The sequence below is a fragment of the Sminthopsis crassicaudata genome, chromosome 1 (assembly GCF_048593235.1).
Source record: "Sminthopsis crassicaudata isolate SCR6 chromosome 1, ASM4859323v1, whole genome shotgun sequence".
Classification (NCBI taxonomy): domain Eukaryota; kingdom Metazoa; phylum Chordata; class Mammalia; order Dasyuromorphia; family Dasyuridae; genus Sminthopsis; species Sminthopsis crassicaudata.
Genome location: NC_133617.1, coordinates 577817387 through 577961565, shown reverse-complemented (window position 1 = coordinate 577961565; position 144179 = coordinate 577817387). Strand labels below are relative to the sequence as shown.

General features: G+C 34.5%; 1 protein-coding gene and 1 non-coding gene across 5 annotated transcripts; one reads left to right on the top strand and one right to left on the bottom strand.

Annotated features, from left to right (window-relative positions):
- The first annotated feature begins 13269 nt into the window (after positions 1 to 13269).
- On the top strand, positions 13270 to 13328 carry LOC141552343 (U7 small nuclear RNA). The gene has a single exon (XR_012485140.1). It is a non-coding gene; the product is annotated as a U7 small nuclear RNA (small nuclear RNA).
- Positions 13329 to 33768: 20440 nt separating this feature from the next.
- Positions 33769 to 138799, bottom strand: TNPO1 (transportin 1). Of its 4 annotated transcripts, XM_074282243.1 has the most exons (26): positions 138688 to 138799; positions 100485 to 100816; positions 100218 to 100331; positions 97034 to 97109; positions 92990 to 93139; positions 84532 to 84638; positions 82689 to 82822; positions 79529 to 79610; positions 74396 to 74518; positions 71837 to 71955; positions 66487 to 66547; positions 64666 to 64834; positions 63622 to 63774; positions 59351 to 59576; positions 57035 to 57206; positions 54269 to 54355; positions 51540 to 51647; positions 51233 to 51391; positions 50937 to 51024; positions 49673 to 49771; positions 49368 to 49463; positions 46211 to 46286; positions 45229 to 45328; positions 39850 to 39924; positions 38701 to 38843; positions 33769 to 35369 (listed from the first exon to the last, which is right to left on the bottom strand). In XM_074282243.1, exons 3-25 carry the CDS (start codon positions 100320 to 100322, stop codon positions 38736 to 38738), a joined length of 2673 nt encoding a protein of 890 aa, XP_074138344.1. In that variant the 5' UTR covers positions 100323 to 100331; positions 100485 to 100816; positions 138688 to 138799; the 3' UTR covers positions 33769 to 35369; positions 38701 to 38735. The 4 variants fall into 4 exon arrangements, with proteins under 4 accessions (XP_074138344.1, XP_074138345.1, XP_074138346.1 ...); XM_074282244.1 differs by lacking the exon at positions 138688 to 138799 and having other exon boundaries at positions 100527 to 100659; XM_074282245.1 differs by lacking the exons at positions 100218 to 100331; positions 100485 to 100816; positions 138688 to 138799 and adding an exon at positions 99777 to 99884 and having other exon boundaries at positions 97034 to 97148.
- Between the last annotated feature and the right edge of the window lie 5380 nt (positions 138800 to 144179).

Below are 144179 nucleotides of genomic sequence, written 5' to 3'. Positions count from 1 at the left end.
GGCACTGTGTTAAATCCTGGGGATACAAATGAAATAGAAGCTTATGTTCTGGAGCTATTAGGTGGCAGGGTGGGTAGAGCACTGGAGGCAGAAGTGGATTAAAATCTGGCTTTTGGCATTAGCTGTGTGATCCTGGGCAAGTCACTTAATCCCTAAAAAAAAAAAAAAAAAGTTACATTCTGCTAGGATGATGCCACATTCAGAGAACCAAGCCAGATGGAATAGGAAGAATATCCTAGCATTCTCCTACAACTACTCAACAAAGATCTAGGAACACTAGATCAAATTTTGATCAGAAATTCCAGTAACAAAATTTGATCAGTTTTCTAGCTTAGGGAGCAAGAATAGGAACCAATCAGCATCCTTTTTTTTTTTCCTTTTTCTGAGACTCAGGTTAAATGACTTGCCCAGGGTCACACAGCTAGGAAGTGTTAAGTGTCTGAGACTATATTTGAACTCAGGTCCTCCTGAGTTCAAGGTAGGTGCTCTATCCACTGCGCCACCTAGCTGCCCCCAACCAATCAGCATCTTAAGTCTTTTTTACCTCAAAGCTGACTTGTAGATTTAAGAGGCAACTTGTAGCAAGTTGTGGGTCAACTTGAAGTTAGTTTTCAGGACATGAAATAGTCATAGATCTGAGAGGGATTGGACTTGACCTTATACTTTACAGAAGCAAGAATAACCCCAAGCCTTAAGATGTGGAACTCTCTTGTTTGGTTGCAGATGCAGTTTAGAAAGGAAGATGCACACTAGGTGGGAATTTGCAGCTAAGCGTGGAGTAACTTGTGGCTCTATTTCAGAATAAGGGGCAATGAATCAGGCTTGATGTAATGTATTGGGCAAGGAGCAAGATTAGAAGAATTTTTGTAACTATGACACAACTCCAAAATAAAATTTAGGATTCAGCTGTGGGACCTGTGCAGAGCTCAGATTGAAGGAATTTGCCTGGGGCCAGCAGCATTTGCTAGATCACCAACAAACTGGATTTGGAGTTTGCAAAACAGACCAAAAGAGTAGCAGTCAAATTTTATCCTAAATTAAACATTTTAAAGCACATTGAAACTTGGCCCATCCCAGACTGAAGCACTTCTGAAGATATCCTTGAATACAGCATTTGACATCTAGAGAAAACATCAGCAGGACTCCAGAGAATAAAAAAGTTGATCTATTAAGATTGACATTCTCTCTAGAAGAGCCTGGCCCTAAAGCAAGACCTTGATTTGTAACTTAAGGTTGAATGACTGAATTAAAAAAACAAAAGACTTTCACAACAATGATTATGATGCTGATAAGGGTTAAGATTCCTTTCTAATTCCCAGCCCCCATGAATCCCAATGGAAGATATCTAGGCTTTCCCAGTTCCCAAGGGATCTGAGCTAACTTGGGCTGTCCCAGTCCCAACTCTAATGATCTGATCAGATTTTCCCAACCCCCACCCCCAGCACAAACAGTTCCTTATCTAAAAACCCATTGAATTCTATCAAATTCTAACCCTGCTGAAACCTGCCAGGAGCCAACCTGGAATTTCACCCACCTTCAAGATTACCAAAAGCCCCCCTTATAAAAAAGGGAACCCTGGAGTCCACTCTTTGCAGGAGCTCCAAATATAGCATACACCAGCTATGCCAAGGGTTCCTGTCTGCCCAGTGCCAGCCCTCGTCCTGGCATCTTTCTACCTTTAATCTTACTCCCAAACCCCAAAATAAACTTCTTTTATTAATCTAGGTTTTCAGGTTTTCTTTACAGGGGACTCTTGCACCACTACTAGACCTCATTTAACTCTGTATCCTTGCACCGAATCCAAAGGGGTTGCAGGAGAGCTCTATTTGACTCCCAGTACCCCAAACCTGTCACTAGACCTCAATTAACCCTAATTTCATTCAGGTACCCCCTACCTAACTCTCATCAATGCCAGAGATGCCCAAAACATAAACTCAAAAGAAGAAAATAAATCCAAAACAACTATAAGCAAAGCCTCAAAGAAAAATGCAATTTGCCACAGAGCAAACAAGAATTCTTGGGGAAATTAAGCAAGAATCAAGAAAAAGTCTTTTAAATGATATGTTAAATGAAATGGGAACTCTAGAGGGAAAGGTTGAAAAAGAACTGAAAGATTGAAAGGAGAATTAACAACTTTTTTTTTCCCCCCTGAGGCTGGGGTTACGTGACTTGCCCAGGGTCACACAGCTAGGAAGTGTTAAGTGTCTGAGACCAGATTTGAACTTGGGTCCTCCTGAATTCAGGGCTGGCGCTCTATCCACTGTGCCATCTAGCTGCCCCTAACAACTTTATTGAAGTATAAAACCTCATCTAAATAATAGATACCTTGAAAATTAAATGGGCTCTGTAATGAACTTTGGTTCTTTCAGCAATGAGGTGATTCAAGACAATTCTAATTGACTTGTGATGTAAAGTCTGAATGTGGATTGAACATAGTATTTTCACCTTTTTTTGTTGTTTGCTTGATTTTTTTTTCCTCTTTCTCATGGTTTTCTTTTCTGTTTGATTTGATTTTTCTTGTGCAGCATGATGAATATTGAAATATGTTTTAAAAGAATTGTACGTGTATAGCCTATACTGGATTGCTTACTATTTAGGAGAAAGAAGGTAGGAGAGGGGGAGAGAAAAGTTTGGAACACAAGATTTTGCAAAGGTAAATGTTGAAAACTATATTTGCTTGTATTTGGAAAAATAAAAGGTTATTATAAAAAAAATTTTAATTAAATGGACTACATAGAATTTAATGACTATGAGATCAACAAAATTAAATATAAAAATACAATCAAAAGACTAAAAAGTAAAAGTTAGTTGTCTCATATCAAAAACAACTGACCAGGAAAAACAATTTGAGGAGAAAAACATTGAAAAATGAGAATGAAAGAGGGCTTAGAGTCCCAGATATAAAACTATACAACAAGGCAGTCTATAATTTGGCATTGGTTAAAAATTAGTTAGTTATAAACAGTTATATTATTAATGAAGGAACAAGGAAAAAATTTCAAATCTTTGGATGGCATAGGATTATAAAAGATTTATTATGCAATTTTTATCATAAAATTAAATATTATATAATATATATCAGAACTTTTTGCAAAAATAAAATCAACTCATTAGAAGGAAGCAGAAAACAGAATAATAGTCTTTGCAAATTATCTCTAAGTCTCATTTCTTAAATATAAAAGAAATTGATTCAATTTTATGAGAATAAGAGCCATTCTTTAGCTGGTAAATAGTCAAAAGATCCTTACAAGCAGTTATTAAGGGAAACTGAATAGCTATATAAAAATGTTCCATTTAAAAATTAAATAAATACATAGATAAAGCAAATCTGAGGCATCATTTCACACTCATGTAAAGATGACAAAGCAAGAAAAGGACATGAAAAAGGCCTTTGGGAAAATGAGTACAATGATACTGTTGGTTAAACTGAGTCCAAACATCCAAGAAAGCAATTTGATACTATTAAAGTTACTAAACTGTATTCTCTTTGACTTAGCAATACCATTTTAAATCAAGTTTATGTTTCAACTTTGACGCATATTGTATAACCGTGGGCAAATCACCACCTCCCAATGCCCTATGTAAATCAAGACATTAAGGTTCAGAAAAGTGAGGGAGGGGAAGAAACAAGCATTTAGTTACATCTACTGTGTGCCAAGCACTATGCTCAGTACTTTACTGATATAATCTCATTTGATTCTTTATAAAAAATAAATCTTTTTATTTTCAAAACATGTATACTTTTCGTTGTCAAACTGTGCATACCCTTTGACCCAGCATTGCTGTTATTGAGCTTATATCCCAAAGAAATACTAAAGAGAGGAAAGGGACCTGTATGTGCCAAAATGTTTGTGGCAGCTCTTTTTGTTGTAGCTAGAAACTGGAAGTTGAATGGATGTCCATCAATTGGAGAATGGTTGGGTAAATTGTGGTATATGAAGGTTATGGAATATTATTGCTCTGTAAGAAATGACCAGCAGGAGGAATACAGAGAGGTCTGGAGAGACTTAAATCAGCTGTTGCTGAGTGAAATGAGCAGAACCAGAAGATCACTATACACTTCAACAACAATACTGTATGAGGATGTATTCTGATGGAAGTGGAAATCTTCAACATAAAGAAGATCCAACTCACTTCCAGTTGATCAATGATGGACAGAGATAACTATACCCAGAGAAGGAACACTGGGAAGTGAATGTAAATTGTTAGCACTACTGTCTATGTACCCAGGTTACTTATACCTTCGGAAGCTAATAATTAATGTGCAACAAGAAAATGGTATTTACACACATATATTGTATCTAGGTTATATTGTAACACATGTAAAATGTATGGGATTACCTGCCATCGGGGGGAGGGAGTGGAGGGAGGGAGGGGATAATTTGGAAAAATGAATAAAAAAAAATTAAAAAAAAAACAAAAACATGTATACTTTTCAACATTCATCCTTGCGTTCAGATTTTTTTTCTCCCTTCCTTTCCCCCACTCCCTCCCTTCAATGGCAAGTAATCCAATATATGTTAAACATGTACAATTCTTCTATACATATTTCCACAATTATCATGCTGCACGAGAAAAAAAATCACATCAAAAAGAGAAAAAAAAAATGAGAAAGAAAACAAAATGAAGCAAACAACAAAAAAAAGTGAAAATGCTATGTTGTGATCCACACTCAAACCCCACAGTCCTCTCTTTCTCTGTGTATGCAGATGGTTCTCTCCACCTCATTGTTGAAAAGAGCTGAGTCCATCAGAATTGATCATCATATAATCTTGTTGACCTGTACAGTGATCTTCTGGTTCTGCTCATTTCACTTTGCATCAGTTTATGTAAGTCTCTCCAGGTCTTTTTGAAATCATCCTGCTGATCATTTCTTATAGAACAGTAATATTCCATAATATTCATATATCATAATTTATGTAGCCATTCCCCAAATGATGGGTATCCACTCAGTTTCCAATTCCTTGCCACCTACAAAAAAAGCTGCTACAAACATTTTTGTACATATGGTTTCTTTCCCCTTTTGTATGATCTCTTTGGATACATACTCAATTGAGACACTGCTGGATCAAAGAGTATGCAGAGTTTGATAGCCCTTTGGATATAGTTTCATATTGCTCTTTAGAATGGTTGAATCAGTTCACAACTCCACCAACAATGTTTTAGTGTCATAATTTTCCCACATTCCCTCCAACATTTGTCATTGTCTTTTCCTGTCATTTTAGCCCTCTGTCTTCTCCAAGTCTGTCTACGAGCCCTTTCCCAGTTTGTCTCTGGCTCAGATAGGCTTTGGTCTCAGTGGAGAAATGAAGGAGGACAGGCCTGCCACCACAGTGGTGTAAGATGGAATGAATGAATCCTGGTTGAGTTTGTCCCAGCTTATATACTCTATTATAATTACATTATCATAGGTGTGAATCTTGTAGAACTATATTAAGTACTAAGTGCATGTACTGAACTAGAGAACTATTAATCACCATGCCAAACTAGATAACCATTGTCTTATCAATTCCACTGAATTACCACCTTGTAAGAATCCAGAGTTCTGGCCCATAACAAGAATCTATCTGCCAAGGGAAAGTCAAGAACTATATGAGCAAAACTACAAAACACTTTCCACACAAATAAAGTCAGATCTAAACAATTGGAAAAATATCAAGTGCTCTTGGATAGATTGAGCAAATATGATAAAGATGACAGTACTACCTAATCTATCTATTTAGGCTATATCAAACTCCCAAGAAACTATTTTACTGACCTAGAAAAAATAACAACAAAATTCATCTCGAAGAGCAAAAGGTCAAGAATGCAAGTGAATTAATAGGAAAAAAAAAAAAAAAGCAAATGAAGGTGATCTAGTGGTACCAGATCTAAAAATATATTATAAAGCAGAGGTCATCAAAATCATTTGATACTGGTTAAGAAACAGAGTAGTTGATCAGTGGAATAAGTTAGATTCACAGTACAAAATAGTCAATGATTACAGTAATCTAGTGTTTGACAAATCCAAAGACACCATTGACCCACACCTAACACCATATACCAAGATAAGGTTGAAATGGGTTCATGATCTAGACATAAAGAATGATATTAAAAACAAATTAAAAGAACAAAGGATAGTTTATCTCTCAATTCTGTGGAGGAGGAAAGAATGTGTGACCAAAGAAGAACTAGAGATCATTATTGATCACAAAAATAGATAATTTTGATTATATTAAGTTAAAAAGGTTTTGTACAAACAAAATTAATGCAGACAAGATTAGAAGGGAAGCAATAAACTGGGAAAATATTTTTATAGTCAAAGGTTCTGATAAAGGCCTCATTTCTAAAATATATAGAGAATTGACTCAAATTTATAAGAATTCAAACCATTCTCCAATTGATAAATGGTCAAAGGATATGAACAAACAATTTTCAGATGAAGAAATTGAAACTATTTCTAGTCATATGAAAAGGTACTCCAAATCACTATTGATCAGAGAAATGCAAATTAAGACAAGTCTGAGACACCACTATATACCTGTCAGATTGATTTAAATGACAAGAAAACATAATGATGAATGTTGGATGGGATGTGAGAAAACTGGAACACTAATGCATTATTGGTAGAACTGTGAATGGATCCCACCATTCTAGAGAACAATTTGGAAATATGTGCAAAGGGCTATCAAAATGAGCATATCCTTTTGACCCTACAGTGTTTCTACTGGGCTTATATCCAAAAAGATCTTAAAAGAGGAAAAGGGACCCACATGTGCAAAAATATTTGTGGCAGCCCTTTTTGTAATGGCTAGAAACTAGAAACTGAATGGAAGCCCATCAGTTGGAAAATGGCTGAATAAATTGTGATATATGAATGTCATGGTTATGAAATATTATTGTTCTGTAAGAAATGACCAGCAGGATGATTTCAGAGAAGCATGGAAAGACTTATATGAACTGATGCTAAGTGAAATGAGCAGAACCAGAGGATCATTATACACAGCAACAACAAGATTATATGATGATTAATTGTGATAGACATGGTTCTCTTCAAAAATGAGATGCTTCAAACCAGTTCCAATTGTTCAGTGATGAAGAAAATCATATACATTCAGAGAGAGGCCTGTGGGAACTGAGTGTGGACCACAACATAGCATTTTCACGCTTTCTGTTGATGATTGCTGTGTTTTTCTTTCCTTCTCAGGTTTTTTTTTTTCTTTCTAGATCTGATTGTTCTTGTGCAACAAGATAACTATATAAATATGTATACATATATTGGATTTAACATATATTTTAACATATTTAACATGTATGGGACTACCTGCTATCTAGGGGAGAGGGTGGAGGGGAAGGAGGGAAAAATTTGGAACAGAAAGTTTTGCAAGGATCAATGTTGAAAAATTACCCATGCATATGTTTTGTAAATAAAAAACTTTGATTGAAAAAAATTAGAATTAGCCAAATGGAAGCTCATGACTCCATGAGACATAAAGAAATAATAAAATAAAATTTTTAAAAACTGAAAAAATAGAAGAAAGATAGCTTAGAACCATTGGGCAAAGTAGAAATTGAAAGAAAAAAAAATTCACTGGTTACTTCCTGAAAAAAAAAAAAAAAAGAAAAGAAAAATCTCAGGACACTATAGCCAAATTCCAGAGCTTCTAAGTCATGGAGAAAATACTTGAAGCAGTCAAAAAGAAAGAATTCAAGAACCTTAGAGCCAGTCAGAATCAAACAGGATTTAGCAGCCACCATTAACAGAGGACTTGGAATAAAATATAGAATATAATGAAAAGTAAAGGATCTAGGACTACAATCAAAAATAATCTCTCCAGAAAACTGAGTATAACACTGGGAATGGGGGGAAGAGAGGAAGTGTGGGGGGGTGAACCTTTAATGAAATAGGCTTCTGAACATTTCTGATAAAAAGATCAGAGGTGAACAGAAAATTTGACATTAAAACAATACATTAAGAGGTAAACATGAGGGAGAAAGCATCAAAGGCTACAAGATTTACATTCTTAAATGGGGAGATAATACATGTAACCCCTCAAAACTTTATTATCACCTGGAGGTTTAGAAGAAATCTAATTAAACTGATGTCCTAGAAAACCTTGGGACAAAAGACAAGTAGCTGACAGGCTTGTAAGTGGATGAGCAAGGCAAGGGTTTAGGTCCAAGTTCTCCTTTTTCAGTCCCAGAATCTCAAACCAGATTTCCAAGAAGAAAGTTCCATGAGGTCCTTCTTTTGCTTTCACTTAGAGGATTAATTTTATGGGTTTTTTAGTTTGTTTGTTTTAGGGTTGCTGTTGTTGTTGTTGTTGTTGTTGTTTTTAGTTGGGAGGCTTTGAACCAAGGTGCTAGAGGAAAGAATGAAGAGAAAGAATAGTACTCTATAATAAACGTGTTTGTTTGTTTGTTTTTTCTTTTGACCTTTGGATTTCTTTCAGAATTTTTTATGTTGAATCTGTATAATGTGAATTTATATTAAGTCAGAATTGTTGATGTATCATCCCCTTTATGAATATAATCATTTTAACCTTGTTTAATGTCTTGTGTTTTCTCATTTATGTTTATCTTTTTAAAGATTTTTTTAAAAATATTTTTATTTCATTATTTCCCAATTACATGTAAAAATATTTTAATATTTACTTTTTTGAAAATTTTAGGTTCCAAATTCTTTTCTTCTTTTCCAGTCTTCCCTCCTTCTAGAGAAGAAAAATAATTTGTTATTGATTACATGTGTGAAGTTACACACATTTCCACTAGCCATGGAAAGAAAGAAAACATAGTTAAAAAATGAAACAAGAAAAATAAAGCAAAAAAAATTTGTCAGTTTATATTCAGAGTTTCATCAGTTCTCTGTCTAGAAGTAGATAGCATTTTTCATTATGGGTCCATTGAAATTGTATTGGATCATTGTCCGATCAGAAGAGTTAAGTCTTTCACAGCATGCTTATCTTTTTATGCCTCTTGACTCCTGTGTTTGCATTTTAAGGTTTCTACATACCTCTGAGCTTTTTATAAGGAATGCTCAGAAATCTATTTCACTTAAAATCCATTATTTCTTTGCTTGTTTTTACTGTAATAATATACTGTTTTTCTAAGTAAGGTCTTGATTGTAAGCTTATATCTTTTACATTCTTTACATTCCAAGCTCTCTACTCCTTTACAATGGTTACTGCTATATTGTATGTGATCTTGAATATGGCTTCTCACTACTTGAATACTTTCTTTCTGGTTGCTTACAATTTTGTTTTTTGTTTTTTTTTTTCTTTTAATCTGGAAATTTTGGATTTTGGCTATAAAGTTCTTGGGGATTTTTACTTGGAGTTTCTTTTGGGAGGTGGCACATGCATTATTTTCACTTTCTATTTTCACTTTTCCCTTTGGTTCTAGGAGATATGGACAGTTTTCTTTTACAATTTCTTGAAAAGTGATATTTAGTTCTATTTTTATTGTTGTACATGGCTTTCAGGTAGTCTTTTGATTCTTTAATTAGCTCTCAAAATGTTTTTCAGCTCCACTGTTTTTGCTATGATATACTTCACATATTCTCTCTCTCTTTTTTTTTTTTTTTTTTTGAGTCTTCTGATTGTTTAAAAATAAGTTTTGATGTTTCATGGAGTCATTAGCTTCTATTTGGTCAATTCTAATTTTTAGGGATTTATTTTCTTGGGTAGAGTTTTGTACCTCTTGTTACATGCTCTTAATTCTTTTATATCTTTTTTTTTCCTCATAAATTTCATTTTTTTCCATTTCATAGGTATCATAGATTTAATTTCTTTTTCCATTTTTTCCTCTTCCATTTTCCTTTGGCTTTTAAAATTATTTTTAGATCTTTAAAAGAAGAAACTTTTTGGCTTGTTTTGGGTTTTTGGGTGTCAATCAAGGTTAAATGACTTGTTCATGGTCACACAGCTAGCAAGTGTCTGAGGCTGCATCTCAACAAGTCCTCCTGCCTTCAGGATCAGTGCTTTATCCATAGTACCATTTTACTGCCTTTCTTGCTTTGTTTCTTCCAGGAATTCTGCTTGGAATTAGTGTCCTAGCTGCATTTTGAAGCTTTCTTATAGATATTTTGGTATTATTTTCTTTATCAGACTTATGTTTTGTGTTTTTGTTGTTGTTGCTGTTTGGTGAGGTTTGTTAATTGGAGTTAAGTGACTTGCCCAGAGTCACATAGTTAGAATATATCAAATGTCTGGGCCTGGATTTGAACCCAGGTCCTTCTGACTCTAGGACCATTGCTCTATCCTCTATGCCAACTAGTTGCCCTCTCTTTTTTTTCTTGCATCCTTCCACTGCATTCACAATTTTAATTGGGGGCCTGCCAGCTTTTACTGTTCCCAAAGTGACATGAGCTGGGGCAAAGTCTGCTCACTGTCTTTCTGGTCTGAGTTCAACAAGTTTCTGGTCCAGGTTTGCATTTGTCAGTTTGTCTCTGATCGGAAGTTTCATTGGACTGCTGCTGAATTAAGTCTTTCTTAGTCCATTGACCCACTTTTAATGTTCAAAGCAATTGAACTGCTGTCTCTTCTTTGGTCTGGGATTCCTGCCCTGGTGATTACACTACATGTTTCTCCTAAAATGAAAGCTTTACAGCTACTTGTTGCTTCTAAGCTTGTTCCTCACTCTAGAGTCCATGACTGCCATTCTTGGATGCAGATCTCCTCCCCAGTTCATCTTGGCTCTTTGATCTGGAACTGAGAAGTAGGCAACAGGGCCACCAGTCAGCACCTAATTCTGCACTGTGCACTTATTCAGGGAACCTGGGATCTCTTCTTTCCCTCATACTTGTATCCTGATGCCCATTCTCAGCTCTCTTTTATTAGCTGGGTACAGGAATGCTCTATATATAGTAGACTCCTGATCAAATTGACCCCCTTTTTTCTGCAAACCTCTCTTTCTCAAGCTTTCCAAGCCTACATAGGATCGAAAAATGGCTCATTATGAGCTTTATCTCCATTTTGCTTATCTTTTGACTTTATTTTCATTCTCTTGTCTTGTATTTTCAGAAATATATGCAATAATATTAGGAAGAGTGAGCATTCTTGTTTTAGTCTCATATTTATTAGAAAAGCTTCTAGGATACCCTCCCCCCTCCCCCCCCATATAATGCTTGCTTTTGACTTGTTTTTTTTTTTTTTTTTCTTTTTCTTTTTCTGTTTTCTTTTTTTTTCCTTGCTGAGGCAATTGGGGTTAAGTGACTTGCCCAGGGTCACACAGCTAGGAGTATTAAGTGTCTGAGACCAGATTTGAACTTGGATTCCCCCTGACTTCAGGGCTGGTGCTCTATCCACTGTGCCACCTAGCTGCCCCTTGCTTTTGGTTTTTAACATTTTAAGGATATTAGATAGCTTTTTTAAAAAAAACTTTCTCAACTTATATTTTGTAAGTTTTTTTTTTTACTTAAGTATATTTTATCAAAGGCTTTTTATAATTATTGAGATAATGATGTATGTTTTGATGTATTTTTAAAATTTGATTCTATTGATTGATTTCTTTTTTTGACATTATCTATTTTTATCCTATTTTTATTTGTTATTAAATATTGACATTATTTATGTTTTATTGTATTGTTATTTATGCTAAATGTTTCCCAATTACATTTTCTTTTTTCTTTTTTTTCCCTTTTTTTCTTTTTCTTTTTTGAATTTTATAATTATAAATTTTTTTGACAGTATAAATGCATGAGTAATTTTTTTTATAACTATCCCTTGTATTCATTTTTCCAAATTTTCCCCTCCCTCCCTCTACTCCCTCCCCTAGATGACAGGCAATCCCATACATTTTACATGTGTTATAGTATAACCTAGACACAATATATGTGTGTAAATCCAATTTTCTTGTTGCACGTTAAGTATTGGATTCCAAAGGTATAAGTAACCTGGGTAGTGCTAACAATTTACATTCACTTCCCAGTGTTCCTTCTCTGGGTGTAGTTGTTTCTGTCCATCACTGATCAACTGGAAGTGAGTTGGATCTTCTTTATGTTGAAGATTTCCACTTCCATCAGAATACATCCTCATACAGTATTGTTGTTGAAGTGTACAGTGATCTTCTGGTTCTGCTCATTTCACTCAGCATCAGTTCATGCAAATCTCTCCAAACCTTTCTGAATTCCTCCTGCTGGACATTTCTTACAGAGCAATAATATTCCATAACCTTCATATACCATAATTTACCCAACCATTCTCCAATTGATGTACATCCATTCATCTTCTAGTTTCTAGCCACTACAAAAAAAGCTGCCACAAACATTTTGGCACATACAGGTCCCTTTCTGCTCTTTAGTATTTCTTTGGGATATAATCCCAATAGCAGCACTGCTGGATCAAAGGGTATGCACAGTTTGATAACTTTTTGGGTATAGTTCCAAATTGCTCTCCAAAATGGCCAGATTCTTTCACAGCTCCACCATCAATGTATCAGGCCAGTTTTCCCACAACCCCTCCAACATTCATCATCATTTGTTCTTGTCATCTTAGCCAATCTGACAGGTGTGTAGTGGTATCTCAGAGTTGTCTTAATTTGCATTTCTCTGATCAGTAGTGATTTGGAACACTCTTTCATGTGAGTGGATATAATTTCAATTTCATCATCTGAGAATTGTCTGTTCATATCCTTTGACCATTTATCAATTGGAGAATGGTTTGATTTCTTATAAATTAGGGTCAGTTCTTTATATATTTTGGAAATGAGACCTTTATCAGAACCTTTAACTGTAAAAATATTTTCCCAATTTGTTACTTCCCTTCTAATCTTGTTTGCATTAGTATTGTTTGTACAGAAACTTTTTAGTTTGATGTAATCAAAATCTTCTATTTTGTGATCAATAATGATCTCTAGTTCTCCTCTGGTCATAAATTCTTTCCTCCTCCACAGGTCTGAGAGGTAGACTATTCTCTGTTCCTCTAATCTATTTATGATCTCATTCTTTATGCCTAAATCATGGACCCATTTTGATCTTATCTTGGTATATGGTGTTAAGTGTGGATCCATATCTAATTTCTGCCATTATTGATTGATTTCTTAATGTTAAGTCATTATTGCATTCCTGATATAAATCCAACTCAGCTATAATGAATAATTTCTTCGATTAATTGACATAGTCTATTTGATAAGATTTTATTTAAAAATGCTCTAATCAACAGTCATTATTGATATTGATCTATAGTTCTCCTTGTACGCTTTATTTTTTTCCTGTTTTATACATAAATACTCATAAATGCAATCTTGTAGAGTACTTTTTTCTTCAGTTTTTGAGAATAAATTGCATAGTATTAGTACTAATTGTTCTTTAAAAATTTGACCAGAAGGATTTTTTTTTTGAAAATTCCTTCAAAGTTAGTTTTATTTATATTTCTGAGATGAGATTGTTTAAGATGAACATTTGGTCTTTTATTATTTTATATTTTTGAAAGTATTGGTCTGTGTTATTCATTCTTTTTTGTGCGTAGTAGGTTCTAATAATTATTTTTATTTCTTGCGGTTTTGTTGTAATTTCATCTGGTTCATCTATTGCTGATTTTATTTTCTGTCCTTTGTAATTAGATTGGCTAGCTATCAATTTCTTTTAGTATTGTCAAAGAATCAGCTTTTAGTTTTGCTTACCATATTATATAGTCTTTTTTCTTTTTCAAATCATCTATTACTCTTTTAGTTTTTAATACTTCTTTTGTTTTTAGTTTGTATTTATTTGTTGGTTTTTTATTTTTTAAAAGTTTATTCAGTTTTTTAATATTATTCTTTTCTATTTTGTTAATATATGTCTTTAGAGATATGATTCTAACACACTCTTAGTTTAGGTTCAATGAAATGCTTGAAATGAGATGCTTTTAATAGGAGCATTTAACAAAAGAGGAAGTTTACTTTGCCCTGTTGCAGTAAGAATGTGCAACAAGGATACAGTGGCCCTTAGCTTTTCTGGATACAACCCCCTTCATCTCCATCTGGAAACATATCTGGGCAGTAGATCATTAGGATGTGGTAACTCAGATGGTTTCAGACACACTCCAAGGGTCTTGGTTCTTCACCAAAGCAGCTGCATCAGGGAAACTGGGTCTGAAGGAAGTTGCTTCAGGAAATACTGATTCCATCACATGCCTCTCCTTGGTGGTAAGAACCTAATGATCTTCTAGAGGACCTTCTACCATTTAAATGCTTATAGGGTTTTTACTATCCAGTCTTCCTATTATGAATGGGTTATTAAGTGATTGAAAAGGATGGAAAGAGGAAAAAATCAAAACAAAAAAAAATGTGGAGAACAAAAGCCAATAATCCTATGTCTTTTTTCCTTCTTTGGAAAGATGAAGCTTCAAGTCTTTTACTGGACAGAACTTGCAGCATGGGTGGTACTAAAAAAAGAAAAATAGGAACAGAAACAAATCAAGCAAAAAAAAAATGCGGAGGAGTACAAAAATCAGAAGCTCCAAGTCTTTCCTTCTCCCTCCAGAAAAACTGTCTCAGAGACTCACAGCTGAATCTATATAATGACATCTTTGCAGTTTATAGTGGGTTTCCTTGTGCAAAATGGTGATAATAAACCAGAATAGTACTGAAAATAGCAAAGTCTTAACAGAGATGATGCTTTTAGGGAAATGACAGATGTCTTCTAAAGTGAGATGGTGATAATGAACTGGATCAGGGCATCTGCATGGACACTTCCTCAATTCCTCATCTTCCATCAGAATCGCCTGCAGTAAAATTGCCAAGAAGCCTTAACCTCTCACATGAAACCTGTCTCAGCATCTCCATTGATACCAATGCTTTTCTTATACATTCCTACCTGCCAAATGTCTCCCTCCATGAGAATTAAATCAGAGAAATGATAACAAATTTTTGCTCTCCTATCAATCAATAAGTTAATGTGCATTGATTAAGCACCTACTTACTCTATGCCAGATACTACTGTGCTAAGTGCTGGGGATACAATAAAGGCAAAGAACAGCCTCTATCTCAAGGAATTCGCAACCTAGTGGAAAAGACAACAAGCAAACAGTAAATAAACTATATACATAAAATATGGGCAACAACGAATAGAGGGAAGGCACTAGAATTAAGAAAGGTTGAGGAGGGCTTGGAAGGAGGAATTTTAGTTGGGACTTACAGAAAGCCAAGGAGGTCGTTAGATCAGAGTGGGGGGTGTTCCAGGCCTGAGGGATAGCCAGAGGGCCCGAGCCCAGACATGGAGTGCCAAGAGGCCAGTTTCAGCAAGCTACTGGAAAGTCCCTCTGTACCAGGGTGGTGACAAGAGTCGAGGCACAAAAGGGGGGGAGAAGTGAGTGAGTTTCAGAGATGCTGCAAAAATGAAATCAACAGAACTTGGGAATAGTTTGGATATGTGGGGACGGGTAACCGATAGTGGGGAGTCAAAGGTTGTGAATTTGGAGAGAATGGTGGTACTCTACAGTGACAGAGAAGTTTGGAAGAGAGGAAGGTTCAGAGGCCCTGTGAAGAAGCTGCTCCTTTCTTCTAGAGTGGCTATGTTTAAAAAAAATTGTCCATTCTAGGGGCAGCTAGGTGATGCAGTGGTTAGAGCACCACCCTGAAGTCAGGAGGACCTGAGTTCAAATGTGACCTTAGACACAGAACACTGCTGTGTGACCCCAACACAACAACAAAATTGTCCATTCTTATCAAGTAAGTCTTCCTGTTGACTAAATCTAAGAAACACTGGACAAGAGAGCCCTTTTCCTTTTAGGAAAGCATCAATTTGTCACATTCATGGTTCCTGGGAGATTAGACATATGACTCATTATAATCAGATGCATAATGATGCAGCTGTTCATCAATGGGGCAATTTTGTTACCCTGAAATGAGTGTTCCATTTTGCCAATCAGGGATGGGTCAAGGGCAAGTTGGGTTAGGAATAATTGCCTTTAAGATGATAGGGAAAGATAATGACAAATGTTGGAAGGGATATGGGAAAACTGTAACACTAATTCATTGTTGATGGAGTTGTGAACTGATCCAATCATTCTGAAGAACAATCTGGAACTATGGCCAAAGGGTTATAAAACTGTTTATATACTTTGACCCAGCAGTCCCACAACTGGATCTATATCCCAAGGAAATCTTAAAGGAGGGAAAAGGATCCACATGTGCAAAAATGTTTGCAGTAGCTCTTTTTGTGGTAGCAAAGAATTTGAAAAATGAGTAGATGCCCATCAATAATGGCTGAATAAGTGTGGTATATGAAGATAATGGAATATTATAATTCTATAAGAAATGAACAAGCTGATTTTATTTTTTATTATACTTTATTTTTTAAAATTAATTTTATAATTATAACTTTTTTTTGACAGTACATATGCATGGGTAATTTTTTACATTATCCCATGCATTCACTTCTATTCCAAATTTTCCCTTCCTTCTCTCCACTCTCTCCCCTAGATGGCAGGCAGAACAAGCTGATTTTAGAAAGGCCAGGAAAGATTTATACAACCTGATGCTTAGCAAAACAAGCAGAACCAGGAATACAACTGTACATAATAACAGCAAGAAAGTGCAATGATCAACTATGAAACACTTGGTTTTTCTTAGTGGTTCAGTGATCCAAAGCAATCCCAATAGATTTTGGACAGAAAATGCTATCAGAATCCAGAAAAAGAACTAAGAAGAATGAATGTAAATCAACACATGCTACGATCACTTCTTTTTCTGTTTTTTTCTCCCTCACCCATGGTTTTTCCTTTTTGTGTAATGTTCTTCTCTAAAGATGTAATTTTCTCTTGGAGCAGGTTTCTTGGGAGGCACAGTGTAATCACCCCAAATGCAGCCAGGTATTAAAAGTCCAAATCCTTTATTGTCTCTTCCAAAATCTTATCTCCTCCACTTGAGCCTCCAGCCAGCACAAAGGTAGAAAATGGAATGAATCTGTCTCTGCCTCGGAGAGTGGGCTTATGTGTCTGGCCCTGAGAGCTTCTTGCTTATATGCTGTATACCGAGTATACTCCACTCATTACATCACTAGGAAACCATTATTTGTTGTAGGATTAAATCAATGCTAAACTAGATTTAACCATTGTCTCCTCAATTCCACTTAGTACCTTGTTTCAAAATCTGACCCATAACATCTCCTTGTAGGATCAGATCAATCATACTGAACCATGCTAAATTAGATAATTGTCTCTATCAATTCCACTGTCTTAGTATCTTGTAAGAATCATAACATTTTTGTCCTGATTTTTCCCTCCCAATATGATTCATAAAGCAATGTTTATTAAAAAGAAATAATTTTTAAAAAATAAAATAAAATCATTTGAAGGAGAAAAAAAATGAATAGTTGCCTTTTCCTTAGTGATGGAATCATCACCTAGTGTCATTTCTAGCACAAATGTCCACTCAAATGTTCAAATTGATACTGGACCCAATACCTAATTCCTATTGTTCTTTTAACAAGTGTTTAGCACTTGTGTCTAATGAATGTTTTCATGCTTCACAAATAACTATACAGAATGTAAAATATTAGCAAATTTCTTCTACTGGCCTCAACTCCAAAGGAAAGAGCCTTTGATTGTCCCATACTGTGCTCTCAGGGCCTTGGCTCGCTAGAGTACAATGACAAGATTAGCCATGGCTACTGCCCAGACACTTGTATAGATAAAGATCTTCTTTGTGTCATTGCCCAAGTCTCTCTCACATGCTAGCCATGTATCCTGGAGTTCAGTCAAATGGAAAGACATGCTAATACCCTTACTCTCAGGTAGCTCCAGTTACCAAATTAATGACTGGTGAAATCCAGTTGTGATCTCTCTTGTCTTTAAGAGAGCCAAAGAATCATTGGCTACCTAGGTAAAATGACGTTCTTCAGGAGCCAAATATCCTATAAGGAGCCCATTCAGCCAGAGGAAGAGGGAGGGTTCTAAGATCTGGACTGGAGGCCATCATCTGTGCAAGACATCCAACTGAGCTTGATATCTAATATACTACTTCTATTTTATTAGTACAAGTCTCCTGTGCTTTACCCATCTTTCTAAAGGGACCAACTTGCAAGTCATACTAGACAAATGTGGACAAAGGATGATAGTATGACCCTGTGTCATATATTCAATAATAACTAGGACCTAATAAAAGACATACAGCTATTTTTCAAAAGCATTATAGTTAAGTAGCTGCTCTGTGGAGCTTGAACCTCTGAATACCTAACATTGTTTTATTATGCTACCCTTTGGTGCCTGCCAAGATCATAGACCAAAAGGTAGACACTGCTGGACAGCTTGCTGTTCACGTCATCCAGTTGTCTGTTTTGGTCCCTACTTGAAAGACATAGACTTATGGGCAACTCAGTTAATGAGTAGTATTATATCATCCAGTAGGGGAATGTAGATTTTCCAGAATCCAATAAATCTCTGGATTCTTAGAATGGGAAAAGCAAATATCAGTAGCTTATTCTTGATGTTGAAATCCCCTGGGTTTTCCTTACCTCTTGTATCTCGTATAGACTACCATCTGAAATAGGTCCTCTGCAAATGAGCCCTTCTCAGATTCAGTCCATTTTATATTATCAATGTAATGGTGCAGACTAGTGCCCTCAGGAAAGGAAGCTTCTTTCAGGTCTCTGCCCACTGTAATGTGGCAGTATGAGGGAAGAGTTCAGATAGCCCTGGGAAAGACTGACTGGACATAAAATGTTGCAGTTCATTACTCTTGAGTGCCCCCATCATTTCCACTCACTTTCCATCCCCCCCAAAAATCACTAGTTCCTTGTCCTCCTCTTCTTCATATATGTTGCCTTCAGGAACTCCAATTTTCTTCCTGAAGGTGGATTCTCTCCATGGAAATACAACTCTCTTTTAGAAGTAGTGATATCTCTAAACATCACATCCTTGCATTTAAGATCCCCATTTCCTATAAGAGAATCTTCTACTATGGGAGTGATCTCCACTGATTTGAAATTTCCCCATTTTCTCTTTTAATCTGTTATTTTGCCACATTATTCTCTCACTTGTAGCCTTCCTCTTCATAGGAAATTTCCTTCACTATTATTTCTATTTAAATTCTTTCACTTTTGTCTGTGTTCTTTTAGGAAAAAAAAATCTCTTAATTCTTCTCATTAGTAATATATTCTTTTTCTTTCTCTATGTTTTACTTATTTAATATTTATATATGATATATACTATGTTCTATATAATATGTAAATGATATATATACAATATGTAACAATAAATGGTATATGCAATATAAAATATCTATATATAACATGCTATATATTGTATTTATAACTACTTTAATACTTTTATAATTGTGAATTACAAATTTACAAATTATATTTTAATGTAACATGTTACATTTATTTCTATTAGAAATTATTCTATTACATCTTGTCTGCTTGCTATATTTGTTTACCTACTTTTTTCTGTTGTGTAGGGTATTGGTAAAGCAAATAATTTGTTAATCTGGGTTTTTCTGGGTAACAAATAATACTTCAAATTCACTTTTACTGAAATCTTATCTTTTTTTCTTATTAGAGTCAGGTATGCGGTATGAAATAGATTACATCTTAAGCTCCTTGGCTCTTTGTAACAAATTTCCTTTTATCTTGTGATTTCTGCTGAGTACAGAATTTGTTGCTATTTGCATTTCCTTATTTCAAAATCTCTTGATTGCTTGCAGAATTTGTTCATTAGGATTGCTCAATTAAATTAATTCTAATGTCTTGGAATTTACAGCATAGGTTTATTTCCTTTTCCTTCCCCCCTACCCTCAGAAGTGACCTATGGATTCTTTAGTTTGGCACTTTTGTGTTCACAAAAGTTCTGGGCAAGCTCATTATTATTCCTATTTCTTACATTTATATTTTAAGGTTTTTTTGATTTTGTTGTGTTCTGGGAGAACTCCAATCCTTAAGTTGTTTTTCTGCATCCTGTCTTCATGGTCAGTGTCTTTTTCTTCTAATGTTGCTTTTTCCTTTCTGTTTTGCAAGTTAGAAATATGAATATACAAAAATGAAGGGCTGTGTTTTTTCTTTAGAGAGACTTATGACCATGGATTCAAGGTTTTCCTATCATGCTAATTACTTCTACTATATAGAACATAAATTTTGCTTTTATGACTTTCTTATTGAACCAAATTCAGTTCTGTTATGGTTCTTTGGCTCCTCAAATGTCATTTTCCTATGTCTTGCAATAATTATTCAGAAATATTTGGAAAATGTCCCAAAATGTTCCAGTCTTCCTTTCTTTTATCTTCCCTTTTGATTTATTGACTTCTGTTCAGATTTTTTTTTTAACAAAATTTTCTTCCTCTTGAGAGCTTTAGTAATTTTAGTCCATTAATTTTTTTTTGTTGTTGAGGCAATTGGGGTTGTGACTTGCCCAGATCAGACAGTGCCTGAGCCTAGATTTAAATTTGGATCCTGACTTCAGGGCTGGTGCACTGTTCCACTGTACTACTTAGCTGCACTCCCCCTTACAATTTCTTAACACTTATTTACTGACTTCCTCTTTGATAATAGATTCTCCAAGTTCTGAACTTCAAAGGTGTCTCAGTTTAGGTCTTAGTCAGAATTCTCCATTCTGAGGAATTCACTTTTCACTGACCTCAATCCCTACCCCAAGTGACTTCTTGGGGGACAAAACTGGCCCCATGTAGATAGATGTCGATATCCTTTCCATAAGACCTAATGGAGACTCATACTCTGGCAGCCTGTTCCAGTTCCAGTTTTTAGCTCTCTGGTTGAGCTTTGCCGTGGTTTAGTGTTCCTATCCTTCCACCTCTTCAGTATGGAGTTGGGGGGAGAAGGAACAGAGTTGAAGTCCACTGATGGTTGCCACATAGTAGAGCAATAGTTTTGGGCTCAGGGGATGAGGAGAGTGTTGGCTGAAACTGCAGCAGCAATAACAAGAGAATTGCAGAACGAATTACTAGAACACAAATCTGTGGGTCCCACTACTCTACCAGAATGGGTTGTTAGTGGGTGAAGAGGTGCTAAATGGCCTTGTTAGAAATTAGGTTGACTTCCTCTCCTGTTTATCAAGTTATTAGGGTTTTTGGTGTCTTTGCCTCATGCATAGTTCTTATTTTGTTAGTATATGTCATACACACACATATACTTTGTTAGCATATAGTTGTGTAAGTATACAAGCATTTTCTGTACATATATACATTATATATGAAATGAAAAATGGAACATATTCTGTATATAAATGAGTATAAATTTGTGTATATGTATATGACAGACACGTTGAGAGGAAACAGCAATCCTATATATATTAAACATGCTAATACATGTGTATATATAAACATACATGTTGAAGTAATATGTACTATATACATATATTATGTACTTATACACACATATACAATTATATATTCATATAAAGTGTTCTGGTTGTACCTTCATTCTATATCAAAGTGAGATCCAAATGATACTTGCTCTCCATCTCTCATTTGTATAGATTTCTACCAGCACCTTCTGATGTGGGTTGTGCTCCCTTTAAGAAACTAGTCCTTTCAGATTGTTTTATTCCTTTCTGATTCCCAGCCTCTCCTAGCTGATGCATTATCAATTCAAGAAGCTAGGACCTTTGATTCACAAATCTGTCAAAAGCACCCTTTTGAATTCCAATAAAAGATCTGGGCTCTCACAACCCCCCACCCAGATCTGAACCAACTTGGGACACCACCCACAGGCCCCTTTGGCTAAATCTCTCATTATAAAAGCCAAGCTGGAGCTCTCTCTCGGCAGAGGTTCCTAACATGGCAGCCTTACCCCTGGCTGCCAAGGATCTATGACCACTGGAATCCTATTTCCGGTGCCCCTTTGTCTCTACCTTCACTTTTTACTAACTAGACTTTAACTTTACTTCCAAACCCCATAATAACCCTCTTTATCAATCTAGGTTTTTGGGTCCTGTAAATTCCTTTACAGGGGACTCTGTGCCATCACTAGAATGCATTTAACCATGTATCCTTGCACTGAACCAAAAGGGGTTACCCTTTAACTCTCAACACTTCTAGTTATGTAAATTCTCATTTTCCTCTTTTGTCAATCCCTTTACTGTTACCCCTTCCCTTCTATTACCAAAACATATCACAATTCTCTTCTAGGCTGCCCATCTTATTTGACTCTCATGACTCTCTTATTATGGCTCTTAGGGTATGCTTGCATTGTCCCCACCTTCTATCATCATCCTTTGTAATCCTTATTCGCATCTTTATAGTGGTGGCTGCTAAATCTTATGTGAACAAGAGTGGGATTTTAGGCCCAAATTATTGGATTCTATTTTTTTACTTTATCCTCTCATTTTAAGATATTTCATTTAAGATATTTTTCAAAATAGGATATTTTAGGTTCTATTTTTGGTCATGGCTTTCAGTCAGTCCAATTATAATTTTCATGGGATCTGTTCCTGTGGGAAAAGTTTTGTAGCCACTTAATAAGCTTTCAAAAAGCTGTTAATTCTCCTCTCAAGTTTCTCCTCCACTGCTCTCATTTGTTTTCCAACTCTTCTATTATCAATTTATTTACAATACCGTTTCAAAACTATTTTTTCTAGGAATTTTAATTGACCTCATGAGCAAGTGTTATCTGTCATTTAGAATTATTCTATTCTGGGCTTGAGTCAATTACCTCTGGCTTTAAAATAGCTCTGGATCTTTAGCAATTCTTAATATTTATATTGTATCTTGTGATTTACAAAATGCCTTATGAAATTTTGAGCTAATTTTCTCACTACAATTTTTTTTTGGTTATAGACAACAGGAGTAGGAGGATGTTGTGATTTGCCCAGAGTTGCACGATTAGTATCTGAGACAGTCCAAACTCACTCAGGTCTCCCTGATATCAAGTTCCTGCCCTGGGCTGGGGGGCTGATTCTGAGGGCTGATTCTGAGATCAGCTCTGGGCTTCCTAGTAGTGCTGCTTGCCTAACTCAAAGCTATGGGTTCCAAGCCCATGATCCCAATTCATTCTTTTTATAGTCTCTGCTGGTCACTTGCTTGTAGATCAAGATCAAATTTACAGGCTTGCGATAAAAAGATAATTTCTTGGCATTATTTTTATATTGCTGATGTAGTAGTTGTGGGGGGAGATAAGATACACTTCTTTCTAATCTTCTATATTGGTTATTTTACAAAGCATTATCTTTTAAAATCATGTGTTATATTTACACCAGATTGCTTGCTATCTTGGGGAGGAGTTGGGGAGGAAGAAAAATTGGGAATTGAAAATCTTAGAAAAAAAAATGAATGCTGCAGATTATATTTACATATAATTGGGAAAAAATACTATTTACAAAATTAAAGAGACCCCAAAAATGAAAATCATGTGTTACATAGCTTGGCTTAACAGGTATAAAAATTAGCTTTACAGTAGTGATACTAGTGTCCCAAAGAAATGATTTTAAAAGAAAAAGACGGAAAGGATCTATTTGTTAAAAAAGTATTTTGTAGCAGCTTTTTGTGGTGACTGTTGGAAACAGTTATCAATTGAGGAATGGCTAAACAAGTTGTGGTATATTATTGTAATAAATTGTAATAACCTACTATTGTAGGGTGGCGAACAGCTTTTCAACTTTTCAGATGATTGAGGCCAGTTCCAACGTTCTTATGAAGAGAGCCATCTACACCAGAGAGAGAACTGTGGGAACTGAGTGTGGATCACAACACAACATTCTCATTCTTTATCGTCTGCTTGCATTTTGTTTTTTTCTCATTTTTCTTCCTTTTTCATCTGATTTTTCTTGTGCAATACGATAATTGCATAAATATGTATACATATATTGGTTTTAACTTTTTTAAAACTGTTTTTAATGTATTAGATTAGTTGCCATCTAGGGGAGGAAGTGGGATGAAGGGTAGGAAAAATTTGGAACACAAGCTTTTGCAAAGGTCAATGCTAAAAAATTATCCATGAATGTTTTGAAAGTAAAAAGCAGTAATAAAAAAGTATTAAAAATGGTGAGCAGGATAATTTCAGAAAAACATTGAAAAACTTACATGAATTGATGTAGTAAATAATGAAAAATCAAAACACCATACACCAACAGTAATATTGTACAATGATCAACTGTGAGGGATTTAGCCATTTTCAGCAATGATCTAAGACAATCCTCAAAGATTCCTAATGAAAAGTTTGAAAGCAGACCAAAGCATATTTTTCACCCACTCACTTACCTTTCTTCCTCCACAAAATGACTAATATGGAAATGTCTATCAGCACGATTGCACATGTATAAATTATAACAAATTGTTACTATCTTTTGGAGGGGAAAGGAGGAAGTGGGAAAGAAAATTTGGAATTCAAAATTAAAAAAAAAACCCATGTTAAAATTATTTTGATGTTATGAAATACTTTTTCCTCAAAAAACACCAATCATCTCTCTACACTTTTTTCCTCTTCCATAAAATGAGTTGACTAGATCTAGGAACTAGATTAGTTCTACCTGATACATACTGGCTGTATGAGTTGGACAAGTCACTTAGTAACCTGTGCAAGTCTAAAAATGGAATTGAAAAACAATTTGGATGGAAGAAAAGTAATGCTAATTCTGGAATCATGAAGCACTTGGATTCAACTCTTACTTCTGATACTCACCAGTGTTATCTTGAGTAACAAATCTCTCCAAGATCCTGTTTTCATGTCTATAAAATGGAGGTAGGGAGGAACATTGGAGAGAAGCAATCTAAGTTCCCTTCTAGTTCTAGAAATTACATGGTGAAACTGTATTATACAAAGTCTCAGCCATTGCTCCTTCAAATGTGAAAGATTGTATATCTAATTTGAGGATGAAAATATTCTTTACTTTTTGAGGAAAATATTTTCCCATAGATAGTAATATTCACTTAAAAAATATAAACCTAAAACAAAATAGTTGATTCTGACTTATGTGATTTTTAACATAAAAGTGGTTTAAAGGGCATACTTAAATTCAAATATTTGTTTAAAATCAGTCATTGCAGGACAGCTAGGTGGCACAGTGGATAAAACACCAGCCTTGAATTCAGGGGAACCTGAGTTCAACTCTAGCCTCAGACATGTAACACTTCCTAGTTGTGTGACTTTGGGCAAGTCACTTTACCCCAATTGTCTAAGAAAAAAAACAAAAACCCAATCATTGTTATATAAATGAAGTGTGATTCTAAATGACTGGTAACACTTCATTTATAAAAGTCACTAGAGAAAAGGGAATATAACATATTTAAAGTTACATTCTCTGAGATAGTTGCAGGTTATACTACAGATTTATTATTACTAGGCATAGAACAAGATAATGGTAGTCACCCCTTTATCTTTATTCAAAATAGCTAGCTTGTATATAGATTTCTCCATGCCTCCATTAGACAGTAAGTGAAAAACTTAGCAGTAGACACCCCCTAGTGTAGATTAGTATAGTGCCTGTCACATAGTAGACACTTCATGCTTAAGCCATTTTATCTCTCCTAGAGTCGAGCAGTTTTACATGCAGTAACTTTAATCTTTGTTAATATGATACTGAAGATCCTTATTCTGATCATCAAACCAGATTTAAGCTTTTAATACCTATTTTATCAGTGTCAATCTTCAATGACTTAGCTAAAATTGGTTCACTCATAATTGTCCAGAACCTGAGGTTGCCAAAATATGGTGCTCTACCTAGTAGTAAAAGCTTCTTAACTTTTATAACCTAGAATCATGAAAATGAAGCAATTTGGTAAATAGAATTTAGGATTAAATTACTGGCTTCAAAATGGTGAGGCAGACAGACTTGGTTTGTCCTTTAGAAATATATGCAATGTGTTTTATTATACATCAAATGTAAGCACATTCAATTGTGTTTTATACAAAAAGAGATTTAACAAAAGAAATTAGTTGTTGAAATTGGGTATCATGTTACGATACCATGGTAAGAGAAAGGGATGACAATAGGAAAAAGATTGTGGTAAAACAATTTCTGGCTTAACTTTACCATTGACTTAGATGAGTATCTGATGTACCTGGTTTTCAAAAGAGATTACAGGTCCTCAGTCAACCAGTTAATATTCTGATTTGTCTTACATAGATCTTACCCATCTGTCTATTCTTTAATCAGCAAATTATTATCTTCCCTCATTTGCTCTTTGAAATTTTAATATATTCATCCTTATGTAACCAAAACTGTAACTTAAAACTAATGCTGGGTTCCCACTGATCTATTTTATATATTATCAATGAAGCCTGGACTCTGAGTATAATGAATTGGTTCCAATTAGCTTCTGATTAGCAGCAGTTCCTAAAGAATGGATCTTAAGCACAGAAAAGCGACCAATATTTCCCACCCTCACCCCACCCCCGTATTCCCTACAGCAATACTATCACTCCCTCTTGCATCTAAGGCATGAGCCTTAATTTACTATCTTTCCTTTTAACCACTGTGAATTCTCCAAGAGCTGATTTTAAGGGAGCAGATGAATAATTTTAAGTAGAGACCCCTTAAAAACATGAGATTTACATTACTGATCAGAGAAATGCAAATTAAGACAACTCTGAGGTACCACTACACACCTGTCAGATTGGCTAAGATGACAAGAACAAATGATGATGAATGTTGGAGGGGTTGTGGGAAAACTGGCCTGATACATTGATGGTGGAGCTGTGAAAGAATCCGGCCATTTTGGAGAGCAATTTGGAACTATGCCCAAAAAGTTATCAAACTGTGCATACCCTTTGATCCAGCAGTGCTGCTATTAGGCTTATATCCCAAAGAAATACTAAAGAGCAGAAAGGGACCTGTATGTGCCAAAATGTTTGTGGCAGCTTTTTTTGTTGTAGCTAGAAACTGGAAGATGAATGGATGTCCATCAATTGGAGAATGGTTGGGTAAATTATGGAATATTATTGCTCTATAAGAAATGACCAGCAGGATGAATACAGAGAGGTTTGGAAAAACTTACATGAACTGATGCTGGGTGAAATGAATAGAACCAGAAGATCACTATACACTTCAACAATACTGTATGAAGATGTATTCTGATGGAAGTGGGTATCTTCAACATAAAGAAGATCCAACTCACTTCCAGTTGATCAACGATGGACAAAAACAACTACACCCAGAGAAGGAACACTGGGAAGTGAATGTAAATTGTTAGCACTACTGTCTATCTCTACCCAGGTTACTTACACCTTCGGAATCTAATACTTAAAAGTGCAACAAGAAAATGGGATTTACACACATATATTGTATCTAGGTTATATTGTAACACATGTAAAATGTATGGGATTGCCTGTCATCTAGGGGAGGGAGTAGAGGGAGGGAGGGGATAATTTGGAAAAATGAATACAAGGGATAGTTATTAAAAAAAATTACTCATGCATATATACTGTCAAAAAATTTATAAAGAAAAACAAAAAACATGAGATTTAGCTATGTCATTATTTGGGGGGATTGAACTGAATTAGGCAGAATTTTCAATCACTTTGAACTCCATTATCTCATCCCTGCGCATTAAAACTTGACTAAGTATTTGTAAATGCAATTCCCCAAATTGATTTTTTGGGTATTTATGCTTGAACTACAGAAATATTCTGGTCATTTTGTAACAACAATCAGAAAGCCTTGAGTTCAAACCCCAGCTTTATTTTTTTAGCTGGGTGATCTCAGGAAAATCCCTAGGAGCAGGGAGGGGTTTAACTTAAGATTCCTTCTTTCATTTTTTCAACTTACTGGTTTTAAATCTTTATTTCATTAAGTAGAATGACCATTTGTTTAGAACTTTATTAGAATGGATGGTTCCTTTCCAATTTCCCAATTCTAAGATAATGGGTCCTTTTTAATATTTATTGAACTTTTGGAATCAAAAGCTAACCTAACTATAATTTCAAAACTTTAATTTTTATTTTATAATTATTCACATTCTACTAAAAAAAAGATTTAATATTGGGGAACAGGGAGTGTTTTAAAGTAAATAGAAATGCCTGAATATTGCAAACCAGAGCTAGAAATGTCAGGCTTCTTTTGGGTGAAAAAAAGTTTAGGATTATTTAACCTCAAATCCTAAAGAAAAATAAATCCATTCGATTTGCTTAGGAAATCATAAATGAGCACCAGATAGGTTATTCTATCATTTTCTATCAAATTTATAGAATCAGCATGTGATCTTTTATTAATTTTTGGTAGTTTAGGTGCTCTGCACTGCCCCCCCCCCAAATGTAATGTAATTTACATTCAGTTTTGATACTTTTAGTATTAGGGTATAACACAAAATAAGAACTACAAATGTATGTAATATACCACCAATTTAGTAAGCAGAACTTAATGATGACTGAAAACTACACTAGAATCCTATAAACAGGTACACTCCACATTTCTACCTTCTCCTCTACCCACATGCAAAATGCCTTTTAGTACCAAACTAAGCACACAAACATACATTTAAACTAAGCTTCTCAAGTAAAACGAAATTCTTAAATTAACATTGATTCATTACAAAATTAAATGACATGCATTGTGATTCATTTGATGAAAAACAAATCATTAAAATAGCTAATTGAGTGAAAAACCTATTGTAATTTAAAATTGATAACTTCAAAAAAATTCCAAACATACAGTACTTTATAATTTACTCATTTGTGAAACCAATTTCCAATTACCAACAGAAATTTCAAGTTTATATTTGCAGTGCCTACATTGATAAGATTACTTTGTATATATAAAGGGAATCAATGATGAACTTTTTTTTTTTAATCAATTTTCAATTATACCCAGACAACTCAAAACCTAAAAATCACTGCCAAATGAACATTTTAACCTCAGGTCTAGTATTTTACAAATGTGCCATACAAACATGAATATGGATCTAACAACAATATGGATTTAACATTGCAACATATTACAATGGTAAACTAAAAACATTTTCTTTAAAAAATTTGATTTCAAAAATTAGTTTTTATCCTAAAACCAGACTTTAGAATGTAATATAATCAAATTTCAATAATTTCTTACATTATTTATATACAAATCATACTGAGGGAATATGCCTCTAATAAAACCTTGTTACAATAACCACCTTCCTGAAAATAAGTGGTTTACAGTAATATGCAACCATAATTCTGTTAACTTGATGCCTATTTTTCATAATGCAGACGACTTGTGCTTCAGTTCACTGAATGCTTCCTTTGTGCAAGATAGGCAGCCTTAAAAATTAGTGCTACGTGAAAGGTTTATTTTTACCATAATTTTAAATGGCTAAAATAATGGTAATGCCTCAATTTAAAAAATACACATATGCACACATTTCTTTATCCTTAGATAATAGTTTTGTCTACATGAAGATTTAAAAAAAAAAAAAAAAAAAAAAAAAAAAAAAAGCTACTTTGCTGGTTTCCTTCACCTCAAAACTAAACAGGGAAAAAAAGCCTGGATACAATGTTCAATCAGTTCACATCTTGGTAACACAGATTAAAATATTAGGAAGAAGTTTCTTTTGGTCAGACGTCAAGATAATAGCAACTTTCAAAGTGGATTAGACTAAACAAGTGCCCCATTGCAGTATAGCCATAATATTAATTTATAAACACAAAATGAAAAGGGGACTCTCACAATTTCCATTAAAAATCAGAGTGCAACATCTATATTTAAACAACTTTATTAACAGTCAAGCAGTGATTAACATTCACATCTATTATGTCACATCATACAAATGTAAATACAAAATTACTACAGTACAATATATATTCTCTGCATGATCCAAAATATTTGGTGGCCCCAAAAAACTTTCTTTAAAATTCAGCAGCTTATCAAAAATTAAAACCATATTCTATTTAAAATGAAGTTCTGTTAGCACAGAGTCAGACTTCAAGGTATATCAATTTAGTACAGCTTGAGAAGTTGCAGGAGGATGTTTGAAGGTAACATTCTAACATTGTGTGGCAGATACAAGAAACATTAGATTTAAAGCTTTTAAGCATAACTCATACAACCTAAGTTGTCAGCAGAAAGATCCAGTTGTTTTCACTAATGCTAAACTACTAAATTATTGCACCCAATGTTAACAAAGTATTAAATTGAAGAACTTTTAATATTAATTAATTTACAATATTTAAACTTATTTATCCTTGCAAGTGACAATCTATTTAAATTTAAGTAGTGCCAAGTAAACCTAATTACACAGTACTTTCTTATGCTGCTTTCATAAAATTATCTACATCCTTAGTTTGGTTATATTTTCACTAGTAAAGAAAACAAAAAGTATGGTGAAAGTACAGTGATACCCCTTTATAATGCTGGTATGAGGGGGCCAATACTGACACCTAACTTTAAAAGCTGTGTAATCACTTTTGCTGTATCTTGTTCTTTCTTGGGATATGATCTGAGTTAATATCTGAAACTAGAATACCTACATATGGCATAATGGGATTTTACTGTAAGTCAACTTAAAAAAAAAAAAAAAAAAAAAGAAAGGTAAACTGTTTTGCCTGACTCATACAGTGCTTGGCAAACAGATTTGGCTAGATTTTTTTTAAAAAAAAAGAAAAAGCATGTTGGAAAGTATTCTAAATTCCTTCACATCATGCATATATTTTGCTAATTAAGTATCTCATTTTAAAAAAAATTCACAATAACTGTGGGGGATGCAAACCACAATGAATATAACAATCTGATTGTTGTAAAATCAATTATTCTAACAATTATACCTAGAGATTAAGAATTAGCACATATAAATATCAATTGGGGAAAAGGCTATATAATACAAAGAAAACAAAAGCAACCCCCCCCAACCATATTAGAAAGCATACAGGTGAATAAAATTACCCTTCTATAATGGTTATCTAAAAGTGGCATCAAAGATGTCTCAATATTTAATACAATATGTAATGAATATCTGTATGCAAACTAAATTGGTGTCCAACCAAACAATACTAGGTGGCATTCTTAGTAGTTATCTGTAACTCTCTGGAGATTTTAACTACCCCAAGTCCTTAGTAGATACTCTGTAAACCTTGTAAGGTTCTTAAAAATTTCACTGCCTACATTTCAATAAAGGTACTAACGAGCAGTTGATAATGTTCATTTTAGTTGTTCCTACTATTTTATTAGCAATAAACTTAATATGCAGTGCTGTATCTAAAGCATTTTATTTAAAGAAGGACTTAAATCGAAATTATGCATGATACATTCTTCCTCTGGGAAGAATGCTTTTGCACCGTTATGTTAATACATTCAATATGAATAAGATTACCTATATGAAACCAATTTTTCCCCCATCATAAAAGGTTATATCTTAAATACTTAGTTTAGATTTGATCAGCCCAATTGTCCCATTTCAGCTGTGCAGCTTGCAATAATGTTTTCTGAATAACTTTAAGGGAGAAAATCTTCCATTTACCTATTCTTGAATGTGTAGCTGGGGTGGGGGGGTGATAGAGGGTGGGGGAGCCAAATCCTCCCATTTCGAGGTAAACCTGCAGATAATTTCCCTATGTAAAGGTTTTACACAACCCCAAGTGCTAATAACTGGGTAGGAAAATTGGGCTAAATAGAAGTTCCTCTATGAAATACATAAAAAACATGTATAATGAGTTTAACAAGCATGTGCCCCCCAACCAAAAAAAGGGTACAAGAATTTATTCACCTGAGATAAAACTGGTATCTGAATATTTCGTTACTGAGTATGCAAAGAGTTTCAATTAATGAAAGCCAGTTGAAATTTTAAAATATACATTTGATTCTATTTTACAGTATATGCAATTTACTTCAGAACAATGCAAAAAGTAAGAGTCTTTAACAAAAAAATATCACAGTGTCTATCAATGTTAATTACAAAATGAATGCTACTTGATTTTTTTTCTTTTAAAGATGCAATGGCTTAACTAAGCTTTTTAGTTTCCACTCTTAAAATGATGTGTCTTAACATGTCCATCAAAATCAAGTAGCAATAATCTAAAGCATCAGAACTGGCTCTTAAAAGTATTATTATTTACACATTGATTATTTTGAAAATAACCAACTAGAAAATGTACAAAATGATTTTTACACAGTATGAAGTCATTAGAGATTAGACAATATGAAAAGCAGACTAATTTCCTGAATACATAAATGAAAACCTGTGGCATTAAGTTCATGTACTATTTTAATTTTTACTTGGAACTGCCAAAAGATGCATTTAAATTATATTAAATACACTTTCTGTTACCAACTTAGGTTGATCAGCAGCTTTTGTTCACTGTTAGAATCCTTTAAAGAGGGAAGCTCAAACAGGAAAAAGAAGGCATATATAAAAACAGTAAACACTGACCTCCTGAGGTTCCTACAACATAAAAATATTCAAGTAGAAAATCTACATCACTTAGCAGCGGCTATTTTTGTAGTTGAGCACACTAACAGCACTTTATTCAGTGTGTAAGGAGCAGATGAAGTAAGCCGTGCTTTTAGCATGCCAAGAGGCAGAAACACTGGAATGTAACAAAGACAAACTCACAATTCCATGAACATTCAGTCAACATTCAAAAACTGTCAAGACTACACCACAAGAAGATGCTATATATCCCATGATGCAATAATTTGAATCACAACTATTAATGCTGAATAAGAATGGATCTTACTTCAAACTAAAACTTAAATGGCTTCTGCAAATCTCTGTTATACTATGTATTAGAAATATGGTTTAATTATATATAGTAGTAAAAGGACCTCCTCAAGAGAATGTCTCAAATGATGGTTAGTCCTATTTTAGCTTTTTTTTTTAAATTAATTTTAAAAGTACTCTTTTCTTACTTCTGAGGCCAAATTCATAGCCCTTAATGGGCACAATTCTAAATATCCCTATAAATATGATAAACACTTGTACAAGTGGGTCTATGGTCTAATCTAACAAGTGACAGTGTTGGTTTTAATCAACACATAATTGTCACAATGAAATACAGGTCCAAATAACACTGAATTACATACATATCTATCTCTACAGATATATACACGTGTATATCTATAGAGATATATAAAAGACCAGTTTTAGCTTCTATGTTTGGAGTGAATTTGTCATTTCTATCTGAAATGCTTAACCAATAACTATCTTATAAAAATAATTAAGTCTGTTATCTAAGGTGTTTCCCTTACCAAACTTTTAAAAGTAATTTGTAGCACTTAGGTTTTCATTTAATAAAATAGTGACCCAATTTAGAAGGTTGAGAGATTTAACTAGGAAGCAAAATTTAAGAGCTTTGAATGAAGCGATGGAATTTGAAAGCAAAAAAAGGTGATGTGCCTTTTTGATTTTATAATTAAAAAAAATAAGGTGCTCTATGTGGCATTACTGAATTTACTTCATTGAGTTTATGCACCACAGACTCCAAAAGCACATCATTTACTGAAATTTGCAAAGCCAAGGTGGAAGTGGGTAGAGGAAGGGGAAAGGAATGTGTAAAAAATTTGCTGCATGCTATCATGCACTTGAAACTATTTTGAAACAGCATTTATAAATTCACACACACAGCTCAAAACTTCAGTGCAATGGCTGTATCATTCAATACCCTTAAAGAATAGAACCATGCAAAGAGGAGCGATTTCTTATAAAAACTGTTATCCAGTATTCATTCTGCAATGCAAAAGTGAGAAACTAAAAATACAAAAAGGCTGTTATGGCTTAACGTTTTTGTTGCAGATTAATTATGCAGCATTTGAAAAATGGAAAGGTGTGGCTTCATCTCTGACCAGCAGAGTTAAAAGAAATCTCTCCATTTTCCTTCATCATCATGGGATACACTGTTCAGGCAATCTAAATTAATAAAGACTTGCACTTTCATGTGGACACAAGATCAAGTGTACCAGTTAGATTTTTCACATTCACAGTATATAAGAAAATACACATGGAAGGAAAAGTAAAGGGTTAACTTAACAAGGATTTATTCACAGGAATACATGTAAGTAGAGAAAACAACAGAAAAGCTAAACAAATGAAATGAAGAGGATCCAAACCATCTTTCACTCTGTCGCTTTTAACTCGCCCCTTGTGCATGTACTTAGGGCACAGAGGGCCACCAACATGCGCCATACAGTGCAGGGACCCTGCATTACATCCATAACTTAAACATCTCTTTAAGATCATGCTTTGAACAAAAAAGAAAGCTTAGAAGGTATATGTTGAGTGGGAATAAACACTGAAATATAGCAATCATGTCATCAACTTCTACAATTGTCTTGACGTGCCAACTAACATTTATGCAGCCTTTACAGATCTTTTACCATGAAACTTAGTTTTAGAAGTTTTGATAAAATCACTAGTAGTATATAACCATGCAGAAAGCACATCACACTGACAGCACAGAGGCAAGGGTTTTGCACAGGTATATCAGCTTTCCACATTGTGCAGGTTACACACAATACAATATCAATCTTATTCCTAACAGATCCTAAAAAGATATTTCAAGGCCTAACTGTAAACTACAGTACTTTATATCTATAGTCTTAATAAAAATAAAATCCACAGAATCTTAAAGGAATTTTCAATGCAGGGCTATATTGAATTGGTAAACTGCAACACAAACTGGCGCAACATAGGTAAATGAATACCAATCTCACTCTAAGTGATGCAAGCATGCTACTTTCCCACTAATTTAAATTACTTTCAATCACTATGAGCCAGAATGCATGCCTGAACCTTAAACTGCACATTAATAATAATGCCTTGGTCTAAAAATTAAATCTAATGAAGTACAACCGTCAAATTATATTCACTACATTAATGTTTTAAATGTAAAATTAAGATGTCAATCTTTAGTTTGATATGCCCCTCCCCCATTTCTCCCACCCCCATCCCCCAAAAGGTGAAAGGAGTGACTCATTTGGCATTTCACAGGGCGCTTCATTTTGTTTTAATTTGTCTTTTTTTTATTTCCAACTTCTTTTGGGGTACCTAAATTTTAACTCAAAGGAACCTGCTTCTACTATGGGTAGCAAGCTCCATTTTAACTGTACTAACTTCATTTGTGTAGTTCTTCATTAACATGCAAATAACTAGAAATCCCACCAACTGGGAAAATTATGTAGAAAACCCTTATATTAAATTAAAAAAATAAAAAAAAGCCTCTTTACTGTTTGTAACCCCCATTCTTAGGTTTCCTTTATTGTGCGCTAAAGAATTTTTCCTCTCTTTCTTATCCCTATGGTTCAATTATATGGTTCTTGTTTTGGTACAATTCCCCATAATATTTCAGAATGTGCTGTTTTGTGAATAGATTTCTCTTTTTTTGCTTCTTCACATCCAGTGCGGAGTTGTAATAGGAGACAGATTTCCACCCACAAAGGCTCCAGATGTTAAAACGTTTCCCAACATCGACTTAATACAGTGACGGCAACACCTCCCTCCCGCCCCTCCCAGTAGGGTTGGGATTGTACTGTATTCCCTACTGGTTTACCCTTCCCCCCTGTAAAGGGTAACATTTTCCCTGGGTGCAGAGGCTCCCTCATAGTCTCCCAAGACTGAAGGACCTGTAAAAAAAGAAAAATTTTCTTTTACTAAATAGGAATGTACACACTGGTATAAAAATCACAACTTCTTTTACCTTTTTAAAGTCCCCTATGTCTAGCTCCATTACAAGTAAACAAGATTTTTAAAAACACACACACACACACACACACACACACACACACACACACACACACACACACACACACACACACACACACACACACACACACACTCTTCATTCAAATACTTAAAAAGTTAATCAGGTAGCCAGACTTTATTTGCAAATTAAAAAATTAGCATGACCCCTCCTCCTCCTCCATATTTAAACAAATTAATAATGTTGCTTTCCTTTGCCTTTCTATTTAGTTTCTGAATCAGATTAATGATCAATTGGGGAAGAACTGGCCAAAGGAGGCACAATATTAAATGTATTTTATGACAAATCCTGAAGTTATATGAATGTACTATTTATATAAGCTAACTCTCAAATGCAGTAGTCACCCATTATTGGTAAAAACTAAGCCAAAACATCACTTCTTCTAGGGAAGAGTTAAAAACAAACCATTTTTAAAAGTTATAATCCATTTGGCAGTTTGATAAAACCTATGGAGCTCTTTCTCAGAAATGTTTTATTACAAAGGAAACCAATTATTTGAAATAAAATTACCCATCCCTGCTCTAGAGTAAATACTGTCTGGAGGTGAATCAAACATTACGTGTTATCTTATTTCTTAGCTTTGATGGCAATCAATGTTCTCATCTAGCACTTGGGCATGATACTAAACAAGGCAAGTCTTAAAGTTTATCTTTATATTAACTTTTCTCAATATCCTTAATATTCTATTCCCAACCTTGTGTATGAATACCTTCGATAATGTTTTTTTATACATTATATTAAGCTCTGTAGGATTCAATAAGAAAAAAAACTGGAAAATATTTTTACATATTCTAAGAAATAAAAAGGGCAGGATCTCACAATTAGAATCTGTACCATAAAAATTTTAAATAGTTTTAAGGGAAAAATTTTGATTCCAGTCCTGACTACCTCAGAGAATGTAATGAAATTCCAATGAGATCATAGATAGGAACACACACTGACAACTGTAAACTAATTGGTAAAGTGATAATCTTTAACAATATCACTCAAATGCATATAATATAGTGATCTCTTAAGAATAGATATAACCTGTTTCATTTAATTAAACTTAATATTAATATATAAAGACATATGCAGCTATTCATTTAAAAAATATACAAATATATAATACATGCATACACATATTTCATACATATAACACACACATACTGCACAAGTGTATATATACAAGCACACACACATCCCACTACTGGATAAGTGGGGGTAAAACACTTTTCAACCCTTCAAAAACAAAGAACAGTGACACAGCTAATGTCAGTACATTATTTTTAACAACTTTATATTCATTCTGAACTTACATATTTATTTCCTCCAAAAGAATTTAATGTTCTTGAGGTCAGGAATTGTCTTAATCTTTCTATTTGTATCCCCAGCACTTAGCATGATACTTAACAGCAAACATAGACAAGCTCTTAATAAATGTTTGCTGACTGAAGTCTGAACACAGTTATCATTATGATTAATTTAGAATTGCTGGCAGAACAGGACAGATGATACTTAGGCCTTCTCTGCTATATTAATAGGTGCTGAAATGTGGAAATAGCCTAGATGTCCATATTCTAATACTTGAGTGTTGGCAAGTCAATAAACTACCCCTATTAACTTGATATCCCATGTCATTAGTTAAAATAAACCCAACACACTCTCCTGCCTACATATTTCAATACTTTCCCCAATGCTTTATTGTGAGATCTCAAGGAACTGAAATCTACATACAGTAATTAGGCTTTTCTCATCCCTTTTTTGTTAATTACTGCGCAAGGGCACCAGTGATAGCCAATATCTCACCTAAATATCTAGATGAAGACATAACAAGCCAATACAAAACTGAGGACAATTCAATCATATAGTAAATTTTTTCCATGAGGTTGGCTCTGAAGCTTCCAAGAGTGTGGCCAAGTATTTAAACTGTTCACCTCAATTTCCTCAACTATAAAATGGAGATCACAATAGCGTTAATATTATCACCAGGTTGTTGTGATGAGTGGAGAGAGAGAGAGAGAAAGAGTGTGTGTGTGTGTGTGTGTGTGTGTGTGTGTGTGTGTGTGTGTGTGTGTGTGTGAGAGAGAGAGAGAGAGAGAGAGAGAAAATAAAGTTTGCACAGAACATAGGAGTTTATGTTTACACCCCATCCCTTCCCAAGTCCATGACCTCTCAGATAATTCTAGACCTATAGATATTAAATTTTAAGTTACATGTTTCTAATTGCCCTGTGAAAAAAATGTAAATTTATTTTTTATATAAGCATCATGCATGTATTTCAGATAAACTGATGCTAGATTGGGAGTAGTAATTACGGTGGATTCAATCTTATTCAGAACTCGAAAAGCAATTTTACACATACATCCAATTCTTGGCATCAGGATTAGAATCCTCGGGAATCTTCTAGCTTCTGGTCAAAGAAGCTATGCTATGGGAAAGTGTGGGAAATTCAAGCAAAGAGCCTTAAAAGAAACTTAAAGTATCACTCATTTCAATATATTTATCCACTAGAGATCTAAAATAATGTGATCTGGTGGATCACAGAGCCAAAAAATGACTTATAAAAGAAACAAGTATTAATAAATACACCTACTATAATATCCCGGATAGAGTACTAAGCATTTTTACAAATATCTCACTGATCCTCACAACCACCACAGGAGGTAGATCCTGATGCAGAGGTTAAGCAAAGTGCCAAGGTTGCACTGCCAATATGTCTGAGGGCATATTTGAACTCAACCTTCCTGAACTCAGATCTGGTGCTCTGCCCTGCAGCTGCCCTTTAGCATATTCTTTTGTCGAAAACCCTTGTTTTACAGATGAAGGACCCAACGCCCAGAAAAATGATCAGGTGGTAAGTCTTCTCTCTGCCTTTAGTCACTGGCTCTCACTAGGCCAAACTGCTTCCCTACCTTTTGCAAAGGCTATGTGACCAGAAGAACTGGCTAATCAAAGGAAAATGGAAGAAGTCCAAATTTATTATTTTAAAACTATGAGGAGGACACTATGCTTCAACTGCGCCCATGCCATTTAAGTAATTGGAGATTTTCTACACTTATGTTAATTTGGTAAAATATTTATTCTCCTGAAAAACTAAGTATGATTTATATCTTTCATAAATTAAAAACTTGTGAAATACTACACTCAAATTTGTACAACTACATTCCTTATTTGTATTTCATAAAACAATCCATCATCTTTTAGGAACTTACCCCTAATCATGGGACTGCAGCCTAAGTGCATGAGATTAAACTCCATAGTAAGCTGCAAGACGCTCTTTTAATGGAAGAGGAAATTGGTCAGAGAAACGTCTCCAATTTTCATCCCCAACTTGATTTTTAAATCCATGAAGGATCTGAGGGCAAGAGAAAGTACATTTTAATTTGTTAGTTTCTAAAGACCAACACTATTGAATCCTACCAACCCCCAATTAAAGAATACATTTTCTAACTTTTTTTGAACTTGTAGCACTGCTTGATTTCATTATCATTTCTTCTTTTTTAGGAGTGAATTTTAAATATTTGTTTAAGGAATTTTGATATATCCCTTTATGATAATATACAAAATTTGGGGTTCTTATTAATAAAGCCAACTTTGGAAATTACATTATAAAGATGCTCTTTATTGGCATGCTAGATAGCATCTCACCAGGAGTGGGGATTATGACTCCTACCCTTAAAGCTGCTCCAACACATCTGTTTAAGTGGTACAGGTGAATTTATTTGGACAAAACTTCCAATAAGATACTCTTCTAAGAAGAATACACCTTTTTCACATTAAGAAAAAACACACGATTGACCACAACTAGATTTCAATAATTTTACTATATTTAGTGGTTATATTGGCCAAAAGCATTTTACTTCTTAATTATTCAAAACAAAGGAAATCTTTTAGCTAAAAAAAAATTCAGAGCCACCAACCACATGAGGCTAAAAAAATTTGTTATTTAAATATTGTATACAATCTGCACTGATAAACTTGTTATCTTACAAAACATGTTCTAGATTGAACAGAATGGATTCAAGAACCTTAGTGTTACTATTAAAGATTCAACTTAAATGTGTCACCTGCTGATAAGAGCAATACACACATAAAATATAATTAATGCCACAACTTAAATTTTATCTTGTACTAAACAAATATTTTCCAGAATAAAAGAAAATGGAAATATCATAATACTCTTAATAGGAAAACAAATTTCAAAGCAAAAGTCATGAATAACCCAAAACCAAATGCTAGGATCTTAAGGACAAAGCTTTTTTTTTTTCTTCCCCTGAGGCAATTACGGTTAAGTGACTTGTTCAGGGTCACATAGCTAGGAAGTATTAAAGAAATAAAACTTTTAAAACAAAGATAGTTACCTTACAGAACATGTCTCTGAGATCATCTTTTGGACTAATCCACGACGCAACAGCATCACAAAAAAAAATAAAATCCTAGAATGTGAAATGTTGAAATATTATCAGGACTCCAAATTATATTTCTATTAAGTATCAACATGATAATAAAAAATCTAATTTAAATCAACTTTACAATAAAAAATAAACAGGCCAAAAGTATTAAAATCTAACTTTGTGTCCTATACTTCTCCCACTTTTCACATTGTCCTAATTGATTGTGCCCTACTACTCTACCTCAATACAACTACCCACCTCCACCCCGGTATTATTCCATCTAGATATTTTAAAAATTACTATGTGGTACATTGTACAGGACTGACATTAATTTAATTATTTCCTAGGTTTCTAGTTTTTGGTTATATAACACTTTAATATAAAGATTCTCCTTACAAGATGTCTAAGAAAAGAAAAAGAAATTTGCTGCCTTCAATTAAGGCCTACTAATAAAAATTGTTTCCTTTTTGTCATTCAAATTTATTCTGGAAAATAAGCTGGACTCTGAAACTCTAGAGAGAAAATGTAATAGTGATAAACTCAAAGCCAGAAAGACTGGAGTCTGCATCCTTCCTCTGATGCTAGCTTTGTAGTTATGGGTAAATTCTTTAACCTAAAGCATCCATTTCCTCACTTAATATAAAATTAATAAATTACATTTATAATCCTTAACTCACAAGGCTGGTAGGATTAGATGAGATTAAATGGTAATATACTTTGCAAACCTAAACTATTTTCATTACTAAATGGCGGTCCATTAAAAACTAGATTTTTATTTGTGATTTTCATTCATTATACAGAGCTATAAAGTATATATATATATATTAAAGAAAAGGTGCTCCTGAGGGGTAAGAACTGTTTCATTTATTTGTAATACCAACTCCTAGCACAATACACAGGACACAGCAGGATTTGTTGATCAATATAAATTCAAAAAAAAGTATAAAAAGTTCTTTAAAACCAGCTCAATATGCTGAAGGGTTTAAAATTAACACATGAAATGAGGTCAACTTTCCTAAACAAATAAATAAATAAATGAGTGAGTGAGTGACAGTTATTTAGAGACAAGAGAGGTCATCAATCTAAAATCTGTAGTTCTGTTGACCAAAAGATAATAGGGGAGAGAGGGGTGAAGGTGAAGGAAGGGGAAAAGAGAAAAAAAATTCATTAATGATTTTAATGGACAATTATCTTATTACTTTAGTTAGGACTTCATATGAAAACCCACAAAAAAGGCATTAACTACAATTCAGGCAAATTTCAGAAATTTTATATTTTCTAATTTTTATTAATGCCTGTATCACATGTTATAAATCAGTTAAGTGATATTACAATTATTCAACCAATGATTTTTAAATTATGAAGGCAAGCGAATAAAAAATTAACTACAAATACATAGGATTTATCACAACTTTTGCATTTGATTTCTTAGTTTTATTGCAATGGGTATTCTTGAGGAGCTATTGTGGTTATAAAAACTCATCAAACTTAGTATCAACCTGTAATAAATGTCTCTGAAAATTAGTCGATGAATGAATGAAATAAAACTACTTATTACACAATAGATGAATAATTCATTTGAACAAAAGCTTCATTAAAGGCCCTGTGTTGTTGCAATAACTTTGTGGAATTCTAAGTTATTAGCCCCATGAACCACCCAGGATATAACTTCAGTCTGATGCATTTTAATTTTATTTTTTTTTAATAAAAGGAAGGACCCCTCCCCCCATCTCCACCATCTTAATCCATGGTTATAAATATGTCTAATTTTTATTTAGTATTAGACCCTGCTCACCTTAAAGGAAAAGGACTTAAGATTCTATTTTCTGGATCAAAAAAGGTTCAAATTGTCAACAATTATTTATGGAATGTAAAAATGTTTAGTCAGATATTTCCCAAGTTGGGGCATACTATGGTTGTTTAGCAAAATATCTTTAAAAAGCCATTTCTGTAAGTGGATGCCCATCAACTGGAGAATGGCTGAATAAATTGTGGTATATGAATATTATGGAATATTAGTATTCTGTAAGAAATGACCAACAGGATGATTTCAGAAAGGCCTGGAGAGACTTACGTGAACTTATGCTGAGTGAAATGAGCAGGACCAAGAGATCGTTGTATACTTCAACAACAATACTATATGATGATCAATTCTAATGGACGTGGCCCTCTTCAACAATGAGATGAACCAAATCAGTTCCAATAGAGCAGCAATGAACTGAACCAGTAACACCCAGCAAAAGAACTCTGGGAGATGACTATGAACCACTACATAGAATTCCCAATCCCTCTAGTTTTGTCCGCCTGCCTTTTTGATTTCCTTCACAGGCTAATATCTCAAAGTCCCATTCTTTTTGTATAGCAAAACAACTGTTTGGACATGTACATATATTGCATTTAATTTATACTTTAACTTGCTTAACATGTATTAGTCAACCTGCCATGGGGGGAGGAGGAGGAAGAAGGGGAGGGAAGGAAGGGGAAAAATTGGATCAAAAGGTTTGGCGATTGTCAATGCTGTAAAATTACCCATGCATATATCTGATAAATAAAAACTATAATTAATTTTTAAAAAAGCCATTTCTGAAGTAATCTAAATAGTGATTACTTTCAAAAGTTACATCACACTTTAAACATGCAAATTAAATGTCCTACAGCCAGAACAACCAAGCCATTATCACAAATGTTCCATTTCCCAACTTGAAACCTTCTACTTCTTAATTCTTTTCCAGGAATCACTCCAATTTCTATCTCCCTACTAACTCCTTAGTGAACCAACTTAAACTACAATATTTTCTGTCTACCCTTGAATTTCTGTATTCTTTTTCCTGTGATTATTATATACTATAATCACACACACACACACACACACACACACACACACACACACACACACACACAATTTAGGGTCACTCTAACCATCTTTGTCCTTTCCCTTTATTTAAACAGAATTGGAAGAAATTATGAAAACTGAGGACAAGGTCCATTACAAATTTATCATATGTAATCTCCATTGGGCAAGCACTGTCTAATCAATCTCTAATCGATTAACTATTAACGATTAACTATTGTTCCTCCAGTAATTCACACATTCATCTGACCACTTCGAGAATACTTCAGTTATACAATTTACAAAACCTGTTCATTCTACATAGCCTGAATCAATTGGACATCTTTTGTCTCAGATGAATAAGTAAATGTTACTGCCAAAGCCAACCTCTGTATGCACAAACCTTCATTTCCACTCCTGACTTCACCAGGAAATTGCTACCACTATCACTGATACTCTCAACTTCAAATTCAAATGAGGAAGTGACTGGTTATTTTAGTTATGTTATAGATAAAAAAGCTGAGGTACAGAAAAGCTTATAAGCTCATAAATTTAAAAATTTTGGAAGCTACCTACCCTCTCATTTTATTTTATAGATAAAAGGATCTAAGGTTCAGGGTAGAGAAGGGTCCTCCTTCCCTACTGTTTAGAAATACATCCAGGTCTCTAATATAGTTTTGACAGTATATGAAAGATCTTTTCTTACTGGATATTTTTTCTTCTCTTCTACATTTGATTGTACATCCTACAATCTTGCCTTTCTGATTCTTAGATGCCAGGGTTATGTCCTGGATCCTCTCTTCTTTCATTCTGCTCTGCCCCACTTGGTGCTCTCATTAGCTCCCATGGTTCAAATATCATCTATCTACAGATGATCCCCAAATCTCACCATACCCCCTTTCTCACCTATATGTCACCAACTGGCTCTTTGACCGCTCAAACTGCATGTCCCCATGAAATCTTAATGAAACATGCTCAAGACAACCTCCAAATTTTCCTAACGTTCCTATTAGCATCAAAAGCACAACCATCTGCCCAGCCAGCTAGGCTCTCACCCTCCCCATAACATCTTCAAATTGTTGCCAAATCTTGTTTCTTTCTTCAGAAGACCTTTGGTAGATAGAGATTATTGTTTTAGCCTGTCCAATCTGACTCAAAAGTCTTTAATCCACCTTTCACTTGGATGCCAAAGAGATTTTTTTTTAAAAAAGGCATAGACAGGCCTGACTGTGTCAAATCTACAAATCCTAGCACCTCCCTATTACCTTTACTACCTGGTATTTAAAGCTCTTAATAACCTGGACTCTTCTTACCCTACTTGGGTTCCCTCCAGAATCTCTATTTGGGAAATTATTAACACACAGATATTGCTCATTTATGATTTCCTAAGTCAATATACTTCCTACAGATATCCATTCCTATTTGTTTGACAACAGATTTAAATACTATTTCCTTCTGAGGTAAACAGCAGCACCAAAATTGAACCCAGGTTCTGCTGACCCCCAATAGAGTACTCTTTACATTTCACTGCCTATAAGATTCAGAACACAAAGTTTTAATCAAGTTTTAGACTTCAAAATATGTGATATTAAAAGAGTTCTATTTTTTGGAACAACCATCAAACCAGTACGTCATTATGCTGTGGGGAACTCTTGATTTATCATTATATATTTTAAGGCAGCCATTGAGATTCTATAATTTGCATGGATTAAGATTATCATTAATGCAATTGCATTCTAGTTCTCAGAAAATGCAGAAAAAGAAAAAACAAAAATCAAACACAAACTCTAGAGTTTAAAACCACAAGACTATTATTGATTTTTTGTCCTGTAATTACTGAGCATATAGTTTTATTCTTTATTTTTGTTTACCTTTGCTAAATAAAGATCTTTTCATTATTTTATTATTTTTTTAAATATCCTCCTACAAAACGGAAATTTAAGATAGGACCTGCTTTTACATTTCTTTGTATCTGATATATAATAAATTTGACTTTGCAGATGAAGAAAGGGAAACCTTTTATTGTCTGACAGATATTTAGGCACAGGTAAAATGGTAAAATAGTGGCACAGCCCTATAGCTAAAAATAAATCCATAATTAACCAATATGTTTCTGCTGGTCAAAGATTTCTTTTTTTTTTCTTGATATAAAATAAACGTAAGCGCCAAGGGACAAGAAGGATTCTATAGAAAATCATTTTACGTCCAAAATAATACACTATTTACTGAATTAGAAAGACATTCTGGATTCTACTAAGCAGTTATGTGCAAACGTTACTTTAGTAAGATACAGTACTTTGTATTCAGATAAGCATTCTTCCAGTGTTGTTCATTTAGCAGGCATTAAGAAAACATTATAAACAAAAATCCCACGTTTCACATGAAAATTCCTGAATACATGTACAGCAAATTTTAAAGTTCTAGTTTGCATTTGCCATTAAGTGCTGGCTTTATTTGCTGTAAATTTCCATCTATTTATTTCAGTTCAAAACCAAAAATTGAAAAATTCATCTTACTTGGATTACTCCACTGGGGTTGACACTGATCATAGTACAAATCCCACGAAATGCTGAATCCTTTTCCTCATTGTCCCTTATATTCCTCAGAGAGGTACACCTATTAAATGTACAAGGGAGCTTTAGTAATAAAGTAAAAAGCTGCTTCTGGATTTATTACTTAAAGTATTTAATGGAATTCTATACAAAGAGTTCTTGGAAAGCTAAAAGATTCTCAATAATTCTTTGGCTATATCTACTTAATATCAAGTAGTTAAAAAAATGAAATTCTTATTCCTTAGTAACAAATTAGTTATGTGAAAAATGGGTGACTGAATTTAGATTTTGTACTAGACGTGCATCAACTGCTGAATTTCAGCCATGTGAAGGTTATTAACTATTCCAAAGAGTTAATACAAAAGTATTCCATTAAACACCACTAAAAGGTTTTTTTTTTTAAAGTTTATGAAAGCTATAATTTTAGAAGCAGACATAGAATATACTGCCACATTGTAAACTACATATCAATACAACTTATGGTAAAAAAATATTTAAATTTTACAGCAGCAAGCAAACAATACTTTTAAACATAACAAATCTAAACATCTATTTCTTAATGCAATCCAAGTTTTCAAATTAATTTTAAGATAATGTAATGCACAGTCTATTTTTTTTACATTTGCATGCATCAATATTGTTCAGGAGGACTTTTAAATGCTCTAGGTATAAATCAAGCTTTTTAACACAGCAAGCATGTGACAATCTTATCCCATGCATCAATTAGTCGTTAGCCACAACATAAAAATAAATATACATGACGATGCTACTGAAAAACTCACAAACCTGATAGGACAAGATTAGTCACATGGTTGGCAATGATTAAGGATTGTGATTTTGTAACCAACTGAAAATATATCTAAAAGTGAGATAGAGAGAGAGAAAGAGAAAGAAAGAAAGAGTGAAGAAAAATGAATTAAAAAAAAAAAGATTGAATAATACACACCAGGGTCTTATAAACTGCTGTAGCATGGGGGCCACCTCTTGAGGACAAACGTAACCAAGACGACCAATTGTTATTGCTAAGGTAACGCAATCACGGTTATACACCACCAAACGCCAACCAAGACATGAGCAAATGAGGGGGAAGGAGAAAAAATAAAGAAAAAACAACAAATAACTCAGAAACAGAAACCAACAGAATCTGTGTATGATAATAAACATAAGATTTCACCAGTGCTGTTTATTACCACCCCCTAAAATAAGGGGCAGCAACATATATGGCATATTTTTGGGGAAAAAGAAAGCAAAAGGAATTTAAAAAATTTTAAAAATTGAGAGAACACCAAAAACACAAGTGATTTTGCTTTTCCCACCCAATTTATAGAGCCCACACATGACAATACAATAATAAAAAGACTGACTTAAGAGGTTACTAGTGAATATTTTAATAATTTGAGATCAAAACGAAGAAAATTTAAGTTATACAATTTAAGTAAATTTACATAACTTATATTTCATAATCATTTCTATTAAATGGACCATGGATCAACTTAAGTGTAATATCAAGCATGTTATTTAACTTTTTTTCATCTCACCAAGTTGATTTATGTAAATGTTCTTTATTTCCATTTTAGACTGCCCAAATCAGTAGTTAAATCTCAAGTGTTTAGTGTTCATTGACTGAATAGAGCAGGAAAAAAAATCTCATGTCTCTATGTAACAAAAAACTTCAGGTCATATATTATTTTCAAGCAATATTCAAATTTGAATACAAAAAATGTTTGAACAGGAGTTCACTATAACCCAATTTGTTTCAACTATTTTTAAAAAAGCATTTTTACTCTTAAAATAGAGAACATAAAAGGGTAAATGCTAATTTTTGATTACGTTTTTTATTTTCCTTAGGGAAAGTAATCATTTAATTCAGAATCACTGAAAATAAATGTTCTTAATATGAGATGAAACAATTGCAACTCAGAAGTGCATTATATAATTCAAAAATACATACATAAATACACTTATACATAAAAAAAAAACCAACACAACACAGAAAACAAACCATAAGGTGCTTTAATGGTGTTCTCTCAAAAACTTACAAAAGATTAATATTTTAGAAAAAAAGATTGGGGGGGGAAAGATAATGTTTAAGGATTATTTGAAGCAAACTACACAGATAATACTAAAAAATTCAGCAGATTCATATGAAGCAGAGAAAGAAAACCTATGGTTCAAGAGACACAAAGTATGCAACATTCTCATTAAACAGGCATAATGAAACATGCAATAAAGCAGATGATGTTCTATTGAAAAGTTCAGTGCAGGATATGCTAACTTTTAAAAGTAATTTTGTTAAGCAGGCATTGTATAATATATCTTGGATCACTGAACTCGACCAGAAGAAAATCTGGTTTTCAAAATTCAGTTCTAGCACTTAATAGCTATGTTTCTTCTTAATCTCTATTAGGCTCAGGATACTACTTGAACTACCAACTCTGAGAGCTGTAGTGAAACATGAATCTAAACTATCACTACTTCTCTCTCAAATTTATAAAATCCATGCTAGATAAAATTGAACACATTCTAATTACAGAAAAGATCTAGACTTCTAAAAGTAACAATTTATTTCCTTTTATCTGTATTCATCTTACCCAATACTCCCTTAGAAGAGATACTTTAATGTTTGTTTACTGATTTGATGAGCCATTAATTTTAAAGTTCCATTTTAGTTCCAATGTAAAATTTATTCTAATAAAATTTGGTATTAAGAAGTATGTCATGAAGCAATCTTTAATTATCAGCTGTATTTTCAATGGCAAATATGAATTTGGGTTTAATTTTAACTTAACTTTTAATTTAGCATAGGTTAGATAATGTTCCAGAATGTACTGCTGCAGATTTAATAGCCGATATCCCACAAAAAACTTTTAGGTACATCACATTCAACATGTATTTGCAGTTATATGTTCACATTTTAAAACAAAGGTTTCTTTTTCTTTCTTTTTTTTTTTTTTTAAATTTATGTGAAAGCTTCCATAATTTTAAAATAGTAAAATGCTTTGAATCTAGATGAATGACATATAGGTACTGTATTCTAAAGAGAAAAAAAAATTATTTAGCAACATTTTTCTTGTGAAAAAATTCAGTACCTATACAGCCAAACTACTAGATGATCTTAAAATTGCAAGAGATTTCCTTCCATACTAACTCCCCAAATTTTAAAATATTTTAAATAAAATATTACGTTGGCATTACAGTAGATTTTATTTTAATCTTTCTTTGGAACGTGTAGAAAAACAACCACAGATCATAATTAAAACAGTAACCATAAGTGTACACAGAGGAATGAAAAGAATTTAAAAATTTATTACAAAGAATTATCAAGAATACCGGTGGGTTAAAAAAAAAAAAAAAAAAAAAAAAAAAAAAAAAAGCAAAAACCCAAAAACAATAGTATGGAAGGTGCTCTTTAAACCACATACACATGCTTTTTGAAAATGCAAAAGGAAAACAAGCCCCTATAAATCAAATCCCACAAAGCTCTGCTGAAGTTCACACTTAGAAGTTAGTTACTAGAGAGAATACATAATGTGCATGCTATTACAAAAATTTATTTTCAACAGCAGTGCCATAGCCAGTGTCTCAATCTATCTCAAAATTATAAACCTTGATATAAGTAAAGTAGGCTAAATATATATTTATATATATATATATATTTTTTTTCAAATTTCAAACCCCCTCTCCAATTCATATGAACTAGCTCATATGGTTCAAAAACTTAAAGTCAATGTGTATGAACTCAACATATATATACAAAATATTTTCTGAACCAGTATAATATAAAACCCATGTAATTTCAGTTATTATTTAACTATCAGCCATATTGTAAGCTATAAATTGATTTATAAGTATCAATATGTAAAAAAAGAAATCAAGGAAAATGGATTTCTATTTATTTCTTTTGTTCTCTGGAGTTTTACAATACTGGTTCAGGAATATAGCTTTATTAATAAACAGTATGCTTTATATAGATGACCTAAAATATTTATTTTTAAAAGTTGGCAAATGTTAATATTGGTATGATTTTTCTGAGCAATACAATTTAAAAGAATTTTAAAGGCAATTAGTTTTTCCTTCACCACAACAGTTCAGTTATATGGTACCTGTGTTCTCTAACAACGTCTTTGGTGTGTTGGGCCTGTTAATGATTTCTACAAGTTGGTGCAAAACCATTGGAATATAAGGCTGCATCTCTATACCTAAATAATAAAAAAAAAATTAAAAAAAGGAAAAATTGTATAAATAAGAGAATGTTTAGAACTATATTTACTGCAATACAATTTTATGTTTGCTAATCTGATATTTATTTATCTGTAATAATGCTTATGTTAATCTTATAGGAAACAAAACAAAACAAAAAAAAAAAAAAAAAAAAAAAGCTCTTCAAGACTTAAAAAAAAAGTCTTACCCATTTGAATGGAGATTTCTCCAATTGCCCATGTAGCATTGTTGCAGACTGAAATAAATTCTGGATTTAGGTTGGTTCCCAATATTGGCATGAAATCAGCTAGAAAGAACAAGATTTTTTAAAGATACTGCTCTAAGTGCACTCTCTTCAAAGTTAAAAACAAAAACAAAAACCACAACAATCCAAACTACATGTAAAATGATCTAGAAGGAAAAAAAGCAGACTGGATGCTACACTAGAAAGTTGCCATCTTCCAAATGAGATTATTAAAAGAATAAGCAATATCATGTAAAATATATTCTTTCAGAGCAAAAAGATAATTTTGAATTTAGAAATATTTAATGTTTCTCTGAATTAAAATGGCTAGCTCTACTGCATGGGCTTCTCCTCCCAGGAAGTACAGATACAATTTTAATTTTTTATTTTTCTCTTTAGGTCATTTTTAACAAGATTTGCTAGATTTTATTTAAAGAATGATTTTTAATAATGCTGGGAATCATATGGGGAGGAACCTATAATAGAATTATAATGTAAAATCCAACATTTTAACATGAATACTAAAAATAAAAACTCAGTATTTGAACTGATCAGATTCCTATTAAAAATTCCTTTAAAACTATAATTCACTTTGTAAAAATGTACGCATTTTAAAATACACACCATAGTTAAGTGCTTAACAAATGTTTTTCCCCCCTTCTTTCACTCATTCATTCATTTACAAAAGGCGTATTTGATTATTTAATCATTTAAGGTCCCAAGATTAGTGAAGTTTTTAAATGCCTTATCTTGTAAGATATGCTGGAGTACATAGGGAATGGGGAAAGGGAAGCAGAAAATGGACTGTATTTCTCTTGTGTGACTCTGAGCAAGTCACTTAACCCCAATTGCCTCAGCAAAACAACAAAAAAACCAAAAATCAAACAAACAAAAAAATGAAATTGTATGATTCTTATAACTACTTGTTTTTGAGAAGGTCAGTTAATTATAATTCTGCCACTTAAATGAGAAGTAATGCTTTAGGTCTTATACCCTCCTCCTCCATCTCATTGGTGTATTCTCATATAGAAGCATAGTAAAAATGACTCATTTATATAGATATTTTCTTGTCTTACATCTTCAAAATTGTGAAGAAAGCAAATAATCAAATGATATACATGACAAATGGAAAAGACTTGTCACCACATAGTATCCATTAAAGAAAAGCTGGGTTAATCATCTAGGTGATATTATCATTTATAAAGTGCAACGGAAGACATAGTCATACCTATGCAAGGTTTAACATGTTGAAAGCATGCCTTCGTCAGGTCACCTAACAAAGCAAAGGAACTCTGTCGAACTTCTGGCATTTTGTCCTGCAAAAATGAAGAAAAAAAACCCTATCATTCCAATTCAGAAACTCTGTTAACTGAAGACATCAAAATAACCAGTAACACACACATTAAGTGAAATTAACACTCCAGAGAGCAGTCCACAAAATCACACAGGAGTGGAACCGATTTTAATTTGTTAACTACTTCATTGTAAAATGTCATTCAGGGTAATGGGATTAACAAATCTTACCTGCATGCACTGGTACATCAGTGTTAGAATGTTACTTCGAGCTACTAGTTGTTCAATGTTGCCTCCAAGTCCCTCAGCTAGGCCGCTGAGTAAATCAAGAGCCACAATCATGAAATCTTTATCAGGAGCCTCATATTGATCGGGTTGAGCATTGTGTAACTACAATTAAAAAAAATAAAAAAATAAAAAATAAAAAAGATTTAAAAATGAGTATCTTAAAACATTCAAGAAAAAGGCTAAACTGTAAAATGAATTATGTCTACCACCAATAACTGGCTAATAAAATATAAAATTATAATAAAAATACCATGGCTTGTGCAAGGGTCTTTTGGACAAGGTTCACACAACGCTGATACACAGGTTCACAGTATGGAAGGAAGCCAGACTGCAGGGCCGTGGCAACCGATGACAGGCACTGGAACAAGAGTTAAGAATATAATTGCTTTTTTGATCAATCAAGAGAGTCAGAGATCTCTGAAAGCACAATTCAAGGCAAAATATCATCTTGTATTGTTAAGTGCTAATGGTTAGACTCCAGAATTAGTAACACACCAGTTCCTACAAACCTTACTTTTTTTTTCTTAAGTATCTTCATGATGTCCCTATTGCTACAAACTCTAGCCTTGAGGTTCTGTCTACTGCCTTGCTCTCCAGCCATCTTTGTCAAACCTTTCTACAAATACCCTTCCCGTTTATTTTCTACCTCTAAGCTCTGGAAGAACAGTAATCAAATCAATACTGGAAAGGAATTCATTTCAATTCATCAGTTGTCCTATGGTTCCACATTCTTCTATCTATTCCCAAACATCTCCAACTAATCACCTTTAATCATCCTTCTTTCATCTTTTAAAATGTATGCTTATTAAAAGCAGTAATTAGGGGCAGCTAGGTGATGCAGTGTATAGAGCACCAGCCCTAAAGTCAGGAGGATCTGAGTTCAAATCTGACCTTAGACACTTAACACCCCAATTGCCTCAGCACAAAAAAAGAATTAACACGACTTCTATTTTGTATCCCCAGCTCTTAACACTTAACATAAAATGAGCCTTTCTTACGCCCCACCTTGCATTCATTCAATGTCATGTAATATTTTCCCATCATGTACTAAGAGTCAATATTTTCACCATTATTTCCTCTATATTTTCCTAATCCCAAAAGCAAAGTTGAGAACTTGGTACCTTAAATCTGAAAATCGCCAACTTATAACTTTTGTTTTAGTTAAGATTCCCTTTACTAGTGGGATTCATCATACAAATCACTTTGCGCTGAGAGGCATTTTTAATAGCTCCTCTCCTCTCTCTACAATCAAATCCAATATCCATGTACTAAGCTGAGGAAGTGGCAAGAATATGCAATATTCAGTCTGCTGAGTTAGAACTCAACAATGTAAATGTGATACTCAAGCATATCTGCTTCTTCCATAGTTCTTGCAGCAAGTTTCTATAAATCTTTCATATGTTCTAATTTTATCTTTACCCCTAACTACTATAATCTCAACAATTTAAAAAAATTTCTATGCCACCCTTTAAGGTTATTTAACAAATCATTTCTAATCTTAAAAATTTGAAAACACTCTTCTAAATCAGATTTAGAATCATCCTTAAAGGATACTGAAACCATTCTTGAGACTAACTGGCTCAGAGAACAAAATGCTCAGGCTGTTGACAACATTTCTTGGCCATGGCAGTACAAAATGTCCACAAAGAGCTCCAAATAGTGCCAATAATTAATAGACCATGATGGGAAACCCAGGAAAGGAACTGTGCTTTAGCTATATCAACTCATCATGTCCTCAGGAAGTATATCCTTTGGGATAGCCTTCTGCTGTGCCTGAATTTGTCTCTCCCTGTTAATTGTTGGAACAATCGACATGGTTTCAATTAGTTTTGAGATCGAACATAAATTACCAGGAGATGGACTCAAGTTAATCTTAACATAGAATAGTCATGCTGCCAGCTGCCACTCATTTTAAAATAAGAAAGTTTAGGGACAGCTAGGTGGCGCAGTAGATAGAGCACCAGCCTTGAAATCAGGAGGACCCGAGTTCAAATGTGGTCTCAGACACAACACTTCCTAGCTGTGTGGCCTGGGCAAGTCACTGAACCCCAGCCTCAGGGAAAAAAATATATATAAATAAAATAAGAAAGTTTATCATAAGCAAGAATTTGGTCGTCACATTTTTTTGATTATACATGAAGTCATCATAACAGGCACTGTCTTCCACCTAAACACTTTTTCAGTTTGTGACTGGTATTCTGGCAGAGTACTCTGTTTTAAAAGGTAAGCAGAAGTTACTACATTACATGTGATATTACAAATGCAAGTAGGTCACATTTTATCTCAATATTGAAATAACTTTTGACTTTCCAAGAGCTATAAAAGAAAGATATAACCTCTAGCAGATCATACTTGGATAAGGAGGAGTCATGCCCTTATATAATCTGTTACTCAAAGCTAAATATTCAGGTGCAAATCTGAACAGGATCTGAAACAGGAGGTTGATAACTCATTTAAAAAAAACTCTTTAGTCACTGCAAGCTTAGGATATTAGGAGTGATTATCAAAAGATGATTGTACATTTAAAATAGATCAAAGCATAATACAAATGTAGTCATCACAAATACCATTACAACTTAAGTGACATTAAACATATCAAAACATGTGGACTGCAACATTTTTTTTGCAACATGAATCAGATTAAAACACAAGTGGAAAATATTTAACAAAATAAATAGAAATACCATATAATGCTAATATGTGGGTTTTTAAAAATCTTTTTTTTTTTTTTCCTGAGGCAATTGAGGTTAAATGACTTGCCCATGGTCATAGAGTTAGGAAGTATTAAGAATCTGAGGCCAAATTTGAACTCAAGTCCGCCTGACTTCAAGGCTGGTGGTCTATTCACTGTGCCATCTAGCTGCCCCAATACGTGTTTTTCTAAATAAAGATGTGATCCACAGGAATTCTTATATATATATATAGTTTAGCGGTTCCCTTTCTATTTGAGTTTAAGGTCATTGTTCAAAATATTCTTACCTCAAGTAAAGGGAAGAGATCTTTATCTTCATCTTTTAGCATATTCCATTTCTGAATTAGTGGAGGCATTAGCATCTGTATATATTCCTATGTATATGGGGGGGAAAAAAAAAAACCCAACATTTTTTTTTTCAAAAAAGGACAGTTCCATGATGAAATTAAATCAATTTTAGTACTGAAAATCAAGTTAGACATTGCTCTTTGCTAAGGTATCTTAAAAATATTCTTTATAAACTTGATGCTTTTATATCTAAAATACGTATCTCCATAATTCAAAAGAATGTTTTTTATGACTTTGACACACACACACATATAGTTTACATATGTTTTTGACAAATTACTGATGTGTTGTAACAGTATAAATTTGCTTTAGACTCTTTAAGGGAACTAGTAGTACATTTTACATCTCTACCATTGAAGAGGTAGCACAATGTAATGGAAAGGGCATTGGATTTGAAGTTAGAAGAGATGAAGTTTTAAGTTGTGGCTGACAACTATTGTTGTCAACTAATATTCTAAAACTATAGTGAGATGATCCAAAAATGAAGTTATAACAAAAAGGTTCAAAGTGTTGTGTAAATGAGTCATTAAAGATGTTTTTATTCAACTATAGAAAGTAAAAAAGTAGTCATGCAAAACAGTACCCCCATCCAGATGCCCAAAATCTCAAAGAATATAAATTATGCCAAAGAGCAGTACTGAGTGAGTTTGTTTTTGTTGATGTTGTCTTTTTTTTTTGGGGGGGGGGGGGTGGGGAGAGGAGAGGGAAGGGCAGATATTCCTAACAGTATCAGCTCTCACTACAATTTGCATTTGATACATTTTTGGTTAGACTAAGTTTCTTCTCTCAAAGGATGGAAGACATGTACAGAGAAATAGCTGGCTTATTCATGATAAAATTTAATTCTTGTTTGGTTTTATCTAGACTCTTCATAAATATGTGTATATGTATGTTACTCTATATATTTGCTAAAGACATCAGTTCCCTTTGTCCCTTTTGAGTATAAAATTATACATATGCCCAAATCTAAAAACGGCTCATTCAAGTAAGTTTACAATCCTACCAGAGCAAATTAACTTTTCCTGGATTTCAAGTGTGTTCTTACATATGATGGATCAGAACCAAAGGCCCCTCTGTGGTCACGTCATATAGTATGGTACTGAAATAGAGTACACTTGAGTTTATCACCAGATCCTAAATGTGAGTGCCTACCAAAGAGCTGTTCTGGATCTTTTCTTGGTTTCCACTGTTTTTTCATGTTTATTTATTCAGATGGTTCCCACATCTATTTACTTCAGCACTAATTTCAATTCCTAGTTTGCACATCATCATTTACCTGTTAGAGAAAGTCAATGTCCCAGGGAACATCTCCCCATTCTCACCACGTTCCCTCTTACAGATTTTTATTTCAATCAAGAATCATCCTTCCAATATAATAGGCACACACACAACCCCTTAGCCCACATATCCAATGGGTTCTCTATTAATATTTCAACCTCCAAAGCATCTCTTCTATCCCCATCACTCTTTTACTCCCACACTACCACTCCAGCTTAAACCATCATCACATCCAGCATGGCCTACTGAAATCCTCCTGGTCACCCTTGCCTAAAGTCTTTTGCCTCTCCAATCTATCTACAAGTTGTCAAATTTGATTTTCCTGAAGTATTTATACTCCATATATTCCCTTTTATATCCTAGCCCCCAACCTACCTTTCCAGATAATTAGACACTATCTTGGTGCACAGACATTGGCCAAATTGGCCTTCCTGACAGTGTCACCCACGACACTGCCCTGTCTGTGCCTCTCAATTGGTGGTTGCCCGTACTTGCCACAACTTCAAAGTTCAGCTTAAGCATCATTATCTTCATGAAAACCTTCTCTAGTTCCCACAGCTGACTGTGTCCCCACTACAAAAAGTTTCTTGTAGGTATTTTGTACATGCCTATTTATATACATAAAGATAAAAAGCAGAGCCCACTGAAGACAGGCCTTGATTTACTTTTCTCCCCATGGCCTGGTGCACAATATATACTTGGTAAATGCTTGTTTATTGACTACATGAGAGATCAGAGGTAGGATTGGAATCCAGGTGTTCCCAATTCTGTCATTAAGTGGTGTAGAGCATACAGTACTGGTCCTGGAATCAGGAAAACTTCAAATGTGGCCAGAGACTGTTAACTTGGGCAATCTACTTTTTCTCAACTGTAAAATGGGGATAACAATAGCATATACCTCACATGGTTGTAAGAACAAAATAAAGATATTTGTAAAAATGCTTAAAATGTAGAAGGAACTCCCTCCTCCCCCAACCCTCATCTTCTCTCAATCCAGCACTCTTGTCACATTGCTTGCAAGTGCCAAGACTAAATCTTCTGTTTATCATTAGTCTTATCATTCCCCTCAACCAAGAATATTTATTATAGTCCTCTTGGTTGGAATAACTCCTTTCTCTTCCTGTTCAAAGACTATACCAAAACTGTTTAGCTCTAGTTTATTTTCTTTGTGAAGCCTTCCTTACAGTAGCCTAGAATGATTATTCTTTTAAAATTGTATTGTAAGGTTAAGTTGTATTTCATGTTTCACTTATAGAGAATTTGTGTTGTAAGTTAAATGGTTAATTATTGAAAGGAGCTAATATTAGAACAACACATTTCTAATACATGTTCCATTCTATAGATAAATATAATTAAATACACCCATCACTTAATCCAACTAAATGGTATTTCCTTCTCTTAACAAATTGTTAGAGAGATTTACTTACCGGTTTATTTAAATGATGCCCTACAGAATCTGCTAATGTTCCTATGGCATCATAAAGAATGAGCAGATTCTTATGCTGGTATTTACTAAATGCGAAGACCAGGGTGTCAAGTATATAAGCAAGGTAGGGAACAAGTTCTGTACAAGCCTCCTCTTCCAGGGTAGCAAAGGCACTAAGAATTTTTTTTTTAAAGAGAAAATTGGTTATTCTATTTTAAAAAATTATAACAGAAATAGGTACATTGTAACATATTACGCATCATTATTTTCTATAATAGCACACAACACCCCAAAAATCTGCCTAGTACCATTTAATCCATTATTATCACCAGATTTAAAAATATAGACTTTAGGATAACAAAGCACAATGAAATAAAATTCTCACAATTTAGTCCCTTGCAAACAATTTTAACATAAAGGAAACAAACAAAAGAAGTGGCATATTGCCTGGGAGTAGCTGAACAAGCCATGATTATGACTTATTAACATGAAGGAATATCATTGTGCCCTATGAAACAACAAATATGAAGAATTCAGGGCATCATGGAGGGTTGTATGAAATGATGCGGAGTGAAATAAACGGAACAAAGAACAATTTACACAAAACCTACAATAAAAAAAAATTAAAAAAAAAAAAAACAAAACAAAACACTGAAAGACATTCAATACCACTCAATAGTTATAGCCTTAAAGGATTCTGAATCAAAACTGGGTAAAGAGGTGGCAGACTCAAAGTGTGAAATGTGAAATTTGTGCATCAAATATGGGCAACCTACTGATCAAGTCAAGTCTATTGATCAAGTCTTCCTCTAAGTCCTATAAATAATGTCTCATAAGTAGTTGTGAGGCTTTCCCTAAGAAGATTTAGAAAAAAACATCAAATCAATTTATCACAGACTTGAGAGACAAGTTGAGGTCAATTCTCTCATTCTACAAATAAAGGCTAGGAAAGTGATTGCACAAAGTGATGCCACAGAGTTTTCTAAGCTAAACTTAAACACAAACTAGCTACTAGTTATATTAAAACAATCTTGGTTCCTGAAAAAATATAAAAATTTCTGATTGGTGCTGCCTAGAATGCCTATAAGTGCACTGTCTTACCAATTCACTTCATATTAAAATACTCTCTAAATAAAAATTATAATTTAGGAATCTTAAAAAAATATTTTTTTCTTTGTAAGTTTAATTTTCTATTAATTTCCATTATGCTTACTAATCCCAATCATTTTAGCCAACAAAAACTTTTTAAATGAGAAAAGAGCAAAATGTTTTCTTGCTAGGAACAGGTTATGAAAGGATATTTGGTTTTAGAAATTACAAGAAATGAGGACTCTAAAATATGTAAAAAAAAAATAAAAAAAATTACAAGATATGTTCAAGATAGAAATATCCCTAAATCTCAGCCTGTAAAATAATTCTAAAAATGGAAGGCTCAAACATCTATCTATACAAGACTAGTAATTGAGTGGAAGGTACTATGTAATCACTGAGTTGATAGAACAGATAAGCCTGGGATCTCTGGTGAAAAGGATAATCCACCTGGGTGGAATGGAAAAGTGGATTACAAATATTTCACTAAATATTAGAAACTATATGCAACAATGTCACCTAGAAACTAGCCTAAATATAAGCAAGGTTATTGGTATTACAAAAGATCATAACTTTTCACCTTCATCATTACTTTCATCTTTGGAAAGTTCTATTTGAAGACTTAAGCCCTCTTTACTATTCCTAATTTTTTGTCAAGTACGTAGGTGTGTGTATATGTAGTGGAAAAAGAGAAACAATGAGAAATGTGAGTCTAAGTTTGGGGCTATTATTTTTGTGGCAAGCCCAAATTCTGAAAACTACTAAAAGGCCTACTATAAGCACTGAGCACACTTAAAGATGAAGACTATCATTAATGTTAAAAGACAAAACCCCAAAACTCCCATTTCCCTCTATTTCTAGGGAGATACTATCAAATTGTTAGCCAATTATTTTCAATCAAAATTTAAACTAAGAAACTAAATGGTATAACTTAAGAAATGCAAATTTCTTGAAAACAGACCTATACATCAGATAGTTTACTAAAGCTTCTTCATCAAGGAAAACACTGTAAATAGGGCAGTAAGAAAATAAGTTTTAAATGGAACATTCAGAAAGTGACTTTATAAACTAGAATTTGGTAATCTGTTTAAAATGACTGCTAAATCACCTCACAAGCTATAGGATTTATAACCTGGCAGGAGAGATGCTGAAAAGTTTAACCAATGACTTAAGTATCAAAAAAAAAAAAAAAAAATTGAGTTATTTGTGATTTAAGATGATAGCCTACCTGCAGGCAGCTTCTTGTACTCTCTTGTTGCTATCTAGAATACGTTTAAGTAATTCTGTCATTAATGGCTTCAAGTACGTATCTGGGGGCTGGCTAACTACCCAGTGTGCATAGCGGCTAAGAGTCCAGCATGTAATGGAACGTACAAGAGCCTTTTTATCAGAGAGGCACTGAATAAGGTGAGGGATGAGTTCAGGCAGATATGGTATCATACCCTGCATACAACCTGAAAAAAAAAAAAAAAAAACAAACAAACAAAAAAAAAAACAAGGAAGAGGAAATTACAAACTTTTAAAATAAATGTGACACAGGCTACTTCCCATTTTGAAAGGATTAGTTGAAAAGCAGAGATGCAAATATTAGAACAAAATAATCTGTATAATAGAAGATACCCAAGCTTAGCCCCATGTCTTTCTTTTCAAGTAGTATTCTACACAACAAAAACTTCCAACAACAACAAAAAAAAGCATACATAATCAATCCCTTGGACCATGACAAATGAAACCCATTGCTGACAAAGAACAAGACGTGAATTCTTTAAACATAAATTCAAAAAAAAAAAAAAAAAAAAAGGGGGGGGAGAAAAACACTAATTCGAATGTAGCAATGCAAAATACATACATTCAATCAACACTAAGTATTCAAATACTGAATAAGATTATTTTTAAATTAAAAATTATTACGAAAAAATTATTGTTTTGACATTTCATACCAAGTCAATTAAGTGTTTATTAAGTGCCTATTTATGTGTCAGGTGCTGTGCTAAGCACTGGGGGATATAAAGAAAGGCAAAAAACAATTCGTGACCAAAGATCACAATCTAATGGGGGAGGACAACAGGTTAATTACTACATATTAACAAGCTACATATAAGCTTGGTTGAAGACTGAATAGAGGAAATGTACAAGCAACAAAAGGAATCACAAGGTGGGATTTTTTAGCTGTGACCTCAAGCCAGGAAAGTCATGAGGCAGAGATGAAGAGGGAGAGAATGGGAGAACCATCAGTAAAATGGCTAGAGTTGGAAGAACGTCTTGTTTAGAAGCAGGCCATTTTCATTGTCTCGCAAAGAACATGGTAAGGTAAGAGTGGAAAGGTAGGAAGGCTACAAAGTTTTTAAAAACAAGCAGAGGGCTTTATATTTTGATAGGAGTGGGGAGAGACTTGAGGTGGAGTAGGTTGTTATTTTATAATACTCTATATATGAGTTAAAGGCTTCAACTCAAGTGATGGAAATGTTAAGGTGAGTTGAGAGTGAGAAGGCATATGAGAAATGTTTTGGCCACAGACTGAATATGGGAGGTAAGGGTGAGAGTGAAGAGTAGAGAGTGATGCATATCTATATTGGGAGCCTGAGTGCCTGCAAAGATGGTGGTACCCTCAACAGTAATACAAAAGTTAAAAAAGGGAACATTTAGGGGAAAAGATGATTTCACTTTTGGACATGTTAGAGTTTTAGTCAGCTAGAGATGGAAGATGGAGTTTAGAGATATATGTTTGAAGATCATTAGCATAAAGATGGTAATTGAATTCATGGTGGTTGATGAGATCACCAAGCAAAATAGTACAGAGGCTGAAGGAAAGAGAGCCAATGACAAAAACCTAAACTACCATCTCTCAATTTGGTTTCCTACAAAATAGTTAAAGGAAACTGCCTAACAACATGTTTCCAACTGATAGTACTAATATATTACTTTCCTTTTTTGTAGTCTTTTTTAATACAAGTTCATGCTGAAAATACCATATTATGCTATGGTGGCATTTTAACATATATAATTTGGGACCTAGATCTCCAGCAAAATACAAAGTTAATAACAACAAATTTATTAGGCTTTAAAAAAGAGAATAACAAAGTGCAAAATGATAAACCATAAAAGCTACATTTCCTGAATAGAGTAAATTTTAATTCAAATATGATAAATATCAATGTGCCAACAGATGATAACGCGGAAGTCATGTTTTTACTCCTAGAGCTACCTAGAACTATACTATAAGAAATAACTGGGTCCAGAAAGTTATTGGCTAAATGTCTCTCAGAAGTGGGATAGAGGGGACTTCATTTGTATGTATGCATGCATACACACATACATTCAATTAACTGATGGTATCTGTTATTTACTTGAAAATGTCATTACTATACAAGCCAATCTCCAATTGACAAATGGTTAAAGATGAACAATTTTAGATGAAGAAATTAAAACCATTCTTAGTCATATGAAAAAATGCTCTAAATTACCACTGATTAAAGAAATGTAAATTAAGACAACACTGAGATATCACTACACACTTCTCAGACTAAGATAATAGGAAAAGATAATGACGAATGTTGGAGGGGATGTGGGAAAACTGGGACACCAATACATTGTTGGAATTGTGAACAGATACAATCATTCTGGGAACTGTTTGAGACTATGCTCAAAGGGTTATCAAACTGTGCATACCCTTTGATCCAGCACTGTTTCTATTGGGCCTGTATCCCGAACAGATCTTAAAGGAAGGAAAGGGGCCCACATGTGCAAAAATGTTTGTAGCAACTCCTTTTTGTAGTGGCAAAGAATTGGATATTGAGTGGTTGTCCATCAGCTGGGGAATAGCTAAATAAATTATGGTATATGAATGTTATGGAATATTACTATTTTGTAAGAAGTGATGAATAGGCTGATTTCAGAGAAACCTGGAAAGACTTACATGAACTGATGCTAAGGAAAGTGGGTAGAACCAAGAGAATATACACAGTAACAAGAATATGTGATGATCAGCTGTGATGGACTTGGCTCTTTTCAACAATGAATCAATGAGGTGATTCAGGTCAGTTCCAATAGATTTGTGATGGAAAGAGCCTCTGCCTCCAGAGAGAGAATGATGGAGACTAAACATGGATCAAAGCACAGTATTTTCATCTTTTTTGTTGGTTTTTTTTTTTTTCCTTTTGATCTGATTTTTATTTTGCTCAACATAATGAATATGGAAATATACTTATTAGAATTGTTCATGCTTAACCTATATCAAACTGTTTGCTGTTGCAGAGGAGTAAGGAGAGAGGAGAGGGAGAAAAATTTGGAATACAAGGTTTTGCAAAGGTAAATGTTGAAAATTATCTTTGTATGTATTTGGAAAAATAAAATGCCATTAAAAATTTTTTTTTTAAATGACATTACTAACCACACAACAAAAAGGCACACATTCACATCATTTTACTGGACACATGCTATCTTATTAATATCTTCAATGACCATGTCCAGTGGCAAACATGTAGAAATATTCAATTCACTGTTATGCAATTGAACAAAGTCATATGGTTCAGAATAGAACTCCATTATAATACAATTCAGATGTAAAATATAGTATTAGTTCCAACTTCTTAAATTTAGTATTCTTGTGGTAATAGATAGCTATATAAGTGACAGAATATTCTGACCTCCCGAGAATTTAAATTGAATACCAAGCAAAGGGTGATGGAGGGACAGAAATGGCATAATCTAATGCATTATCAATGAGAAGTTATAAAGAAAAAATTTTAAAAAGTCAACAAAAATTTATGAGAAAAAATTATGGTCAAATGGGGAACATGAGGGACAACCAAAGGATAATCAATGTACTTCCATAGTATTCATCTAACATTAACAGAACATGAGGCCACCCAGGTAGAATGGCTGCATTGTGGTAAATTTATGGAAAAGACTGTGGAATCAAGACTTAGAATTAGAATGACCTTAGAATTAAGTACAACCCCTTCACTTTCTAGGTAAGGAAAGCAGGAGTTAATTTACTTGTACAGGTAATATAGACAGCAAATTTGTCAGGTGGAATTTAAATCTAGGTTTATTCAATTTCAAACATGGCAGTATCCACTATCAATGAGAACTGAATAGCTATCTGGCCCTGGAAGGGTTTTACCAGGCACAATGAAAGAAATGGCCACACTAATGATAGCATAGAATGACTGGGAGTCTTGTTTATCACTCCAGTATGATAAAATAATTCCATTATGTTATTTTTTTTTAAAATTACAATGTAATATGTTATACTTCTCTCTAAAGAAAGATCTAATGGCTGTGTTCACTGGTTTTGCTTAAAAACTTTTTTCTCTTTCTGTTATGAGATCAAGTGAGATGGGAAATGAAATGGGGGAAAAAATTGGTGTAAAAACAAACAAACAAAAAAAGATATCCTAACTTGAAAGAAACAAAAATATTCTGTGGTTCTTTGGTATGATAGTATCATTCTTGCTACAACTGTTAGAAATATTTAAAAGTAAAATATGTACTTACCTTCAGCAATTGCTCCTAAAACTAAAATGCCTGATTCTTTAACTACCCATTCAGGATGAAAAAGTAGTTCTTTCAAGAGGGGCAAAATATGTGGCAGAAGTTCATCACGAAACACATTTGCCAGGACATCAAGAGCAGCAGCAGAACACTTTCCTAAAAGAATGATTTAAATTCAGATAATTAATTAGCTAAACTATAACTTTTTTTATAAAAAGTTTATAAATTTTTAATTAAATTAAAATTTTCATGCAAAAATACTGGTTATAAATGGCAAATTGTAATGAACATGTGTGGTCCTAATCAAATGTTCAGAATATGAGTATCTAAATATACTGGCAAAGCAGAAACATCATTATTTCTAATCTTCCTAAAGTTTATTACCACTAAGAAACTAGATGGAACATTGAAACGGTTTAAGAAATATAAATCACCAGCAAAGGAATTAAACAAGCTAAACACATCTTAGTTTTAAAGATAAAGGAATAACAAAACACACTACAGCAAAATTTGTTAAATGTACACTAACCTACAATGTTGATTTTTTTGGGGAGAGGCATGGAATTTTAGTAAGGCCATTAAAGATTGTAGACCAAACTCCAAGCTTCAATTTCCTGTTTTGCCAAATAAGATCTAATCTGCTTTACAAAGCCTTAAAAAAATTGAATGCCAAATCTATTTTCTTCCCTGAGTTCTTATTCATATCGAATAGAATTATGAAAAAGTATGTTTGGAATGGACATCTCAAAAAAGGTTTGTTAACATACAACCCTGAAGGTAACATAAGTCAGACCTAAAGGTAAAACAAAGCCTAGATTCATACTGATATTAGTAATTTTAGTTAATATTTCGCAATTCTTTAAGTTCAAGCATCATATCTAGCTTCTCTGAGAAATAAATAGATTCTTACTTCTCTTATCATTTTCTTCTGTGTAAAATTGGGACATCTGAAAAACCTCACAGGCTTATTGTGAAAAAAGCACTTTGGTTATAAAGAGCTGAATAGCTACTACATGAAAAAAGTCACGACTCAATTTTCTGCCTTACTTAGATTCCAGTCAGATATTGTATCATCATCATCAAGTTCATCATCATCATCTTCCTCTTCTTCAATTCCATCTTCATCATGCTGCTGAGCCACTGTCCGTGATCGATGAAAACGAGGCCTTATATCTTGTTCACTATCAGGAATAGCTTCATCTTCTTCAACATCACCCTATTTTGACAAAGCAATAGTATTTCTTCAAGAACAGTCTTCCTTAGCTAAGTTGCACATCAGTACCAGTGAAACCTCTATTTCATTTGTTTCTTCATTTATTTACATATTATTCATCTATTTCCAGAACCACTGAGACTGTACTTTGTATAAAAAAAAAAATCAATTTTCATTGCCCTCCACTCCCACTCCCTCCAATTCACCAACATATTTATTTAATGCTACCTTGTAAATACTTGTGTTGCCCTTTGTTATGAACTTGCATTTATATCATTTAAACAGCTGACCTGACAAGATCTAATTGCTCTATTGGGATCTTACAAGTAAAGGAAAAAATTTTAATGTGAAAGGAACACAGTGGCAAGAGTTTCAATTAATAAGATGCTAAAAGAAACTTAAAGCTTAATTTACTAATATGAACACAAGGAACAAGTGAAGTGTGTGCATTTAAAGAAGAATCAGGATGCTGGGGAGAAATGTTAGAGGGGAAAAATAAAGTCTTTGAATTAGTCTGTTTGTAATTTTTTTTAATTCCATAGATAAAGAGATGTTAAAGGAGGGATGACCAGGAGGGAAAGCAGATAGAATGTGTTTTTCGAAACAACCTAAGAAAACAAAATAGCAATTTGAACATAACTAGAACAAAAAAGGAAGTAAAGAACACTCAAAGTATCAGAAAAGAATAAGAGTGGTCTTAAGCCTCTGAGGGCTATCTTTGGAATTCTTTTTCTATCCTATATTACTCACCCAACTTTTTCTTACTGTCTTAAATTCACTTTTTCTTCTATCTAGAAACAGTTTCTAAGAATATATTAGAAAAATAATTACTCCCTAATTTTTCTATGTGCCCTGTCAGTGTGATATTAGCATTTATAGTTTTGTATCTTTGATCCACAATCCACAGGCTTCAACACAGATTTTGCTCCAAGTGGCTGGGGCTATTTCATCAGTGTCTAATATTTTAACACACTCTTCCTCAAACCTATAAAAGTGCAATTTATTCTTTATCCTTGGAACCAGAAAGCCCTATTCTGTAGCTGCCACAGTAAGCTCAGGACTGGAATTTTGGTATAATACAATGGAGGTCTTTTATTTTTTTTTTCTCTCTTAAAGAGATAAATCCAAAGGAAAATTATTATGAAACTGTTCTAGCCGCTCCTCCCTTACAAATTAATTTTGCAAATTCAAATTCTATTGAGGTTTTTTTTTTCTTCTGTTTTTCTCACAACAAAATTTTTAGGGGAATTACTGAAAACAAAACAAAAAACTGTCCTTTAATGGGTCTTGAGAAAATATATTTTTGAAACTTGAAAAAAGCACAATGATCCAGAAAATAATAAGAATATATAGAAGCACTCAGAGCAGAATATCTGATCTCCCATTTCTAAATGAGTATAAAGTGAATCCTAAATCCGGAAGATTAAATTTAAAATTGGCTTCATCTGCAAATGTATTTTACAGATCAAAAATTTGAGATCACAGATTTCAAAAAGAAAGCAAACATTAAACTTTTACTGTATTATTACTTTATGAAACAAAAAATTTAACTCTATATCATTTTTATATCAATCTAAATATTTTTTCAAACCCATCTCATTTTAATGTGTGATTATCCAGATGACTTTGCCCCACACATAAATAGTTTTTCTTACCTTAAGCAGAATGATATCTATTTCTGAGTACTTCATGCCATTTACTAATACAGGGATCAACCTATTTTTAAAAAATTGAGATAAATATGAAAAAGATTTTTTTTTAAATTGCAATGTTAAAAATACTCTAGTAATAATTTTGTATTAGTTATCTTTTTCTCATAGCAAAATCAATATTTATACCCAAGGTAACATTTTAATTCAAAGATTTAACTTGATTTTTAATCAAAAGATAATGTAGCCCTCACTTCTGAATACTGCCCCCATTCTGTTTATTCAGTGCTAATATCATAATCAAGTTTATTTCTTGGAGTCTCTACTCAATGAAGGTCCCAATTGCACCTCATTCAAGAAGATGATATGAATTAAGTTATTGTAGAGAAGATATACTTTCTGAGACTGCCATATAAGCACCCAGGCATACCTCAGAGACTGCTTTTTTGTGATGTCTTTTTCCCTTCAAGATGATATTTGATATTTTCTTTCTTTTCAGGGGTGGATGACAGAAGATGAGGTAGACAACAGAAGAATGAAGAGCAAATTTAAGAAAGAATCTTTAATAAAGAGCCTTTCAAACATTTAGATACTACAAAGAAATCATTCTGTATCTTAGCTCAGAGAGAAGACAAGAAAAAAAAATTTAACTTTTCTTGGATTTCTTAAAAGAAATTTATAGGTCATGTGCAAAAATATTTGTTGCAGCAAGGAACTGGAAATTGAGTGGACGCCCCATCAGCTGAGGAATGGCTGAATAAGTTATGGTAAATGAATGTAACAGAGCATTATTATTTTGTAAGAAATGATGAGCAGGGGGCAGGTAGGTGGTGCAGTGGATAGAGCACCAGCCCTGAATTCAGGAGGACCCGAGTTCAAATCTGGTCTCAGACACTTAACACTTCCTACCTGTGTGACCCTGGGCAAGTCACTTAACCGTAGCCTCAGAGGAAAAAAAAAAAAAAAAAAATGATGAGCAGGCTGATTTCAGAAAGGCCTGAAAAGACATATGAACTGATGCTTAATGAAATGAACAGAATCAAGAGAACAGCATACACAGTAACAAAATTATATCGTAATCAACTGTGATGCACTTGGTCTTTTCAACAATGAGGTGATGATTAAGGCAATTCTAACAATATTATAATGGAAAGTACCCTCCATCCAAAATGAATGTGAATGAAAGCATAGAATTTTCACCTTTTTGCTGTTCCCCCCGCCCCCCTCATTTTTTTCTTCTTTTTGTTTAGATTATTCTTGGGCAGCATGGCAAATGTGGAAATATATTTAGAAGAATAGCACATATTTATTAATCTATATTGGACTGCTTGCTATCTTGGTGAGCAAGGAGGGGAGAGGAGAAAAATTTGGGAACACAAGATTTTGCAAAGGGAAATGTTGAAAAACTAATCTTTGCATTTATTTGGGAAAATGAAATACTATTAAAATAAAGGGGTGTGGGTGGGCATTCGAGTGCAAGGAATGTTTCAAATCAATCCCCCATCCCCGAAGCTTCAATTCTAGGAAAAACAAAAAATGAATGTATTCACCACAATAAAGAGTATTACTTATTAAATTATTTTAATAAGTAAGCTTGTCTAGATTCATCAAAACATAACTTCTAAGTAAATTTTTTTTTGCACAAGGTATGTTACAATACTAAGAAAAACTTGGCTCTAGATAGTTATCTACAGCAAAATAATTCAAACTATTACTTCACAACATACTGAAGTAACCTTTTACATCAACAAACCTAACTATCTGTAGGATTCCTCCCAAAATGTTTTTATTTTACCTATATTGTTCTGGTTCTAATTTAGTGCAATAATCTAAATTTTTATTTTATCATCTAGTTGATAAACGTCTTTAACAAGCAATCTCTTATTCAGGTACTTATGTCAATAAGAAAGCTGCCTATGGTGTCAGTCAAACTGTTGACTAGAATGAGCTAAAGTGCCATCTACTGACCAAAAAGACTATATGCTCCAGTATGGAGAATAGCCAAAGCTCTATTCAAACAGTTTATGGGAGGACAGAAATAATAGTAGTAATAAATTCTCGAGGTTTCTTTTTAATCACAAAATTTTTAAAATATGGAAGTGTATGTATTTCAGATTATTTAATGTGAACTCCTACTCAATGAAAGAATATTGTAAGTATTCAAATGGTTACCCAGCTTCTTTTTTGAATATGTCCCCAAACTGATGTTTCTCTTAAAAGATAATTTCTTCTATCTTAATAACTCTAACAACATTTCTCCTTCTAACTGAACCAAAATCTTATTTGACAGAACAAATTCTACTGGGTCTATATGTTTATAAGGATTGCACATATTTAACTTATATATCAGACTGCTTGCTGTCTTGAAGAGAGGGCAAAGTAAGGGAGAGAACACAAAATTTTACAAAAATGTTAAAAACTATCTTTTTTTTTGTTTTTGTTTTTTTTGTATTTGAAAAAATAAAATACTACTGGGGGAAAAAAGAGGCAGTCTGTGATAGAAAGACCCTCAATCCCCTGTTCCTGATGCTCACAATCCCAGATCTAGGAATGGTAGAATGACATCTCTCACTTAAAGGCTTGTTTCCAAAAGGATTAATAGAAATATTACATGTAAATCTTAGATTCATTAACTAGATGGCACAGAGTAGGTATGTGTAATAAAACTTAAGAGATTATAGGATATGTGGAATCAGCTGCCTAAATTTGCCTAATTTCACTATAAGACATCTTTTAAGTACTTTTTTTGCACAAGTTGGGCTGCAATACTAAGAAGAATGATCTTTTAAAAAAAAAAAAAAAAAAAAAGAATCATATAATTAAACTTTTTAATTTGGATTCATCCAGTCTGGAATTTGAACAAAGGATATGCCTAAATTTATTTAATAAGACCCTTTTGGAGTCAGTTATCAGTTTGAAAGAATTTTTAACAAACAGAATATCAAAAACTACCACAAACAAACTCTCTATTACAAACCCCTATCTAACATGTCAAACAAGAAGTCTTTACACATTAAATGAAACTATTTAAAACTTCTAATCAACCATTTTTAGCTTTTTTCCATCTCTATCTTTTATTCCTGTTCTTAATAGATGCTTATTTAATAGCTAGAACTAATATCATGATTTAAATTCTACAAAGTAATTGATTAAAAATTATCTCATTTAATCCATATAACCCAAGGAAGTAAGTGCTATTTTAATGCCTATTTTACAGAAGTGGTACTTGATGCAAAGTTATGTAGTTTTTAGGTATCAGGATTTGAAATCAATTTCAGCTCTATCAATTGCACCACCTAGTTGAGTATATTATTTTATCTATATTTTAGTCTACTTACACCCATGATGCATGTTAGCTTCTTCTGTTTTAAAAGTAAGAAATGTTTGTTTGGAATTGTGGAAAAAAAGATTTCCCTCTAAAATATCAAAGACAGAAGGTTCTTAATCTGGGATCCATGAATCACTGCCCTCACACTCTTCAGGTTGTCTGTTAATTTAGATGGGAAAGAAATGACTTCTTTCCTTTTTAATCTCTAACTGAAATTTGGCACAATTAGTTAAAACCATTATTCTGAAAAGGGATCCATATATCTCACCAGACTGCCCATGGGATCCATGAAAGTATATAATCATTCAAATCACTGTGTGGAATAAAGCAAATGGCCTCACCTGTCTTGATTCTGATTCTTTGTAGAAAGTATACTAACAAGGGAAAAAGACATACTCAAGCTGTAGGACCAATACGAGAGAGAAGGTGCCTTGGGGGAGCCATGACTTAAATGATTAATAATTCTAGTGAGGGGTAAAAGAACTTAAAATTGATATTCTAGAAATGGAAAAAGTCTAGATTCAACAAGTGTTATTTGAGTTTATTGGTAACCCTTATTGGTACAGGGTTAAAAGGATGAACTGTCCAAAACCCATTCCTGTCTGGAGGGAGAAAAAGGACCTCACCTCAAAATGCCACCTAGACATTAATTCTGCATCCCTGTTTTAGTTACAACCTCATGAGCCTAAAATAACAGGAACAATTTCACAGGAATGTTATAAAGAGCAAATAATGTATAACAAGCTCTGGACACCTAAACTGTTATATAAATGTGAGCTTTTGGAAAACTTAGTTGCTCACATTTAGGCTAGAATTAAAATGTAGTCTGAATGCAGAACTCAAAAGTGAAGTTACCATAAAATTAACACTCAGGACAAATCATTGGAAATTTACAAAGCATTTACATATTATATACTATTATACCATTCAACTTTTTTTTCTTTGCTAAGGCAAGTGAGGTTAAGTGACTTACCCAGGGTCACACAGCTAAGAAGTGTTAACTATCTGAGGCTAGATTTGAACTCTGATCCTCCTGACTCAGGGCTAGTGCTCTATCCACTACACCAACAAGCTGCCCCTCAACTTAACTTTTTAAAAGAAGTTGTGCTTAAAAATAATTCCTTTTAATAACTCTCCCTAATTTTTTAGGAATCATTGTCAATCTCATTGGTCTCCTGTTTGTAGAATCCAGAAATCACCTTATCTTCTTAAAATGCAACTTTTTTTCACATACATCCCCTGTTCAAAATGGCATCCCATTTTCAACTGGATTCAGTCTATGCTCTTCATCTTGATTTTCAAAATCCTGCATAATCTAGTACTACATTAACCTACTTTTTGCCTATTAACAACCTGTCAGACTGGTATCCTCATTGTCCCCTGAGCTAACCATACTTATTTTAACTTTCACACTTTTGTTTATGCTATTCCCCTAGAGAGAATATCTCCTACTCCAATACCTACTGTTCTGGTTTAGCCAATTGCCTTACTGTTACCTGCCCATGCTACATCTTTTATCTGCTGACTAGAACTACTGTTCCCTTTCCCTCTCTCTTCCCTCAGTGCAAAGGCTTAATTCACCATCCAAGATCCATTCCAAGTTATGTTGTTAGTTGGTCTTACATTATTCTTTGTTTCACATTTGATTAAATGTGTTAAGTGCTAAGGACTACAATATAGGAACAAAACAGTTCTCTCAAACACTATTCTATGCTATATCCAAAGATGAGCATACCAAATAGTTTAATGACATAGGTAAAACAGATACACAGAAAAAGACTTCTTGAATGAATTTAAGGTATTTTTAAAAAATTATCCTTATAAACAGTCAAGATGTGCAAAAACTTAAAATACTTTTGCCCAAAATATTCCTACTTTATGTTTCTTCCAGTCCTAAAGAAGAGCGCCGCTTGTCTAGAGTACGAATAGTTATCAAAAATATCTTAAATTCACTCAATAACTCCAAAACAAACAAGGTAATAATTTATACTGACTCAAATAGTAGTAGTGTGCAGAAATTTCACCTACTTAGAAAGATGTCGACAAAGTACATCTTTGCAGATCGGTTGTTCAGCCAAAGTGAGCCAAAATTCACAAGCTTCCAAAGCCACATTTTCATCTTGATCTTGGGTCCTCTGAAGCATGTACTATAAAAGGAAGTTTATGTACAGTTAAAAGCCAACTAATAACAATATACAGAAGTAATACTACCTCTATGAATCGGACTGAATCACATCTCACCTCCCTGACTCAGTTTTCTCATCTATAAAATGAATGGGGCTAATAGATAATTTCTAAAGTTCTTCTCCAACTCCTCTCCAAATATAAGATTCTATTTTATATAATGGAAGATGTTCTTTCTGATGTAAATGTACCTAGAAGTAGCATGAGATAGCAGGAAGAGCTCTAGAATCAGAAGGAAAAGGTACTCCCTAGCTGTTCTTACTTCTGAAGACAGTGGATAAATCACTTAACTTTTGACTCCCTGACTAGGTAATTTCTAAAGTTCCTTTCAACATCTGTCTGTGACCTACCTCACATCATGCAATGTCCCTGAATTATGTATATGTGCATGCAGATTTCTTTTTTATTTGTTTTAGGAAATAAAGTGATAACGGCACCTAAATTAAATTTCATTTCATGAACAAAAAATATTTTATGCATTAACAAAACAAAATTTGCCACTTATGTGAATATCAATGATCAAATTACATTCAAGATGAAATGTATCTTTAGTAATAAAAGGCTCACCTTTCCGTGCTTACAATTAGAATCACAAAACAATTCAAAATTATTCCCTTAATGACATCTAAAAACAAAAAGTTGGGCCTCCCTCACTAGGTTGGAAATGTAGCATTTGGCATGGGAGATCCATTTCACGTTGTCTCATTTCAGTCACTCTATTCCACTCTCCACCTCCCAACTATATCTTACTATTGCTGAATGAAAATTCATAGTCACTGATAATGAGTAGAAAAAAAAAAATTTTCCCCTAAGAAATCATTTAATGACATGTACTTCTAAAGAAAATAATCATTTAGGCAGAACCTAGATGACTACTAAATATTCTTTCCTGCTATATAACTCAATCCTAGAAACTACTTGGCAATCCTAATCTAATCAACTCCCTAGCTCATTCCACAAATATTTCTTCTAAATTTTCTGAAACTTCTTCCTCAAAAAAGTACTGACTTCTATTCCAGACCTCAGAAATCCAAAAGCAAACATTAAGTGCTTACTACATGCACACTGTGGTAATAATTAAGCTGGCCCTCATCACTTTAAGCCTTGATGATTACAGTCTGGTTGGTCTCCCAGCCACAACTGTTTCTGTTCTAGTCCACTCTCCACTTCGCTGCCAAAGTGAACTTCTTACTGCACATATGACTATATCCAGCCATTCTTCCTTCCCTATAAATACATAGACAAAAACTGTAGGATGGAATGTAAAACTCTACTTGGTTTTCAAAGATCTTCATAAGTTGCTCCCAAGAACCCCCTTTTCCAGTCTTCTTAGACTTTATACTCCTCATCTCCCAACAGTCAATGAGCTTATTCTGACCCAGAGACACTGGTCTTGCTGCTATTCTTCAAAAAAAAAAAGCCTTTCCCAATCCCTCTTAATTCTACTGACTTTCCTTCGCTGATTATTTTCAATTTACCCCGTATACTGTTTGTTTTCATGATGCTTGCCCTATTAGACTGCAAGATCCTTGAGGGCAGGGACTGTCTTTTGCCTGTCTTGGTATCCCCAGTTTTCAGTTACAGCTGGTACACAGATTAAGTTAATATAAATTTCATCTTATTTATCTATTTGTCTTCTCATTTAAGCTTCAACCATCTCATGTTTTGAAAGCTACTTACCCTCATTTGTGCTTTGGGTCCATTGCTTTCCAGTACTTGAAGCAATCTGCTTCTACAAGTTTGCTTTGCAACTATACCCCAGCTAACATATTTCTATATCATCAAAGCCTATTTTTAAAAATGCACATATAACCAGAACCACTAGCAATATAAGATAATCCCTATTACCACTGATTAGAGATAAAACAGAATAATGGAAGAAGTAGAATTCCCCTAAATATATTATTGGTAACTTTAAAATAAGCACAATTAAGATTGTGCTTATTAATTATTAGTTAGTATATTTACTAGTTATATATTGTATATTTATTATTATATATTACATTAATTATATATTATGATTACTAGTTATATATTAACTAGTTTAGTTTACATGTACATGGCATAATAGTGAATGCTATACCAAAACTTTTAAAAGAACTCCTCTATATGATAAATCATACATATATTAAACCAACTACTGTTGTTTATACAATCATTAGCTTAAATTATGAACACACCTGATAAGCAGATAATGTCATAATACTAATTCTAAGTAATTATTCTGAAAAACTATAATCCAAACCAATAAGGACTTCAATTAAAAATAAAAGCAAACTATCTTTATGGTCTATTTGAATAAGCAAAGCTAATTATTCACAGCGTATCCAAAAGAAAACATTTCCAGATTTTTTTTAAATTAAAAAAGAGAAATCACATGATTAAATCATAACTGATAATTACCTCAACTATATTATGCATATGAGGAAGCAGGCGATCCATTCGGACTTCAAGTAGCATCACGAGAGCCCGACATACATTTTTACGTACCTCTGGCTCTTCATCACCAGCCAAAGCAAAGAGATTCTATTACATAAGAAACAAAGTGTAATTTTAAAAAATCCCTAAAGAGAAAAATAATGTGTGTAACCAAGTATAAATTTATATCCAAATAAAAACTAAAATTTAATTAAATACTTAAAAACATACTGAAATAATTATTTTCTTCACTATAGATATATACCTTGGCGGTTAAGCTTACCAAATTTTACACACTTGCCAACAGAGACTAAAAGTTTTCACCTCTTCAAAACGTTATAATGGGTATGGGGAAAATAGAAAAAAGGATAGGCAACTCAAAACCTACAAATTAAAAGAAAATTCTACTGTATATAGTGATATCAAACACTAAAGATCTTCCCTCTAAACCTAGACTGCAATTTTGTCTAATGTGCAGTCTTAACTTTGCTTCCTGAGATTCAGAAAGGCTCAGTAAGTAACTTGTTTATGTTCACACCATGGCATTTGAACCCAAGTCCCTATACTTTTTTTATTGTGCCACATATTTACCTGTTTTTACAAGTAAGATTACTATGGAAGTAGCATAGGAAAGAGAGTATTAGATGTGGTTATCACAAATTTGGGTTCAAATTCCACCTGTTTTATGTGACCTTAGACAAGAGACAACCTCTCTGGATCTCAGGACTTTGTGATTTCTACAATTCTTTCCAGCATTACAGCAATACCCTATTTCTTATTACACACTCCACCTCAATAAGCACTTCATAAAAACAGAATCCTAGGATAATTCAATAAATGTTGACAAACTTCAGATGCTAATATAATACAGATTAAGATTTTAGAATATGTAAAATATTAAGCTTGATTCAAGAAATACAGTATACTCTTACTTAAAACAAACTCATAAGAAACTTAAGACTAATAATGCTTATGTTTTTAATCAATCAAAATTTGCTAGTATTTGTCACAAAAATCCATAAATCAACACGTATTTTTATCATTGCAACAAAATTATAACAATGTATAAGAACTATTCTTAAATGGACATAATGAAAAGTCACGAAAATGATGTAAAACACAATAGCTTTTACATAGGAATTATTTCCAAAACCAAACTTGAGGCACTTCTAAAGAATACACCCTGTTTAGTTTTGTTTTGAAAGCAACTTTCTCTGCATACATTTTACGAATTTTCCTAAATCAGTTAAAGGGTACCCACTAAGAGAAACAATTAAAAAAAAAAAAAAAATAGCAGGTATCTCATTTAATAAAGCCAAATACAAATAGCTTGGTATTCTAATTATGTTCTGAAGTCAAGCCTTGAAGAACAGGCAATTTAGGTATAAGGAATGTGGCTGTCAGCAAAATTTTTGAGAACTGGGCCCTTGAGGTCCAAATTTCTTAAAAGATGTGGACATTTTTATCCTCTATTATTCTTTAACATCTATTTCCCTTCTTATGGAAGTCAAACCTACTCTTATTAAGATCACAGGCTTTCAATCACCAAACATTAAATGTGATACTTCTGTACACTTTCTTATAATTTATCCTACCACCAGTTTTTAGTTGGTTCTGGATGGTTCAAATCTCTTTTTGAGTCCTGGATGCACTTGATACCAACCACTTTGACTTAATTGAAATACTTGATGAAAAATAATGTGCAATCAACCCCCTGGGATTCTAGTTTAAAGTCTATTGGGTTAAAACATACATAATGCTATGAAAAAAAAAATTTTTTTTTTAAAAGAGGGAAAGACTAATTAATAATAGGGGAACTGAGAAAAGTTTTCCAAGAAAAATTAGAATGTAAACACTGCCTTGAAGGATAAAGATTCTGAAAGATAAGAGCTGAAACAGAAAATGCAAAGTCAAAATAAGAGTTCAACTAGAAAACCAGTTTGTTTGGAATACAGAGTGCATGAAAAGGGAATTGTTCATAAAAATAATATTAATGTAGAAAGTGTCAGTTTGTCAGTTATAAAAGTTTGTGTTTTATCCCTGAGGTAAAATAGAGCACCCAAAAGACAAAGAGCAGCACATTCACAGTCTATCTGAGCAAGAATACTTTGTTAAGTTCTGTGGAAAACACCAAAGACGATAGAGAAGTTATGAGGACTAATTTTTTTTAAACTATATACAGCATCTAAGCTTGCTTAAAAAAGAGGAATGACTGTACTATATGATGATCAATTCTGATGGACGAGGCCCTCTTCAACAATGAGATGAACCAAATCAGTTCCAATAGGGCAGTAATGAACTGAACCAGCTAGACCCAGCAAAAGAACTCTGGGAAATGACTATGAACCACTACATATAATTCCCAATCCCTCTATTTTTGTCCACCTGCATTTTTGATTGTACACTATTTCAAAGCCCAATTATTTTTATGCAGCAAAATAACTGTTTGGACATGTATACATATATTGTATTTAACTTACACTTTCACATATTTAACATGTATTGGTCAACCTGCCATCTGGTGGAAGGGGTGGGGGGAAGGAGGGGAAAAGTTGAAACCAAAAGGTTTTGCAATTGTCAATGCTGAAAAATTACCTATACATATATCTTGTAAATAAAAAGCTATAATTAAAATAAAGGAATGATTGTATATGTCTAACAGCCTTGTAAAAAATTGTTTTTTCCTCCTGCACTTCATAATTTTGCTGAAAGTTAATTTTTAATGGGGAAGGAGGAACTGAACCCATCCACCCTATCATGGCAAAAAGGGAGAACTAAAGAATTATTTTGTCAAGAAGAGTACATAAAGCTACTACAAAACTTAAAAAAATCTTACATTCTACTTCATCCCATTTGAATGAAAAGTTGTGCTAAAAATATAACTCTCCTATGTTTTTAGGTAATGTGTCACCAGTAAATGCAATCTATTTTTAAAAAAAACAATGTTGTTCTGTTCTCACAGTAAATATACTAAGTTTTATAATTCTGCCATCTTAACTCTTGCTATCACTGTACCTGGTTTTCCTTAATGGAGCAGCAGGCAGCTAGGGGGTATATAAGAAAGAATACCAGGCCTGGAGTCAGAAAGACCAAAGTTTATATCAGATCTCAGATACTTATTAGCTAGATGACCCTGATTAAGTCTCTTAATCTGTTTGCCCCAGTTTGCTCATCAGTAAGAGTGGGATAATAGCATCTATCTTTCAGGGTTGTTGTGAAGATCAAATGAGATAACTGTTAAGTGCTTACTCAGTGCCTGATACAAAATAAGTGCTATATAAATGCTGCAACATTTAGGGTTCATTTGCAGTGACTAATGTTTTTCAATAATTGACATTTTTATAGATTCAATGCATATGCCCTTATATTCATTGACTGTGGTATGTTAATTATATTTTGAGTTGCCTCCTTTAAGAAATCAGATTCTAAAGTTCAGAGTGGTCTTAAGAGAGAATTAAAACAATGGAGGCCAGACACTGGCAGTGACATGTAAAGGGCTGAAACTCTTGAGTCAAGGCACAGGGGTAAGACAATCGAGCACTTGAGGCTAATTACTGATTGGATAATACTCCATAAGAATATGCTTGGAAAATGGCCCTGTGCTGACCCAATTGTTTGGTGTATACAGAGAATTGTGGGAGGGACTAGGAAGTGCAGTAAGACTAGCCAGAGTCACTTCAGGGAGACAGAGGAGGCGGTGAGGTCACAGAGATCCTATGTGTCCACTCCTGCTGATTTTAAGGCATCCAAGGTCCTAACGTGGTCGCCACACTGACAAATGACATTGTGATTTCAAGATAAAAAGGAGCTCAGTGGAAATATGGAAACAAACGAAAACATAATTTTCTAGAAAACCCAGAAGAAAGCTTGTATTCTAAGTCAGTTTACCTAGTTTTATTACTTAATTTTCTTTATGACAGACACTAGTATATTTAGAGTATATTTTTCTGAATTTTCCAAAGCAAAAGTTAAAACCTCCAAGACCTGCTAAAGTATCTTAAATAGATACTACTATTATTCCACAGTAGCAACCAAAAATGAGAGTATATAGAAACAAAGGACAGCTAGGTGGCATCAGTGTGCAGAGTGTCAGGCCTGAAATCAGGAGTCCCTATTCCTGAATTCAAATTTGGTCTCAGACTACAACTAGAGATGTGGCCCCAGGCAAGATACTTAAGCCTATTTGCTTCGGTTTCTTCATCAGTAAAACAAACTAAAGAAAATGGGAAACCACTCCAGTATCTTTGCCAAGAAAACTCCAAATAGGGTCACTGAACAATAGAGAAACTGAATGCTCTAGTTCCATGTCAACCCAGAAATGGGGTAGGAACTCCACAGAAATGCTTACGTATCTGTGTTCACCTGCCCTGCTTAATATTTTAAAGAAAAAACTGCTTTCTAGCTTTAACATTCTAATATTCAAATATTTAATTATTAGAACAACCCAAGATGGTTATGTCAGGATACTTCTGTGGATCTGGGATAAATGAAATAAATGGATTTAGTACCAAGTAAATATAGAAGGCTTTAATGAAAGGCTAGAAATTTCACAATTATTTTCTCATGGACCTACCTTTATAAAAGAGACAGTGCACAGATCCCACACTGTATTTTTTTTTTTTTAAATCCCACTTCTACCTGATACACAGCTGATTTTAAAATGGACATCATTGGAAAAATCAGACCAAGTTATAATTCCTTTAATTTTGACCCTAGAGTTTCTATTAAAAAATAATTTATGTGCAAGGAATTGGGGATAAAGATGGGTATAAGAAAGAATTATTAAAATTTATATGAGCAATTTTAAACATATGTGAATCAGAAATTTTTAATTGGCCATATTATATATATTTCTAAATTTGAGACTTCATTCACAATATTTAATTTAGCAAAATATAATAGCTACAAGTTTAGCTAAGCTATGGAAAACTGGATCACACAACACTAGTTAAAGAACAACTTTCTTTGTACTTTTCTGATTTTAGCTGTTGTGAAGAAAGCACAAAAATATTTAGAACTAAATTACCATTACAGTTTGTGTGCAATTATAAAGAAGCAATACTAAATCCAATTAGTATTACCACACTTTATTCAAAAACAGTAACAAAAAGAGCTTACCTCAATAAAAGAATCAATGTGTAACATCAGAGCTTGGGTTCTACTGATGATAAATTGATTGACACATGCAACAGCATGAGACCTAAAAATAAAATGTACAAATTTAGAATCATATATATAATTTCATTTTCAAAAGTAACAGAAATTATAATTATAGCCCCAACCTGCTTTTTAAGAAGTTTCTCATATTTCATTAAGTGACAATATTTTGGCATGTAATCTTCTCAAAGGCAGATAACCACTTAACTTTTTGGATACATATTCTACTCTAACGTCATCAAAGAACTTGTGGTTTTAAAAATATTTTTTGATTCATGACTTAAAGGTTTTAAAAAACATTAAGCAAAAATTGTTGCTTATTTCTCAACTTTATCTTTCAAATGGCAGTGAACATAAAAAGTTAATCAGAAATCACTAACAAGTCAAGTTCTCCTGATACTCCTGGATTATAACAAAAAATTTTGAGCCCCAAAGAACCTCAGAAACTAATAAAGATCAATCCTTTCCTTTTACAGATGAGGAAACTTGATCCTAAAAAGTTTAACTGATTCCAATGCCTAATCATCTTCCTTCTATGAAGTTCTAGTTTCTTTCTAGTAATTTCAAGTAATATAAGAATTGTCCAAAATGTCCTTCCATGTCTGGAGGAGTAACTTCAAACTCTAATTCTACTATTATATTGTTTTTTTGGTATAAGGCTGCAATTTTTTAAACGGTCTAGAGATAATTGTGTTCTGTCCCTTCAAAAGCATGATGTGAGAAAAAAAGCATACTAATCATTAGCATTTATTAAAAGCAATTATTATAGAAAGCTCAACATTTATAAGTGCAATTAAAAACAGGGGTGAAGTGAAATCATAAACAGGTATAATGAATTACTAATTACTATTGTCAGTAATCCTATAAACTCATCTATATTTACACTTGGAAGTTTTAACATTGTGCATAGTTGTTAGAAAAAGCCATTAAGAATTGTTATTATGTTCAGTGAATGGTTAATTTTTTTTTCCTTTCACTTCTAGCTAAAAAGAATTATATCAAAATTTAAAATTCTATTTCTTCTGTTTTAAAGTACAGTAAACCTGTACTTTTTAAAAAATAATTTCTTTATTGTTTAATGTCACTTCTGACATCCTGATCTGTCTGGTGTCCAGCACTGATGTTTTGAAATCTAAGACTATAAATAAACTGTAGCATAGTTATTCCCATCTATAAGGGGATGGAAGTTTATTTATCATATAATAATGAAACACAATCTATATTTAATTGATCTGTCATGCACTTTCCAGTAAGGCAAAATGAACTTAACAGTTAAATATAATTTTCAATGACATTTCTTTCTTTACCATAATCTACTGTCTTTGTACTTTGCAGTTCAAAATACTATCATTAGTTAACAATTTAGTTCCAATAAACATGTGTTTCTATTATTACATATATATTACACTATATTGTGTAGTATAAAAAAATTAGAAGCCACAGTCTTTGAATGCCTTCTAATTGAAAAGGTAACCTCAATCTTTAGCCGTGATCCTCAAAATATTTTTTGAAGAACACTGTAAACAATTACAATAATATGGAATAACACTAATTCATGTAATTCCATAAAGTCTTTATACTAAGTATATATTTAATAACTATTTTGCACACTAACAGACTTAGCTATTTGGTTTCCTAATGTACAACAAATTAAATGTACCGCAGTAATACTTCTCACAAACATAACAGGAATGAAGAAAAAAGGAGATAAAAGTCACTATGAAAGCTACAAGAAAACTTTTAGTCTATTTGGTGTATAAGTAAACCAGAGCTAAACATTTTAATAGGCTCTCAGGGCATAATTGTATTACAGTGCAGCATAATGACTAATGTTCATAAAGATGACTTTGATCAAGTATGTAATGGTTAAATTATTCACTACATACCAGCTTTATATGTTCTGACACTTTATAATTAGAATCTAGTTTAAAAGAAGACATCCCAGAATACCGGCTTGTAGTTGTGGCGCACACAAGCACATACATACATACATACATACATACATACACACACACATATATCTGCATCTTTAATACCTTGAAACTGAATTAAGACTTTTAGAATATATATATACACATATAAATATATATAAACTATATATCCATATCTATATCCCTAGCTATACATATATTCCTATCTATCTATGCACAATTCTATAAAATTCACCTTCATTCCCTAGTATACTTTCAAATATTTACAGATAAAAGACTTTTTCATGAAAAATCATTTGCTGAGGCAATTGGGGTTGTGACTTGCCCAGGTCATACAGCTAGGAGTACTCTGTTTTCAAAGGAAAGTTGAAGTTACTACATTACATGTGATATTACAAATGCCAAGTAGGTCATTTTATCTCAGTATTGAAATATAGCAACTTTGACTTTCCAAGAGTTATAAAAAAAAAAGATATAATCTCTAGCAGGTCATACTTGGATAGGAAAGAGTCATGCCATTATATAATCTGTTACTCAAAGCTAAATATTCAGGTGCACATCAACAGGTGGTTTGAAACTCATTAAAAAAAATCTCTTTGGTCACTGCAATCTTAGGACATTAGGAGTGAGGTCATATTTGAACTCTGGTTCTCCTGACTTCAGGACTACCAACTAGCTGCCCCTTTTTATCAGTTTAAAAAAAATCTCTCCCTCCCCCAAATACATGATTAAGAAACACTTCAGTATGATTTGAGTTTCAGCAATTAAATTGTATACACATACACGGTAGATTCTTCCTAGTTTCCAACAGGAAGGATGGATTAGAAAGAACTGGATGGATTAAACAATACTGGGAGACAGCACAGAGTACAAAAAAAATGACAAGAGGCTAAGATGACAAATGTGTGAAATTTTTATGTTTTTTCCTCCTCATAAAAAATTAAAAGTCCCGAGTTTTAAGAAAATAAAAGGACAGGAAGATTTTTTTTTGATAACTTTCCATTAACATGGATAAAAAGTTTCAAAATTTTGGCATCGAAAGGTTAAATTTCCATTATCTGGAGAATTAATTTATGTGGAACAATTCACTCTTCTGAAAGACAAACACGCAAACAAAAAAAAGCAATAGTGATCAGTTTTATAAGATTAAATACATTTTCTTAAAATATCAATAATTTATTTAGATATACCTTATTTTGGGACTACTATGCTTGAAGAACTGTAAAAATTTAGGAATCATGATGTTAAGTGGACGGTCTAAAACATCACTATCTAAAATTTCGGCAGAATCTTCACATATTTTCTGAAGGGCTCCAAATGCTCCCTGAAAAGGACATAAATTCAAACATATATTTTAAAAAAAAAAAATCATACTTTAAAATGAAAGCCATGTGTAATTAAATTAAAAATTATTATTTTGAAACAATGTTTATCTTCAAGTATAATCATAATATTTTTCTTCTTTTATTAAGCTAAAAGGAAGGAATCTGAAGAATTTGTGGATTTTTAAGTTTATCAAAGTAAAAAGAGTTTGCCTTTACGAAAAACAATCTACCTTTTCTATTTGCATTTTTCAATTTAAATTAATAAAATTAAAGAGGAAAAAAAATCTCATTTCATTCAAGTAATATTAAGTATTTAAGGCTTAAAGAAAATTAATGCAACTTTCAGGCTGCTTTTAATACATGTCAGAAACCATTATAAATGCAACAATCTGGAAATTAAAAAAAAAAAAAAAAACTTTCTACACACTATATACAATATGATGCAAATCCGTAACTCTAATGTCCTATTTAGTTCTGAGTAAGTTATTTAAATCATCTTAAATATATGGATTTACATTGCCTGAAGATTAATCTCAAACTCTTTTATAAGGAATATCACTTTTCTTTATATCTTTAGTATGCAGGTTTAACTCATTTATGAATCTATATTAAGCATTCAACAAAAGCACAGGAATTGCTCAGGAACTTAAGAAATCATTTCTACTAAATGAGTGTGGGGTACAAAAGAAACTTAACTTGATTTAAAGATCTCTTCCTGGCATAACTTGGAAATTCGAAGTGAATGTGGCTTAGTAAATAAGACTCCTGAAGAAAATATATTTTTTTCAGATCATAAAATTTAATCAAACTATTAAGGAAGAAATGTAAATATTTTTGTCTGGAATATCTGCCATGTCTGAAATATGGGCACTCCATGGGAAAGCCACAGTGTTGAAGAGCACATATATTTGTGTAAGTTTAAAAGCTACTTTTATGTCAATTCTGATGGAAGTGGCTATCTTCGGCAATGAGAAGATTCAATTCAGTTCCAATTGATTAGTGATGAACAGAACCAGCTACACTCAGTGAAAGAACACTGGGAAATGAGTGTGGACTGCTTGCACTTATGTTTTCTTGCCAGGTTATTTTTACCTTTCTAAATCCAATTGTTCTTGTGTGACAAGAGAACTGTATACATATGTACACATATATTGTATTTAAGATATACTTTAACATGTTTAACATGTATGAGACTGCCTGTCATATAGGGGAGGGGGTGGAGGAAAGGAAGGGAAAAGTTGGAACAGAAGTGATTGTGAGGGTCAATGTTGAAAAATTACCCATGCATATGTTCTATCAATAAAAAGCTATTAAAAAAGAAAAAGTGGAGGTAGGAAAAAAATTTATTTTTATGGCTCTGCAAAATTTTCTATTTTTCATCCTAATTCAAGACATTACAAGTTAACATTAAAACTAAAAGGAAATTTTGTGGTATTTTGTAAAAATTTTAGACAACAGACTGTAAAAAAGATTGGATTAAGATTTTAAGTAGAATAAAATGTTTCTGATACAAGTTTCTGATGCAATTTAAATATTCAAAAGAAATGAAAAGTCAGAAAACTAACTTCAGGCTTTAAAGTGGAAGAAATATTTTAAAAACAAATTTCCAAAGATTATAAACAGGTAAAAAAGTTAAATGTAACTTGAAAGCATTATATTGAGAAAACTCTAATAACTAAAAAGTCTAACATGATGTAAGCATCCTTACTTCACACGTATTATAATCTTCAGAATCCAACAAGCTACAGAGCTTTGGCAAGAGCTCAGGCCAGTTCTGTAATTCTCCCTTGGAGGCAATGGTTGTAATCAGAATACCTTGGAAGAAAAAATTAATTTCTCTTTAGAAAAAGAAAATTCTCAGAGACAGGATTAAGTTATAGTTCTTTTTTTTTTTTTTTAAATAACACAAATGCAAGCAATTTTACTATACATACAGAAACTTATCCTACATACAAATGACAAATTAAAAAGTATCATTAATGCTTGAAAGGAGAAAATGAAAGGAAAAAGTGAGGTTTTGCTGATGTGTATGTATACACCTTTAAATATTTTCATTTTGCTAATAACAATCCAAGTTATTATATGTAAAATAAAAAGCCCAATACACCATTTGTGACACCTATAGCAACAGAACAAGCAATAATAGTGGGGGACTGACTTCCCTCCAATGCCCACAGTGCTTGATAAGTGTTTCCACTTTACTTAAGTGGAATTACCAAAGCACTCTTTTCTCTCAAAATACACTCCTTTTTCAGAGAGAAAAGATTTTTTAAAAAAGCATATGTCCACATCCCCAAATATTAATAAGTTACAGTCAGATAAACATTTAAAAAAATCTCTCAATTGATCCTCATGTTTGCTACAGTGTAGTATAACACATTTTATACCCTTTTTCCCCCCCAGAAAAATCCCAATTCAATAAGAGAAGAAATTCAATTAAGTTCAGAAAAGTTAAACAACTTGACCCAAACTACAGAACTGCTCAAGTGTTTTACCCAAGACTAAACCAGACTAGACCCTCTAAGACCAGCTCTTTTCAGTGTATATTGCCCCTGTGTCTGGTAGCCAAAGAACTTTCAAAACATGAAATTTGCAAACATCAGTCTTCAAGGGACACATTTCACTAACAAGCTTATTTTTTGCCACTGCCCTGATTGGTTTAATAATGAGGTGATCATATTCCCTCAAGTCCTCAATATCCTTTAACAGAAATTAGAAATGTCCCCACAAGCAGCTGCTATGCTCAACTAGAATAAAATGTCATTAACTTAGTAATAATTAAAAGTGGCCTTCTTATCTCCAAAATCTTCAAAAGGAGTGGTTGATCAATTGAATAATAAGTTCTAAGTACAGTATTCTAGTATTTGAATCAAGAAGATCTGGGTTCAAAGTCTGTCTTCAACGCTTAAGTAACAAGCACAGTGTACTTCAAACAGTTACTAATCCTGCTTGCGGTGACTATAGCACAAATTTGATTCTCATGTTAATATATAACAATATTATATTTAACCATGGATAGTTGAGGAATGTCATTAATCTTTTCCACTACAGTACAACAACAAATACAAAAATGTAATTTGCCATAAAAACAAATGAATTAATAGGAACATTCAGGAATACATACAAAATAAGCTGGTCTCTTACATAATATCTTTCATGTGAAAAACAAGCAAGCAAAAGTAACTGATTTCATTTTAATTTTTTTTTTTTTTTTTTTTTTTTTTGTTTATGCATCTGCAGTGGTATCCCTGTGTGATCCCATTTGGAGTTTTCTTGGCAAAAATATTGGAGTATCTTGCCATTTCCTTTACCAACTCATTTGGCAGGTGAAGAAACTGAGGCAAACAGGCTGAAATGACTTGCCCAGAGCTAGAAAGGTCTGAGACTGGATTGAATTTAGGAAGAAGTATATAAACTGGACTCTACTAGTCAGCCCTGGTATTTTACTCATTATCATGAACTGGCCAAGTTACAACCACAGTAAAACCAGGCTAATAGTATGATGCCTAACAGGCTTATTATTAAATATATAACTTAAGCAAAAAATGCTTTTATCATAAAAGTGCTATATAAATACAAAGGCATCAGTGTTACCATGTGATAATGCAAATGGATCAAGTACAAAGCATTTAGGATAAAAGGTTGAAACCTTTGTCACATATCCTGAAAATAGTTTTCATTTAATTCTACTGGATTTTTGCTGTTGTTGTTAATGTTATGATTGGTCTTTTCCTCCTAAACAGAATTCTAAAAAGAAATTGATCTTTTGTAGTTGCTATCAACCAAATTTATGTTGCCGAATGCCTACTATGATCCAGTCTTCTGTAGTTAAAAATTAATTTTGGTACTAAGTATTTATTACATCATAAGAAAATGAAATAGTCACATGAACAGAATAGCTCAATTATTTCATTATGGGCCTCCAAACACGATAGGATTGGAATACTTTATAAATCTATAAAACCATTACATATGCTCTATCATCATTTTTTACTTTACTTATTCCTAATTTTTTAAAATAAAATTTTTTTTGATAAAAACAAAACAAAAAAAAACCCTTGCCCAAAAGGCATCACCCCAACAAGAATGCCAGAACTAAGAAGACATGAAGACTTGAGTTCAGATCCCAACTTCTGTATATTCTTCAGTCCATAAATCTCTCCATCTTTCTATAATATGCATGAGATATCTATGATGTAATAAATGGCACTTCTCATTGTGAAATCAAGTAGTATATGGTTTCCTATATCCTTAACATTTAGGAGTCCAAATATTTAATTAATTCTCTAGGTTTTTCATCTTCCAAACTTGACAGCTGAAGTCAAAAAGCTCTTAAAACGTGTAACATTCTCTCTTTGAATGTCTACTCTCTATACACAAAATTCTTCTAAAATAATACCAAAATAAAAGAATTTAATAAGCTTTCCAATGTTAGTGTAACATTCTAGCAGGGAGCACCAAGCTCTACTATCTTTAATTTATTTGTCTCTCCCTTCCCAAATGTGGCAGATGTATATATGAACCTGTAATACACAACACAAAGACTATATAACAACAGTCAACTAGGACCTTAAACTTCCTAATATGCAAAGAACACTCCACTGAAGAAAGATGTAAGACATTAAGAGTTGACTATCTCAAATTTAAACAACATTAACCTATGGAATTACCTCTATCAAGTTGTATTTTTTTAAAAAATATTCTGTCAAGTCTGATTTTACTGTTTTCTTTGATTTTTTAACTTTTAGATTGAGAAAACTATTCTTTAATAAACAGTAAGAACCAAGAACACTGGACTTGAAGCAAAAGAACTGACTCTCAGATCCAAAGTATAATATTTAATAGCTGTATGATGAGAGACAAGAGGGTAACAATCTCTGAGCTTCAGTTTCTTGATGTATAAAATGAGGATACACATATTTTATGTACACTGGATAGTCTAATTGAATTGAAACAACAACACATATAAAATGCTTTGTAACTATATAGCACTATATAAATTAAATAATTACCATTATAGGGGAGGAGAGAGGGGGAGAGAATAAGGGCTTGCACTATATCTTCATGAGTTTTTTTCTTACTAGGAAAAATAGAGATAGTAGGAAATAATGTAATAATGCATGTATAAGGAAGAGAGTTGTATTACTATTATGAAAGCATGTGTAAGCCCAACAAATGGAAGAATTGCCTCTGGTTTCCTTGAGAAAGGCCACACCTTCTCTGCAATTTAATTTTAGATAAGCCTAGAGCACTGAGAAAAGTTAGTGACTTGTACAAGGTCCCAAAGCCAGGACCTCAGAGACTATACTTGAAACCAGGTCTTTGAGACCAAGGTTCTCTCTGCATTGCACCACACCTGCTTCTCCCGAAATGTGACTGCCCAATGGGCCTCATGTGTAGGATTGCCCGGGAGTAGTGGATAGAGCACTGGGAGTTCCAAACTGAGAGCCTATTTCACACTCATAACTAACTATATGACATTGAGCACTTTATGAGCAATCTTTATGAGGCTGTCTTCTCATCTCTAGAATGGAAGTAACAGTAGGCCCTACTTCACAGGGTAGTTCTGAATAATAAAGATTTTTCACCCTCTACAAACTCTAACAAAAATCAATGGAGGTTACCACTGCCCTTCTTCTAGTGATAAATAATATAATATAGTAGTTGTTGAGTGGTGTTTGATTACTTGAGACCCTGTAGACCACCCGGCATGCTGATATTGTCCATTGGGTTTTCTTGGCAAGGAATTTTTTTCTACAGAAGTAAAGTGACTTGCCCAAGGTCACACAGCCAATAAGTATTTGAAACCAAATTTGAACTCAAGTCTTCTTGAATCTAGGCCGAGTGATCTATCAATTGAACCAGCTAACTGCCTCCTAATATATATTAAAGAGAATACAAAAATGATCATCTGGAGTATACCTTTCCCCCCTACCTCCCTTCGCAAAGAAGATATTTAACTTGGAAAGGCCTTTTTCCATGATCTAAGATCAGAAATACAGTTATCTACAGTCCAAGAATGTTTTTTACATTTTAAAAAACAAGAAACCTTTATTTTTAAAATATAGAAACTATTATTATTTCTCACCTCCCCTTCCCTCACTCTAGATCTTCTTTGACCTATCTCATATGAATAAAGAAAAACTACTTTTCTTGCATGGTGGTTCTCTTTCCATCTTATTTTTTTCTTAAAAAAAAAAAAAAAAAACCCTTCAATTTCATCACTGCTACTATCATACTAAAAATCTCTCCTACCCTTTGTGGCTAAAAATTATTGTAAAACTATAATCAGTGCCTCACACTCATTCTCTCACTATCTTCTAAATTCTAATTTGACTATGGACCTCATCAAACTACTCTCTACAAAGTTACCTCTTTTTAATCAAATCTAATGGGTCTAGTTCAATTCTTATCCCTAATGACCTCTCCTAAGTCCTCATCCTTTGTGACTTCATGGTGTCTCTATAACCCTTCTTGAGGACTTTGGGCTGATTGGTCTTGAAATGACTGCTGTCATTAGCTGTTGGGTGGCATAGTGGGTAGAGTTCAAATCTGAGATCAGACACTTGCTAGCTATGGGACTGGGCAAATCATTTAACCTCTATCTTTCCATAATATTTAACAAATTAACTAACATTTATGTAATTTCCACTGTGTATCCAATACTGTGCAAAATGCTTAACAAATATCTCATTTGATTCTCACAACAATGCTGGAAAGTAGCTACTATTATTCCTATGTTTACAGACGAAGAAACTGACTCCAGGTCTAGCATTCTAAAGTGACATTCAATTTTTAAAGCACTTTAAAAATACTAGCTGCTATTCTTATGGATTGCTGCAAATTTTTTTCTTTCCTAAAGTCTATTGGACTGCTTCCTCTTTCCCAACAGAGGACTTCTCACACTTTACTGAGAAAATTGAGGTCCTTCACTATTAAAGCACACCAAGTTCCCTCTTTCCCCCTCTTTTACACTACAAAACTCCTAGCTGCCACCCACAAGTTCTTACAATTTTGCCCTAGTCTACTTTTCAATACTACCCAGACATACCGTAATCTCATCTCCTCAGATTATTTCCTCTAAATTTCTCTCTCCCAAGCTAATAGTATTTTTCCCCAGAAGGCTACAATAAACTCCTAACCTTAAAAAAAAAAAAAAAAAAATCATTTAACCTAGCCCATCCCTCAAGCTAATCTTTCTTCCCTTTAATGGCCAAACTTCTAGAAAAAGCTCACTATACACTCAATGCCTGTACTTTCCCCTTCACTCATTTCTAACAATCTGGCTTCTACATTCATCCCTCAAATGCAGCTCTCTCCAAGGATACCAATGATTTCTAAATCACTAAATCTAAATGATAGTTCTACGTCTTCATCTTTCTTGACCTCTATGCAACATTTGATGCATTCTTTCCTGTGTTTCTGAAACACTGCCTTCTCTTAGTTATCCTATTTGTTATCCACCTTTTCAAAGTTGCGATTCATACTCTGTCCCCTATGGCTCTGAGTCTTTATTTATTAACTATCTAAATACTTCTATAGTGATTTCATCCTGAAATCAACTATTATCTCTATGCAAATGACTTTCTGAATCTATATATACAGTCCTCTCTCCCAAGCACCAATTCTCTATCAACAACTGCCTTAAGATTTACAAAAGCTATTTGTCATAGACATCTCAAAATCACTTATATCCAACTTGAACTCTAGCTTCTCCCTTACTCTTCACATCCTATTAACAAATCTTGTTGAGTCTACTTCTAACATATCTCCTTTTCTTCTAAAGTAATTTCTTGCTTTCAGTCTAAACCGTTTTCATACTTTCTTCCCCATCTCCTCAAATTATTCTCTCTAAATTTCTTTCTCTCCCAATCTAATAGGTTTTCTTCCCCAGAAGGCTACAAATAAATTCCCAGGTGCCAAACTTATATGCTTAAAGCACAAGATTGACCCATGTTAATACTCAACTTAAGAAGTTCCAATAATCCCCCTTCCCTCTCCCCCCCTCCCTCCGGAAATAAAACAAAAAACTTGTTGGTCAAGGTCTTTCACAATCCAGGTTCGATTTATATTTCCAGACTGAATTCGTTTTTGTGCACTTTACATTTCGGACAAGCTGGCTTATTTGCTGTTCCCAGTATAGAACATCCCTATCTACCAGCTGTCTTCTTCACCTTGACCTCATCGCTTCCTTCAAAACTTAATGTCACTTAATAAGGAGCCCCTGTGCTAGTCTTCCCCCCCCCAAAATGTCTACATATAGCTTTTGCATTTAAGGTAAATGTAAGCTTATCAGTACACAAATCCCTCAATAGAATATATGCCCTTTTCGGACAGGAATGTTTTTGTCTTTTTTTTTTCTCCCAAAGCCTCACAAAGTGTTTGACACTTAGATTGGAACTGTCATTTCATTTGGTCTAGGGCCCAGCTTCTTAAACTGTGGTTCTCGATTTCTGACGGACTCTCTTAACTGAATGGGGGTGGAGGGCATCACAAAACTATGATTTATTATCAATAAATGTGTAACTTGCATACCTACTTCATATACCTATGTGCCTGGGGTCATGTAAAAATTTCTCAGTTGAAAAGGGGTCACAAGTAAAAAAAAGTTTTAAGAAATCCTGGTCTAGCACATTCTCAGTAAAGAAATTGCCTTTACCAGTGTAGGTCTGAAATTTGGAGAACTGCCTAGGATACTGACAGGTTATTTCACTTGCCCAGAATCACAAAGCCAATATGCCAGAGGCATATTGTTCTCTAACTACTTTTCCACTGTGTACTTATTGCTACTTAGATTAATTACATGCTTAGCAAGAAATTTTCTAAATACATGAAGATTTGGCAAATGTTTCTTGAATTAAAGTGACAAAAAATTAATACTAAAACCCATTGGCCAGATATTATGCTATTATGGTCGTACCTCTTTGAGAATATTGTATGAAGGTTCTATTAAAAGATTTAGCAGGAATACATAATTCTAAGTCTAGCCTCAGTGTCTTCAGAAAAGTCAATGTCAATCTCTACTTTATTCTCTCATGACTGATGATATCCATGTCTGGTGACTTAACTTTCTTTTCCAAAACTCTACAGTAACTTCACAAATACCCAAATATCTCTTGAAAACTTGAAAAGAGTTTTGCTTAAATTTTGTAGAATGAGTTCTTTTTTTTGAACTTGAACCTGTATTATGCAGCCAGTAGGCTAACATTTATTTAGTTTTACCAAATGACAATGAAAATAAAAATGATCTTCATATTTTCTTTCCCTCAATACTCAGCTGTACAAAATAATCCAGGTCAAAAGCAGGAATCCTGACCCAATCATGTGAAAACCTCAGTCTGATTCCAAGAGTGTCTTGGAAATAAAGATTCTAAAATTGTTCTGACTTATTAGGATGCTCTCGTCTTTAGTAACAAACTGTGCACAATCCAAACAGGGACAGGATATTTCTTTTTAAAAACAAAACAAAACAAAAAAAATCCCTTTTATGGCATATGATCTGACTGGATTGTATCCAAAATTGCAACCGGCCATAGTGTTATTTGGCCAATTTATTCCATTTAAATGGTCAATAAGAAATAAAAACTACATATTCTCTTATGATTTAGTTCCAAATTTAACATTTAAAAGTTAAACTTCTGCATAATCATTTTAACCACTTGAACAATAAAATAATCCATGTCCTCAAAATGTACCACTCGCCTTTTACTTATAATGAAAGAAATTCAACAATCACTAATAAAGAAAAGTACCATACTGCCCATCCCCAAAATGTTTAATATTAAAATTTCTTAATAGGTCTTCTGGAACCAAGGATACCTAAAAATGTTGAAAAGGCACCCAATTCAACTTTTCCCCTCATATTCTTTCCCACTTTTTCAACCCTATCAAAAGCCTTCCCCCATCTTAGGGCAACCCATTCTCTATTTTATATATTCTCCTGCACTTTCCCCTTAGGTAAGTGATATCATGAACAGAGCTGCATGAACTGAAAACAATTGTTAAGATTACTTAGCTTTCTTGATGAATATAACAGTAACATTTACTAAAGTGGTTAGAAACAATGTAACAAAACATTTTCTTATTATAAATCTTTCATGGACAGCAAATGACCAATCTCAAAAACTGAGTAAGACAGATAAAATATATTTTACATTATAACTCACCCACAGTGGCTCTGATTAGAGGGGAGGAGTCACCAATATTATTCAGACATTCACTCTTAATAAAATCTGTTACTCCATTTGGAAAGTTGTGAAAGTGTGCTTTCACATTATTCTTCAGAATGAGACCACTCAAAGACCTCGTGGGTTCATCTGCAATAAAAGTCAACACTGCTTTGAGCTTTTAAGTATTTTAAAGGAGTTTATACATTAAAACATTACAAAAATTTTAATGTTTTGAGAGTTAATTTAAGTGGGAGAAAAGGATCACAGCACATTAATGTAAAGACACAGGTCTTACTTATGACCAAGACTATGCAAAAAACACTGTCAATGAGTCTTGAGAGTTAGAAGCAAGGGGCAGCTAGTTGGTGAAGTAGAGCACCTGAAGTCAGGATGGCCTGAGTTCAAATCTGGCCTCAGATACTTGACACTTACTAGTTGTGTAACCCTGGCCAAGTCACTTAACCCTAGTTACCTAAGCAAAAAAAAAAAAGAAAAAAGAAAAAGCTAGAAGCAATATTTTGTTAGATGACAAAAGAAACAAATCTTGTTGATAAAGGGAAATTTATTTGTATGATAAACCCTTACATGAACTGTCACCCACCATAATTTTTTAATGACTATTGGCTCTTAACCTCTCCCTTCTCCCCCTAAAATGTATTTAAACTCTGATCAATCTTGCTCACCAATCTATGAACTGATGATGAAATACATTCCTTCTCAGTTTAAAAAACAAAACCAAACCATGAGGGACAATACATATAGAATGCTGGATAAACTATCAAAAGTAGCTGCAGCTAAAACAGTTAACTCCAAGAGAGGATTGACACATCGCAGGATTGGTGACACAGAAAAAGAGCTAGCAGCTTTTTTTTTTTTTTTTAAATTTAAAGCACCAACATTTTAAAAAATGCTTAATTCTATAGAACTCTTTCTCATAAAGCTTGTTATATACCCATTAATTCAACTAAACACTAGTGTTTACAGTTGAAAATGATTTCCTTTACAAAATGCTTATCAATGAGACTAAAAAATTAACAAGCTGTTAAGTTCACCCTCAGAGGAAAAAAAAGTCAAAAAGGTTAAAAAAAAGTACACATTAACTTCAAATTTGCAAAAAGTCTTTTTATGTTTACAAAAGTAAAGAATTAAGACTGAAACTTGAAACATATTTTCTAAGTAGTTACACTGGGTGGCCAGAATTTTTACTGACAACAACTTGTCTTTGGCTGCATCATGACGAATGATTCAAAATTCCAAAACGGCATATACCTATACCTACTCTGTTGTTTAGGTCAGCATGAATATCATTTATACATCAACACTATTAACAGTAATTAAAACTCTTGGAATTAAAATAACACATAGAAATAAATGCTACACATATCCTACTAAGGTAATAGGAAGTAAAATTTCAGATTCATTATAATTCAGTCTTAAATCCTTGGTTCAATTAGGACTTAAGTGATTCTTTAAAAGGAAAGATAAATGCGGAGAGGTATATCGCTATCAAGATATTTCTGAATTATTCTTCTGGGATATTCATTCCCCTATGGGAAAATAGCATCCATCAGTGCAATTCCTTAATTATTTAAGGTCTTCTTAATCTCAACCCCAACACACAAATTTGATGGATATACAATTTTTCATCTTCTCTGATTCCTTTTTTTTTCCTTCTGAGGCTGGGGTTAAGTGACTTGCCCAGGGTCACACAGCTAGGAATGTTAAGTGTCTGAGACCACATTTGAACTCCGGTCCTCCTAGCTGCCCCATCTTCTCTGAATCCTAAGACTTTCTAAAGTAACCACGAAACTAATCTTCCAAGTTTCTAAGCACAAAATGTTTCATTTCTTTAGGTGACAATTCCTTTTCTAAGATTTTCAGGTTAACCTTTTAGCAGTTTCAGCAATCTTACCTTAAATATATGAAGGCTAGGAGATAAAAATTCACAAGGAGATAAAACATACTAAGATAAATATTAATGGGGAAAATGGCTTCAACTACTTAATAAGCCAAAGTAAACAAGGCTGTACAAGTTTCTGAAGAGTATGATTTTTTGGCTAGTCCTTGCACAAAGTGTATCAGTTTCCATGGAATGAAATGAGGAATACTATTTTCTATTTAAGAAGTTAGAACCGATAATATGTTCACTAAATTAAAGATGAATTTAAAAGTGGCTGAACATGGCAATATATTAATATTAATGCTATATAAATAATTTTAACATCCATAGCACTTTGCTTTGAGATGTTAACACTTCAATTGTAAAATGAACATGTTGAGAAACCATGTGCAATTGGAAATAACTCGGAATTTGGGGATCAGACTGATTGAGTGGGAATCTTTGATTCTGTTACTTAGTATTTGTATGATCTTGGCCAAAAATTCTTTCACCAGGACTTTATTTCATGCAACTAAAAAATTAAGAGATTGGAAAATACTGCTGTATTGATATAGATGTTTGAATCTATAGATGGAAATCTGCATGTCAATATTAACATAGATCTATATTAAACCTATGTCTCAATTTGCTTAGCTATAAATGGGGAATGATAAATACCACCTATCCTACCTACTTGAGAGGACTTGATTGTAAAAATTAACTGAGATGAGGCATATGAAAACACTCTAAAAATTATGAAGTATTTGAATAGAGAGTAATTATTACAAAACTGACTCATATTGTGGGAAAACTACACATTGCAAGATTTTACCATAGAATCAATAGTGGTAAGCCTATAAACAATTAAACCAAATGTGTAGTTTTTCCATAATAGGAATTAATTTATTGGTTAACCAGAACTCTTAAAATATTGTTACATTCCAAAAAAGACTATAAAACTTCAAAACTTTAGAAGACACATGGAAGTGGCTTTGATTATATCTCATATATACCTGTTGGTTCAGCAAATATCAACATTGATAAACTACTGAAGATATTTCCTTTACAAATGGCATGTGTCATTGAAGAAGGGATTAAATACAGGGCTAAGCACTACTCAAATCTACTTCATCACAACAAATTCTGTGAAAAAGGTGCTTTTATGATCCCAATTTTACGGTTAAGAAAAAAAAAAAAAAAAAAAGAGTCAAATCAAAGGCCAAGCGACTTGTCCAGGATCTCATATGAAGACAATTAGCATATTACAATGGTGTGGATTCGGAAGTTAAAGGGTTATGGAAGAAATTCTTAGTTTGGAAGGCTCTTAATTTTAGATTTATTTCTTCCCAAAGATTAAGTTTAACACTATAAAGATTATCTTAACATTTGTTGAATTAAAAGCTCAGGGAAAAGAACCATGTTGTGTATAAACTATAAAAGTACAAATCAGCATGACTTTTTAACTACATTCAAAATTTTTAAATAATTTGAAATACTTTTAGCAAGAGAAGATCAAATATTTTTATTAATTGTAATAAAAACTATTTTAGATGAAGGAATTAGTTTTTTAAAGTACCAAATGGCAAATTAGTAAAGATTTTATATAAAACCTTTGCTGTTTTCTACTTCTGACAATATACCTCAATGCTTACATGTTTTAAAATCCATAAAATAAATGTAAAACACTTCACCCACACACCCAAAGCCTACTACATTTAGGACTAAGAATTAGGATTTTCTAAAAATGGAATGGAATTGATAATACATTTTTCAAATGTAAAAATCTATGAATTATTATCCCAAACACCAAATAAGAAAACCTTTATGAAATATTGAGAGAACTTCCTAGAAAGTTTAAGATAAAAAGAAATCTTTCTGGGGCAGCTAGATGGCACAGTGGATAGAGCACCAATCTAAAAGTCAGGAAGAATTGAGTTCAAATAAGAAATCATTTATATTTTACTAGCTGGAAGAGAAACAGGGAAGGGGGAACGGACCTCCTCCAAGGCTTTTTAAAATTTATTCTTTTCATACTTGTAAAGCAAAAACAAAAAAGAAAAATCCAACAAAACTCTCCGCTCTCTCCCTCCCCAAAAACATCAAAAAACCTTCCAAATGACAATCCATATTTTCAAAGAAGCCTTTAAATTATTTCTACCAACCTTCAGATTTTAATTTTGTAAGAACAAAAATCAGGTAGTTGTTAAAATCAGGGTATTGGTTGAGTTGTTCCAGTTTCTAGAGCAAAGTGTAGTTAAGGAAAAATTTCAAGATAACCTAAGAGAAATAAGTGTTACATGAAAAAAAAATTAAAGCATTCCATGTTTTTATCTTTTTGTTTTCATCAGGACTAAGATTTCTAAGATTATTAAACCTGACATTACCGCTTACAGTTGATTCAACTGTTTAGCCCTTAATAAGTAGCTTAAGAAAAAGGTTACCAAAATAACTTAGAACTCAAGATTGTAAAATCAGTGTAATGTGTTTTTAAATGTGCACGTTTATCCATAACTCTTTAGTAATCTTGCATAGCTTGATTCTTTATCTCTCAATCCTGTTAGATAATTATCACCTTTCCAAAGCAAAAATATTCACAATTCATGGTAACCCATCAATGACAATTCAACTACAACAGTTCTACAAGTGTCCCTATCCCCAAAGATTTATCACATTGATTCAGATTTGCAGGTATTTCACTGATGACTATGGGTAACAGTGACATAATGTTCTACTAAATTTTCCATGCTCCTTGATTCTCAAACTGCTCATTTACTCAGCAACTGAATTTCATTAAAAAAAAAAAAAATGACACTACAAATGCAAAAGTATCAGCCAGAACTTGTTGATGCTTTACTCATTTCTGATTAAATCTGATACAAACTATAGTTATAAGAATATTTGCTGTTTACTAAATAAAGCCTTCTCAAGGCTCAATGGACCACATAAAAATTAATAAGTATGAATTTAAGACAAGTGAGAAAAAAAAAAAAAAAAAAAAGCAAAAACGTGCAAATTCTTTCTATTCCCAACAGACTGAAAAGCAAACTAAGGATTCTTTAACAACGGACAAGATTCATTTTAGAGGGAATTCAGTAATGGTTTTAACAGAATAAAAGTTGACCTCCATGATTTTTATTTGCCATATATAACATTTTATTGATAAGCAAATTTTCTTACAGTATAATAATTCCATATTACTGAAATTTCTCATTAAAAAAAAATCTCTAAGTTACTTTTAAATAATTAAAAGCTGAATGGTAGCACTCTTTCCCAAAAAATGAAGTAAATGGCAAAGTATTAAGTCATCACTTTGAAATAAATTCTCCTGTCTAGGTAAAGACCTGAATTCATTTTGTTGTTAGAAGAGGCCCATCATGCAAATTTTATATCTAGATAATCTGAAAAAAGTTTTAACAAGTTTCAAGCATTTTGACCTTACTAACGGGTAATCCAATTTCCAAAAAATTATAAAATATCATTTGATCAAACAGAAAAGCAAAATCCTAAGTTAGTTTTCCTTATTTGGGGGTTGCACGTTATATAACTGATTTTTACCTCAGAACAGACTACATTATATATACTGTCTTACATGATATTCTCATGATTCACTAATACAGACAATCTAGGTAGTAATTTGAAGACTTCACTAGCAATCTATAATCGTTTTTATAATGTTACTTTTCACAATACCAAGAGGCTGTTAGTTATGACATCATAAGTATGCCACAACCATGGAACTCAGCAAAACTGAAAACTCCAACTGGCTAGAGATCAAATAAATATTCCTCTTGCTCGTTACAGCTTTCCAGAAGTCACCTTTATATTGTAGCAATTTTTTTAAAAAATCTTAAAATGAATACTTTTGAATAACTATCATTTTCTCTCAAAAACATGGAAAGTGTATTTCCCAACAGTTTAATTAACTATTCATAAGCTCTAGCCAGAAAATGCCTAACTATACTCGCTTCCCACACATCAAGAAATACAATTTGGCTGCAACTTCCCTCCTTTATGCCATTCTATTAAATATCAACTAATTCTATGCACTTCCACATATCAAGGAATAAAGTTGACGTAACTTCCTTCACGTAAGTAATTTCTATTAAAGCATTATAAATATAAAAGACTAACAGTCTATAAATTTTATTCTCTTGAGATGCTTTTAAATAAAGGCAACTCCACGTTGTCAGCTCGGAAAAAAATTTTCTATATTTCGTTCTAGATTTGAGATTTTATTTCAGCAAAAGGACAAATAATTAAAGCAGAGATTTTTAAAAACTAAACCAACAGCAACCAAAAACCAAACCCAAAACCCGCCTTGGGTTTTGGACAAAAGTCAGCAACAAGAGAATTGTATCCTCCTCCTTGGGTTTGTTTTTTTTTTTTTTTGGGGGGGGGAGATGTCTGTGTCTGGGGGAAAACGGGTAAAGAGTAACCAGAATACTACTTTCCCCCCAGTTTGGGGCATGCCCGAGAGTGTGCTTCCTCTTTCTCCCTGGAGCCTGTCCCCAGCCCCCCAGAAACTGGAGGCGCTTCCCCCCTCCTCCGCCCCCGCCCCCACCCCCACCCCCGGGGTCGCCAGTCTTGTGGGAGCCAAGGCTTTAAAAAGAAAACCCCAGCTTGGAGCCGGGAGGCAACAGGTGTTACGCTGCCCCGCCACGGGGTGGGGTGAGGCCCGGCCGAGTCCCCCTCCGGTCCCCAGGCCTGGCGGGCCGAGAGCATAAACGCGACCCCGCGCCCGGGCCGGGCCAGGCCGAACAGGGCCCCGCGCGAGGCTCCTCCACCTCCTCCATGGCGGGCAGGAGGGCGGCCCCGCGCCTCCGTCCTCCCCGGCCCCGGCCCCGGCCCCCGCCCCCAGCCCCGGCCACCAAAGCGAGGCTCATTGTGTAGGCCCCGGCCGCCAACCAGGAGGCCGCTCGTCCCGCGCCGGGACTCTAGCTTGCCCGCGATCCGCCAGGAAACCGGAGGCTGCGAGGTCCCGCGCACATGCGGCCCGAGGCCGCCGCCCGCTCCGGCCGGAAGCCGGCGCCCCTCCGCGAGCCCGAGAGCTCGTGGCACGCCTCTCCCCGCGCGCCAAGCCTGGGAAGGCTGCAGGGAGTGGGAGTGAGGAAAGGGAAGAAAGCCCAAGGGGAGGGGGTTGCAGGCGCCCTCTCGCCGCTCCCTTAACGGCCCCTTTTGGGGGGCCCAGGCCCCAAGAGGGACGATGCGGTGCGAGCCCCGGCCAGCCCTACCACGGCCACCGCCGCGCGGGGCGGAGTGGGGGAGGGGAGCGGAGCCGAGCGGGCCGGGAAGCACGGGGGACCCCGCGGCGAGGAGCGGCGGCGGCGAGGCCCGCGGAAAGGATACTTGTTGCACGGTTCTCTGGGTGGAGGTGTCCGGGGACTGGGACTCTTTGAGCAGCTGCAGGATTTGCTGAAGCCCTTGCTCGTCGGGTTTCCACTCATACTCCATCTTGGTTTGCTGCAAATAAAGCCAGACACAGGAAGAGACGGAGCCAATATTAACTCTCTGTGCACAGGCCCCAGAGCTGCCCGCCCCGGGGCAGTTTTGCCCCCTCCCCCCCCCACGCTCGCGGTCCCGCAGCGCCCCCCCCCCCCTCACCCCGGGACCTGCCTGGGTTGCAGGATTTGGAGCCTTTGGAACGGGAGAGCGAACCTAACAGTTGCCAGCAGCAGGGCCGCCAAGGTCTGCTGCTGCTGCTGCTGCTTTTGCTGCTGCTTGCTTCTTCTGGTGCTGGTGTTGCTGCTGCTGCTGCCGCGGCCGCTGTTGCTGTGTGCACGGAGCCGACCAGACTGAGTCACGGCGAATTTGCAATCTGGCCCTAAGATCCGCTCCGAGGATCCCCCTGGGTCCTAATGCCGGCCTGCTTCCTCTGCCGAAGCCCGCAGATCGTCCCGGGTGCAGAGCAGAGCCTCTTTCCGCTAACAATTTAACCCTAAGGAAAACTAACCGATTTAAAAAACAAAAACAAAAAAACTGAGTTAAAAAAATCAACTCAAAAGATGATTTACGAAAAACCAGAGTCTCTTCTGATGTCTCGGTTTTGTTTTGTTTTGTTTTTTACTTAGTAGCTACTTGGCCAAAACATTGAAATAGAGGGTCCTTGTACACACTAGCCAAAAGAAAGCCTCCAACAGGGAGCAAGCAGTAATTTGTGTAACTCTGGGGCGACACACAAACACACAATCACATAGATGATCAATTCTATATAATGAACATTATTGGGGTTTTTTCCCAATTTTTCTAAAAAGATGATTTCCTATTTTAACAAAATTGCAACATACCTGAAACAACCTTATGGAGGATTTCACAAAATGTCACTGAAAAGTCTATGTTGCCCCTATTTCACCTTTCGAATTTAAAACGGTCATAACAATAATGCACTTTGGCTTCGGACCATGAACAGTGAGCACAAAAACACTGAGAAAGATGCATTAGGTTTTTTTGGTTTTGTTTCAGGCAACTGAGGCAGGGAAAAATTAAGTGACTTGCCTAAGAGTGGAGAACTCTTAGTGACAAGATGACAACATCTATCAGTTCAGATTTCCCACCTATACCAATCAGCAATTTCCCTTCCCTGCTTGGATTAATTTGGTAAATATGAATGTATCATTAAAACTAAATAAACATGAGCCAATATCATTGCTATAAATATGCATTTTATGTTATGTTGATAAATTTATCGGATTTTTAATCTAGGTGGACCAAGTTTGATTTTAAAGAGTTTTGAGAGATTTCACCTGGAAGCTTCCAGATGTGCAACACTGCTAGATTTTGTTAATTGCATTTATTGACTTTTTTTTATTACTCTCTTAAAAATTTTCTTAAGGGAGAGATTTCTGGGAAGGAAAGGGTAAGGGGTATAAGGATACATACAGCGTGAAAAGCAGGCATTATCAAAATAAGCTGAGGAAAGTTTGGCTTCCTCTGATTTTAGAACCCAAATACTTCTTGAGCTAGGACCAATGGTCCCACCAATGCTTTGGGAAGATAATTTTGCTTAATAATTCTGTAAAGGACAGACTGAAGAAGGGAAAACACTGAAACCAGGGAGACATATTAGGGCAATATTGCTGTAGTTCAGCTAAGTTTGGTGATGAAATATAATTGAACAAATCTGTCTTTCAACCAGCAGGATGATTTCAGAGAGGCCTGGAAAGACGTACATGAACTGATGCTAAGTCAATGAGCAGAACCAGGAAACCACTGTACACGAAACCACAAGATTATATGATGATCAATTCTGATGGACACGACTCTTTCCAACAATGAGATGATTCAGACCAGTTCCACTTGTTCAGTAATGAAGGGAGCCATCTACACCCAGAGAGAGTACCATGGGGAACCAAGTGTGGAACACAACATCGCATTCTCACTCTTTCTGTTGTCTTTCGCTTGCATTTTGATTTCTTTCTCAGTTTTTTTCTTTTTGATCCAATTTTTCTTGTGCAGCAAGATAACTGTATAACTATGTATACATATATTGGATTTAACATATATTTTAACATATTTAACGTGTATTGGACTAACTGCCATCTAGGGGACGTGGTAAGGGGAATGAGGAGATAAATTGGAACAGAAGATTTTGCAAGGGTTGATACTGAAAAATTACCCATGCATATGTTTTGTAAATACAAAGGTTTAATAAAATTTTTAAAAAAAGAAAATCTGTTTTTTTTTAAAAAGAGAAATCAAATTAGAAAAAGTCCAGAATTTGGTTGGCTCATAGATCATAGCAAATCCATGGAGTCAGGGGACTTTGTGAGACCCTGAGCTGAGTAGCAAAGTAAGGTCCAGATAAGTGATTTGCTTAATTTATAAAATGTAAATATTTGTATCTTCTCCTCACTCTAAAGTCTTAAGAAGGGGATGAAGCAGGATTTCTTTTCCTTTTTTTCCCCTGAGGCAATTGGGGTTAAGTGACTTGCCCAGGGTCACACAGCTAAGAAGTGTTAAGAGATTAAGTGTTAAAATCAAATTTGAACTCAGGTCTTCCCGACTTCAGGGCTGGTGTTGTATCCATTGCGCCACCTAGCTGCCCTTGCAGCAGGATTTCTTAAAACATTTTCCACTCTCAATCCCTTTTTGCCCAAGAAATTTGTATGTGACTCCAGATATATAGATATACAAAATAGGTATACAGATCAAACATTTACTGATAATAAATCATGATTTTGCAACCCCCACATTCAGTTATGAGACTCAGATGGGGTCTTGAACCACAGTCTAAGAAGCTAGGGGGTACAGGATATATTTGTTATCTCAATGGTGTAGAGAACAACAAAATAAAGAAATCCTTCTACCAATGTTAACTGGCACCTTCTCTGCAAATTATAGTCTTAGAGAGTTGCTTAGTGCACCAAGAGTCACACAATCTGTATGTGACTAAGATAAATCTTGGATCCAGATCACGTGGTCCCTAGGCCACTGGGCCAGGCTAGCATACTTTAACAGCTTTATTTTCAAAAGTCCTATGACTTAAAGACAAAGGTCTTCCTCTATTGAGGATTTTTTAAAAAATCTAATCGATAACAAACTTTAATTGATTATACTATTGCTGTCCACTGTTATCCTTTTTTCTTGCCAAAAGGCAATCCTGCCTTCTTCTGATTCACCCATCCAGTCTCTTCTTTATTATCCCAAGCTAAGAGGCCTTTGCTCTTACTAGTCTAGTGAAACTGGTCTTTCTAAGGTGATCAATAACTTCCTTATCACCAAATTCAGTGGCTATTTCTTTGTCATTCTTTCACATTGATTTCATTCTTGGCTATGGGGCTATATTTAAATCGTTGTCCCTGTACTTCTGTGACGCTAATATATAATCTATACCTCCTATGTCTCTCTCTATTTTCTCTTCCTCCACCCATCTCCATAAATGTGGCCATTTGACAAGATTCATTCTTTACTCCTTTTTTTCTGTTTCCCCCCATTTTCTTTGAAGGTGACAAATAATTATTGTTTCAAATATCCTTTCCCCAAAGGCGATCACACCATACTCATCATCCCTAGTCCTAACTTTACTCCTGAGCTCTAAGAAGCCCCAAAGACCAGTGGATCGACTCCTACTCCACATATCTAAAACCAGGTATTCCTCCCCACACTATCCTCATTGTGCTAATTATGTGTTGTTCTTCCTATCATCCATACTGGAAATCTATAAGGAAACTTCTGACTCCTACTCCCTTGACCCCTATCCAATTAATCACCAAATTCTATTTAACCTTCAAAATATCTCTTGAATTTATTCCCTTAATATTGCCTCTACCGTGACTCTAGTTCAGACTTTTATCATCTCCCACCTAGATTACAATTTTTCTTTTCCTTTCTTTCCCTCTTTTTCTCTCCCTCTTCCTATCATTCATTTTCTCTCTCCCCTTCCTTCTCCTCCTCTGTTCCTTTTTTTCTCTCTTCTCCCTTCCTCTTCCCTATTTTCTCTCCTTCTTCCTCTTTTTCTCTTCTATCCTTTTCTCCTTCTTTCTCTCCCTTTTTTCATGGTGTATATGTGTGTGTGTGTGTTAAGAGAGAGAGAGAAAGAGATAGACAGAGACAAACAGAGAAACGGAGACAGAGACACAGACAGAAAGGGGGAAGAGAGAGAGGGAGGGAGATAGATCTCTGTCTTTACAGAGAGAGTGAGAGAAAGAGAGAAATAGAAACACACAGAGAGACAGAAAGGGGAAAAGAGAGGGGGGGGAACATACAGAGATAGAGAGCAAGAAAGAGAGAGACAGAGAGAGAAACAGAGAGAAAAACAGAGACACAGATCCAGAGACACAGAGAGAAAGACAAAAAGGGAGGACAGAGACAGAGCAAGAGAGAGAGAGACAAACAGAAACAGGAAGAGAGACAGGGAAGACAGACAGAAACAGGAGAGAGAGGGAGGGAGGAAGAGAGGACAACAACAAATAAAGAGAAAAGGAAGGGAGAGACAGATTCCCAGTTCCTATTAACAGCCCTTAATCTTCATACAAAACTACTTTGACCATTTTATTTCCCTGTCCGATCACTTTTAAGGGCTTCAGGGGCTTTCCTTCTTCCCAGCAAAGCAAACAAAAGGCTCCACATTTTGGGGGGACCTAAGCTGGAGAAGTTCAACTAGGATGATGAAGAGTGCTCTCAGTTCAAGCCACATGAGAACTCGTTAAAAGAACTGAGAGAATGGACTGGGAAAGAACATGACAGTTGTCTTCTAGTATCTGAAGGGCTGTCATATGGAAATGGAATTATACTTGTTTTGCTTGGCTTTAGAAGGCACCACAACTAGAAACAATGAGCAGAGATTCGAGGGAAAACTTTCTAACAAACAAACTCCTCCAAAAGGGGTAGAGCTTACTCTGGGGGCGATGCAGGATTTTTTGTCAGATACTGGGTGGACTAGATGATTTTTTTTGTATGATGACTATCATACAAAAAAAAAAAATAGAAAATTACTCACTGTTTTCAATTGACTGACCTTCTATATAAGAGAATCTGTCTAATACCACATTCCCCATTTCTTTAAGTTTAGACAATTATTACTAATCATAAGGTTTGTTGAGTTGTTTTTATATGTGAAAGAATTAACATATAATTCTTTCCCATAACACAGAAACATAAATTTCTACAATCAATTTCAAATGTGCTGGAAAAAAAAATTAACACTTGGGCAAGTCATTTAATCCCAATTGCCTCAGCAAAAGAAAAAAGAGAAGTATCCTGCTTTTCTTTTGGTTAAAAGCTGTAGGAAAAGATGAGAATGGGAAAAAAAATCTATTTCTAACTTTCTCCCTTTTCTTGGGTATTGGACAGTCTGTAGTTTAAATGAATCTTGAAAGATGTTGTTTAATCATCTTCAGTCATGTTCAGCTCTTGTGACATCACATCTTTTCTTTTCTTTTCTTTTCCCTCCCTCCTTCCCTTCCTTCCTTCCTTCCTTCCTTCCTTCCTTCCTTTTCCTTCCTTCCTTCCTTTTCCTTCCTTCCTTCTTTCCTTCCTTCCTTCCTTTTCTTTCTTTCTGCTGAAGCAATTGAGGTTAAGTGTCTTGCCCAGGGTCACACAGCTAGGAAGTGTTAAGTTTCTGAGGCTAAATTTGAATTGGAGACCTCCTGACTTCAGGGCTGACAATTAGCTACCCCCTAGCTGGCTCCTTCACTTGGGGTTTTCTTAGCAAAGATCCTGGAGTAATTTGCCATTGCTTTCTCTAACCCATTTTACAGAAAAAGAAAGTGAAGCAAATAGGGCTAAGTGTCCTGCCCAGGGTTACAGTTAAGCCAGATTTGAACTTAAAGATTAAGTCTTGGTTCCAGACCAAGTTCCCCATCTACTCTGCCACGTAGCTTCCCTAAACACTTCAATATTAATACTTTAATACTAGTACAATATTCAAGAATTTTAATGTACATTATTTGAGAATTTTCAATTGTCATTCAACTGGGGGAAAACATGGCTATCATTATGCATGAACCAGAGGGACTGATATCCTGAGAACACAGCTCCATGCTCCATGGGGCAGCTCCCACTACATCTATCTTAATAAATATACTTCAATACTTTAAAATATCTATAAATTCAAGAGCTTGGATGTTCCTCTTTCAGCACAGATCTGACAGACCTCTCATGTCAAAGTATCATTTTTGCATACTTTTAGTGGCAATTCAAAACATGAATGCCCTGGTGCCTTAACCTAGTGTTTAGTGACAGAGTAGTAACTAAGCCTTCTGATGTCAAAAAACTTGGTAAGAAAGGTAAAAGATCTCAAAGAACTCACAATCTATAAACAGGTGAACAATTTTGTACAAACAAGCTTTATACATGACAAACTGGTGATAATCAACAGAGAGAAAATATTAGCATTAGGAAACTGGCAAAGGCTTCCTGTGGAAGGTGGGAATATCTATCTGGGTCTTAAAGGAAGTCAAGAATCCAGGTGGTGAAGATGAGGAGAAAGAGACAAAATGAAAATGCTCATGTCCACATATGGAGTTTCTTGTGGGAGGAAAAGTGGATTGAAAGGCACTTGGAAAGAGTGAGGAGATACAAATGTAAGAAGATTGCAGAAGTTGGTGTGAGAATAGGGGAAAACACCAGAAAACTTTATAATTGATCCTGGATATGAGAGTTACTGGAATCTATTGAGTTGGAGGGGTATAAGGTGACATGGGTTCCTTCCTTCCTTTTTTCCTTTTTTTCAATCTTCCTTCATCCCTTCTATTTTTCTATAGTTCCTTCCTTCCTTCCTCCCTCCATAGTTCCTTTCTTTTCTTTCTCTCCTTTTTTTCTCCTCCCTCCCTCCTTCCTTCCTTGTTCAAGATTTTTCCATCATAGTAAAACATCAGAATTTACAAACTACTAACACACATTTTAAGAGTTTAGGATCTTAATGCTATGATGTGCTATTAGAATAAAAGTTTAGTGGAAATGGGAGGGGGGGGACTCAAAACCAAAACAAAACACTTTTTTAAATTAAAATATTTTGTATGGATAGGTAAGACAATTATTGACTGTTAATTTTTTTCTCAGTCATCTCCTTTTGGTACAAATTAAATCTGAGGTTATCTCCTTGGCCTTATTTTTGTTCTCCTTGGTGACATTTCTACTTATGTAGAGTCAAGAAGACCTGGGTTCAAATTCAGCCTCTGATATTTATTAATTGTGTTACCCTGGATAAGTCATCTAACCCTATTTGCCTCAGTTTCCTGATCTGTAAAATGATCAAGGAAATGGCAAACTACTCCAGTATAGGTGCCAAGAAAACCCTAAATGGGGGTCACAACTTACAAAAATAACAAATTGAGGATACAGTCAATGAGAGTGTTAAAAGGGAACAAGGCTTTCAAAACCAAAATTCACAGAGACCACATCTTTCCCTTCATAAAGTTAACCTAAATGAAAGATGCAGAGAATATTAGATCCCCACTGTGCTTATTGTTTGTTGATTATGAAAGAGTACTTGTATAACAGAGCAAAAAGGCTGCCTTACAGGCTCTTTAATAGTCAGGTAAATCTCCAGTCAAGCTTCAAGATAATTTAGGATTCTTTAGAAGAACACAAATAACCTCATTCAGTGATCTCTTGATAATAAACACTGGGCAAGTTCTGCGAAGAACAGGGTATGCTAGATTGGGGTACTCGCCATAGACAGAGGACATCAGGTACAGAGGATATCAGGTGCAGAGGACATCGGGTGCAGAGTCCAGGGGACACTCTCCGATGACTGCATCAAGCGCCAAGTCATTACAGAGCCTCCTGGAAGGGATCTGCAATCACTGGAATGAGGTTGGCCTATAAAGAAAGGCCTAATGGATTACAAAAAATTGCCCAGATTTCTAAATGTACTTGGATTGAAAGTCTATAAAGGCTGTTCAATAATATGCATATCTGAGACAGACAGGACAGATGGACAGTGAATTCTGCCCATAGATCAAAAGGAAGGAGACATCATAGTTGACAGATTTGGGGAAATGGTAGAGATCATTTTACCTACTAGAAGCAAATGAAAGCATGAAAGCAAAGGCCTATCTTTTCGATACTAATAACTGTAACAATATATAACATCTATAATAAATAATATAATAAATATATAAATTATATAAAATACTAATTGATGAGATATGGATGACAGTCATCTAAGTCTCTGGATATATTTCTTGGGATAAGCTTAAAATAATTTACTGTTTTAGAAGTAATCATCCTATTGTAGCCCCTGTGAATTGTGTAGCTGGGAAATATCTCCATTTATGCAGAGAGAGGATACAAGATGATTTTTACTCATTTGTCACCTGGTTGAACTTCTCTGGGACTTTTCTGACTTCTTAGACACTCCCTTCTGCCCCTCTGATGAAAAGTGGGGCCCTGAATTCTAAAAGCTCATTTAAAAAGGGATCTTAGCTCAGAACATTCCCTTACTTCTCTCTTAGCTTTAAGACTAGAATTTCTGACTTTTCCACCATGCTCCTCATACACATTTCTTCACTTCCATCCCTCTTCTAACTTCCTTTTGTATACCAGAAATCTTCCCCAATTAGACTATAAGCCCCCCCTACCCTCCCTGAAGCCAGGGGCTGTCCTTTCTTGTTTTAATTTGATTCTTGGTACTTAGCACAGGGCCAGGCATTTAATTAATGTTGAATGATTAAGTGCTTTGATGAATTTGATCAGTCAAATCTTGTAACAACCTTCACAAATGCTTTTAATACTGGATCACCAAAAGATGTTATGATGAAATAAAGACTAACCAAATAACAAAGTATGACATTTAGAGAATGCAATAGCTCAATGAATGGTGAAACAATTATGAAAAAGTAAACCAAGGGTAGTAAAACTGAGGAAAAAATTTTTTTTACATGATTGAGTCAGAATTTTAATGAAAAGGTGAAAGAATGTGATCAACGAGTGTTACTTTTTTAATGGAAAAAATTTTTTTTCAGTGGGGCTATGCAATTATATCTGTTACTAGAAAATTATTTTGAATAATAGAAGCTAATAGAGTAAAATAACAGAAGCTAAAAAGTAATCTAAAATTTTGAACCAAAGAAGAAAAAGATAAGTCAAATAGAAGAATCAACAGAAAATTATCCTAATTAGTTTGTGAATTCTGCAAACTTAGAGCCACCATTTTTCATGTGTTTGTATATTTCATAGAACCTAGAAGGATGTTGTGCTAGATTTACAGCTATAGGTACTCTAGAGATGGCTGACTGATTAAAGTACAACAATAATTTATTCCTAGAAAGAATTACATTATGAAATAATTTTTCAAATTACCCACCACCATTTTGTACAATTATATAACCCTGAAAGTGTTACTGTTTCTGCTTATCGGACATTTTGAACTGGATTTCTAATGAGGCATTTCGAACTCATTATCTCCAAAACAGAATTGATTTTATATATATATATATATATATATGTATGTATGTATGTATGTATAAAATTTCTTCTAGACTTTCTCATTTGGATCAAGGGTACCACCAATCTTTCCGGTCACCTAGATTCATAACCTTGAGAACTTATTTCCCCCACACATCCCCAAACAAATTTCAGTGGTTCCCCATTGCTTCTAGGATAAAATATATACATTTGGCATTTAAAGCTGCCCCCCATCCCATCCTATCCTTATAACACATTAACTATGCTCCATTCATTCTCTCAGTCTGCTGTTCGGGTAGCTTTCTCCTTATACTCAAGACTATTTCCTACTGTTATAACTTCGAATTTTCTCCCAGGTTAAAGTGCCCTTCCTTTTGACTTCTACTTCTAGGAATCCCAAGATTCAGATCAAGTGCCAAAAAACCTTTCTTTCCCCCCCCCCAAAAAAAAAAAAGACTTTTCTTATTCTCTCTAACTTCTATTGTCCCCCTGGTCTTCACCCCTTAGACTTTTATCTATATGTTTTGCATATTCCTAAATATATCTGAAAGTAATGTCTCAGAGGATCCTTTTATTTTTATCTTTACATTCTTAGTCCAGCATTTGAGGAATATTTGTTGACTGATTCATTAATTGCTCCACTTCAGTAACTGAAAGCCTATGCAGAGAATTTAAGTTAGAAATATACAAATCATTTATTTTCTTTTTCCAGGATTTTTTGTTTTTTGACCTTATGTGGGTTGACTGTTACTTATTCTGGTCTAAATACATAAATAGCTTGACAATTGAAGTGAGTGGTAATAAAGCTTGAACAAGTAAAATGTTCAAAGGTCAACCCAATCTACAAGCAAACCATCATTTTTTCCCCACCTTTACTGCCACTCCCACTCAAGTGTAACTTTTAGAGCCCCTCCTTCCTACCAACATTTTAAATATTTCCTATGTGCAATGAATGCACTACACTAGAGATGGTAGAAGACAGGGAAGGAAAGAACAGTGTAGATTTATTAATAAGAGCTAATATTTATTAAATAAGAGCTAATATTAGCCTTGGATAGCTAGTTCTTGACTAGAGTGGCCAGGTCTGGAGTCAAGAAGACTCATCTTTGTGAGTTCAAATCTTGCCTAAGACACTTACTAGAAGTGTTTCTTTGGGCAAGTCACTTAAATCTGCCTCAGTTTCCTCATCTGTAAAATGGGCTGGAGAAGGAAATGGCAAACTAGCACCATGTCTTTACCAAAAAAACCTCATAGGGTCCACAAAGAGACATGATTGTATAAAAATTAAAAAAAAAAAAAATCAGCTTTTCTTTTACTGATCCTAAGAAGCCCCCAAATTCTTTAGTGATGGGGATGTTTTTCTTTTCCTTTCCACTCTTTTTATTTCATTTCCAAGGTTTTGATAGGAGAGAGAAGCAGGATTCCCTAAACAATCTTTGAACAATTTCTCAAAGCCATTCCCTTTTGTCCATTATTAGACACACTCTGATTGCAGTGCTTATCACTTCTTACCTGGACTATTTTAATAGCTTCCTATAGGTTTCTGCCTAGCCTCTCCTCTCCATAAAGCTACCCCAAAAATCTTCCAAAGCATGGGTTTGACCATCTTGTTACAAAAGCTTCCATGCATTTTATTCCAGAATCAGGAGGGATGCAAACTCAGGCTCGATATTCAAGACTCCTTCCACAATCTGCTCTTGCCTACTCTTCCAGGCTTAGTTCTTCTGGACATAGATAGTCCTACTTTCTGCTCCTTGAACTTGACATGCCTTCCTTTTTCTGTCTCTGTGTACAGGCTGTCATTCAAGGAACCTGGATCATCACCGTCAGAGAAGACAGTTTAATACGGCATTTTAAGGTTTTCAAAATATTTGACATGTTAACTCATTTGATCTTACAGCAACCTTTGAGATAGGTGTTAGGACAGTTTAATACGGCATTTTAAGGTTTTCAAAATATTTGACATGTTAACTCATTTGATCTTACAGCAACCTTTGAGATAGGTGTTATGATTATCCCCACTTTTCAGATGAGTAAAAACTGAAGTAAAATAGATAAGTGACTTTCCCAGGGTGACACAACTAGAAAACATCTCAGGTGGTTATTTGAACTCATGTTTTTCTATGTCCAAGTACAGTTCTACCCACTGTGGCACTTAGCTTCTTAAGTATAACACAATAAATCATATTTAGTATGTAAACACATAATATATAAATATATTATTTAACTTAATAAATATAAATACAACAAATTATCACTTATAACCTGCAATATATCAATACACATATAATATGACATGTTATATAATACATTTTAAATAAGTATATTTTAACTTTAGTAACTATTATATTTACATACTAAGAAAATTTATCTGCTAATATATTGTGTCCTCCAGTAGACACATAAGCTCTAATTTATATCCCCAGGGTTTGTCATGGTATCTAATAAATGCTTATTGATTTTTTTTTTTTTTTAAGTCCTCTGTATATAACATATTACCTTGCTGAGAGTCAATATTTAATACCTGATTTTTGAACTGAATTCAATTTATGTCTTTTCCTTTTAAATCATGTGCTACTATCTCCTTCTTCATGAGACACAGGCCTCTCCCAAATTCCAAATCACAAGCAAACTCATTACAGTTGCATTTAAAGGCCTCAGTCTAGCTGTCTTATTTTCACCTAGATTTTAATCTAATAAACTATCCTTCTTCGGGGTTTCTTTTCTTCGATTTCCTTTAAGAGAAGCATTCTAAACTAGAAATAAAAGTCAGAAGATGAGATAAGGATCAATGTGAAAAACTTACTAGAATATTGAGAAAGAAGCATTTTGTACCAAAGTTAAGGACCAAAAATTAAGTCACATTTTTTTTAAGTATTAAAAAAGAAGTAAATGCCACATGGAGCAAAAATTGGATGTGATTAATGTTTTATTAGTATTATATTATAATTATTATAATTTATTATTATTATTAATAAACAAATTATTATTTAATTCCATGAATTATGGAAAACAGTAATGACTGAAGTCAGGTCAAAGCAGACACCTATACTGCAATACAGTAAAATAGAGGATAATATCACTAGCTTTGAGAAATGAGGAAAAAAAAAATCTGGGGGTTGGTAGTCATTTAGGGATTAATTTTTTAAATGCTCTATGTGAAAGCTTATCCAGACAAACAATTTCGTCCCTCAGATGTGTATGTACTGTCAAATCATATTTATCATATCAATTCATTGTGTATGCACAAATAATTTTATGAAACTTATACAACTACGGGGGAGTTAGTTATGCTACAAAATGCCTAAATATATGCAAATCCAAATTTATGAAATAGATAACAGTAGGGGGAGAGAAAATAAGTTCCCTTTTATACATAGTAAATTAAATTGTATAGTAAACATCCAATTTAAAATGCTTGAAAGGCAGGTTGGGGATTTAAGATTAGAGAATTTGGGGCAGAATGGGCAGATTTGGGAAATATCCAGCATGGAGATGGTAACTAAATCCATAGGAGCTGAGGAGATCAGCAAGTAAAGTAATATAGCAGGAGGGGGCTCTACTATTGAAGGGGACTTGACTAGGAAGAGGATCCTGCAAAGGAGACAGAGGAATAGTCACAAAAGGGGGAAGAAGAAGAGGAGAGACCGGATCCCTAAAACCTAGAGAGAACATTATCTATTGATAGAGTCAAAGGTTGCAGAGAAGTTAAGAATGAGGATGGGAAAAAGGCCATTGGATTTGGCGACTACAAGATCCAGACTAATATTGCCAAGAGCAGTTTTCATGGAATGATAAGGTTGGAAGTCGGGTTGTAAGAGGGTGAGAGCAGAAAAATCAAAGGCACCCATTATAGAAGCTTAGCTGCAAAGGGCAGAAGAGATACAGGATGACAGGAGGATGGAAGGATCAAATGAGAGTTTTTTCAGGATAGGGAAGACGTGGGCATGTCAGCAGGCAGTAAAATAAGCCAGTAGAGAGGGAAAGCCTGAAAATAAGTGCTGATTCCAGAGGGGGCCATCTGTGGCAAGAGCTAGGATGGAGTGAGATCACTTGTGTTGCTAAGGAGAAAAGCCACTTCGTCGTGTGAAATAAGGGTGAAGGAGAGGAAAGTGACAGGAGAAGGGAGAGAGAAGGGGGAATCCGTGGCAAATGACTTCATTTGTTTCAATAAACTAGGAGGCAAGGTCAGAACTCTTGATAAAATATGGTCAAGCAGGATGTTCCTTTTAGATTTATTTGTCAATGGCCACAAGCCACCCATGACTGATATAAATTCTAAGCCTTTTAAATATAGTTAAGTACAACTATTTAGAGAAAGCATCTTGTCAGTAAATGCCTGTAGGCATAGTAACAATGTCATAAACTCAAGGGTAGAAAAAAGGGTAATAATTTACTTTTTGGTTTATTTTGTCAAACTGGCACATGCACAACATTGAGAAAGTTAGAGGAAGTATAAGAGGGGAGTGATTCTAATGTAAAGTAGAAAGGCCACTGAATTTGGAGTCATTAGAATGAACTCAAGATCTGGGAATGTCTTTTGCCTTTCTTTGCATACCCCATGCTTTCAAGGCAGACATGAAATAAATGACTGACTTTGTGGAAATAATTTAACTCCTCAAAGCCTTAATTTCCTCATTTATAAAATGAGAGGACTTCCAAGGTCTCTTCAACCTTGATTTACATATGGGATCTGATAAATGATACTAATGCCTTGTTCGTCAATTTAAGTCCTTGATCCAGAACTCAAAAATTACAAAATATATTAGTACAAAGCACCCCAGATAAACTACTCATGACAAGTCCAAGAATTTCCTACATTATAAAAATTGTAGTAGTAGCAGTAACATGAGCAGTTATGCAAATACTCAAAATTCCAGAACATTTCTGAAATTATAATGTAAATGAAAAGTATGATTCAATTTTTTAGAATATACTTGATTTAGAAAACTATTATTCCTTTATTGTGAAGTGAGACATGTCTATATTATTGCTACTGTGAAGCAAATTATTAGCTGGTCATCTAATTGTTCAGATAGGCTCTCATTGTTCAAATTAACATGTAATCTTGACTTAACATCAATTCATTTGTTCCCAAGGCACAACTAATAGATATCATTGCCTCCCAGAAATACTTAGTAGTGTTTTTGCTTTTAATTTTCTTTTTGGTTCAACTGAAACCTACTTGCTTAGATTGTTTAGGAGTTTTAATGTGTTGATTCCACTTATCTAAACTTGAGAAAAAAGAAACGAAGCAGTCTTGGATTCCTTATAGTCTCTCATCAGAAGGCAGCCATGGGTAGGTCTGACAAGACAAGGGGAGAGGAAAACTGCTAAGAGTCATTATCTCCATTCTTTATCTGACCTTCCCTTTGTTCAAGGCTATCTCACTCACTAGTGCTAGGAGCACACTTCAATCAGGTTTTCAGCAGTGGAAGACCTGATTGACAACTTATAAAGACATAGTGAGGGATACTATTCCAAAGAAAAATTGATTAGGGTCTTATATTTCACACCCCTTAGAACCTTTTCAAGCTCAGTTGCCAAACTGAATGTGGTCTGCTGTATTTATCTTTGGTTCCTCTGCCAAACAAATGTGCTATCATTAAAGTCTACAGCTGTTGAATTACATACCATCTCAGGTGATGTAGACTTGGGCCCCAAAGGTGCACTGATGGATAAGTGCTTTTGGATACCACCAAAATAAACGGACTTTCCTCATGGTCAAATTACTCATTCAAAGTGGATTATGACCTCTATTATTTAAAAAGGATGACATTCTGAAGAATTCTTATCTGCAAATCTGAGGGAAGGAATTGTAGAGACAAGAAAGAAGTAAAAGGAAAACAGAAGGGGAAGGAGACTCAAGCAGCAAACAGTAAAAACAGATGTAAGAAATTAATCTATAAGACATTATCCAGGACACAAGAAAGGAATTAGGAATGGAACCTCGAGAATTGAAAGAGAAAAGAAATGGAGGAAAGTGGACTAAATATAATGCTGAAGAGAAAGGCCAAAAACTGAAGAACAGCCACCCAGGATATAGAGAAAAATGTAAAGGAAGATGGTTTGAGCAACTGTTAAAAACAGGAGTAGTAATAGCACTGACACAAATATTAAGAATACTGTTTTTTTTTAAAATAGCTTTTTATTTATCAGATATATGCATGGGTAATTTTTCAGCATTAACAATTGCAAAACCTTTTGTTCTAACTTTTCCCCTCCTTCCCCCTACTCCCTCCCCCAGATGGCAGGCTGACCAATACTTGTTAAATATGTTAAAGTATAAGTTAAATACAATATATGTATACATGTCAAAACGGATATTTTGCTGTACAAAAAGAATCAGACTTTGAAATAGTGTACATTTAGCCTGTGAAGGAAATCAAAAATGCAGGCAGAAAAAATTAGGGGGACTGGGAATTCTATGTAGTGGTTCATAGTCATTTCCCAGAATTCTATCGCTGGGTGTTGCTGGTTCAATTCATTACTGCTCTATTGGAACTGATTTGGTTCATCTCATTGTTGAAGAGGGCCTCATCCATCAGAATTATCATCCTATAGTACTGTTGTTGAAGTGTATAATAATCTGGTCCTGCTCATTTCATTCAGCATCAGTTCATGTTAAGTTCCTCTAGACCTAAGAATACTGTTTTTAAGATGATAAAGCATTACTCTTGACTATGAAGAAATCACAAATAATAGATACATTTTCTTTCTTTTTGGAGGCAACTGGGATTCAGTGACTTGCTCAGGATCATAGAACTAGTAAGTGTCTAGTCATATTTCAACTCAGGTCTTCCTGACTGCAAGATCAACAATCTATATGTTGGGACCCCTGCCTGTCCCAGACATTTAAAAAAAAAATCCATGTTAAAGAGTATTAAAAACTAGAAATCATGGTGTAAAGGAAATTTGAATTAACTGACATAAAAGTCAACAACAACTTCCTACACACTCCAGCTTCTTAAGCTTTGGATTGCAAGCCCACATGGAATCATATTACCAAATACGGAGATCACAAAATTATGATTTATTATCAGTAACTGTTTGATTTGTATTCCTCTTTCATATATTTATATATAAAAATTTCTTGGGCAGAAAGGGGTCATGAGTGGAAAAAGTTTAAGAAGCCCTGCTATACACTCTAAATTTTTACTTTGCAAACATGACTTTGTGATTGGAATCCACTATCAAAAATAACAGTATTTTTGTCCTGAACTACAAATACAATAGTATGTTATATAACTCAAATTCCCATTGGTTGACCTTTATCCCAACAAAAAAAAAGATATTTAACAAGTTAATGCTTACTTTGGAGGCACAAAGAATGGACATTGTTGAGTCTTACAAGCTAAAAGAATCCTCAAATGTAATATTAGCTAATTTTGTTAATTTTATAAATGAAAAAAGAGAGGCTTAAGGGACTGACCCAATGTCATGCACCTAGTTAGGGGCAGTGACTGAATCATATTTTAAGAAATGTCATCTAGACCATACAGTTTTATATTATATTCAGTTGTGTTCAATTCTTCCTATATCCTGTGGCCCATACTGATCGTGGGTTTTTCTTGGAAAAAAAATCGTATTGGTTTGCCATGTCTTTCTCTAGAGAATTAAGACAAATAGAGAAGTGACTTGTTTGGATCACACAGCTAGTAAGTATGTCTGAGGTCACATTTGGATCCAGGAAGACGAATCTAAGACCGGATTTGAACTTGGGCCCAGCACTCCATTAACAGCACCACTAGCTGCCTCAATGCTCTATTAACAAGTTCTATATTCCTTTTTTCTGAAATCCCTATGAATACTGCTTTGTGTGTGTGTGTGTGTGTGTGTGTGTGTGTGTGTGTGTGTGTGTGTATGTGTGTGTAGTATAAATACTATTCCACTTCCAGTTCTTTTAAATAGGTCAAATCAATATAACACTTTACTCACTCCTAACTGAAGGCAGCTTAGATCTGTGGTCAGAAAGACCCAAGTTCAAATGGGGAATCAGGCACTTATTGCATATATAACAAGTTACTTAAGACTGTCTTACTTTCTTCAACTACAAAACGGGAATAATAATAGTGCTGACTTCCTAGGCTGTTATGAGGGTAAAATGGGAAATAGGTGCTTAATAAATGCTCATTTCCTCCTGTTTCTTATGAAAATTCCATCAGATAAGCATCATCCCTTTCACCACCTAGTTAGAATACAAATTTTCTAAGATTAAGTCATTTTCTCAAAGTCTTCACTTAAAAGTTTAAAGCTGGCTTTCAAACCCAAATCCCCCAATTTTAAATACTCTTATTTCCATTGCCCAAAGCTGCCTCCAATACCTTGTTTATTCACAAGTCAAGATAGTCAATTTAACAGATGTCCTTAGATACATATTCACACTGAAAAGCATATATCCTAAATTTATTTTTATCCTAAAATTATTTTTAAATTTAAATTAAATTAGTTAATAATTTTGATCTGATTTATAGATCAAATATAAAATATTTTTATTTTGAATGTATGAGAGAGTTGAGTATTTTGAAGACTAATAGGGGAACCAAAATGGTAGAGTATTTTCCCACAGAAATTTAATTAGCATTAATTCTGGAAGCTGTGGTTGCTTTTTTTTCCCTTAAATGTGAAACTTGGGTGATCTGGTAGAGGATACAGAATTATATGCTGGGGATTTTGATAAGAAATGAATTAACTGGAGCAAAATGAGGACTGGTAAAGACTTCTGAGGGCTCCCAACTTGAGACTTTCCACTTTGCATTCCTTTTAAGAAATTCTATACTCTCTCCTAGATCTCACCAGCTTCCTTTTAAGAACAGGAACTGCATTGTAGCTCTCAACGATATGAACTATCACACCAATGGATCTTCAACTCAAGCAAGAAATATCTTTTACCAAAACAAAATCCATTAAAAACTCTAAAAAGAATGCCAAATATTGGGAGAATCATATTAACTTTAATAAGTTGTATTTATACACAATAGAAAGTACATATAAAAGCCTATCTTTTGGTTCCTAAGTTCTTCTGATCCAAAGTTTCCAATTCCCAGACATCTACAAAATATCTCTTATTATACAACTTCCACAAGAAAATGTCATCTTTGAAAATATATTATACAATGAATGTTTAAAAATTTTAAGGTAGCTGTTTGCTGTGCTAATGAAGGCCAGGGATAATGTGAGGAAGATCCCTAATTTGTTCAGTGCAAACTTACCAAGGACATGGACAGGAGGAACAGGTTTCAATGTGCATCTCTGGATGGAATGGATGAAACATCCCAAGAAAATGCCCTTTTAAATATTTGATGACCTGTCATGTTTGCTAAGATGGAATTCTGTTAGTAAATAGTATGTTTATGATAATTTAAGATAGAAATTACTGTTATTCCTTTTCATGTTATATTTTATTGTTTTTTTATATTGAAATTTCTTTCTAATAATTTTTCCATTGAACTTTTTCCTCCAACAAAAACTCAAATAAAACCTTCTATTTTCTGACCCTTTCTTAAAAGGAATACATTAAAAACATGATTTTCTTAAAATAATGATTTCACCAACAAAAATAGTTTTAAAATTTTATGTTGTGTATTGAGAACATTGAAAAATAATTATTTGAAGTGATACAAATAACTATATTTCAAGCAGAAACATTGATATAGACTGTGATGCTTTTATATTATTCCTAATAATGTGTTTGCCTTGTTTAGAGTGGTCTAAGTTTCTACAAACCATTTTATTATATTTTAATATACTTAATATTAATTTTACTTACTTTAGTATTATTATTAATAAAACTCTCATATTTATAGTAGTTTATGCTTCTGTCAAGTATTTTAACATCTATTTTGGATTCACTCTTTACAATACTCTTGAGGCCTACTTAAGGAAAGCAAATATTGGCCTTTATTTTACATATTAGGAAACTGAGATTCAGAGGAAATAAAATGATGCTATTTGAGATTACAACAAGCATGGGTTATGAGCACTGGGATAAGCAATGAGAATATACTTTTTTTTCCTATTATATACTTTTTTTAAGTACAGGTAGTAATATAAAACAATTTATTCAATTTTCTTTTATACCTTGAACCCAATCTTTACCAAAGTGTAATGTTGGGCTGTGAGATTCAATTCAGTTCAAGGCAACAAAAATTCACTAATAACTTATTAGGTGCTCGGCATTGGGGAAATAAAGATTTTTTTTAAAAAGGAAAGAATTCTTGACCCCAAGAAGTTTATATCCCATTAGGGTTTTAAAAAAACCAAAACTATACAGTGTCACACAATACAGAATACATTTAGAGAGAAGAAAGAAACTTGATCTGAAGACAATAAACTCTAAAAAGTGTCTGGAACCCTTTAGTGAGAAGCCAAACAAGCTTATATGCATTAATAATTCCAAGGACATTGCAGTAACATATAAAGAGAGCAAAGTACAGTTAGGGATGTTTTGTAATAGTGTTCCCCAGGCATCAAGAAAAAAAATTATGTTTTGTTTCAGAGTACAAGTTTGTAACTGATTTTAGAAAGATTTTACTCCAAAACAGCTAGAATCAATTAGGCAATTAAATGGGTATGCTTACCCAGTTAATCTGGAATGTCTACTTATTTGAAATTTTTTTTTTGTTGATTTAGAAATGATAATCTCAAAGGGCATAAGTCTGTAAGAGCAGAAGAAAAAAGATTTAAAATATTGGCATTTTCCTTAATATAACATGGCTGTGCATTTCTGATTAAAGGGATGCAAATTAAAACACCTCTGGGGTATCACTTCACACCTATCAAATTGGCTAAAATGACAGAAAAAGAAAAAGAAAATGTTGGAAGAGATATGGGGGAGGGGGAATACACTGGGATACTGATACATTGTTGGTGGAGTTGTGAACTGATCCAACCATTCTGGAGAGCAATTTGGAACTACTATGCTCAAAAAGTTATCAAACTGTGCCTACCCTTTTTTTTTTTTTTAATTAATTTTATAATTGTAACTTTTTTTTTGACAGTACATATGCATTGGTAATTTTTTACAACATTATCCCTTGTACTCCTTCTGTTCCGAATTTTCCCCTCCTTCCCTCCAACCCTCCCCTAGATGGCAGGCATTCCCATACATATTAAATATCTTATAGTATATCCTAGGTACAATATATATGTGCAGAACCGAATTTTTTTTTTGTTGTTGTTGCAAAGGAAGGATTGTATTCGGAAGGCAAAAATAATCTGGGAAGAAAAACAAAAAAATGCTAAGTTTACACTCATTTCCCAGTGTTCCTTTTCTGGATGTAGCTGTTTCTGTCCATCATTGATCAATTGGAATTGGATTAGCTCTTCTCTATGTTGAAGATATCCACTTCCATCAGAATACATCTTCATACAGTATTGAAGTGTACAGCGATCTTCTGGTTCTATTCATTTCACTCAGCATCAGTTGATGTAAGTCTCTCCAAGCCTCTCTGTATTCATCCTGCTGGTCATTTCTTACAGAGCAATAATATTCCATAACCTTCATATACCACAATTTACCCAACCATTCTCCAATTGATGGACATCCATTCATTTTCCAGTTTCTAGCCACTACAAAAAGGGCTGCCACAAACATTTTGGCACATACAGGTCCCTTTCCCTTCTTTACTATTTCCTTGGGATATAAGCCCAGTAGTAGCACTTGTGCATACCCTTTGATCCAGAAGTGTAATTAGAAAGAAATCATAAAAGAGGAAAAAGGAAATATGTAAACATTTGTGTAGTACCTCTTTTTGTGGTGGCAGAGAACTAGAAAATGAGTCAACGCTCATCAATTGGGGAATGGCGTGAATTTAGGGTTGAATAAATTATGATATATGAAAGTAATGGAATATTAATTGTTCTATAAAAAGTGATGAACAAGCTGATTTTAGAAAAGCCTAATTTTAGAAATTAGGAAAAATTTATATAAACTGATACTGAGTGAAACAAGCAGAATCAGAAAAACATTATATACAGCAATTACAAGATTGTGCAGTGATCGACTGTAATAGACTTGGTTCATCTCAAAAGTTCAGTGATGCAAGGCAATTCCAATAAACTTTGGATGGAAAATGCCATCTACATCCAGAGGGAAAATTATAGAGACTGAATATAATCAACACATATTATGTTCAGGTTTTTTTCCTTGTTTTTCCCCCATGTTTTTTTCCCTTTTGTTCTGATTTTTCTCTGCCAAAATGATTCATATGGAAATATGTAAAAAAAAAAGTGTAAATATAACCAAAAAATGTTGTTTTACATGTAACTGGGGAAAATTTTTAAAATATGGCATGGATTTGATTATATTAATTCAAATCTACCACTTATTATTGTATCTATGGGCAAGTCATTTAACCATTCTATACATAGGGTTGTTAGGCTAAGTAACATTGGAAGATATTTCCAGCTTTCAATCCAATGATCTATAACTGTAGACATTTTTTGGTTATACATATATGCTCATTTTTTACATATTTCCATTTTTATTTAATTTCTTCCTGAAAATATCTAGAGTTAAAGGGCAAGAATTAAAATGGCAGAATCAGGATTCTATAATTCCGTAAAACTAATCTCAAATGAAAAATTATTATCCTGAAAATTTGAGCACAAGAGTTGTTTTTATTTAATAGAAGAGATTTTCTGTCTTCTTAGGATATAGTAGATAGAATAAGAAACCCTATTTTAGTTATATTTTTATAGTAATTATATAGTACATATAGTACTTAATTTCAAGTTATTAAAATGATATAAAAGACAAAATTTTCAAAACATTTCCACTGAGAAAAAAATGACCCGAGTACTATTTATATAATATTTTAAAGTCTACAAAACCTTTATTGCAACTCTGGGAGGTAAGTGTTATAATATTATCCTCATATTTCAAGAGAAAGAAACCAAGTCAGAGGTTAATGATTTGTAGTTATTAAATAGTTAAGGCAGGAAAGCTACCAACCTTAAAACACACACAAGGACGACTTTATTAAAAACTGTTTTAAATTTAGGATCTTTAGTTTTTCTAAGATCCAAAAGCAAGCCCTGATATGATCAAATTAATGGCAAAAAGGAGTATAGCTGTATGCTGGAGATTGAATGAACTCAAATGCAATTATTTGTCTGTATAGAAACAGAAATAGCAAAAAAAAAAAAAAAAATCAACACTCCCTTAAAGCACCAACGGAAAAACTGCATATATTCTTTATCAGTTTTTTCTTGTTTTGTTTTTGTCTTTGGGGAACAGTAACTTTAATACTTGACTGTTTAATGTATGAAATTCCATTTTAAAAACTCAGCAACCATATTGGGCACATTCAATTAAATAACATTCAAAATTATTACAATGAAAAGCACCAGTGGAAGCTGCAAAAAGCCTGAGGCAAATAACCTTTAGTTCAGGGAAAGCATATTATTCTTCCAACATGGCTTTTCAGATCTCTGTAGGAAAAAGGCCCTTGGAGAGTTCAGAATAATCATAATGATACATTTATTTTATGGGAGGAAAAACTGTATGGGAAGCATCAAAAATTAAAGCATGATAAGAAAATTCCTGCTGCAGAAACAAATTGATCTTTGTTAAATAAATGGAAACATTTTTAAAAGAAAAATTCAATTTATGTCAACTGGGGTAAATTTCATTGAAAAGGTTAGATTTCCCAGTGTTTTTAGATTTTCCCTTTTAGATATACTGATTTAATGAAAAAAAAAAAAGCAGAATCTCAAAGACTTCTATTATATTTTTATCTGAATGATACCTAAGAAAATAATCTACAAATATTAAAAATTAATCAATTTGCAGAGTCCTAAATTAGGGAAATCATTATTGAAGGTCAAATATGAAGTTTCCTGTTGACATTTTACAAATTTTTACTTATTGTCATTTCGAAAAAAATCTTTAACACGATTCACAATTAAAATGTCTAGTTTTTGTATGTAATTTTCCAAAGAACTCCTTATCTACAAATAAGCATTAAAACATATTGAAAATGAATATATACATATAGAGGACTAAGACTATTTCAATCTCAAAATATAAACTGCTTACAAATAAAAATTCATATTGATAAAATTTTCTGTAACTGACCAGTCCTAGATTCACTATACCTCCTACTGTTTATCAGCAGGATTGGTCAGGGACCAAGTCTTCATATTCCCTAATCAGAGAAATCATAGATCTGACACTCCCCGCAAAAAACAATGGAAATAAGAGTTATTATGAGGATATATTTTTTATCATATCTATTTCAAGTTATTTGATTATATTTTTTTTGCAAGCATCTATTTGCAAGGTGGCTGGCTAGGTAGTACAATAAAAAGAGCACTGGGCTTGGAATAAGGAAGATTTATCCAGTCTCAGAACATTCATTAGCTGGGCCTGTCACTTTACCCAGTTTGCCTCAGTTTCCTCATCTGTCAAATGAGCTGGTGAAGATGGCAATCTACTCCAAACTTTTCCAAGAAAACCCTAAATGGGATTATGAAATGATTGGACAAGAAAAACTTGTCCATATGGCTAAAAAACAAGCTGAATCCTCTTGCTAGCTCAAAAAACCAAAAGTAAAAAATTCGCTGAAATAGTGAGTATTTTGGTGTCAGAAGCTCTTGAATTCAAATTCTTCTTCTACCATTTACACAGACTATCATCTCCCTCCCCTTCTTTAAATTTTTTTGTTTGTTTGTTTTCGTTACAAAGGATGTTATGCTGGGGGAAGAGGGAAAGGATATAGTCTAAAATGAATAAAAAACAGAGTATCAATATAAATTTTTAAAAAAGAATTTCTGGGAAATTTGTATATTATACCTTCTTTCCTAGAGAGTCAAGAGTTTGATTTCATAATTCCAGGAGAAAATTGAAGTCTGCTTCAATAAATGGGAAGCAGAAATAAAATAGCCATTGAATAAAAAAAGAGATGGGTATTATGGTCATTAAGAATTGATTTCAAACTAATAGCTAGTTGGTTTGATGCAAGGTTATTTTTCTGAAAATATCAGATATTTGTAGAATTAGAGAAGGTTCAATCATTCAATGAAAATTTATTATTATAAAAGGCAGAAGATAAATCTTTGTGATCAAAGGGCTTATAACCTAATGGGGGAGCCAACATGCAAATAAATACATTCAAAACAAGCTAAGTATATAGGATAAAACAGGAAATGTGTAACCGAGAGAAGGCACAGATTTAAGGAGGATTGGGGAAGGCTGTCTGTGGAAAGTAGGATTTTCCAGGGGATTTAAAGGAAGCCAGGGTAGTCAGTAGTTGTAGGTAGGGGAAGAGGCAAGTGTGTCCCAGACCCAGGGGATAACCAAAGAGGGGGTCCTGGATGAGCCTAGAGGTCATTATCCCTGAGTCAGAGAGTGTGTGTCAGGGCTAGGTTATGAGTGGAGAAGGACACCTAGATAGTGAGCCTGAAGGACTGGGGAGATAGTGCTGCTTTCTCCACGAATGGGGAGAAGAGTTCAGAGGACTTCTGTTCTGGAAATAGTGAATTTAAGAAGTCTACTGGACATCCTATTCAACTGGAGTCAGAAGATCTGAGCTCAAGTTCTGATTTCTACCTTTCCTAGCTATTAACTCTGAAGAGATTTACCTAAACTCTTTGAACCAGTCTCTTCATTTTAAAGTGAGAATACTTGCACTACTTATCTCAATTGATTGCTTGAAGAAATCCACTTAAGACTGCTATATAAATGTAAGCTATTATTATCTAATAAAGATTTTAAAACAAGTTATTTATTAAAAGCAGAAATAAGAATTCAAAATTCTATTTTATTTTTTATTTATTTTTTTTAATCTACAGAAGCTATTCCTTAAGAGATTTCGGTTTATATGTCTCTACCTGTACTAAGAATATGATTCTTTAATGACTGCAATCTGGACAAATTTTGTTTTGACTACTGAGACTATTTCCTGTGTAAAGTAAAATTTTAACTTTCTAAGGAGAGTTTCTAAACTCTAAAATTTTAACTTTCGGGGCAGCTAGGTGGCACAGTGGATAGAGCACCAGCCTTGAATTCAGGAGGACCCAAGTTCAAATCTGGTCTCAGACACTTAACACTTCCTAGCTGTGTGACCCTGGGCAAGTCACTTAACCCCAGCCTCAGGAAAAAAAAAAAAAAAAAAAGGTACTCATCAGATTTAAATAAAATAGAATCTATGGGATTATAAACAAAGTCAATTAAATTAAAAGGTATTTATAAGAATATTTTTTTAGGAAAAGCTCATACATAGATTGTGGATAAGAACTCCTGGAATAGAGAGATACAAGGCAATCCTAGAGGAAAGAGACACTGGAGGAAGGTCAGGAAGTCTTGCAGAAGATGGCTCCTGATTAAGTCTTGAAGGAAGTCAGGGATTGTAAGAGAGAAAAGTGAGGAGTGCATTCCAGGACCTGGGGGATAACTGCAGAAACACACAGAGAGAAGATGGCGCATAGTGGGTGTGCAAGGCAAGTAGGCCATTGTTGATGGATCATAGCGGGCCCAAGAACAATTGTGTATAAGGGAGCTGTTATTGTTTGTTCTTGTTCTTGAGAGGACCATGACGTCAGGGACGACAGTTACATGTAACTGAGTTGGATTTAAGTACAGGTGGGCCGTGCAGTCATCAGTCTTGGTTTCTTCTCCAGAGCCCTCTTGGACCAGATATAGATCAGGATGACTATAATATAAGGGGACTGGAAAACAAGCAAAGAGCCTTCAAGAACTAAACAGGACCCTATAGGGAGGAGCTGGGGAAATGATTTCTCAATTTTCTATCTAGCTGAACAGAATTTTCTTGCTGAGGTAACTGAATCACAAAATGTTAGAATTGGAAGAGATCTCAGGGAAGCCTGCAGGACAATCTAATCCAACTGGTATCCATCTAGAAATCCCTTCTGTACTGTCTCTGATGAGAGGACCTCCAGCCTTTGCTTAAAGAATTCCCCTGAAGGTTAATGCACTACCAAATGAGGGAGACCATTTCACTTTATGATAGTTCTCATGGTGAACAAGGTTCCTCTTGTCCCTCAATTCCTATCCCACGTTATATCAAGCCCAAATTTGCATCTTTGAAATTTCTAATCTTGGGTCCTGATTCTTCCCTTGGAAGCCAAGCAGAGTAAGAGTATTAGTCTAATTCCTTTTCTTAAGCTTTTCAAATACTTGAAGATTATGCCCTGAAAGACACATCTTTTGCAAATTAAATATTCTTATATCCTTCACCTCCTTCTCAAGTAGCCTGGAATAAAGTTCTACTACTCATCTCATCTTTTCTCTAGGGTAAACACCCCCAACATCCTCTTTATGGCATATGTCCTAGACTTGGCTCAACTCAGGACGATGCCCTGGTAATTTATGTTGGATACTGACACAAAATGAGATCTTCATAAGTCATTCAACAGTTAAAAAGTGAGATTTATTTAGCATGAGCTTGATATTCAACAAGGCTATGTTCTGTGGATGCTTCAAGCTGGTTCAGCTAAATGAATTTTTTCTGCTGCTGAGTTGTTCATCATGGTACACCAACCAACCATCAAAAAGTATGGGTACCTGGAACTCTCTGTGACTGTTTGGGATACAGACAATGAGGAAGTGAGCTTCACAGTCTGAACCTTGAGCTGACAAGCCAATAAAGTGTAGAGGATGGTCTTTTAAGGAAATATTAGTATAAGGATGGGAGTACAATATTGCTTCTAATACCATAGCATGGATGGACTCAAGGCCTTTTGCCATCCTGATTACATCCCTCTGAACAATCTCTACCTTATCAGAGTCCTTCCCTAAAATGTCTCAATTTAAACACAATAATCCAGAGAGCATCTCATCAGAGCAGAACAGAGCAGGACTATGACCTTCTTATTCATGGATGCTCTGATCCTCTTAGCACAGTCTAAGAAGGCATTAGGTTTGTTGCCTCTTGTATCAAGGTATGGGCTTACACCATATTTGTAGGACAAAAAACCTCCAGATTGTTTTCAGACTAAATGGTACCCTAGTCATAGCTCATAACTGTAAAGTTGACTTTTTGTTTGTTTGTTTTTTCTTTAAACTAAGCATTAAATTCCATTGATTCTGGCCAACCTCACAAGTCAAGAGCTTTCTGAATCCCGATTTTATCATCTAATGCATTCATTATCCCTTCAAGAGGGATAACTTAAAAAAAAAAAATCAGCAAGCCATTCATGTCTTTATCTAAATCACTGATAATATTGTTAAGATAGCACAGAGTCAAGCATAAATGCCTGGAGATGTGCTGAATAATGCTATCTCTGTGGTTGCATCTATCAACAAATTTTTCATGATATTAACTTATCCATGGGTGACACTTTATAGGAAGAAAGCCATTACTAAAGGCTATACTTTTCTCTTCTGAGTCATATATTTTTAAATAATTGATTATTCATCCTAGCTCTATCCTAGGTCCTTTTCTACCATTCCTGGGTAAGTAACCCCATTAGCAACTATGCGTTTAATTATCATATCTATGAAGATGATCTATAAATCTAGCCTCTACCTCTCTCCTGAGCTGCAGTCTGGCATTAGTAACAGTCACTCTCTGAAGAACAACAATTTCACCTTTCTGCAGAGGATAGAGCACTAAGCCTGGAATCAGGAAGACAAAAGTTCAAATCCAGCTCTCTCACCTATTAGCTCTGTGACAAGAACTAAGTCATAAAACTTCTGCTTCACAGTTGTAAAATGGAAATAATAATAGCAGCAACTACTTCACAAGGTTGTTAGGAGGATAAAGAGAGATAATATTTATAAAGCATTTAGCACAATGCTTAGTAAATAAGCAGCTGCTTAATAAATCTTGGTTCCCTTTCCCTTCCCCTATTGGACATTCCAAATTGGATGCATTATGGAGACTTCTCAAATTCAATACTGTATATCTGAATCTGAGATCATCATGATTCTTCCCCAAACCCATCTCTCTTGTAAATTTCCCTATTTCTGTCTCCTGGCAGAGAAATGATGAAATCAAAAGTAGAGAATAAAATATATTTTAAGACGGTGTTTCTGTATTTCTGGTTTACTTCATTATTCACTGACTGCTCAGCTTTCCTCAGCCCAACTACTCAATCAGTTCCTGTCTCCACAAACCCTCTCACATCCAGCCCTTTGTCTCTAATCACAGTCACTTAGGTTTTCACCACCTCTTGCTTAGATTTCCAACAACTTTCTAACTGATCTCTCTGTATTTCCTCCTAGCCTTCCTTCTATTCCCTGTTGTTGAAGCATTTAAAGAAAATGCATCAAAGACTCTTTTGGGGGGGAGCCAGGGAGAAGGCAATCCTATTATTCCTTTTCTCCTGTATGCCAAATTGAAAAAAAGGTAACAAAACCTTTTTAGTAAGTGTGCACAATCAAAGCAAAGCAAAATCCCACAATGACTGTGTCTAAAAACTGTCTTATTCTGACCCTTGAATTCATCATTTCTGCCAGGAGGTAGATAAATGGCTTGCTTTATTTTCAATTGTCTGGAACTATGGTTGGACGCTACTTTTATCAGAGTTCCTAAGTCTTTCAAACTTGTTTTTCTGTTATGATGTTGTTATTATATAAACGAATTACAAATTTTGAAAAGAAGTCTGGAAATTATCTAGGGCTTTGTTGTCCAGATATAAAGATCATTTTTAATGTCCTCAAAGCTTTTATTTTTTTCTAGTTATGACAAATTTCTATTTTTCCACCTATAATTCTCTATTTTGACCATTGGCTTAGATTTGCTCAATAGTGTCTCATAAGTGCTGCCCAATCAAGGGACAAGGCAAAAGTTAAGTGCTTTAAATAGGAAACAAATCCTCAAAATGGGGCCATAATCTCATTAATATAACACTCTCATCCAGATGGCCCTAAAAATGTTGGCAAGGTCATCAACTTCTCTCCTTTTAAACTTTCACTTTTTTCCCTGCTGGGAATATCAAAAGGGGGTGGGGGTGGGGAGGAAGTGAAGATAGGATGTGAAGGGGAGGGAATTTGGTAGGCTCCTAGTAGAAGAAATCAAAATAGTGTGGGTACAGGTGAGGTATAATCCACATGCATCTTTGGCTAAGTTATATCTCACTACTTTGTCATTGATCACAAAAGCAATTGTATTATCCACCTCTTGCAGTAGAACTGTATTAAATATAAAATAATGATTGCTAAGGGAGAATGTGTTTTAGAATCATTTCTATCCAAACTCATTGAAATGGTTCCTTATAGGCTCAACATATTAATGCCAAACAGTGCAAACTCTTGCACCAGAAAGCTGCAGCTCAGAAGAATCTCTCAAGAAATCCACCAGCTTCTTACTTATTTTCTTTCCTTTTTGATTTGATTTTTCTTGTGTAGCAAGAGAATTGTATAAATATGTTTACACATATTGGATTTAACATATATTTTAACATGTATAACATATATATCAAATTGCTTGCCATCTAGGGGAGGGGATGAGGGAAGAAGGAGAAAAATGCAAGGGTCAGTGTCAAATTATCCCTGCATATGTTTTGAAAATAAAAAGCTTTAAAAAGAAAAAAAAAGAAATCCACCAGCCTCAGCCTTCTTGGGAGTAGGTTGCCCCAACTACTGGCATTTTCTATTTCTTTTTCTTTACTTCCTTCTCCAGGAAGATAATTTTGTTGACATCATAGTCAAGATATGTAGTCCTAGAGACATATAGGATATAAAGGTATATTTCTGTCTCCTTCATACTTAGTACATCTTTTTTTTTCTTTTCTTTTTTTTTTTTTTTTTTGAGACAATTGGGGTTAATTGAGTTGCCTAGGGTCATACAGCTTGTCCTACATAATTCTTTTTATTAAGAATTTTGGAGAAACACAATTTATGGAAAATGTCTTCAAATATATCCATGTAGACTTTCAGTCTACTCTGTATGATATATGAAATTGTTCTCTTTAAGTTTTGGGTATTGAATCAGGAAGATATCTACAAAGTAAAATGGAAATGCTCTGAAACGTGAATCAAGTTTATAGGTTTATTTTTAGAGAGATTGACTAATGAGCTATTGCCAAAAATTCAATGCTTAAGTACAGTGTATGTTCTTGAATGTATTTTTAATGATTTTGCAAGATATTGAGAGCTAAGGCACCAAATTAGATGTTACAATTTAATTTTAAGTGATAAAGAATGTGATATAACACATTATATATCTTCAGAATTCTCTAGGGCATAATAAACATTTTGGCTTTTTTATTATTAAAAGTTTTAACTACATTATTAAGAACTGATGGATTAGCAAACTATGCATATTTTCCTAGAGAGGAACCAGAAGCTCACTAATTATAGCTAGCTGTGGGAAAGGCTGCCCTGAATTATATTTTATATTATAGCAATACAAATGCTTATGAATATAATTTTGTTCAATTGAAGCAACTGGAACTACCCTAAAACTGCTGCCTGGCAGAAATCTTTAGGGAACTTGCCTTAATGAATAGGTAAGGATGATTCATAATTTTCCCAGATATTGTTTTATAATGTAAATGATACAGTACTTGTAGTTTATTTTCTTAAATAACTTAAAACTTTCTTTCTGAAATCTTGCTTAATTTGCTTAAGAAAAAATCCTTTCCACATACAAAAGATAAAAACCGCTGGCTAGCTTGTATTTAAATCAATGGGGGATAAATGAATAAGGTTTTATGACACAGAAGAATATGCCAAAGAAAGAATCCACCCATTCAATCTGGGGAGAATGCAATTGGGGAGATGTTCTCCAACCATTGTGTGGGATCCTCTTGGCAACCAAGTTCTTACCTGAGATCTTAATCTAATTTTATCTTTTTTCACTTATTTCCTATTTGTCCTTGAGCAAATCAATCAGGTTTTTTAAGCCTTAATTTGTCATCTATAACATGGTCACAGTAACATCTCTCTTTCAGCATTACTGTAAAGATCCTATGAGATGCAACCACAGAATACTGATTTTTTTTTTAAAATGTCAATCCTGAAAAAAATTAAGAGATATATTTCCAAACATCCCTATTCCTCAAATCACCATTATCATATATGCTAATGGATCTATCATCTATGTCTCACCTATATATTTATCTAAGCCCTTCTTCAATCTATTGTTTTCAGTCTGTATATTATTGGGGGAGTGGGAGTCATATTAACTTACTATTACTATTTTAAGCTATTAAAATTATTATTGCTATATTATTATTATAAGCCATTAGTTACTATTATTACTATTTTTATTTAATTACTATTATTATTTAATTACATATTTTACTATCATTATGTATTATGTGTTATTCTATTATTACTATTTTCAACTATTAAGACAAAACTACACTAAAACTTCTGGAGCATTCTTTTTTCTTCTATCTATCAAAATTATCTTTTTAATATTTCAAGGACTATTATTTGGTACTAATTATTCTAGAATTTAGGAAGGACATCCATACTTAATTTACCCATTCCTGTAGATATTTCATGAACTTTAATAAAATCCCCACCCTGAATAACACTAATTTTATAATTGATTGTCACATCCTTTGATGATGTCAGATCTTCTTTGAACCACACTTTCTAGTACCAGTACTCCAAAGAGTCATGAGAAAAAAACTCAATGTAAACGTGATCGAGGGGAAAATACTGTGGTATGGAGATAGACAGACATGTGCATATATTATATGCATACATATACATTCATATATATATATATGTGTGTGTGTGTGTGTATATATATATATATATATATATATATATAGAGAGAGAGAGAGAGAGAGAGAGAGAGAGAGAGAGAGAGAGAGCGCGAGCGCGCAATTGGAGTTGAATGATTTTCCCAGGGTCACACAGCTAGCATGTGTTAAGAGTCTGAGGCTGAATTTGAACCCAGGTCCTCCTGACTTTCTATGCACTGTGCCATCCAACTGCCCTGTTTTACACATACTTCAGAATTCCGTGTGAAGGTTGTCAGAACTAATGCTTTATTTATACTAAGTGACTATGTCAACTACACAGCTGTACACATCCTATACTTCTATCATTTTCTGTTAGACAAAACTACTCAGCTCCTAACGAGCTGTTTGCCCTTTGGTCTGTCACAACCATTGACAATGTAAGATTCTTCTTTTATAAGGTAAAGGGGTTGGATTATATGCTCCCTGAGATCTCTTCCAAGTTCTAAACCTCTACAATTCTTTCCTTAATACCTTCCTCTGTAAAGAACAAAGCAAAAAAAAAAAAAAAAAAAAATCACAGAACATCTTCTCTGTTTTATCTTTTATGTTCCTGACAGTACCTTTTATACTCCAATGAGCTAGAGAACTCTCACTGATTTTCTAGTTGGCTTCCTGCCTTTGATATTGAAAAGTCTCTTATTAATGGCTCTGTGTTTGTTGCAAGGTGCTAAACAAATTCTTTTTCTGGTTTAACTTCCTATTAGGCCCCATGGTGCTCTTCTCATCATTCTTTTTGTTTATTTTGTTTTGTTTGTGTTGCTTTTGGTTTTTCTACAAATACCTTCTTCTTCTGCCAGAGATACTTTTTAAACATCAGTTCTCTGGCCTGTATGTGGAAAAAGTTTTTTTCTGGATTCCAGTAAGGTGTTATGAAATTGACTCCAAGGAATTATGTTTTGCATGACTTCATATGTATAATTACTTGCCTTCTTTAGATGGGGGGATGAGAAAGGGAGAAAGAAGTTTAGAATTTGGAAATCAAAATTTTAAAACTATTATAACATAGTTGAGAAAAAAATTAAAAATCAAAAAAGGAAGCATGGTAAAAAAAAAAAAAAAAAAAAAAAAAGGAGGAAGGGAGAAAGGAAGGAAGGAAGAGAAATTGATTCCAGAATTCTCATTAATTTTTTTGTTTTAATAACAAATGCCCATACTTGCTCATAATTGAAAACTAAATAATAATGAATTTCTTTGTTTTTCCCATCTCCTGCTAAAAACTGAAATGACCATATCTTTTACATCCACAGACACTTCCTTTACCAGTTTCTATTACAAACAAGCCCAATGCATTTCTTTTGTGGGTTCAAAAATTATTTGTCCTAAGAAAGTTTCAACTTATACAAAAATTTCTTTTCTACAACTCACCCAAATAAGAAAATTTGCCAGTCTGGGTCAAGTATTTAATTAAATCCCTAGTTACCTACTGGTCTAATTTTGCAGTTTTTCTAATATCACTCCATCTTGGATCAATCTAATTATCCTGACTAGGTCTAAAGTGTAAGCTTATTATCATTTTATTCCTTAGATATAACATTTCTATACTTGGAGATATCATATTATTTGAATCTGGAAATATTTAAAATTTCATGAGCATATAGATTATTACTTGGCTGTATGCATTTTAAAAATTCTCTTGTGGGTTTTATATCACCTTTATTTCACTCTGAAGGCTTCCAGTCCCAGCCTTAGCTCTGTTCCTATTTACCTCATCAACTTCTAATGTTTCATTTCAGATCATCCACATTCATCAGGTTTTTTTTGGTACTTCCGAGTTTTAAAACTATTTTACTGTCTTTTCTGCTTGAGGTTTGTTGATAGCTTTATTTCTATACTGAGCCCATTTGCTCCAAAAGGTATCCTAATTCCAACAAGAAGCAAAACTTCAAGATGTACACTCATTTAGATGGGTACTCCAAGTCTTGTTTCTTGCATGAAATATTTAGCTGTATTCCAGGAACACCAATATAGAAGTTATGGATTAAATCTTATGCCCTGAAACCTCCCAAGACCCCACTACTGCACTCTTCCATATCACTAGTAAACAGAAGTACCAGTATATGACTGATTCTTCCTATAATGCTGGAATTTTGCCAATCTTGGAGAGTTTAATAAATCTCTGATTATTTCAAAGCCTAATTTTTGTCATTTTCCTAATCTCACTCAATTCTGAATTAATCTGATGAACCATATTATAAGAAATTATTTTAAGAAGTCTACAACATTTGTATCCTGCAGGCAAATTACGGTGAAATTTCATGATTGGGCCCAGTGATATATGCATCTACTATAGTCATCCCATTTCCCAACACCAACCTGAGCATGTTTGATCTGTAAGATCCTTTCCTTCAGAAGAAAATGCATGGTGCAAGGAGCTACCCTAACTAGTTTTTAGAAAAAACAATGATTCTATGATGTGGAGAGACTCTTAACAAAAAGACATCCATTTCAATTTAAATTACTTGGAAAACTGGAATTTGTGAAGCATCTTTTTATATTATGAAGGCATAGAAAAACTAATCATGAGTATTAAAAAACATATACACTATTTTAGTTTATAACAAGAATAGTTGAGAATATTTACAAAGCTTCAAAAACACTTTACAGACACTGTCTCATTTGATCCTTACAACTCTCACAGATAATGTTTTGTTTTTCATTCTAGAAGAGGACCATGAAATCAGGGAGGTGAAGTCATAATTTGCAAGTGAATTAAATTTAGTGAGGGAGGGTTGTGCAAGGTCACCTGCCTCACTTTCCCCTCCAGAGTCATCTAGGTCCAATGACAAGGTATGGATCAAGACAACTGGAGATGGCCCTGGAAGTATTGGGAGACTTTGGCCTTTTCAAGCTAAAATATTAAACAGATCTCAGTTTGACTGAGGTCACACCCACTCAGTGATTAAGGCTACATAGCAATTGAGGTAAAGAATCTCCTCTTTCACCTAGTCAAAAAAAAAAAAAAAAAAATCTAAATAAATAGATAATAAATCTAGAAGGGGAAGATCCTCTGGGTTTCTGGCCAAACAACTCTGTAAGGTAGGCAATTAGTTATTAATATAATAATCAATATTATTTTTGCAGATGAGGAAATAGGTTTAAATTGATTTAGTTATTTGCCCATGCTCACACAAGAAGTATCTGAATTTAAATTTCTTAAAGCCAAGTAAGTCATTACTATTTTTGACACTTTAAAACATTTTTTAAAAACTGGAAGCAAAACATTTAACTTTTTTAAAGGACTCTGATTTTTCTTACCTTATATATTTTTGATTGCTTTAAATGACTACTGTAAAATGTTTTCAATGAGAGCACTTGATCTCCTCCCACCAGCTCAGTCTTATTTCTCCTCCTTTTCATGGTTAAACTTTTTGAGAAGGCCATCTACAATTAGTTACTTGACTTCCTTTCTTCTCACTCTTCTTAACTTTTTGCAGTATGGTTTCCAATCTTATCCTTTGAAAGCAACTGCTCTTTCCAAAGTTACTGATGATCACTTAACTGTCAAATCTAAACTGCCTTTTCTCAATCCTCATCCCTGCAGGTTTCCACACTGGATGTCCAAGAAGACTTTGCATTCTTCCTGGATGCTCTCTTCTCTTTGTGACATTGGTCTCTGGATTCTCTTCCTCCCTATGGGACCACTCCTCCTTCTCTGGCCTTCTCAAAGCTTCTAACAGACGGAGTCCTATAGGGCTCTGTCTGGACTCTCTCCTCCAGCTGGTGGAGATCACGTGGTGATCTTATCAGCTCCCAAAGTTTCAATTATCATCTCTATGTACATGATTCTTGTCCAAATCCTAATCATTTTCCTGACTTTCAACTCTTGTATCTACAACTGCTTTTTAGACACCTCAAAATTAATGTCCTTAGCCATCTTAAACTCAACATATCCAAAGCTGAATTTATTATCTTTACCCTCAAAACTTCTAACTTCCCTATTAGCCACCATCCTCCCAATCTACTATCAACTTCAATTCTTCAGTCTCAATTCCCTTAGACAATCAATACTGTCATTTCTACCTTCAAACATCCCTTCTATCTTCCCCTGTCTCTCTTCTGATACTGCAACTATATTAGTGCAACCCCCGCCCCCATCTCACATCTGGACTACCTGGACTATATATAAACATAAAATTAACTGAAAAAAACAAACAAACAAACAAACAAACAAAAAACTTGGTTGTTGTTTCTGCCTCATTTCTTCCCCATTCCAAACTAAGCTACAGTTGTCAAATCATTCTTCCTAAAATGCAGATCTGACTGTGAATCAATCCCCATGGCTCCCCATCACTTCTATATATAACCCTTTGTTTGGCATTAAAGACTTCGATAACCTGGCCTCTTTCTGCCTTTCTGGTGGTCTTACATGGCATTCCTTTTGCACACTCTCTGATCCAGTGACTGGCTTTCTTGGGGTTCCTAAAATACGACATTTCCTGATAAAGTTTTCACTGGCTGCTTCAAACCTCTCCCTGCAGGGAACATCCTCCTCATCTCCATCTTCTGACTTCCCTGGCTTCCTTCTAATCTCAGTTTAAGTCTCACCTGCTGCAAGAAGATTTTCCCAATCCTCTTTTATTGCTGGCTCTCTGAAATTCTTGAAAATTTATCCTGGACATGTCTTATTTGTATGTATGTGTTCACAAGTTGTCTCCCCCATTAATGAGTTCCTTGAGATCAGTAACTATTGTGTTTTGCTTTGTTTTTTTGCCATTCTTTATATTCTCAACACATAGCACAGTGCCTGGCACACAGGAGGCCCTTAATAAATGCTAGATGATTGATTTTAATTTAAAAGGCAGCTGTTTTTTAGAATGACATATTTACTATTTATGTAAACACAATTGAATCCTTCATTATTTCAAGTAAATATCTTTAAAATGTACTTAGTTACATATTTTAAAAATTTGTGATCTGCAGTGTAAGAATACTTCCTCCACTCTTGTAAATCACAAACCTACTAAGTTATAGTAGATGAATCCTTTAAATTGCAGCAGCCAAAAATAAATACAAATGCATCCTTCAGTGACCAACCTTCGGATAAAGAGCCTCTCTGCCCTTAGGCTAATCCTGACTTCACAGATTGACAGTCTATCCACAGGACCCCAATCAAAGCCCTTCCGGCTTGGTTCAGCTCCTAAAGTGAGGCCCCCAGATAGGACTGATCTTGTTGCCGTGGGATCCAAACCTGAGGCCTAGCTTTGAAACTGGAGGAGGCCTTAGGAGTAGTCTAACCCTCCTGTTTTACAGATAAGGAAACTGAGGCCCAGAGAGGCTGACACGTTTCCATGCAAGGTATCACTTTTTTTAAAAAGCACAATGAACTCATAACAGAACCCTGCCTAATCCAATAATCATTTAAACCCCCTCCAATAATTTTAAAATATAATTATGTTTCATATGAAATAAAAATTTAATTAAATGTGCAATTAAATATACAAAACGCCATTAAACATAAATGTATTTTATGTGAAATAAAATGTATGCCATTAGATAAAAATGGGATTAACTTTTCTTTCAGAAAGGAAGGAAAGCATTCCAGAGCCGGCTGCTGCTTTTCCAAAGCCCATTTTTTTTGCTGGTGGCCAAGGCAGGATCAAGGAGCAATCAAAACAACGAGCCGCATCCAGGTGCGGAAGGGACCGGACGCCATCTCGGGCAACCCCTCACTTTTCACGGGAGGAAGCGGAGAGCGGGCAGCTCGCCCAAGGTCACGGGGGTTAGCGCCGCAGGTGGGACCTGACCCCGAATCTTCCGGCCCGGAGTCAGCGCGCTTTCTCCGCCCCGCACCAAGTGCGCCTGGGAAACGCTGGGCGGGACACCCGCTCTCCCGGGCCGGAGGAGCGGGGGTCGGGGAAGGCTCCCGCAGGCAGCCGCGGCTCGGCCGGCGCCGCGCGTAATTATCCAGGCGCAGCGGCCGGCGCGCCGGGCTGCAGGCTGCAGCTGCCCGAGCCCTCTCCGCGGGTCCCGGGCTGGGGACGGGCGGGGGGCTGCGGGGCGGCGGGGACGGCGGCGGCGACGGATGCTCTGCAGCGCCCGGGCGGGATGCTTCTCGCCCGAAGCGCCCATCCGTCTCCTGGCCCGCCTCCCCAGCGGACGCGGCTCCGCGGCGCCGCCCCTGCCCGCCCGGCCGTCCCGGGAGCAGGCGGAGCTGTTAGGGTTTGAACCGCGCCGCCGCCGCCGCCGCTCCCCGGGCTCCAAACGGCCGGGCGGGTGCGAGAGGGAAGGATGGAGGGACAGCCCGGGACCGCCGCTCCCCCACCCCCGGAGTCCCGGGCGGCGCAGGGCACTCTCCACCTACCGGGTCCCACACCATCCCAGACACTGGCGGCGGCGGCGGCGGCGGCGGCGGCAGAAGCGCGGTCCCTCTGGCGAGGCGGCTCCTGCCCCTTCTCCGTGCCCCGAAATGGCTGCGGAACAAAGGGAATCAGGGCTCCCCGCTAGGGCCCGTCCGATTGGACGGGGGGCGGGGCCCGGCCGCGGGAACGTTCGGCGGGCGGTCTCCGTGGCAACGGGATCCCGGGCTGGGAAACTGGTTCAGGGACCGCTGGCTTGGGAGGGCGGGAGGGGAGGAAAAGGTGGGCGATGCTTGCTGTTCTCTTGGCGGCAGCGCCTCCCCTCCCCCCCACTTTCTCCCTCGGGTGCGGGGGATTTGATGCTCACAAGTCCCACAGACAGGATTGCAAAACCGCGCAGAACAGAAAGCCGCACACAATGCCACAGATGTGGCGGGGGGGGGGGGGGGGGGGGCGCTTTCGAGGGCGCTTTATGAGCGCTACAGAGGAGGGGACTGAAAGCAAACGGCCCCAACTTGCAGAACAAGAAAAAAACATTACTCTGGCTCCCAGTTAACTCTAGGTGAGCCAGATTAGGACAATAAACTGTAGTCATAAATTCAGAGTGTAAAAGCACTGGGCGTGCCCGGCTACATCAATCTATCCCTCCCCTCACCCCCAGAGAGCCTAGGAGTCTTCTTCCGAGGCCTTTTAGTCTGTATCGTCGCTGGCTCTCTCTAATCGCCAGGGCTCCCGGGCTCGGTTGTTCTGTTACGACTGTCGCCCCTCTTCCTGTGGTCTGGGCCAACCTAGCGGCCGGCCACTTCCCCCATCCAGAGTTACCTAGGAAGGGCTGCTGAGAGCCTTCATCTGTTTCAGCCTCTTCCCTTTAGAGATGAGACCCTGAGAAATTAATTGACTGAGAATTTGAGTTCAAGTCTTTTAGATTCCAAATTCAGCAGTAGTTCCACTGTAGCAGGCATTCTCTCAAGTCTCTTTCGGTTCTAAATTGATTTTTTTTTTTTTTTTTGATATTTTGATCTCAAAATCGAATTTTAAAAAGCAAAACAAAAACTCTTGTATATTCTCTAAATATGAAGAAAAGTCCCCCAAAGTGAAAGAAAGCCTCATTGTCTTATGCAAGCAAAAGGGGAGGCCTAAACAAAAAATAAGTGGCAATACAACTACTAGTCCTTAATTATATTGGCCCAGATAATGATATCTCCTTCTAAAAAAACTGTTACATTTTGAATCTTTTTTTTTATAAATTTTTAAAATTAATTTTATAATTATAATTTTTTTGACAGTACATATGCATGGGTAATTTTTTTACAGCATTATCCCTTGTACTCACTTCTTTTCCGAATTTTCCCCTCCCTCCCTCTACCCCCTCCCCTAGATGACAGGCAATCCCATTCATGTTACATAACACTTTGTATGCTTGGGAGCAGACTCAATGTGGATGGAAAACACTTTTTCCCCAAAGGGCCATGCCCATTCCAAGGACCTAAGGAGAAACTGGGATTATCTTAAAAGCGATGAGGAACATGATCACAGCAAGACTTAGATCTTGAATTCCCATTGATTCCGAGTCCTTTCTCTACTTGGGGAAGATTGCTGATAAGAGTCTAGATGGAGCACATTTTTGAGAAAACATCCTTTGGTTGTTGATGGCCTGGAGATGGCCTGTTTCTTTGGGAGGACTCTGTGAGGGGACATGGACCATGGAAAGGGTGGTGGTTCTCCAAGAGGAACAAAATCACATCACTATGTTACAGTCCAGTTACAGTGTGTCCCGCTGTGGCTAATCAGACCATTATGAACTCAGAATGCTTTATCACAGATGAGGCACAAATAGTTCATGTGAACATGTGGAGTAGATTCTCTAAATATGCCCTTTTATTGCATTTCTTTTGAGCTATTTCAATTCTGCTTTGCTCATAAAGCACAGTACCTTGTCTCCTGTGTCTCACAATCTATTCTCTAAGAATTTCATAAGCTTCAATTTACATGAGTTCAAAGCTAAGAGTTCTGAGCCAGAGGTTACCCTATGATAATACAGTTGAAGTTAATTCTGTGACACTTTAAGAAATCTGGGAGACAAAATGATGATGAAAATGTCTTCCTATTTCCCCTTCACAAAATAGTAAAACTACTTTGATATTTTATTTGAAAAGGAATTAGATTGTAGAACTGGGAGATTGACAGTGTCTTTATAATTTCATGGACATGTACTATACAACTATATTTCATGTAGAATAATAAAAACTGGAGGAGAGTAACAAATAAAAACAGTATTAGCTAATGCAAAAGATGCAATAACCAAAAAATAAGTAAAGCATTTGAAAATAGTTGCCAAATTCTATGGGCCTTTTCTCAAATTTTATCCTGTCTTTAGTTTTAGTTTTTGTTGTTGATGTTGAGGCACTTGGGGTTAAGTGATTTGCCCAGGCTAATACAGCTTGTGTTGTGTTTGAACTCAGGTCCTCCTGACTTGGAGGAGGGGGGAAGCCTCTATCTACTGCATCATCTAACTACCCCATATCTTTAGTTTTTAATACTGTGGGCCACCCCTTTCACCTATAGAGAGTTTCCTCTATCAGCTTTTATGATACTGCTTTCTTACCTGTTTGTGGAAGAATGCAGGTTGGTAAATTAGCAATTGACAGGAATTAAAGCAGATTGTCTATTACCTGAGTCAGATGGAAGCTTTGAGAGGATGTGATTTTACTCACTGAAGGAAGATTATTTATTTCTAGTCTGGGAACAATTCTGCTAGACTTTTGTTTAGCAACTCTTGACTAGATGTGGCAGCTATAACTAAAGAGCTTTCCACCTCATTCTTAACAGGGAGCAGTTTTCTAATCATTGCAGTTTAGCAGAGGGGAGCCAATCTAGTCAGCAGATATCCCTGAAAAGCAGAGAGAGAGAGAGAAGAGAGAGGGCTGGAAGCATCAATATCAATGCAATGACCAGCAGAAGTAGTCAAGACACAAAGTCCACTGGACATCATTGATTATATAGGACCTAACAGGTACCAGTAGAGAGAATTACCCTACTAGGGAGCTGGTCAGTACTAGGAACAATATCCTAACTCTCTGCCTTATAATTTAGGGTAGTTTTCCTTTTAAAAGTATTAAAACTATCATGAAATGTAATTGGCTCAGGGAATTAATTACAAGCTCAGGCTATTGACAACACTTTCTACTTCCTTGAGTACAAAACAACCATAGATCTCCTGATACTTGAATGCTGGGATATGAAGGTCATTTTAAAAATAGAGGAATCAGATGAATCAACCTGTGCTATTCTCAAAGCTTATCTCAATTTATATCCTTATTGTAGAAATATCCTCTGCTATGACTAATGTTTTATTAATTGTTGAAGTATGAGTATCTCATGTTGTGCAGATATCAAGTTTTAAACTTGATATACCCACAACTGAACTCTACCTTTCCTTCCCCAAACTTTCTCATCTTCTTTACTTTTCCACAATTGCCCTTCCAGCTAACTAGGCTTACAACGGAGCTGTCATTCTTGACTACTCACTCTAATCCTCCCTAGTCAATGAGTTGCCAAGTCTAGTTGCTTTTTAATAGCATTTCTCCTATACATAACTTTCTCTTTTCTGATATTGCTACTCCTCTGGTGCAGGACCTCATCCCCTAACACCCTTGAGCTTTTGCAGTAGCCTACTGGTCAGTCTCCCTTCTTCAAGTGTCTCCCCCCAGTCTTCTACTCAGTTACCAGATTGAGTTCCCTATGTCCCTGTTGCTACTTTCCCTACCCTTCTCTCACCCTCTTTCAATCAACTCCGATGGTTTCCTATTACTTCCAAAATCCTATATAAATTCCTCTGTTTGGTGTTCAAAGTCCCTCATAACCTGGTTCCTTCTTATCTTTCTAGTCTTATACCTCATGTCTCCCCACCCCAACATATTTTTAAATCCAGTCCCACTTGTCTTCTTGCTGTTCCTTGTTGACAACATTCATTTCTCAATTTCCAGCATTTTTACAGGTTGTCCCCTAGACCTAGAACTCTCTTCCTCCTTGTCTCTTGAATTGTCTGGCTTCCTTCAAATTTCAATTTAAGTTTCATCTTGGACAAGAAGCTTTCCCAGTTCTGCCCAATCTTAGAACTTTCTCCCTCAGATTGATCCCCAACGCATGGATCTTGTTTGTTCATTTTGTTTGCTCCTTAAACTGAACTCCTTGAGATCAGGGACTTTTATTTTTTTTAACTTTCTTTTATCCAAAGGGTTTAGTATATTTGCCTGGCATATGGTAAGTACTTAATTTAATTGTTGATTACATAATTGTACATATATAACCTATATCAAAATGTATAGCTTTTGAGGGATAGAAGGGAGGGAAGGAAAAAAATTGAAACTAGAATTTTATATATATATATATATATATATATATATATATATATATATATATATATAAAGAGGAATGGTAAAAATTTTATATCTCATTGGGAAAAATAAAATACTATTAAAAAATAAATGCTTGTTGAGTTGACTTTATTTGAAAAACTAGAATCTGCCTGGCCTGAGTTAGATACTAAGACCAAGGCCTATCAAAAGTAACAAAGTGAAATTACTTGAAGACATTGACAATCCTGTGGTATCTAGATCACCAATTGCCCCTCCATATTTGTGTGTTCTCAACATTTGTATTTCCTATTTGTCATGCCCATTTTTCCCATTGATAGTATGTATATTTGTGAGTTTTATGGGGAAAGTGTTTTATTTTTATTTGCTTTACTATACTATATTATTAAATACTTCTGTCTTTAAATAATTGTATCCTTTAGCTAACTAATAAGCATAAACACATTGGGTGTGGGGGGGTGTCACTAGTTACAGTTTGAGTAGATGAGGAATTAAGCAGTGCCTTCTACTTGGGGTAACTTCTGGAGAGGGGCACTTATGAAAGAGCATCCCCCAAATATGGAATGCTTTCTTAGAAACTTTAACCTTTAAGATTCAATTTAGATACCATCTCCCACCCAAAAACTCTTCTGTTTTCCCTAGTTTTTGATGCTTTTTTCCACCTCAAATTTATCTTGCTTGTATTTTGTAAACTTACTTTTTATATTTCATAAATGTATTTTATATATTCAAGTGGATTCTAAACTCTTTAATGGCAGGGATTTTTTTTTTTTTTTTAGTCTTTTTATTATCTTCAGCACCAAATGCAATAATAGATACTTATTGAATTAAATTGAGAGGAATTGATTTTTTAAAAAGGGAAGGCAGGAATTGTTTTGTGTTTTTTGACTTTGTATTATTCTTAGTATCTAATGCAATAATAGATACTTATTGAATTCAATTGGGAAAAATTGCTTTTATTTATTTATTATTTATTTATTTTTAGGGAGGAACTGATTTTTAAGGGAAAGAAGAAAGGTGCAGGGGTATTAGAAAGAAGAGAGTTCAAATGTGATCTCAGACATTTAAACTGTGTCACTCCAGATATGTCACTCAACCTTGTTTGTATCCATTTCCTCAAT

What these genes read in the sequence shown, in the direction of transcription:
- TNPO1 (XM_074282243.1), bottom strand. Translation starts at nt 100,322, where the DNA reads ATGGAGTATGAGTGGAAACCCGACGAGCAAGGGCTTCAGCAAATCCTG. An exon ending in ATCTCTTCCCTTTACTTGAG is followed by an intron (nt 51,648 to 54,268) that starts GTAAGAATATTT and finishes CTCTTGTTCCAG; the next exon opens with TGCCTGTCATCGGTTGCCAC. An exon ending in GACGTTGTTAGAGAACACAG is followed by an intron (nt 46,287 to 49,367) that starts GTACCATATAAC and finishes GCGTTACCTTAG; the next exon opens with CAATAACAATTGGTCGTCTT.